General features: G+C 42.5%; 6 protein-coding genes across 8 annotated transcripts; 3 read left to right on the top strand and 3 right to left on the bottom strand.

Annotated features, from left to right (window-relative positions):
* Window positions 1-49,232: 49,232 nt before the first annotated feature.
* sfr1 (SWI5-dependent homologous recombination repair protein 1) lies at window positions 49,233-55,624 on the top strand. Its single transcript, XM_084321586.1, has 3 exons — window positions 49,233-49,555; window positions 54,481-54,819; window positions 55,133-55,624. The coding sequence occupies exons 1-3, from the start codon at window positions 49,478-49,480 to the stop codon at window positions 55,322-55,324; spliced, it is 609 nt and encodes a 202-aa protein (XP_084177712.1). The 5' UTR covers window positions 49,233-49,477; the 3' UTR covers window positions 55,325-55,624.
* Window positions 55,625-55,652: 28 nt separating this feature from the next.
* cfap43 (cilia and flagella associated protein 43) lies at window positions 55,653-84,118 on the bottom strand (the record flags this gene model as incomplete). Its single annotated transcript, XM_084321981.1, has 38 exons — window positions 55,653-55,933; window positions 57,266-57,419; window positions 57,536-57,616; window positions 59,855-60,019; window positions 60,838-60,997; window positions 61,448-61,560; window positions 63,099-63,303; window positions 63,967-64,055; window positions 64,575-64,661; window positions 64,875-64,982; window positions 65,397-65,516; window positions 65,624-65,752; window positions 66,922-67,002; window positions 67,263-67,349; window positions 67,922-68,128; window positions 68,221-68,427; window positions 69,322-69,438; window positions 69,536-69,640; window positions 70,065-70,190; window positions 73,771-73,848; window positions 75,087-75,191; window positions 75,450-75,603; window positions 77,103-77,233; window positions 77,500-77,664; window positions 78,070-78,230; window positions 78,542-78,691; window positions 78,979-79,082; window positions 79,297-79,475; window positions 79,593-79,670; window positions 79,786-79,902; window positions 79,993-80,124; window positions 80,315-80,397; window positions 80,661-80,805; window positions 81,182-81,332; window positions 81,502-81,669; window positions 83,075-83,171; window positions 83,277-83,530; window positions 84,090-84,118. 38 exons carry the CDS (start codon window positions 84,116-84,118, stop codon window positions 55,758-55,760), a joined length of 4,998 nt encoding a protein of 1,665 aa, XP_084178107.1. The 3' UTR covers window positions 55,653-55,757.
* Window positions 84,119-88,343: 4,225 nt separating this feature from the next.
* LOC311234456 (glutathione S-transferase omega-1-like) lies at window positions 88,344-96,456 on the top strand. 2 transcript variants are annotated; one of them, XM_084321637.1, is made up of 7 exons: window positions 88,373-88,474; window positions 88,662-88,794; window positions 94,109-94,217; window positions 94,416-94,638; window positions 94,840-94,941; window positions 95,108-95,214; window positions 95,881-96,456. In XM_084321637.1, exons 2-7 carry the CDS (start codon window positions 88,731-88,733, stop codon window positions 96,029-96,031), a joined length of 756 nt encoding a protein of 251 aa, XP_084177763.1. In that variant the 5' UTR covers window positions 88,373-88,474; window positions 88,662-88,730; the 3' UTR covers window positions 96,032-96,456. The 2 variants fall into 2 exon arrangements, with proteins under 2 accessions (XP_084177764.1, XP_084177763.1); XM_084321638.1 differs by lacking the exon at window positions 88,662-88,794 and having other exon boundaries at window positions 88,344-88,474.
* itprip (inositol 1,4,5-trisphosphate receptor interacting protein) lies at window positions 96,243-103,376 on the bottom strand. Of its 2 annotated transcripts, none has more exons than XM_084321635.1 (2): window positions 103,034-103,376; window positions 96,243-99,714 (listed from the first exon to the last, which is right to left on the bottom strand). In XM_084321635.1, exon 2 carries the CDS (start codon window positions 99,644-99,646, stop codon window positions 98,012-98,014), a length of 1,635 nt encoding a protein of 544 aa, XP_084177761.1. In that variant the 5' UTR covers window positions 99,647-99,714; window positions 103,034-103,376; the 3' UTR covers window positions 96,243-98,011. The 2 variants fall into 2 exon arrangements, with proteins under 2 accessions (XP_084177761.1, XP_084177762.1); XM_084321636.1 differs by having other exon boundaries at window positions 96,243-99,571.
* A 5,372-nt stretch (window positions 103,377-108,748) lies between these two features.
* On the top strand, window positions 108,749-109,561 carry LOC311234737 (cholesterol 25-hydroxylase-like protein; the record flags this gene model as incomplete). Its single annotated transcript, XM_084321980.1, has 1 exon — window positions 108,749-109,561. The coding sequence occupies one exon, from the start codon at window positions 108,749-108,751 to the stop codon at window positions 109,559-109,561; it is 813 nt and encodes a 270-aa protein (XP_084178106.1).
* Window positions 109,562-120,269: 10,708 nt separating this feature from the next.
* Window positions 120,270-138,881, bottom strand: fas (Fas cell surface death receptor). The gene is made up of 9 exons (XM_084322285.1): window positions 138,751-138,881; window positions 138,273-138,397; window positions 135,748-135,888; window positions 127,574-127,670; window positions 125,671-125,744; window positions 125,392-125,478; window positions 125,118-125,176; window positions 124,716-124,740; window positions 120,270-124,530 (listed from the first exon to the last, which is right to left on the bottom strand). The coding sequence occupies exons 1-9, from the start codon at window positions 138,825-138,827 to the stop codon at window positions 124,223-124,225; spliced, it is 993 nt and encodes a 330-aa protein (XP_084178411.1). The 5' UTR covers window positions 138,828-138,881; the 3' UTR covers window positions 120,270-124,222.
* Window positions 138,882-144,179: the final 5,298 nt, after the last annotated feature.

The following is a 144,179-nucleotide window of genomic DNA, read 5'->3' as shown; positions in this document are numbered from 1 at the left end:
GGTTCACAAACAAATTCAAAGGTCCACACAAGAGCAATATCAATCAATAAGAATATTTATTGAATTAAAGGCCAAAATCCAGTTTGATAGGCAAGAGAATGGTCATAGACAGTCCAATGGTCAAAAACACAAAACAGGCTTGCCGACAGAAAAAGGGATTGTTCAATACTCAGGGTAGTCGTCCGGTCCAGGGTCAGTACACAAGGGGGAATCTCAGCCAGTCCAGGGTTGGTTCAGTACACAAAGAACACCTACTCGCTTTCTCCTTACCTCTCACTACCTCTCACCGTCACAACTCTGAATACACAATCTCTCTCTCTCAATACCACAACTCCAACTCCTACTCCGCTCAACTTACTCCTCTCTAACCTAGTGTTAATGTAGTGTGTGGGACTGGGTGTGTGCACGTGAGATGTGGTTGGACTAATGATGTGCAGGTGTGTTATATCAGTACTAATCAGCTACCTAATGGACTCTACTCCTTCCATGACAGAAGTATCTCCTATCCTTCACATATCCATGGGAGGGGGGAGGAGATCTGTCACAATACATACCAACTATTCACCCGTTTTATTTCTCGGGATTGATCAGCCATAGCAACACTATTATTATCACCGACATCCAAGAAGGGGAATCCCCCTTTGAACGGCCCTTCTAAGGTTTCTCTCATCCATGTCGCCTGTTACAAAGTTTTTCCTTGGGGTATGTCTGGGAGTGTAGCATATTTGGATTCGATGTTGTATTTTGTTCCTGATTTATTGTGATGTTTCTTCTTGACTTGTTTAACTCATTGACCGCCACGTTGGGAACGGGATATGACTATGTGCTGCCAATGCATTAAACCTATGGAGTCGCTCACCTTGTTTGCAGGGCTATAACTATATATATATATATTATAGCTATGGATGCAATAATATGGCCCATTTGGCATCGAGTATCTATCGTTCAAGATGTGAAAAAGAAATAATTTTCCCATCCATACATTCCCGTTTTATACCGTGGTGAATATATGTATGGTTTTAGAGCGGTTTAGGGTAATTCCTGTGAGCTAGTAATAGGCCGCGACGCATATTATACTTAATCCATTGGCATTTCGTCCCTATACACGCTACAATTAAAAAGTCAAATGCATATGATCGGTATATTATGTTCTGATTAATTGATTGTCAATAACGCCATTTGTTAGTACAACAGCATACGCTGATCAGGGCGATGGCTATGAAAACAAGGCACGATCAAGCTGAAATTTATGGTAATTGCTCTTACCTGTGGCCGGTGAGATTCCAAAAAGAATATTCCAATTATTTTGATTGCCATCCGGTAGATCGTATGTCCATTTGGGTCACGACATAACCCCCCACAGCATAATGAATCGGCGGTCCCGAAAACTATTCAATGCGATCGGGTAGAGCCCTCAGTCCAGGCAACTAGAAAACTCTGCCCGGAGGAATTTCAATGACGCACAGCCCCATACACACAGTCTCAAAGGAAGTGCAACATCGGCCGCATACCCCCAGGTGGCGGTATTGGAATTTTGCGACCTCAGACTCATTCCATATGGTTACAGCATTCCTGGATGATTTATGAATGGAAATAGCAATTAAAAGAAATAACGATCAAATAACGTATATATACGTGGTTGGCGTTATTCGATTGCCGGACAAACACGTATTAAATCGTTGTTGGTAGGGAATGAGTTAAAGAAGACTTGTCCAGTCCATGGGGGGCATTACCTTGGGCCTTTACAAATACATTTGATTTGATTTGATTTGTGTGTCGACTTGTAACTGTCTTAGCTGATTTTTATTGTTTAATCATATTTGTTGTGCCTATATGCATTTGCTGATAAACTGTCTTTGTTTTGTAAGCTCATTATCGCTGTAAATGAGGGTAACCTCAGTGTCTTGAAATAAAGGTTTGAAGTTGAAGTTGGCAGGCTTATAATGTGAAAGTAAGTACATAATCTTTATCACATTAACTCATGTTTTATATACAAAATCACTTTCTTTTTTGTGATACATCTTTTATTACACAAGATCACAACACACACACATACAATAAAAATAATGATGTTGACTTTTCAGAATAGGAAAAACAAAAAGGAAAAATACATAAATAAAATAAATAATTAATAGAAATATATAAATAAATATAATATGTACACAAAAATAGGAAAAAACTCCACTCCTGTCAGGATGGAGGTAGGTGAGTTCCAGTTGTGGTATGCAATCAAGGAGACGGAGAAGGTGTACTCTTAAGTAGGTTCAGTTTAATAGTAAAGAACACAAAGAGTAATACTAGGATACATTCGCCGAGTGGCAAGATAGATAGAGGGAATTATATGAAGCTTAATGGGGTCCAGAAACCGGAACCGCCCACGTTATCTCCGAACGTTATTATGAAGACCTGACGAAGAGCAAACAAAGAGAGAAGGGTTAAATAGAGACCACATTCCGACATACCACACACACCCCCGTGACAGCCAATCAGGAGACCCATACACTAAGTGACAGGGGAGACAAGTGACAGGAGCCAAGTGACAGGTGTCAGAATGGTGGGTGGTTCTCAGACAGCAGTCAGCGAACCAGAACGTAACACACTCCCACTAAATAATTTTCTTCAAAGTAACTAGTAACTGCTGCGTTCAGGTAAACGTATCGGAGTAAAAAGTACAATATTTCATTTGAAATAGTAGTGGAGTGAAAGTAAAAAGTTACTCTGATAAAGCACACTTACTGTACTTTAATCATCTTTGTTCCCTGTGGAACATAAGGCTGTGACGATCTGCTTCCATCTGGTCCTATCCTTTACATCTGGTCCTATCCTTTACATCTGGTCCTATCCTTTACATCTGGTCCTATCTTTACATCTGGTCCTATCTTTTACATCTATCCTGTGCAGCATGTTGTGCTTCGCCCCAAGTTAGGTTTGCTGTTTTCAGTTGCAAGGTCACAGTTCTCTGCAAGATTAATTAATCATTTTTTCTTTGTCTGGCCATTCCAACATGGCCCATCCCTTACAGGATTATTCACTTTTCTTTTTGCTAGTGCCATCACACACACACAAATAAATAATAAATAAGATAAACAAATCAAAACTACTAAACAGATGACAATACAAAGAGTTCAGTAAGGAGAGTGAGTGACAGAGAGAGAGAGAGAGAGAGAGAGAGAGAGAGAGAGAGAGAGAGAGAGAGAGAGAGAGAGAGAGAGAGAGAGAGAGAGAGAGAGAGAGAGAGAGAGAGAGGTGAGCTTTTTTATACAAATAATTGGGTATGAGCAGAATTATATGTATGATACCCCCTGCTGTGTATACAGTAGGTAACTTGTTTCCTTCTGTTCCTTATATGAGAGTATTCTTTAATTTTTCATTATTATAACACTTATGCAGACTGTCAGTTATTATTCAGCAAATGCTTTAAGGACCTTTTGGAACCTGACTCTCCCAGCCATTTATAATTTTAAATAACATTTATATTTAACGCCTAAAACAATTAACTGGAATATTACTTTTCTTACCAAACACTACATGGAAGGAAGCCAATCATCTGTAACTTTTGACCATCAGGTAACCTTTTTAATAGATCGAATAACATTTTAGAGTAAAGCCAAGTGCATCAAAGTGTAACGTTTGGGTCTTTTACTCTGGAGTAAAAGTTCCTAGCGCCACCCTGGAGTATTTCACCCTATCTATTCTTCCAGGTTGTCCTGATTGCTGATTGACGCCTGCTGTGTGTTTGACTCTCTTTATAATGGCCTTGTATAGAAGCTTCTATCCCCAGGCCATCAGGCTGCTCAACGAACAATAAACACTATGCAACAACCATCAAATGCACACAGCACACACATCCACACGCACACACTCACTTTAAACAAACAACTCACTGCAGCACCCACTTTACACACTTTAGAACACCTAAACACACTTTACACTTTATATTTATTGGTAAAGGATTTGCACTACAACTCGTACACCTTACTGTAAATTGTACCTAAATTGTACCTCATCCCATTTCTGCTCTGCACTATATAGTATTGTATATTAGTACATTGCATAGTATATTGTATATTGTATGGTAACTCAGTTACTTCTATTCTGCATCGAACATTGTACATATGTCTATACTGAACACTGTGACCTCTATTTTTACTTCTATTTTACATGCTATACTATTTTATTTCATACTTATCTTGTCTAACACAGTCTCTGGAGCGTAACAGTAAGAAGCATTTTGTATAAAAGTATTCTGTACTTCTGTATGACAACTATTAAAGAAACTTGAAAACTTGTGTTTATTCTCTCATTTGTCAGTTCTTCATAACGTTACCGTGAGTAGCTGTCTACGGAGAGTCGTGTCGCTCCAGGCCTGGAGGACGCGGCTTCCGTGTTTTTGATTATTGTTTAATTATTATTTAGTTTGTTTTTCTTTTGTATAATACCAGTATCGCTCTTGATGTTTCAATATAAACAAATAAAAGGAAACACTGTTTTTGGTGAGAAGAGCAACTACCGTCTCCGCACCTTTCTTCTGTACTGCATTTGGGTTCAACACAAGTCGTAACACAAAGGACCTTTTGAATGTTGACTGTGGACATAATGACTAATGTGGTCTGGATTGTTTTGTTATTATTATGTGAGTAGGCCTACTAAAGAGTAATACACTCCTCTGTCAAACAACTATTCAAAATTCTGAAAGGAAAAAATAAAAGTCTCCGTCTGACTCATTCAAACCAGACTCGTTCAAGACTCATTCAAAGAGTGGTAATTATTCTCAAGCGTTAGTGCTGGGAGATTAACCCATATAAAATGCTAGAATACCATTCCCTGGGGCGGGTCATATCAGACAGCTATACTGATGTTCAAGTTGAGGCAGGATAACATTGCAATTCACACCTTTCTCCCCAAGGCTACAGAAAGAGACAATTAAATCTACACAGGCATATCATCTGAAAACTGTTGAGTGGAGCATACAAGGCCGTCTCTTGGGGATTGTTGAATTTATCTTTTAATACACGGTTAAACAACTTTGCTGAGAAAAAGTGATTCATGAATTGCCCTGGATTGCTTTTTGAGATCCACAGTAGGTGTGTCAGTCATTAGGTATACCTGAAAACACCAGACAAAAAAACAATCTCTTACAAGTACACATGTACTATTACCCTGCCCATACATGTACCTCCCCTCCACACTCCTCCATGCTGCCATGATGCCCGGATTTCCCCAAGGGGATCAATAAAGCAATATCTTATCTTGTCTCATCTTATCTTAACATTTGCTACCTTGGTTGCACTCACTTTCCCACATGTCTCAAGGCTCACAAATCCATTTGTAACTTGTCTCCTCTCCACTATAGGCTACATCTCCCTGTCAAGACTTTTGTGAAGTGGATTTAACACATTGAGTGCCAGCGACGAGATTTATCGTTAGTTCATGCGGACCGTTGAGTGCCAGCAACGATAAATCTCGCTTTTTTTAATTAGCGATTTGAACTCATATTTCATCAATCTAGTCTCACGTTAGTGCTGCAAACTCTCTCTGAGCTCCATTGGGAAAATACCGCCCCCCACCAGTCTTAGGATAATCAGAACTTTTTTCACAGAGATATCAGCGTGTGCCATATGTCTGTGCGATCAGGAAATAAGAGATTCGATTTTTAAGTACACATATACTATCGATAATCTAGCGTTTATTTGAAAACGATTGATAAATAGGCCGAAAAATGACAACGTTTTTGTGTATTCCAGAATATTCCAGTAAAGGGCGTTTATCACAGAATCTTTATATTTTCCTGAAACTTTCAAAAAACTAGAGTTTTTTAAAATGGTATAAAATGGAAATGAACAGATTAAAAAACAATCCGTTTGGACAATGTTGACTGCAAACAAGTCATTGATAAGCGACGGCCAAATTATACACATAGCCATAATTTAAGACATAGTTTATGCGTTTGCAAATATGAGAGCTCTATCATTGAAGTGGACGCTGGCATACAGAGCCCTTTAGCGCCCCCGCATTGCTGGCACTGAATGTGTTAATAGGTAGAATCAACAACAAGGGGTTGTTATTACATGGGTCAGGCCTTCTTCTGCTGGGTCAGTGGGTCAACAACCAAAACATGTTGGCTCTGTATTCCAGCACATTGGATTTAAAACGGAAAATGACTATAGTCTATATAAGGATAAAGTGCAACACTATTAATTTGAGAGTGTTTACATCCATATCAGGTAAACATAGAAATTCTAGCCCTTTTTATACAACCCAAAGCAGAAACCAATGGGTCTCATTCCCGAACGGATTTACGACAAAAAATGTCCTCTCAGGCAGATGTCTGCCAATTTAAGACATATTAGCGCTAGAAGTAGCGCGATTCCCCAAATGTTCCTGAGATCGGATTTGGCTGTGGCTGAGAGTAGAATTTAAGAGTGCTGAGGAGCACACTTATGATTGATTGACTGATTGAAAATGTTATTAACTTGACAGACTGTGTTCTCCGTTCGTAATGGCTTTATTTGGGAGGAATCATAGTGATTCCTTCATGTCAACCCTACAGGCCTCCTTGGAATTAATTAATTAATCATAATTAAAATAAATATGACAATATTTGTACGATAAGAAATTACGCATTTGATGTCGGAAAAATAAATAATATGGATTCATCTAATCACAGGGCAGCTGGATTAACCATATCTGAACCAACTATTTTGGACAAATGTATAATTACTTAATTACTCAAATATTCAAACACAATTATTGTGAAAAAATAATAATTATTTAATGCCTTCTGTGGCATTTGTATTTCTTATTTGTTAGGTATCTGTTTTATTGATTAATTATACATTTGAAAGAATGCAGGTTATAGCCAACATGCAATATATCCCATTGATTGGTACAATGGGACAGACATTTGTTTTATATAGCTATAACCTGAATTATTTCAAATATATCATTAATCAATAAAACAGATATTGGAATACACTATGTAGCCTACGTGTCTAATGAATGAACAGTAGGCTTATATTATTCTAATTACTTGTTTAATTAGGATTTAGTAGATACTATATATATGCTCTGCCCTATACGTACAGTAAGTACAGTACACATATTAAGGCCGCCAGAGTCGGGCAGCGGACTGGTGGACTGTACTACTATAGGCAGCGCGGTATCTGTGATTTCCTAATAAAACAAGTCATTACAATAATATAAGCCTAGTGCGTTCATTCATTACGCATGTAGACTATACAGTACTGCGAGTGTGAGGTTTTTGTCCGTTGCTCACCTACTCGCTCTGTTCCTTTAAGCCTACTCGCTCTGTTCCTTTAGTTTTCTGTTAATCAATTGCATTCTCCTCACCTCACTAGCCCCCACCCTCGCGTTCGTTACTCTCGTTTGCTCTTCAGCAGCCACACCCTTGGACTACCTGTCATGATGTGTTTGATTGGACTGGTGCCGAACACACACTTCTAGTTAAAGTATCAATTACCTTCACGCACCTGATGTGGATTCTAATTAGTGCCCCTGTGGGCTTTAAGTACCTCGCTCTCCCCTCAGTTCCTGTCGGGTCGTTCCGTATCATATCTCTATCACCAAGACTCCTTCGGGAGGTTCTCTGTCTGTTATGCTGTTTTCATCTCCGGCGTGAGATGCGCTCTAGCCTTCGCCTCCTGTCGCCGTTTGCCTGGAAGGAGACACTGGACTGCGCTCTCTAAACTTCCACGGGAGGTATTCCAGTGTTCCACTTCAGACCTCCGCGCAGCAGACGTCCAGACGCGCATCCAGACCTCCGCGCCAGATGCACTCAAGCCTTCGCCACCTGTCGCCGTTTGCCTGCAAGGAGACACCGCACTGCGCTCTCTAAACCTCTACGGGAGGTATTCCGGTGTTCCACTCCAGACCTCCGCGCAGCAGATGCGCTCTCCGTACCGGCGCGTACTCAAAGCAGACGCGCACCATCCAGACCTCCGAGCCTGGCGCGCTCTTCCGCGCAGACGCGCTCTTCACTCCAGACGCGCATTCAGACGCACTCCAGATGCGTCCTCCGTACCGGCGCGTACTCCTAGCAGACGCGCACCCCTCAGACCTCCGCGCCAGATGCGCCCTCCGTACCGGCGCGTACTCCAAGCAGTCGCGCACCACTCAGACCTCCGCTTGGACAACCCGTTCCCCGTGGCGACGCGCTCGCCCTGTTGATCCTGCTCTCTTTACGCACAGCGCCTGGGTGAGTTTTGCAAGACTGTCTTTGACCCTATTCGTTTTTCGTGTGTTTAAGACACTGAAGATATCCTGCTTTTTGTCAGACTGTCACTCACCCAGTGTCAGCTTTTTGGATTGTTCATTGGGATAATATTTGCTTTAACATCGCTCACTGTGTGTTTTCACACCGAAGATATTATCACTTGGATTATTGTTTGGACTTCGCTGACTGTGTGTATTCACACCGAAGATACTGTCACTTGGATTATTATTGGGACTTCGCTCACAGTGTTTATTTGCACCGAAGATTCAATCACGTGGATTTGTGTTTGGGACGTTACTCACAGTGTGTATATACACCGAAGATTCATTCACTTGGATTACTCTGTTTTTGGGACAAGTCACTTCTCCTGTCACCTGCTCTGTTCCCCACTGTACTCTGAGCTAACCCGCTCCCTCTCTCCCTCTCGGTCCCGTTTACCACCTGGGAGATCTGCCGAGAGAAATCTGCAGAGCGGCTCTGACGTCACCGTCTGCTTCCCCAGACGAACCATCCCGGGAGAAGCTGCAGAGCAGCAACTTTCATCTATGCTTGAATCCCAGTCTTTGTCCCTGTTTTCCCCACTCTAGTCCTCCTAGTCCTCCCTGCCCCCAGCCCGCCTCCGCGGGCCTCTGTCCCTGTTTCCCCTCCTAGTCATCCTAGTCCTCCCTGTCTAGTCCTTCCAGTCCTCCCTCTCCCCAGCCCGCCTCCGCGAGCCTCTGTCCCTGTTTCCCCTCCTAGTCATCCTAGTCCTCCCTGTCTAGTCCTTCCAGTCCTCCCTCTCCCCAGCCCGCCTCCGCGAGCCTCTGTCCCTGTTTTCCCCACTCTAGTCCTCCTAGCCCTCCCTGTCCAGTCCTCCTAGTCCTCCTAGTCATCCCGTCCGGTCCTCCTAGTCCTCCCTGTTTCCTGCCCTTGTCCCTTGCCCTGGTCCTTCCCTTAGCCTTCCCCTTAGCCAGCTCGCCTCCTAAAGGCACTGTGCCCTTTCCCCATTTCTTGTTTTCCCGTAATTTGTGTTCTCCCTTAAAGGGACAGTGCCGTTTTCTGTGTGTTTCAATAAATGCCCAGTTCTTGGCTTACTCTCATACCTGTCTTGTGTTGTGCGATTGGGGTCGGTTACAAACCATAACAGCGAGCGTGCGTGTGTGTGCGAGCGCGCACGCTGCGGCAGGTGGCCACAAGCTGTAGTAGCCTGTATATATTGTAGCGACCCTGGGATTTGGGTTGGTTGGTCAGTTGAGCTGTCACTCAACACTCCGCCATCCCGGAGCACTATCTTGGGGCATGGGAAATGGTAGCAATGAGTCTGATACTGCAACCTGTTTGAGAACTGTGGCAATAAAGACCTGAACTGAGAACTACCAACCTGCCTCGAGAGTCGTCTAGAACGTTGAAGCTCAAAACGTTACAATATGATGACAATACATTAATCTAATCTCATTTTCGGTCGCAAAGCGCTTCTGCCACCATTTTTACACGGCTGCATCGCATCAATTGCATTTAATGAGCTCGACAGGTGTGTCTAAACTCTCGACTTTTTGCGATTTCATATGCAAACAGCACAGAGCCTGGCTTATAAGGAGTTCTCGGAGGCGTGTCTTGTATGCAAATTACATAGATGGGAACGCGTGTTCATAGTGACATTCCTCATCGCCGGCATCCCAGCTGTGATCGTTTGAGCCGCTTAAGACTCTTCAACAACAGATTAGATAAATTCATTGATAAACATAATTTACTCACCGATAGCCAGTATGGATTCAGAACACACCGGTCAACATCACTAGCGTTAATAGAACTCATTGAAAAAATCACAAATTCCATAGATCAAAAAAAACATGTAGCTGGAGTATTCATTGACCTAAAAAAAGCATTTGATACTATTAATCATGATATATTAATCGGGAAATTGGAGAGATATGGGATCAGGGGGGTAGTATTGGACTGGGTGAGAAGCTATCTAAATAAAAGACAACAATTTGTGACAATGAGAGATTATAAATCTGAATGTTTGGACATTGCTTGTGGTGTCCTCCAGGGGTCAGTGTTGGGTCCAAAACTGTTCATCTTGTACATTAACGAGATATGTAAAGTATCCAATATATTTAAATGTATTTTATTTGCGGATGACACTAATCTTTTTTTTTCTGGTGAGAATGTCCAGCAGCTTTTAGAGGTCATCACATCTGAAATGAAGAAATTGAAGGAATGGTTTGATAGAAACAAATTATCATTGAACTTGAGCAAAACTAAAATTATGTTGTTTGGAAACTGTAGATTGGATACTCAGGTACAAGTTAAAATAAATGATGTGATTATTGAAAGAGTTTATGAAAATAAATTCCTAGGTGTAATAATAGACCATAAAATCGGTTGGAAACCTCACATAAAACATGTCCAATCTAAACTCTCACGAAGCATTTCAGTCATGAGTAAAGTAAAGCACATTCTGGATAGAAAATCACTCTACATTCTCTACTGTTCACTAGTTTTACCATATTTAAATTACTGTGCTGAAGTCTGGGGAAACAATTATAAGTCTACACTACAACCACTTTTTATACTCCAAAAAAGGGCCATAAGGATAGTTCACATTGCAGGTTATCGTGATCACACTAACCTATTGTTTTTGGAGTCAAAGACATTGAGGTTAAATGATCTTGTGGGATTTAAAACGGCACAATTAATGTATAAAGCAAAAAGTCATGCACTTCCAAGAAACATTCAAGAATTGTTCTTTGATAGGGAGGGGGGTTATAATCTGAGGGGAGAACACAATTTAAAGGTGCTAAATGTACGCACTACCATGAGAAAACACTGCATCTCGATATGTGGAGTGAAACTGTGGAACAGTCTAAATGTGGTGCTAAAGCAATGTCCAAACATGAGACAATTCAAACTGATGTATAAGGAAATTATGTTCACAAGGTACAGGGATGAGGAAGGGACTTGATATTCACGGGTGTTTACATTTTTATTTTGTTTTCTATTTTATTTTATTTTATACATATATAGTTTTTGTTTTTTGTTTTGCATATATATATATTTTTTTTTCTTTTCTTTTTTATGTTTAAAATAGTACACTCATTTGAGTAGTGGAAAAGGGGTAGGATTAAATAAGTGTATACTTCTTCCTACTCCTTTTCGAACATGCAGATTGAGTTGTTTTGCTTTTTTGTTATTGTTTGTTGTATTCATTGCATGTTCGAAATAAAGACTTCAAATCAAATCAAAAAATCCCCACGCATTAGGGAATCAGAGGGAACTTGTCGTAGATTCTGTCTCAGTCGGTTCCAAGATGGTTGCCCTAAGAGAAGTCTTTGGAAAATGTTGGAGAATAAGACCCATTGTCTCTACTGATCCCTTTCTATCAGAGTTCAAAAGGTAGTGCCACCTGGTGAGATTCGATCAGCATTGCAATTCCAACGTAGGCAAATGAGCCAGGGACACCTAGAGTGATCCGGATGGACGTTTAGAATGGGGATCAAAGGAAAAAGATCAAAGGATCTAAAAACATATTACGTTTTTGGCACTCAAGCGTTGGCGGTGAAACACGTAATATTACGTGTTTGGCGCCCAATGAGTTAATAACCCCCTGGACCCTACTGTTCCAAATCTGAACCTTCCTGAACCTGAACTTCATGGGTTTGAATATTTGTTAGTGGGCATGTTCAAAGTACCTCAACCATATTGAAGATCACAACTAGGGCTTTCAAATTATATAAAATATGTGTATGGGACTTCTGGTGATGACGGTGTAGGCGCAAGTCGCGTGTATACAGGTCCCCCCCACCCCACCCACCCACCCACCCACCCACCCAACCACCTCCAACGTACAGCCCCCCCCCCCCCAGCCCCAACCCCCTACCCAACCTCCTCCAATGTACAGTTTGTTCGTCAAATGTATATACTCTCTTTTTTAGACTCTTTTTGTATCACAAACATTTGTAAATCTGGTATGTCATAAATGTATAGATGTAGCAGTACTGTCTATCTGTATGTCATGTATGTCATATAATGTTATGATGAATTGAAAATGGGGGACCCTGATGTAAACAAGATGAAAGTCTTTCTCTGGTCTGCATCCCCTTAACAATTGTGTGTATTGAGCTGTACTGTATTGTACCCATTCTGCAATCTGTTAATAAAATGTTCAATCAATCAATCAATCAATCAATCAATCAATCAATCAATCAATCCTGGTCGAAACTTCAAGATTTACCTGCAAACACAGTTTTTTTGTTTGAAACGAAGATGAAATTACATACCTGGGTTCCATCCTAGAGGCAAATCTTTCCTGTGACAAAATGGTAACCAATTTAATAAAAAAAAAGGTCAGCCAACGAACAAGATTCTTGTACCGGATCTCCTCTCTGGTAAACAAGAATACCCTGAAGACTCTAACAGGAGCACTCATTCAAGGGTACTACGACTATGCTTGCGCCTCATGGTACCAAAGCACACCAAAGGCACCAAAAACAAGACTACAAACATCACAAAACAAACTGGTCAGACTACTGCTTGACCTTACTCCTAAAACCCACTTCACCCCTGCCCATTTTGACAACCGGATGGCTTATAGTGCTGTGACAAACTGTCAAAAAGGGCTTTAGTTTTTGAGATACCGGTAGAACAAAACACAATTAAGCATGTTTTTCCTCATCTCTAAGGTCTCCCATATATGAAATGGATTCTTGTATAAAAATATTTTACTGCAAAACTTGTTAAATTGATAGATATTGTTATACACCCCCAAAGGAAAAAATAACCAAAATATAGCCTGGCCGTATGGGAGTTGAGACATATAAACTCATGTAGATTAATAATATAACCTCCAAGAGCTTTCAAACTTGACATGCTAGCAGTCAGACAGTTGCTTAACCTAATAGAAAAACCTGGATGTGAATATCTTTATGCATGTAGGAAATATATACCTATGTACACATACTTAAAATAAGTGGAAATTTTGTAAAGAATTTATATCTATGCAGAATGTTCTCATTTACTTTGTAGTAGCTCTGCCATGGGTTGTCATAGAAACACAGATGAGGGCTTTTTCGGAAAGGTGTGGTTGGCCAGCTGGGGTGGTAGTGCAATACCCGTAGTACGCTCTGCTGAGCGCACCACTCTCTGGAGGGCCTTCCTGTCCTGTGTGCGTTGTGCCGTTTCCAAACCAGGCATGTTTCTGTCACGGGTGGGGGTGGGGGTGTGTGTGTGTCTGTGTGTGTGTGTGTGTGTGTGTGTGCTGATGTACCTGCTGGACCCTGAGAGGAGGACACGCGGCACGCCCCAGTGATGGTCCTGTGAGGATCTACATCAGGGGTAGGCAACCCTAGGCACGCATGCCTGCATAGGCACGCGGGGGCATTTTCATAGGCACAGGGGGCAGCATACTTTTTTTTTTTTTTGCTTTGAAATATTTTAGTGAAATATTTTGCACTGTTGTCGCATTTATCTTGTTGAAATCCTCCCACAGGTTCTTTTTACTACCACATATTTAATTGAGACCCTTTATTTGTTTATTATTTCAATTTAGCTGGAAATACATTGCTACATCATTCAGTAACATTTGCAGAGCCTTATAACAAAAACATTATTACGGTCACCATTGTAACCAGTGGGATTAATCAACACATTTTATTATTTATTTTTCTATTTCATTGAACATTGCACATGTTAAAAGCAATTTTTTTTACTCAATGTGAGTAGTCAACTTGTGTTCTTAAAACAATGACAATAAACATAGTTTTATTAGGTTGAAATAATGTGGTTGTGTACTTCTTTTTCTGTAACTTATTATGGATTGAAAACTCATCATCATCATCATCATCATTTTATTTATCCGTACATGGAATCACCACAGTCCAACAGTACATATTCACATAATTCACAAAAAATACCATGGCCGAAAGGAACAGGAAGAAGAAAAAATCTTATATATACCTGCCCCTACACACGTACAACACACCGATAGACATATTGTGTAAAACCAAACAGAATATACCCATTTTGCAAAAAATAAATAAAAATTTAACATCAACACAACCAAATTAAATCAACATAAATAAACCCATTTTGTCTATCTATCAGTCAAACTACATATTTAGGTTAATTCATTTACACACACACACCCCCACACACACACACTTATATAATGTATTATACTTCTATATACTATCTAATTTCTATTTTATTATAATATAACTAAATCATACTATTTATTCTACACCATATTGGTACAGTATTATACAATATTTTAATATATTATTATTCTATGTTACGCTGCTATATACTATATTACTATACTCATACTGGCCTACACTACAACTCTATGCTACGTCCTGACACGCTAAACTGCAATATTATACTAAACTGTGCTATACTGTCTATGTATCTTTTCTTTGCACAACCTTTTGAAGTGAAATATATTATTGGAACTCTTTTCATCGTTCTGCAAAGAGTTCCATAGTTTGATACCTATAACTGAGGTGCACCTTTGTTTTAAGGTTGTTCGTGCAAATTGGTGTTTAAAATTTAATTTCCTTCTGCTGTCATCTGGACAGGGAACGAACAACCTCTGTATATTTGCTGGTAATACTCTGCATTTTGCTCTAAACAAAACTAATAAAGTCTGTATTTCAGCTAACTCTTTAAGTTTCAATAGTCTGGATTTAATAAATAATTCGTTGGTATGTTCTCTTGAATCTACATTGTGAACTATTCTTACTGCTCTCTTCTGTAATATAAATAATGGCTTTATGTTGCTTTCATACGTGTTACCCCACACTTCCACACAGTAACTCAAATATGGTAGGATGAGTGAACAATATAATATTCGCATAGAATTATAATCAAGCACATTCTTTGCCTTGTTCAAAACAAAAACACTCTTGGCTACCTTATTTTTTATGTACATTATATGTGGCTTCCATGTCAATTTCTCATCCAACATAACACCCAAAAATTTTAACTCGGATACTCTTTCAATATTAACTCCGTCAATACATAATGCCACATTGTCCTTCTTTCGATTAGTAAATATCATAAATTTCGTTTTTTCCAAATTTAGGGATAGCTTATTGTTATCAAACCATATCTTAAGTTTACACATTTCATTTACAATATCATCTGCTAATTTTTTAAGGTATTTTCCTGAACTGAAGAAATTTGTATCGTCAGCAAATAAAACAAATTTCAATATGTTTGACACTTCACATATATCATTAATATATAAAATAAAAAGTTTGGGCCCCAGGACCGAACCTTGAGGGACACCACATTCAATATTCATACATTCAGATGTGTAACCAGAGAGTTGTACATATTGTTGTCTATTTTCAAGATAGCTACTTAACCAGTTCATCGCCACCCCTCTCACACCGTATGTTTGTAATTTAGAAATTAAAATGTGATGATCTATCGTATCAAATGCTTTTTTTAAGTCAATAAACACCCCTATTGTGTAATTCCTCTCATCTACTGCTGTGGTTATTTCTTCATATATATTCATTAAGGCTAAGGCTGTTGATCGATTTGCCCTGAATCCATACTGACTCTCACTCAGCAGGTTATTCTTTTCAATAAAACTATCTAATTTATGAGCAAACACTTTTTCAAGAATCTTGGAAAATTGTGAAAGCAAAGACACTGGTCTGTAGTTGGTAAAGCTGTGTTTGTCCCCAGATTTAAATAGAGGAATAACCTTTGCTATTTTCATTCTGTCTGGAAAGGTGCCTGTTTGAAAGGAAAGATTAAAAATATGACACAGGGGGTTAATTATACAATCAATGGTCTTCTTCACAATTATCATGTCAATTCCATCACTGTCAGTTGATGTCTTATTTTTTGAATTTAATGCTATTTCTATAATTTGTCTTTCACTCACATGTCCTAGAAACATAGACTGCAACACTTTACTTTCCCCTGTCCAGTCTTTATTTGCTTTCCCTTCATTATGACTTTGGATATTCTTAGCAAGGTTTGGGCCTACATTTACAAAAAATGAATTAAATTCATTTACCACTTCATTCACGTTTTTAATAACCATATTGTTGTCATTAATGAAGTAATTGGGTAAATCTGCAGATACAGCTTTGCTTCCAATGACATTTCGTAAAATCTTCCAAGTTTCTTTGATATTATTTATATTTTCCTTTAAGACATTATTATAGTGTTCTTTCTTTGCATTTCTAATTATAGTAGTTAATTTATTTTTGTAAGCTTTATATTGATTTTCAGCCTTTTTTGTTCTTAATTTGATAAAATCTCTATAGAGTTTGTTTTTCTTTTTACTTGCATTTTGTAAGCCCTTTGTCATCCAGGGTTTTATTTTATAATTACATTTTTGCTTCCGTACTACCATTGGACAGTGTTCTTCATACAGCGACAAGTAAATGTCCAAAAATGCCTCATATGCAGCATTTACTTCTTCCACATAAACCCCTTTCCACTCCTCATTAACCAGATCATTCCTGAACTTGGCTATTGTGTCATCAGTTCTTACCCTTGTGTATCTAAGGGAGTTTTCTTCCTTCTTTGTCTTAATTTGACAGTCATATATTACAAATATAGGTAAGTGGTCACTAATATCATTTATCACAAGTCCGCTTTTAATATTGTTCTCCAAAGTGTTTATAAAAATATTGTCAATTAATGTAGCACAAGTTGAGGTTACTCTACTGGGTTTTGTGATCAGTGGGTAGAACCCTCTGCCATATAGAGCATCCACAAAATCTGACGTGCAGTGATTAGATTGCTTTAAGAGATCAATGTTAAAGTCTCCACAAATCAGACATGTTTTGCTCTCATTTAACCCATTCAATAACTCTTCCAAACTGTCTTTAAATGATTCTATGCTTGACCCTGGTGTTCTGTATACACAAGTAACAACAATATTCTTCACCTTATCCATTTCAATTTCCACAGTTATACCTTCCATTAAGTCATCGATTACTATACTTTGCACTTGTTTACATTTCAAGTCACTGTCCACATACAGGGCCACGCCCCCTCCCCTTTTGTTGTTTCTATCCAGGTGATACAGCTCATAACCCTCCAAGTGAAAATCAGCACAATTCTCCTGCTTTAACCACGTTTCAGATAATGCTATAACTGAAAATCTATTATTAAATGTTTTTAAGTATTCATTAATCTTGGTGAAATTCGCATAAAGGCTTCTACAATTTAGGTGTATCAACGAAAACCTATTTTCTGGTTTAACAATGTCATTAAGCTGTTCATCTGTATAATATTTACAGGTATTATTAATTGCATTAAACACATGAGTCTCAGGATCAACATCATATTCAAAATCATATATTTCTTCCGTATCCGACATTGTGGTTATGTACTTGATTTCCGGGCTCCAGTGAGCCTACTTCTTTAAAGTCACCCATGTATGTATCTCCAAATACAATTCCACCCAAGTTGACCATACCATACAGCTGGCCAACATGAGCCCTTGGCTGCCCAAGACACATCTCCATAGTCCATGCTGTAGTTGTCCACAATGCCTCTCCACAAAAGTAGTCCATGCCATAACTGTCCGTGGAAAACATATACACACCCAGATCCAAAATTGAAAACAATAGTCCATGTCCATAGTCGAGCAAAAAGTTATTCAAGTTATCTCTTTCAGTCTGCAGTATCCATGCATTCAACATGCGGTAGGAAACAGAATCCCAGTCCAAAAAAAGAAAATGGAATCCCAATAGACAGTATAGATAAAAAATAATCCATGATATCTCTTTCAGACCATAGGTTCTATGCCAACCAAAGAATGCCATAAAGTTGAAAATGAAAAAGCCAAAAAAAACAAAGAACAAAAAAAAACATAAAAGAAACATATCTTCCACATGTCCAGACAGAAAACATCTTGGCCATACAGGCCTACCAGAAAAAAACTCAGTCAATAAGGTAAACAGCATGAATGAAATCCAAGTCATCGGTCCCAAAAAAATATATTTAGGCATTGTCACTTGTATTGCTCCAGATCATTCAGATTTCGTACCGCAACCACCCTGGCCTGCTCTGGTGGTCCGTTTAACTTTATAAATACTTTTCCATTTCTTGACCAGGTTGCTTGGATCTTGTTTTGCTTTCTGAGGGCACGGCCATACCAAGCTATTTCAGAATTCTTCTTTGTTAGGTGCTCGTTTATATACACTCCAGTATCTCTAAGGTTTTTGGATTGTCTCAACACTTCAACCTTATGCTTTCGATTTGCAAGCTTGACAACAATCGTGGTCTTGGTGTTTTTTTTGTCCTTGCTTGGGAGAATGTGACAAGCCGAGATGTGCTGGCTCTCTAAGGGAATGTTCTTACTTCTCATGTATTGAACCACTTGCTGCTCTACTGTATACAGTTCCTCAGGTGGTGCATCCTCACCTTGTCGGTCACCGGCTGTTGCTCTGGCATAGCTGCGATGTTTGATTTCCAGCCCAGTGATGATAAGGTCATCAGCACGAGAGTACTGCTCCAAGTCGTCAATCCTTTGTTCCATCAGTTCGATCTTCTGGTCCCTTTGGTTGATTGTGGCCTTCAACTCACGAACCTCCTTCATTAGTTTCATGATGTCACCTTGTTGTTTTACCACTTTGCTGATCTCCTCAGTCATAAAATTTAGTGATTTTTTAAATTCTTCAAATTCCTCTGCCAGTTTTTTGATCGTCATAGTCATCTTTGCTCCAGCCGGTCACAAGTAGACAAAGAAAAAGGCTTAATGAGATACTACTATGTTTCAAACCACCATGTGCTGCTCCCAGGCCTTTAACAATGTCCTTGTTCAAAATACACCAACTTGCAAAGATTTACCCAAAAACTGGAAATAAACATTACTTTGCCATCAGTGGTGATTTCATTCTGTATGGATGGCACTGTATTTTGGTGATTTCTAAAGGATTGTAAAGTATTTCAGGAAACCCTGAGCAGAGGAAAGGTAGTTGAACATTGCACATGTTAAAAGCAATTTTTTTTACTCAATGTGAGTAGTCAACTTGTGTTCTTAAAACAATGACAATAAACATAGTTTTATTAGGTTGAAATAATGTGGTTGTGTACTTCTTTTTCTGTAACTTATTATGGATTGAAAACTCAAAACCTTAATGCACAGTGTAACTGAGGGGTACAATTCCCTGACTGTATTAAATAAGTATGGTATCATTAAACCACTACTGTCTTATGTACATTACTACTGGCCATACAGTACACAGGTATATGATACCTCCACAATGACACGGTTCCACACAAATCTGGGTTATAATAATATTTATTAGCAGCAATGATAGTATATAACAATACTTTACGTAGGGTTGCGCTTATAAGGCGAAAGAATGTGCGTGAGCAAATCAATAACGTAAGTCCATTCTCATATTACGCAGGAGATAATGAATACAACCTGAATCTTAGGAATTATATCTATGGTACACTAGTAAGGCAGCGGGAGATACTGGTAGGGTCCCTCCGGTTGTAAGCCAGCAAGGGGAGAGGATTTGTCGGTAGTAGAGTCTGGGTCAACGAAGAATAGAGAGACTCCAAGTACAGGAGACGGTGCAATAATCTCTTGATCCGCAGACGAATAACAGCTGTTCTCCGTGGCATGCAGCTCCGCATGGAAGAAAGCTAGCCAGCCTCAGGCTTCTGAGAGGCGGGCTCGACGTTGCTCCTCACAGGGTAAATCCCACACAATTGTGGGTGTAGACGATTCTCCGCTCCATCAATTACAGGACCAAAGCAAATATAATCCAGCCGAAAAGGGCTATGCAGTCGTCGGGTAGGTTATCCAGTGTACATAATCCACACGGTCCTCGTCTAGGGCTCCTCGGATGAAAGCGCCAGGTTAAGCTGCCCAGCCTGGATAAGCACACTAGCTGGTGCGAGGAAGCGTTGGTAATGCTGGTCACTGTAGAACGGTAGCCGCACGATACACTATACATAAATAGACTATTACTGAAATAATAGAATAGGTCGAACTCGACGGTACAGCGTTAAACTCTGATACTTCAGCTATCAATTTGCACGCGGTCTCAATGCTCTATTTGGGGCCAAACAGGCCATACTTCACCGCACGTTGTATCGTGGGTGAGGCTTCAACTTATTGGGTAACATACTTCTGTATTCACCTGCGCCGTATTTATACGTTAGGTGAACAAACTAGTACCAGCCCTATTCCTGTCTCGTATCCTTGCGCAGAGCCGTTCATGCCCAGGCATGTCTTTGACGGTGACTTTGAACTAGACCCTGGGGGTATGGCAATGGCGCCTAAGGGACCGCTGTCCAATAGGAGAACGAAATATTATGGTCTGTACTAGGTTAAAGGGATATTCCGTGTATATGTACAAGGAATACACAAGGGATATCAAACGATATACAAATATTATGCAATATATATCAATCAATAAATACATATATTCGGTTTAATCTGATCCTTCGTAACACACAGTAACTGAACTCAATATTTTTAAGTTCTGGTAACTTATTATTATTTTTTTTTTTTACAGCGTAGTCTTGCAATCAATCAAAACTTATTTACACGATATACCTCACATTCACCCTCCATTCACATCCTGGTGTTCTCCTGGTGTTCTCCATTAGGCCTGTAGGTGGAGCTATGACAGCACACGTACAGTACACACACCGATGGTGTGTGATGTGTCCAAAAATGAATGGGCAAATGTGAGTGAAATGGTCGCACTGTATGCAGCTGTTTGTCTGCATTGCATTCCCCCCCCCCCTCCCCAACTCAGATTTAGGGTTGATACAACCATCATAATAATATTGTTAATAATAACAATAATGATGTAATAATGTAAAAATTATCATTAAAAAGACCCGATTATGAGAAGAAAAAAATTACGATGCATGGAATATTGTTGAGGCACACTAGTTACAACTATATTTCAAACAGGCACTCCATGTCAAAAAGGTTGCTGACCCCTGATCTACATGCTTACCTGGCAGTGTGCAGGCAAGTGCGCATGCAACAGATTCATTCATGGTAATTTCCTATAGCAGTGCCATGCTATGCTGTCTAGTCTTCCCTGGTCAGATGAGGTCCATGGAGTTCCAGTGGAGAGGGGAGGAGTCATCCTGCTGAGATGGTGATATGTGCAGGAGCCAGTGACAGCAGGCAAGTACGGGGCCACCAGGTGTGGGTAGTTGATTTCATTGATTAATCTACACATGGAGGTGCCTCTCTCTTACGGCCATGTCCACGCGTATGACGTATATGGATCTTTTGCAAAACGGATATTTTCAGGCTCAGTTAAAAAAAATATCCTCGTCCACACAGCAGCGTAAAAGAAATAAAAAACTCCATCCAGACGCAAATACATATACACATATAAATTGCTCCAACAAGCATGCCGGGCCAGTAGGTGGCGATAAGCGATATCTCAAATACCATATACCGAGCTGACAGGAGTCGGACGATTGAGAAACGATGTGTTTCTCATTCGAAACTGTATCCTTTTATATATGACTGTGACGGCACCACACATGTGAACAGTAACAATGCAATTGTTGTAATTATTATACCTAATGTAGTGAGTCTTCTTGAAGCGGATTCAGCTTTTTTGCTCCGATTTGACATCACTTTAAAACCCATTGTGCGCTGTAGAATTGTCAAAGAGTAAGTGCTTTTGCCCCTTTTCATTTGTAACTTCATCCTTCATCTTTCAATATCTTATTTAACATTACTGTATGATATAAGCGTGTATTAAAAGACGGAGCTGTTAATAATGCGTATATGAATGTCTGTGTCCACGGGCAAGCTATATTCACGTAATTCACATATTCAAATGATTCCTGTAATTTCTGTACAGTAACTATTCAACTAATAATGTTAAGTTATTATTAGGTCATCCTGGGACCACTCACGCGATGCCATTGCCAACATTCTCAACTATCCGCAACATCAGAGCGCATCAGGTACAGACCTCTTCTGTCTGGCGTATTAACTAAATTTAGAATGCAATTTGGCTTTTAACTGAAGCCGGGCGCAAAACTAGACATGTTTAGCAAAACATTAAATATCTTTGCAACAGTTTGTGATAAGGACTCGCCTTATTTTGTTTCAGAATCGTGATTGTGATCTCAAGGTCTCAACATTGACATTGTATCTCTCGAGAAATAAGCGGACAACGAAAAAAACGTCACTCGCCACTTAAAGAAATAAAAAGCGTGTATTTAACAACCTCAAAAACGTTAGAAACATGGTTTATATTAACTTAATAAATAACCAAAAACGAAGCAGCGTCTGATGGCCGAATCGGTCGGCACTGGAGTAGATATATACAGTACTGTTACATCCAGACATTTATGATATACAAGATTGTTACGACCCTGGCTCAAAGGGACGCAACATAAGTGCAAACAGACACCCAAAGCCTGTGTTTAAACCAAAAGACTACTCTAACAATGAATACTAGCACAAACTAAAGATCAAAGAATGGTGGAACGTGAAAAGTCTCTGTTTCCACACTCTCCTCTAGCCACAGTCAGGCTGCATGTGTGACTGAGGGACTGGCTTTAAGCTGCCAGGCATGTACCCAAGCAGCATTCAGCTAATTAGCAACCATCACCTGCCTGCAGTGACACAGGAGTAATCAAGCTCATGGTACATAACACCTCCCCCACCAAAATGGTTGCCCAAGAGGCAACCACTACACCTCAAACCCGTAAACAAAAAATATTGTGACCCATTAATTGTCAGGGCCACTACCTACTACTATCAGCGATAACGGGCACCACAATCACATGTACTATGACCGTGAGAGGGCGTCTGCCAGCACGTTGTCCCTCCCACGAATGTGGCGAATATCCAAGTTATACGCTTGGAGGAACAAACTCCATCGCATCAAACGATGGTTCGAGTTCACCATGCTGCGAAGAAAAACCAAAGGGTTATGGTCTGTATACACAACAAGGGGCAAACTGGACGATCCAACGTAAACATCAAAATGGTTCAAGGCAAGAACCAAAGCGAGCGCCTCCTTCTCTATAGTAGAGTAGTGCAGTTGATGCCTGTCAAACTTTTTAGAAAAGTAGCACACTAGTGCTCCACCTCTAATGCATCCTCTTGCAGGAGGACGGCTCCAGCACCGAGGTCACTAGCATCCACTGCTAACTTGAATGGCAGTTGAAAATCAGGAGCTGACAGAACGGGAGCGCTAATCAGAATGCCCTTGATGCTCTCAAAAGACTGTTGACAGGTCTCAGTCCACACGAAAGGTACCTTAGGACTGAGCAGATTAGTCAGAGGGGCAGCAACAGAAGCAAAGTTCCTACAGAAACTCCTATAGTACCCTGCCATACCTAGGAAGCGCTTCAACTCCTGCCTGGTGATGGGAGCAGGGAAGCCCACTATAGCCTCCACTTTAGCTGCAATGGGGCACACATGCCCCCGTCCAACCACCTTACCCAGGTAGGTAACCGTGGCCTGTCCAAACTCACATTTTGCAAGGTTAACTGTCAAGTTAGCTTCACCCAACCGCTTGAACACTTCCGCCAGATGCTCCACATGTTTTGACCAAGAGGAACTGTGGATAACCAGGTCATCCAGGTATGCCTCACAGAACGCTACCCCTGCCAGGACCTTGTTCACTAGCCGCTGAAACGTCGCTGGGGCATTTCGCATGCCAAAGGCCATCACCGTATACTGGCAGAAACTCTCTGGTGTGACAAAAGCGGATATCTCACGTGCCCGCGGAGTAAGCGGAACCTGCCAGTATCCCTTTAGCAAATCCAATTTACTTACAAAGGCTGCTGAACCCACCCGATCGATACAGTCATCCATCCGAGGAATAGGGTACGAGTCCGGCTTGGTTACTGCATTAACTTTACGGAAGTCAGTACAGAACCGATGAGTGCAGTCTGGCTTATCAACAAGCAGGCAGGGGGAGCTCCATGCACTAGAACTGGGCTCCGCAATGCCATGTCTCACCATAGTCTACTTCCTTACTCAAGATCCGTCGCTTTTCCGGATTCACCCTGTAGGCATGTTGCTTAATTGGCCCTGCACTACCAACATCAATGTCATGCTCGAGTACATTAGTACGACTAGGGACATCAGAAAACAAACGTATATGCTGTCTAAGTAGGCGCACAACATCCGTACACTCAGGAAGTGGCAAGTACGACAGGTGGGAGTCCAAGTCACCTAGTATCTGAGTGTTTGGCAACCTGCCCTGAGAAATCTCCTTCGACACAGAACAGTCGGCTACAATAGGAGATGCAGAAATCGTTAGAACAGCCACAGGCTTGACCTCTGACTGGTCAATCTGAGCCCTATCATTGTACGCCTTCAACATATTGACGTGACATAATCTACTCTTGCGCCTGCGGTCGGGAGTCGTAATCAAGTAGTCGACCTCACCAACTTTGCGCTCAATTGAGTATGGCCCACTGTATTTAGCCTGTAATGCAGAACCAAGAATAGGCGAGAGAACCAACACCTTGTCTCCCGGTGAGAACACCCTATGACTGGCCCGCTTATCCACCACACCTTCATTTTTCCTTGGGCTACCTTTAGGTTCTCTTTCGCTAGTTCACATGCTCTACTAAGCTTAAGCCTGAAGTTACACACATAGTCCAGCAAATTAGTAGAGGAAGGAGTCTGGTCAGCCAACCACTTTTCCTTCAGCAGTTTCAAGGGACCCCTCACTGTGTGGCCGAACACCAGCTCAGCCGGGCTGAATCCAAGAGACTCCTGGGTTACCTCCCTAGCAGCAAATAGAAGCAAAGGGAGTCCATCATCCCAGTCTTTTTCAAACTCCGTACAATATGCCCGCAGCATTGTTTTGATAGTCTGGTGGAATCTCTCCAGCGCCCCCTGGGACTCTGGATGGTAGGCAGAAGAAGGGCAATGCTGAATAGACAACTGTTGGAGGACCTGAGCAAAGAGACGGGACATGAAATTAGACCCTTGATCTGACTGAATAACTTTCGGTAGGCCAAAAGTCGATAAAAACCTAACCAGAGCCTTGGATATAGCTGGGGCTGTGATCTTGCGTAGAGGAATGGCTTCAGGGAAACGGGTCGCTGCACACATAATAGTCAAAAGGTACTGGTTCCCTGTCTTAGTTCGAGGGAGGGGACCAACACAGTAAATGAGGATCCGCTCAAAAGGTTCCCCAACAGCAGGGATAGGCTGCAGAGGAGCCTGAGGAATCTTCTGGTTTGGTTTACCAACAACCTGACACACATGGCACGAGCGGCAATATTGTGCCACATCTGACTTTAAATTTTTTATTGTATTGCACAGTGCAATACTCCAATTCAGCCATTGGCAATTCAGCCGTTGGGTGGGGGGCGCTGTTGAGCGGGCCTGTGACCGGACCTGAAAGCGCCCCTACTCTGCGGCTCTGCAGTTGCATACTATTGGGATTGTTGGGAGCAGCACGGAGTCTCGACTCGGGACTTATTTTATTTGGAATATAATGACTGTATACGCAAAAGTAGCCTATAGTTAAAATATTATAAATCTACATGCCTTGAGGATGTCATTCTTTATATAGCCTGCCTATCAGGCAAAAGAAATTATCCTAACGGAAACACTGATACCGTGATATATACCGTTACCGTCTATGCTTCAAATTATACCGTGATATACATTTTAGACCATACCGTCCACCCCTACTACACAAATATCATAATGTTCACAGCAAACTGTAGTTGATCACCAGGTATGTTTTATTAACGTAGAATAATTCATATAAGAAAAACGATAGGGAAATCTCTTACCTTTCTCCACTGGTTAAAAATGCCAGGAACTGAAATTGAAACTTGCTGTGCGCCGCGGTGATATGTGTTTATTATGAAATGACAATTGCGTGTTGACACGCCCACTGCACGAAGCCTCCTAAATAACTTTTTCCAGTTTGCACATATCTATTATCTATGACTAATTCTATCTATTTTTAGGGGTAAATGCGGAGTGAAATAGTCGCGCTGTGGTTACATGACGTCATTGCTATTTTAGAGCTGCTCTACCGGTTACAAGGTATAGTCAAAATCCATACCGTAGAGCAAATTCATACCGTTTATACCGTATACCGTTTATACCGTCCACCCCTACTTAGCACACGATCATAAGTCTTCCTGACTCCAATGTGACCAGCAAGATCATGATCATGTGCTAGATGCAGTATATCAGGACGATACACGGCTGGAACAACAATCTGAAACAAACTGCCCCAGTCATCCAGACTGGACAGGTTAGGTGGAGTCCACTTTCTCATGAGCACGTCATTGCTAACAAAATATCCTTGAGACGTATCTATCATTGCATCCTCTAAAACCACCTCTTCAAAGAGGGACGACAAGGAGACATCCTTGTTTTGCTCTAGTACTAGCTGCTCATGAGACGGTATCACCTTACCAAAGCCCTCATCAGGGTCACTTTTCAAATCAACAAAGAACGTGTCACTAAGTGTCATATCACAATCTGAGTTACCAACATCATGGGTGTCACACTTGACCTTTGACATTGCGCGTGTTACAGCACACACAGGGAACACTCCTGGATGTTTCTGTGCCAGCTCATCAGGAACCTCAGAAACTACAGGGACGGGAATTACAACTGGAGTAGCCAGCACTTTGCCACCGGCCAAAACGTTCCCTAGAATGAAGGACACACCTTTTATGGGGATGTGAGAACACACTCCTACAACAACATTGCCTGATACTAAGGGAGAGTTTAGCGAGACCTCATGCAAAGGTGTATTCACAAAACCTCCTCCAAAGCCCTGAACAATGGCACCGGAATGCAATGAAGAATCTTCCGAAAATGGCAAAATCCCATCCAGAATGAGAGACTGAAAAGCTCCTGTATCTCTCCATATTGTAATAGCGTGCTTTGACCCTAGTGCACCAGCCAGGGAAACAAATCCATTCATCATAAATGTTGAGGAGCCCTCTAGCTCCCTGTCCGCACCTTTGATACTTCGCACACCACCCTCTAATGCCGGCATAGGTGTCCTGCCTATGGTTTCTACCAGAGCCACAGTTTTTCCATTTTTCTGCTTAAGCACAGGGCACCCAGCAACAATATGACCAGGCTCCTTACAGTAAAAACATATAACCCCCTCTGGGAATGCGCTAGCAGAACCACCTTGCCTAGGAGTCGAAGTAAACCGACAAGCAGACACGGGTGCCGGGAAACGGCTCCCCTGAAAAGGACGCCTACCCCTGGACTCAACACGACCCTCCTCTACAAAGACAGATTTGTATGTCAACACAAACTCATCAGCCAAGACAGCAGCGTCGCCTATCTTCAATACCGTATGCTCATTTAGATGCGTGGAAACGGTATCAGGAACACATCTTTTAAATTCCTCTAGGAGAATCAACTGTCTAAGCTGCTCTCTTGACTCTGCTTTCTGAGAGGTGCACCACCTGTCAAACAGGTTCTCCTTCTCTTTTCCAAATTCAACATACGACTGTCCCTCCGACCTGCGATAGCCTCTAAAACGCTGACGATAGGCCTCGGGGACTAACTCATAAGCCCTCAATATGGAAGCCTTAACAAGCTCATAGTCAGCACTTTGTTCAAGGGACAGAGCAGTATACGCTTCCTGTGCCTTACAAACAAGAACACACTGCAGCAGCAGCGTCCAGGCCGTATCAGGCCACTTCAATGTGGTTGCCACCCGTTCAAAAAGGGGAAAATACCTATCCACATCCTTCTAAAAAAAAAAGAGGCACCATCCTAATACTTTTGCCGACATCAAAATCGGAACGCGACTCTGAATGCAGAGCACCCGCCTGCAAGGCAGCATGCTTATACTCAAGCTCCTTCTGCGCACGCTCGTGCTCCAGCAACATTTGTCTCTCCTTAAGCTCACGCTCCTTAAGCTCACGCTCATGCTCACGCTCCTCTCTCCTCACGCTCTTGCTGTAGCTGTCTTTCCTTAAACTCTAACTCTCTAAGCCTCCACTCACCCTCCGCCACACCAGATAGTAGCGGAGACACGTCAGACAAAAGAGGCTCCTCCACCCTCGCCGCAAGCACCTGCTCCCTAACGAGTAAAGCCCTCAAAGCACCCAAGGCAGTTGGTTTCAAACGCTTCTCACTGGCAGTAAGCTCCACCTTGTAGTGCACAGCAAGCTCCAGAAGCTGTTCTTTGGAAAACCTTTCCAACACCTCATCAGAAGGGTGATCAACAAAATCCTTTATGGAAGCCATCCTTACTGCACCAGCGCCACAAACTGCTCACTTTAGAGTTACGAAAAAGCTGCCAAAAGCACCCTAGCATACACACAATTTACCTAAAGAACCACTAAAGAACCACTGAAGAACCACTGAAGAACCACAAAAGAGCCACTGAAGAACCACTGAAGAACCATAAAGAACCACTGAAGAAACACTAAAGAACCACTAAAGAGCTACTAAAGAACCACTGAAGAACCACTGAAGAACCACCGAAGCACCCCTTGTTAGTGTTAACATGCTAATGCTAATACCACTAACTATAAGGAGAGCAGTCAGCTTTTGTGCCTGTCCGCCTGTGTGATCGGCGTGCGACGTGGTGGAAATGTGTGCTCTACTGAGCGCACCTTTCCAATTTGCAAAAATAAAATAAAATAAAAAAACACCCACCCTGAAATAAGTAGATGTGTCATACGCGCAGGAGGTCAGGTGCTAATAGGTAGGCTATCCAAACACTGAGTTACACTCAAAACAAAAATTTAAATACAACAAACAAATTCAAACAGGTGCCCCTTGTAACCTGACATGACTACTTACAGCTTCTACATCTAAACTGCAGTCAAATGGCCCACCACATGTCTATCCTAAAAAAAAAACTACATCAGGCCCTACCACACTACCTGTATTTTCTGGCACCCTAACCTACCTACCCTTAAGCTAACGCCCTGTAGACCTAACCCTCTTCAACCACACCTGCTACCTGCCAAAGATCATATTGACCATCCACCCGTCAAGCATATAGTATGGTACAAGACAAGTAGATGCACTAATCACTTCTCTGACTGCCCCAGGAGTAAGTGGTACACAGGAAGCTGACAAACAACCAGAAAATAATGACCCTACCTACCTGTGGTGTCCACTAAACTATATATTTTAACAGCATATAAGTATTCAAATCAAATTACAAAAAATAAAAAAAATAAGGGCATACTCACCTGTTTGAAGTTCGGCTCAAGCCCCCACGTTACACAACATGTAACGATCACTACCCACACTATAGCACCACGACACACCATGCAAAAAGCAAAGAAAAAAAATCTAGGGGTATTTGTTTCCAAATTCACTCCCGGACGAGCGCCCAACTGTTACGACCCTGGCTCAAAGGGACGCAACATAAGTGCAAACAGACACCCAAAGCCTGTGTTTAAACCAAAAGACTACTCTAACAATGAATACTAGCACAAACTAAAGATCAAAGAATGGTGGAACGTGAAAAGTCTCTGTTTCCACACTCTCCTCTAGCCACAGTCAGGCTGCATGTATCCAATCAGCAGCAATCAGCTAATTAGCAGCCATCACCTGCCTGCAGTGACACAGGAGTAATCAAGCTCATGGTACATAACAAAGATATACAAATATACAGTACTGCTTAAGAGGCAGAGATCAATAAAAGAAAATATATACATTCGAGGGGGAAGAAACTGTACTATTTCTGTCTGTGATTTCAGCACCAGGCGCTGTCCATCTTATTACCTGCATGCGCTTCAAGGCTGCGTCTATTGCCATAGAACAACAGTCTGAGCATGCATAGTGAGCTGTGGCGTAATTGTTTATCTAGACTATGCGTTTACAGTGGCTACACGGATCCACTGAACCAATATTTTGGAAAATCTTCACTTTAAAATGCGTTTTCGAAAATCTCCGTTTATGTTTCTGAAAACACTGTTTACGTGTGGATGAAAGGCCCAAATGTGGAAGAAAATTTGCGTTTTGCAAAAGATCTGGATTTGTGTGGACATGGCACGTTGCAGGGGTGTGCCGTTGGAGGGAGCCTGGTATTGGCTGGCTGGCGTGTAGGGGCGGTGCCATGAAGCCCGGGGAGCTCTTCAAAAGAAGGACGAGGTTTGACAGCTGACAGGGAGAGTCGGAAGGACAGAACCCGAGGACGCCGATCTGCGGGATTGCCGGTATACGCTACTCTTGTTATTCTCTGCCTGTGGTGCTTTCCCATTACAAGCTGTCGTGTTCACTTTGCTACAGAACGAGCGGAGCCTCGAGACATTGGCTACATTGTTGCAACGCTGTTCGCCTAGGTGAGTGATACAAAGTATCGGAATATACGCGGCCTGACAAGCGAACTGTTTCCCGAGTGGTCAGTGGAGGAAGAAGATAATTGTGATGTGGAGTGGTGAATGATATTATTAACTGTGTGGAGCTGTGGATTATAAGAACGGTATCCAGTAACCCAGTAAACTGTGGAAGATTTGAGCGCAGTATTCTGGACGCTCCTCCCTCTGTGAACTGCCTCTCATTTTTTATCGTGTGGAGGATATGTAAATTGTGCATTGTGACTGTAACCCACGCACGGGGGACTTTGCTTTTGCTGACTGTGTTCTCCATTTCAGGCGGGAGGACATTACTATACGCCCTCGCTTGGAGTATACAAATTCCCTGTTGCCGACAGAACGTTTTTAGCCTGAAGGCGTGAGGGGCTACGAGAGCGGGAGGGGGAGGAGTCCTCCCGGCCCTCACCTTCGGGCTCCGGTCTTAATCATCTTTTTTGTGTTGTTTGTACCCCAGTGCTGCTACTACCCCACCTGTATAGTGTTAGATTCTGATCAAACTGGCCAGTATCACGTCTTCGTCCGTTTGGCTCTCCATCCAATTCCTCTGCGTTGTGTACTTTTAATGGTCCTGACGTCTCCGATACTGGTAGATAAGATCCTTATCTTCCCCCATTAGTGCAATCCATAAACCATAATACTCCTCCACTTCCGTAAGAATTCGACACTTCGACAACGTGAGATACCTTGTGAGGAAAAGCGTTGTTTTATTTCTCTAAACAGAAACCTCATAATCAGATGTTATCAGATGTTATCAAATTGTATCGTCCTTGAAGAGTCTATTCTAATGATCTTTCGGTGTGTTCAGATTGTCCTTTTGTGATTCAGTCCAATAGTGTTCAGGCCTGTTCGTTAGCCTAAGACCATCCTCGTGGTAGCCGAAGCTACTGATGTCGTGGGATTCTTCCCCCCCCCCCCCCCCCCCCTCTCTCGTGATGAGAGGAGAGAAGAGTCCTCTGTGTGATCTCAGTCCTACTCGCTCTCGGTCAGATTCTAGTCTGCGTCAGATTCTCGTCTGTCTTACACCCGGAAACACCGTTCGATTTATAGATGTTCGTCGTCGCAACGACGGCCCCGCCTTCTGGTTGTCATGCGACGTGTTGTCATGACAACTGCGTTTAACCTTTACACACACTTCAAAACGTTTCTCTACTGTTGCATTAAAGAGGTCACCCCTCTCCCTCGCTCTGGGCCTCCAGTACACTCTAATCTCAGATGTTCGAATGAGGAATGTCAACAAACATTCTCTCGCTGGCAGTGTGGCTCACAACAATCACCCTGCTCTACTGAACCACCGTCTTCCACCGTCCGCATGCACTTCGACCTCTCTGACCCGGCACCGTTTTAGCTGTGGTCACTCCCCCCAATCTATACATCACATACATTGAAAAAGCACCGTTTTCTCTCAATCCCCCCTTGATTCTTATCACCCCTCAGAATCATAAGACTACTTGGTTTTTCAATTAATTATACACAAAAATAGACTCATAACAATTAGGGCCCCGCCGTCTGCTGTTTTGCTTTTGTTTTCCATTACCCGCATCACACCCAAACCAGAAAGGATAAACCACGGTCATGGAGGAGAGAGAGAGAGAGAGACAGAGAAAAACACAGATTGCAACTTTTCAGACGACACACCTAAACCCTTCCCCCCCCCTATTCGGTACCCCACGTCCAAATCAGAGCGCTCCCTTCCCTCTCTTACAGTACACCTCCCATCTCGGGCCGGTCCCGTCTTCTAGGCAAGGGCCCCTTTCAGTGACGGCTCCTTTCCTGAGCTGGTCCCCCTCCCAGGGCGCGGTCCCCTAGGCAAAAATGTCTCCCCTGGTCTGCTACTGCTCAGTGTCTCTGGCTGTCCTCTCCACATCTGCTCATCCACCGCCGCCGTCTCCTCCCTCTCGTCGTGGATCATCTGTGTACCAGGCTGCGGTGCCTGGCCCCTGCGGCTTCCTCCTCCTCCAGTCTGTCCTCCTGGTCATCTCCATCGCTGTCGGTGTCATTCCCCCCTTGAAAGCAGAAACACAACACCGGCAGTCGTCTGTCCATTCGACTTCCCTTGTTTTGCTATTAGTCTACCACGGCTTTGGGCCTGCAGCTCGTTCTCTATATATTTTTTTTCCTCTGCAAGCCCCTATTTGTTCTCTATTAGTCCCCCACCTTCTCAACACCCATATCTAATCCTACAGGGCTGTTCCCTGTTTTGTTGTCTTCCGGCGTGACACCAGCAGCTAAACGATACCCACTCGGCGCTCTACGTTTGTCCCACGGGTGACCCCCAGCGCGCGCCAGTTCTTTCTGGTGACGTGTCCCCTCAAGACTCTGCCTATTTATTAGGTGTGAGAAGGCCCCACTGGAGATCGAACTCCCTCTTATTTCATAATTAAACTTATTTAATTAACCTGTATATCGATCTTATTATTATTAAACTCTATATCTAATATTATTATCATAATAATAATCCACTCTCTGTGCTCATTAGATTGACTATTGAATCACTCCCCCACTCCGCCACTAGATGGTAGTACAGGCCTATATCTAAATATTCCCCTATGGGTAATGAAAACTCCCCAGCACTACCCCCCCTCCGCCACTAGGTGGCGACCTACTCCTCCTCCATGGTGTTTTAGTTGACGTGTCATTTCCTGGTTCTTTATCTGTTATTATCACAGCCATCTTGTATCATCCCCCTCGTGGCCCCTTTTGCGGCCATCTTGTCTCATAATGGCTACTCTCTCACAAACAAACGCTGCCCTCCTTTTTCAAGGCCTAACAACAAAACAACTTCCTTAGAGTCTCGTCGGCCAAACAGGTCATAATGATGTCTGCAGGTCACATGACAATAGATGATTTACTAACATGCAAGTACTGAACAGGTCAAAAATAGACTGAATGCCAAATGACGGTAGGTCTGAGAAACGTAGGTAGATTCTCCCGACTCACAGTCCCGCGTTCCCGCCTCTTGCGAGGAAAACAACCCTTATATTACAGACCAACAAAAATGGAATTAACCCCTTAGAACACTGCCTTCCTTCACCGGCCCGTTTGTTTTTCATTCCCCGTAGATAAAACCCATCTTGGTTCCTCAAAACACCATGGCTCTCTGCTCATATTATTACAGCTGGCTTCTCTCTGTCGAACTAGAAATGTTTACGTTTACGGATTCACTATCTGTTCGTTTTTATTTGGCTTAAAATCAAAACAACCGTGTGCACAGTGAACTCACATTTTTGATCGGAGCGCTGTTTCCCCTACAGCGCTGGTTCGCCTCCTGACCGCTCGACTCGCCGCTCTCTCCCAGGGCTGGCCGGCCTTGCTTCGATCATGATTCTCCCACACATTGATGACTGTTGTCCACTGTCGCCCCATTATTGAAAAAGTCTTTATCCGTTGTTCTTATCTCTTGCAAATCCGGCTGTCATCAACAACCAACAACAACCAACTGTTCCCGTTGTTTTAATCTCTTGCAAATCCGGGTCACGGCACCATCTGTTAGATTCTGATCAAACTGGCCAGTATCACGTCTTCGTCCGTTTGGCTCTCCATCCAATTCCTCTGCGTTGTGTACTTTTAATGGTCCTGACGTCTCCGATACTGGTAGATAAGATCCTTATCTTCCCCCATTAGTGCAATCCATAAACCATAATACTCCTCCACTTCCGTAAGAATTCGACACTTCGACAACGTGAGATACCTTGTGAGGAAAAGCGTTGTTTTATTTCTCTAAACAGAAACCTCATAATCAGATGTTATCAGATGTTATCAAATTGTATCGTCCTTGAAGAGTCTATTCTAATGATCTTTCGGTGTGTTCAGATTGTCCTTTTGTGATTCAGTCCAATAGTGTTCAGGCCTGTTCGTTAGCCTAAGACCATCCTCGTGGTAGCCGAAGCTACTGATGTCGTGGGATTCTTCCCCCCCCCCCCCCCCCCCTCTCTCGTGATGAGAGGAGAGAAGAGTCCTCTGTGTGATCTCAGTCCTACTCGCTCTCGGTCAGATTCTAGTCTGCGTCAGATTCTCGTCTGTCTTACACCCGGAAACACCGTTCGATTTATAGATGTTCGTCGTCGCAACGACGGCCCCGCCTTCTGGTTGTCATGCGACGTGTTGTCATGACAACTGCGTTTAACCTTTACACACACTTCAAAACGTTTCTCTACTGTTGCATTAAAGAGGTCACCCCTCTCCCTCGCTCTGGGCCTCCAGTACACTCTAATCTCAGATGTTCGAATGAGGAATGTCAACAAACATTCTCTCGCTGGCAGTGTGGCTCACAACAATCACCCTGCTCTACTGAACCACCGTCTTCCACCGTCCGCATGCACTTCGACCTCTCTGACCCGGCACCGTTTTAGCTGTGGTCACTCCCCCCAATCTATACATCACATACATTGAAAAAGCACCGTTTTCTCTCAATAGGCTAGTATGTGGAGAGGAGCATTCTGGCTGTTGGCCTAACCCTTAGTGTGCAACGTCACCCACTACCCTACAGTCCCCTTATCTTTTATATATATTATTCAGTGTTCATTATTATCAGTCATCATTATGTGCCGTGCCTCCCTGGGATAAATAGTGTGATATATGCCCAGGCTTTTGCCGTGAAGTGTGACAAAGTGTGCAGTGATATTTTGGACGAGTAGTGTGATAGTGTCCAGACCTATATGTGCATTGTGCAGTGCAGCACCTTCTCTCACGTGTGTAGTATTTTTTAGAGGCAGGACAGGTAGGAAAGTTTGCCTTTGAGAACCAATGGTTCTCGAGCCGTAACGGCACATGGGGCAGGAGCATCTCCTGTTTCTGTAGCGTGAGGCAGCTTGATGTACAAGTACACCCCTTGGACATGACGCTAGTATGTCACAAGGACTTCCCCCCAAACCAACCCTTGATGCTGAGTGTCAAGCAGGGAGGCTATGGGTACCATTTTTAAATAGTCTTTGGTATGACTTGGCCGGGGCTTGAACTCCCAGCCTCCCGAACTCAGGGCGGACACTCTACCCACGAGGCCACTGAGCCGGTACGTTGGACAGGTAGGTTGGTGGGAATGGCAGCTGGGGGGGGGTTGACATATAGTGCAGGAAGCGCTTCCTTTTCTTAACTACCCTATAGGCCTAAGGGCATGGTATTTTAGTTTAGTTAATCGTTATTTAAATAAACTTATGAATTTGTGTGCTATATATTATATTCCTGTAATAAAGTGTGATATATTGTTTCTTGAACATTCTCTCCGTGTCTGTTTGTGGTCTTGGGGAAATCTATGTTTGGTAGTTCAGCTGAGCCCTTTGGGAAGTTCATCCGTGTGTTTGCACGTTTAAATTATAGACTTGGGTGCTTCCCATTGGGGTCTGGTGACATTTCCAGTCAGAATGCTCTCTACAGCCCCGGAATAGAAGGAGTGGAGTATCTTCCCCGATACTCTGAACTTCCTTAAATGTCTCAGGTGATAGAGGCGCTGTTTCACCTTTTTCACCACAGAATCTATGTTGTCCATGTCAGGTCCTCTGTGATGTGGACTCCCAGGTACTTGAAACTACTCACCCTGTCCACGATAGCCCCATTTATCCACAGTGGTGTGTGTGTCACCTGCTGTATTCTCCTAAAATCCACGATCAGCTCTTTGGTTTTACCAATGTTCAGGAGTAGGTTGTTATCCCGGCACCAGCATGCCAGTTCAACAACCTCCTCCCGATAGGCCTTCTCGTCATTGTTAGGGATCAGCCCCACCACCACCATGTGTCGTCCGCAAACTTCACTATGGAGTTGGAGCTGAACCTGGCCACACAGTCATGTGTGTACAGTGAATACAGCAGGGGGCTCAGATCGCAGTAGATTGAAATAAAGGTGTTCTATTTCAATTTCAACCTGATTCAATTTGATCTTTGTTTCCATATGAAGTATCATAAAATGTATCATATTAAATGTATCATAAATATATTAAAAATTATAGACCAGAACATTACCTCAAGTGACTTTACTTTGTAGTAACATTGAATTTGTCAACATGCTTCTCACCACTGATAATGGGCTTTGGACTGAAGACTTCATTATGTCAATGTTTCATTTTCTTTCATTTAGGACACCTCATACATTTTACTAATGTAACTCCCTGACCATGCATGCTATTTTTACACATGTGGTATTGCTGGATTCAGCACAACCACACCTTTCCAAAAAAGCCCTCATCTGTGTTTATATGACAATCCATGGCAGAGCTACTACAAAGTAAATTAGAACATTCTGCATAGATATAAATTTCTTACATTTCCGCTTATTTTAAGTATGTGTACATAGGTATATATTTCCTACATGCATAAAGATATTCACATCCAGGGTTTTCTATTAGGTTAGGCAACTGTCTGACTGCTAGCATGTCAAGTTTGAAAGCTCTTGGAGGTTGTATTATTAATCTACATGAGTTTATATGTCTCAACTCCCATACGGCCAGGCTATATTTTGGTTATTTTTTTCTTTGGGGGTGTATAACAATATCTATCAATTTAACAATTTTTGCAGTAAAATATTTTCATACAAGAATCCATTTCATATATGGGAGACCTTAGAGATGAGGGGAAAACATTCTTGTGTTTTGTTCTACCTCCGGTAGGAGTATCTAAAAATGTTGGGGGCATTGTGACTAGGCTATTAGAGCAGACGACAGAGTACAGCAACTTGCAATGGGCCTGGTCTACAAAATACACTACACCACTAAGATACCCATGTACATGTCGAAATACTTCCCAAAGGTCAGTGAATTCCATGACCACAACACCAGAGGGAGTTCCACAAATCATATTCAACCCAGGTTCGGCTCAAACAAGGGACTAAACATGTTTCGCAATTGCCAATGTGGAACGCCCTACCCACAGCCGTAAAATAATGTGAATCCCTACCCTCCTTCAAAACTGCTCTCAAAGAGCACCTACGGGAGGCTGCAATTTAAAACTGGCCCCAGTAAATGGTAAATTAGGACATGGTATTTCAACAAGGATAGAGTAGCAAGAGTAGGGTTCGTCGTCGTACCTAGGTAGTTAGGTTAACACTGCGACGAGTGTAGAGCAGGATCAGTGGGCTGAGGTAGGAGTTCGTTGACGAGGGAATCCCTCACAGCCGCGTTAATTAATGTCCCTCTGGCAGCGTGGGAATCCTGGGGTCGGATGCTGCCCATATAAGGGTGTGAGAGGATGAGGGGTGAGGAAGGCTTCCGCCGTGATGGTGTGGAAGGAGGAAGGGTGAGGAAGGTTCTCGCCGTGACTATGACAGGACCCCCCCCTCTACGGGCGCCTCCTGGCGACCCTCCAGGCTTGCCAGGGTTGGCCCGATGGAAATCCTGGATGAGGGCAGGATCCAGAACCATCTGGCGGGAGACCCAGCTGCGCTCCTCTGGGCCGTAGCCCTCCCAGTCCACCAGGTACTGGAAGCCGCGACCACGGCGACGCATGTCCAGTAACTGCCGGATGGTCGTCGATGATCAGCGGAGGGGGAGGCTCTGGAGCTGGGGGAGACAGGGGACTGGAGACCACCGGCTTCAGCTGGGAGACATAGAATGAGGGGTGAATGCGCATATGGGAGGGAAGCTGGAGTTGTAAGGACCAACAAAATGGGGGGTGAGTTTTCGGGAAACTGACTTGAGAGGCAGATCCCGAGACGAGAGCCAAACCATCTGACCTGGTTGATAGTCGGGGTCCGGGGTCCGGTGGCGGTCGGCAAAGCGGCGATTCTGGTCTTATGTCCTCCCATATCCTCCTGCAGCGGTGAAGGTGCGCCTGCACTGAGGGAACTGAGATCTCCTCCTCCTGGGTAGGGAACAGTGGAGGCTGGTAGCCCAGAGAAGACTCGAAGGGGGACTGACCTGTGGCAGCGGAGGACAAGGAGTTGTGGGCGTACTCGATCCATGGCAGGAAGGCGCTCCAGCCAGAGGGGTCCCGGGTCGTGACGCAGCGGAGGGCGGACCCCAGGTCCTGGTTGGCCCGCTCCGACTGACCGTTGGTCTGTGGGTGGTACCCGGAGGAGAGGCTGACCGTGGCCCCCAGGGCCCGACAGAAGGCCTTCCAGACCTGGGAGATTAATTGAGGCCCTCTGTCGGAGACAATGTCCACCGGGATCCCGTGGAGGCAGAAGACGTGGAGCACCATCAGGTCTGCAGTCTCTGAATCAGAGGGAAGTTTGGGGAGAGCAACAAAGTGAACGGCCTTCGAGAATCGATCGACAATGGTGAGAATGACTGTGTTACCGTGTGAGGGGGGCAGGCCGGTGACGGAGTCCAGGGCGACGTGTGACCAGGGCCGGCCAGGAACAGGCAGCGGACGGAGGAGCCCGGCAGGTGGTCAGTGGGAAGCCTTCCCACGAGCACAGACGGTGCAGGCAAGGATGAAGGCGCGGGTGTCTTCCCTTATGGAAACCCACCAGAAGTGCCGCTTCAGTAGGGACAGGGTACGGTCGATCCCAGGATGACAGGCTAACCGGGAGGCGTGGATCCACTGGAGCACCTGGGAGCGGACAAGGTCGGGAACAAAAAGCCGGTTAGGTGGGCCATTACCTGGATCAGGCTGGGCGCGCTGAGCCTCTCGGACGATGGACTGGATCTCCCAGGTGGCGGAAGCCACCAAGCAGGAGGAGGAGAGGATGGTGTCAGGGTGTGAGGGGCCCCCTTCGGGGACAAACTGCATGGAGAGGGCGTCCGGCTTAATGTTCTTGGAGCCTGGCCTGTAGGTCAGGGTGAAATTGAACCGGCCGAAGAACAGCGCCCAGCGTGCCTGGCGGTAGTTATTATGGTCCATCCAGACCAGGAAGGGGATCTCTGAGCCCTCCAGCCAGTGCCTCCATTCCTCCAGGGCCAGCTTGACTGCCAGGAGCTCCAGGTTTCCAATATCATAGTTGACCTCCGCCGGGGTCAGGCGGCGAGAGAAGAAGGCGCAGGGGTGTAGTCTCTGGTCGAGAGCGGAGCGCTGGGAGAGGACCGCCCCCACCCCGGTACTCGAGGCGTCCACCACCACCACGAACTGGCGGGACGTGTCCGGCTGGACGAGGATGGGCGCGGAGGTGAAGCGCCTACGCAGCTCGGAGAAGGCGGAGTCCACTTTAGCGGACCAGACGAAGGGCACGGAGGGCGAAGTGAGTTGGGTAAGGGGTGCAGCGACCCGGCTGTAGTCCCTGATGAAACGCCGATAGAAGTTAGCAAATCCCAGGAAGCGTTGGAGTTGCTTGACGTTGGTGGGTCTGGGCCAGTCTGACACTGTCTTGATCTTCTCGGGGTCCGCCCGGATCTGGCCGCCCTCTATTATGTAGCCGAGGAACCCGATGGAGGAGACGTGGAACTCACACTTCTCCGCCTTGATGAACAACTTGTTCTCCAGCAGGCGTTGGAGGACCCGGTGGTCATGCTGGACGTGCTTTTCCATAGAGCGGGAAAAAATATGAATGTCATCCAAATAAACAAAAACGGAGCGGTTAAGGTCATCACGGAGAACGTCATTGACAAGGGCCTGGAAGACAGCAGGGGCGTTGGTCAGCCCGAAGGGCATTACCTTGTACTCGAAGTGACCGAGTGGGGTCTTAAAGGCTGTCTTCCATTCATCCCCCTCCCGGACATGGACGAGGTGATAGGCATTCCTGAGGTCCAGCTTCGTTAAAATGGTGGCACCTTGCAGGGGTTCAAAAGCAGAGTTAATTAACGGCAGGGGGTACTTGTTCTTGATCGTGATGTTGTTGAGGCCCCGGTAGTCAATACAGGGGCGAAGGGAGCCATCCTTCTTGGAAACGAAAAAGAAACCAGCGCCGACAGGAAAGGAGGAGGGGGTAATAATGCCCGAGGCCAGGGACTTGTGGACGTATTTCTCCATGGACTCCCTCTCTGGGCACGAGAGATTGAACAGGCGACTAGCGGGGAGCGGGGCTCCTGGGAGCAGGTCAATAGCACAGTCGTACAGGCGATGTGGTGGCAAGGAGAGAGCATACTGTTTACTAAAAACAGCCTCTAAATCATGATAAATTGGAGGGATAGCAGAAAGGTCAATGGGTTCGTTGGGAACGTGAGAACTAGCGACCTCCAGTGTCCAGCAGACTGTAGACAGGAGGCGTGGCAGTGGGGGCTCCAGCTCACGACTGCACCGGTTGGCCAGTTTATCACTGGGTTGTGTTTACCCAAACCAAAAGCCCTGGGTAGACAAGTCCGTCCGTGAAGCTCTGAAAGCGTGCACCTCAGCATACAACGCCGGGCTTGTGGCAGGCAACATGAATGACCACAAGGTGGCGAGATACAACATCAGGAGAGTAGTAATAGAAGCAAAAAGGCGATACAGGGATACAATTTAACTTCAATATGAACAGGCTGACTCTAGAGCTATGTGGCAGGGCCTCAGAACGATGACAGATTACAAAGGCACCTCCCTCAAGCTGAACAGTAACATCTCCTTAGCAAATGATCTCAATACCTTCTATGCAAGGTTTGAGGCTGGGAATAACAACACCAGCCTACAAGCCACTGCAATGGAGGGGGGGGGGTCTGCTGATGGAGACTCAGTGTTGAGGGTAACAGAACATGAGGTGAGGAGGACCTTTAAGAAAGTGAATATCAGGAAGGCAGCAGGACCGGAAGGCATCCCCGGCCGTGTCCTAAAAGTCTGTGCCGACCAACTGGCCCCGGTATTCACTGACATATTTAACCTGTCCTTGGAACAGGCTGTCATCCCCACCTGTCTGAAGAAGTCCACTATTATCCCTGTACCCAAAAAATCCAAGCCTGCTTGCCTCAATGACTACCGCCCTGTAGCTCTCACCTCCATAGCCATGAAGTGCTTTGAGAAGCTAGTGAAGGGCTACATCTGCTCCTCCCTCCCCATCAACCTGGACCCCCTGCAATTTGCATACCGCCCCAACAGGTCCACGGAGGACGTCATAGCCCATGTGCTGCACACAGCAGCATCCCACCTGGACAAGAGGCAGGGGAACTATGTGAGAATGCTGTTCATCGACTACAGCTCAGCATTCAATACCATAGTCCCCTCCAAACTCATAGCCAAGCTCAGGGACCTGAGCTTGAACTATGACCTCTGCCAGTGGGTCTTGGACTTCCTGACGGGCAGACCCCAGGTGGTGAGAGCAGGCAACTGCACCTCCTCATCCATCACTCTCAACATAGGGGCCCCCCATGGCTGTGTTCTGAGTCCCCTCCTCTACTCCCTGTACACACATGACTGTGTGGCACAGCGGAACAACAACACAATCATCACATTTGCTGACGACACAGTAGTGGTGGGCCTGATCTCTGCAAACGACAAGAGGGCCTACCTGGAAGAGGTCAAGGTCCTAGCGGGATGGTGTCAAGAGAACAGCCTCTCCCTGAACGTCAGCAAAACAAAGGAGATGATTGTGGACTTTAGGAGGTCGGGGATCAGGGACTACAGCCCCCTCAGCATCGACGGGGCACCGGTTGAGAGAGTGAACAGTTTTAAGTACCTCGGAGTCCACATATCCGAGGACTTGACATGGACCACACACATTGACAGTGTTGTGAAGAAGGCACGACAACGCCTCTACTTCCTCAGGCGCCTAAGGAAGTTCCAAGTTAGTCAGAAGATCCTTAAGAACTTCTACTCATGTACAATAGAGAGCATCCTGACTGGCAATATCACCTTCTGGTTTGGGAATGGCACCGCACAAGACCGTAGCAGACTACAGAGAGTGGCCCGTTCAGCCGAACGCACAATTGGAGGGGGGCTTCCCACTCTCCAGAACATTTACAACAAGCGGTACATGGGTAAGGCTAAGAGAATTATCAAAGACTCCAGCCACCCAAACAACTGCCTCTTTGAACTGCTGCGGTCAGGCAAGCGATACCGGAGTCTCATGGCAAGCACAGAAAGACTCAGAAGAAGCTTCTATCCCCAGGCCATCAGGATGCTCAACGAACAATAACACTATGTAACAACCATCAAATGCACTCACAGCACACACATCCACACGCACACACTCACTGCAACACCCACTTTACACACTTTAGAACACCTAAACACACTTTATATTTATTGGGAAAGAATTTGCAATACAACCCATACCTCATTACACCTTACAGTCAATTGTACCTAAATTGTACCTCATCCCATTTCTGCTTTGCACTATATAGTATATTGTATATTAGTATATTGTATAGTATATTGTATGGTAACTCAGTTACTTCTACTCTGCATTGAACATTGTACATATGTACATACTGAACACTTGTGCCTACGTACGTGACTTCTATTTTATACTTGCTATACTTATTTTATTTTATTTTATACTTATCTATTTTTGTCTAGCACAGTCTGGAGCGTAACAGAAAGAAGCATTTTGTATAAAATTATTCTGTACTTCTGTATGACAACTAATAAAGAAACTTGAACTTGAATTTCAACCAGGGCATGCAGAGAACAATAGGGTTATGGGGGGAATTAGTGACGTGAAAACGGATAACCTCGTTATGATTCCCTGAGAGCAGGTGTGGCTTGGTGTGGCGAGTTATCCGCGAGAGTAGCCTCCCGTTTAGACCGTGAGCATCGCGGGGAATAGGCAAAGTGTCGGTAGCAATACGGAAGCGGGACACTACGCCAGCGTCAATGAGATTTTCATCAGCGCCTGAATCAACCAGCTTGGACAGGGGAAGCGACTGGCCATTGTAACACAGCGTGGCACTGAATTGCATATTTGGACCGGAGCTGGGTGCATAATTTAGGCTCGAACATGCGCCCAGCATTACAGCATTTTACAACGTCGCTGAGGCCTTGACGGAATGCCCCTCGTAACGGAGTGTCATTCCACTCGGAACCCGCTGCTAGGATACGGAATTCAATTGCATATTCACTCACGCTGCGGTTTCCCTGGCGGATAGTGAACAAGCCAGCAGAACTATCTGAGCCCCCGGGAGGGTGGTCGAAGACTTTTCGCATGTCGTCGATATATGCAGAGTACGAATTGCAGAGGGAGGACTGACTGAAGTGAAGAGCGGTTGCCCATTCTAACGCAGGACCCTTGAGCAGACCCGACAGGTAAGCGATTTTAGATTTATCACTTTGGAAGGTTTGCGGCTGTTGTCTGAATACTAATGAACATTGACAAATAAAGGCACGACATTTAGAGACGTCTCTGTCGTAACGTTCTGGTGCGGGGACATAATAATAATAATGGATGGATTTATATAGCGCTCTTCATGACACCCCAGTGACCAGAGCGCTTACAGAGTCCATTATTCGTTCATACACAGTCATACCGGTGGTGGTAAGCTACAATTGCAGCCAGAGCTGCCCTGAGGCAGACTCACGGAAAGCGTGGCGAATAATCATCGCCTACGGCCCCTCCGACCACCACCAACATTCATTCACATGCATACACATTCATACGAGGCAAGTAGGTTAAGTGTCTTGCCCAAGGACACAACGGCAGTGGGATGGACATGGGCTTGAGCGGGATTCGAACCACCAACCCTTCGATCATTGGACGACCCGCTCTACCCCTGAGCCACGCCGCCCCACATGGGGCTCTCTGTGCGGGGGCGCAACAGGTGGGGTTAGCTGGGCAGAGACGTATGCATCAAAACTGTCACATTGTCTGTCTCGCTCCGCAGAGCTGAGCGTGAGAGCGCCAAGTTGGGCAGTGGTTTCCTCCAGTGTGCGTGTGTGCTGGTTTACCAGAACGGCGTGTCCGTTGACGACGGTCTGGAATTCACTCTGGAACTCTCTCCATTCTCCGGGCTCCTGTGATGCTGGGCTCGACATCTGGTCGCAGTGTTCTGTTAGGGCAGGGGTTGGCGGAGCCCAATAGCACAACACAGGAGGAGAGAGAATGGAGCGTTTTAGGTTGGTTTTAATGTTTACCCCCAAGCAGACAGGTTTACAGGTACAGAATGTGCAACAACAGGTACATGAATGTGCAATAGACGAGAGCAGGTGCACTCCTTGTGCAGCACAGGGCGTCCAGGTGGGTGGTGTCTCGGAGCGGTGGTCCTGGGCACAGAGAGAACAAGATTAGGACAAGGTATTTCAACAAGGATAGAGTAGCAAGACTAGGGTTCGTCGTCGTACCTAGGTAGTTAGGTTAACACTGCGCCAAGGGTAGAGCAGGATCCGTGGGCTGAAGTAGGAGTTCGTTGATGAGGGAATCCCTCACAGCCGCGTTAATTAATGTCCCTCTGGCAGCGTGGGAATCCTGGGGTCGGATGCTGCCCATATAAGGGTGTGAGAGGATGAAGGGTGAGGAAGGCTTCCGCCGTGATGGTGTGGAAGGAGGAGGGGTGAGGAAGGCTCTCGCCGTGACTATGACACCATGTCCCTTATTTTTAAGATGAAAATGAGGTTGTTCAATCATAATAATACTAAATGTGAAACCTATAGATAATATTTTTTTTTTATTTATTTTTTTTAATCTTTTCCCCCCTCCTTTTTCCTCCGTTTTTCTCCCATCCCAATGTCGTTATGCCAATTCCCAATCCCCTTCCTGGTCCCTGCGCACCTACCCCCTACAGTCGGTCTGGGAGAGTGGAGGCTATTACATGCTTCCTCCGACACAAGTGTAGCCAATCAACCGCTTCTTTTCACCTGGCAGCGCGGACTCTCACTGAGAGGGTGTAACGTGTGGAAGGATCACACTACCCCCCTTAGATCCTTTCCTCGCTGAGCAGGCGCCCCCACCGAACTGTAGGAGTGGGCTCGATACCAGTATCTCCTGCGTTGGTGGCGAGCGCCTTGCCCACTGCGCCACCCGACCGCCCGATAATAATGTTTTCTGACTATAATAGAACAATATTAGAATATAACTTCTGAAAAAAAGTTTAGTATATTTATTATTATTTTATTTATTTATATTTAGTCTTTTTATAGTATAGTTTTACCTTTTTTTCTGCAGATACCTTCAGAACTTTCAAAATGGTGAAACATAGTTTTGCTGTGCTTAGGATATGTGTTGTGGAGGATATCATAAAGCCTTGTTCTAATAAAATCAACTACATGGTAGTTATTACATAACCTTGAAACGGGTCGCTGGAGACCCTAACACCACATGGTTCAACAGTAGGCCTACTGTATATTTGTATATCTTGTAAGTCATAAATGTCTGGATGTAACAGTATATAATCTGTATGTCGTGTATGTCATAAATGTCATTATAAATTGAAAATGGGGGACACTGATGTAAAGAAGACGAAAGGTTTTCTCTGGTCTGCGTCCCCTTAACAATTGTGTTAATGTGATTTATCAAGAAATATCTACAGCAAGAATTCTGGGTCTCAATGAATCCAAAATGTCAATGTTGTTAGAAGTGGTGGAGAGAATAAAAGCTAGCTTATAATGGTAGTGTCTGGTTAGGAGCGAGGGATAATGGAGGTACTATCCAAAGAGGGGTCCGGGAGGGGGGGGTTCGAGCTGGAGCATATGTGTGTAGGTTTTTAGATAACAGGTATTAGGGGTATATCCTGTATAAGACATTGGTATAAATGGTAATTTCGTTGGATATACACTGTGTATTAATGCTTGTGTATCTTATCGTGTGTTGTCATGTTTGTTTATATGTGTTTAAAAAATAATAATAATAAAAAAAAAAAAAAAAAAAAAAAAAAATTGTGTGTATTGAGCCGTACTGTATTGTACCCATTTTAGCAATCTGTTAATAAAGTTTTCAATCAATCAACCAGACCACCGCAACACTTCCGGGATTCTGAAATCAGGGGGGAGATTGCGGGGGTCAAATGAATGAATGTGGACGAGAGCCGTGATGTAAGTGGTTGCCGATACGGCTGTGGGGGTGCTAGAGACATGATCGAATAGACGTTTATACGCCTCGCTCTCCTGAACACGACAACATTACTCAATAATCAACTAGGCTGCAGTAAAAAACTTAAAACCAGATTCTCAAACATAAACATAAAGACGGACAACACGCTCATCACAGACAAGCTGGATGTAGCCAATTACTTAAACATCTTCTTCACAAACATAGCCACAACACTGGTAAACAAACTACCCTCCCACTCAGGGCATTATGGGGTAGAACACATAGTAGCATACTACAAAAACCTAGGGGTCCACAAAGACGACTTCAAACTTGAAATGGTAACAACCGATGAGGTACTCAAAAAATTGAGCGCCCTCCAACCTAACAAGGCCACTGGCCATGACAACATCCCCTCCAAATTCCTCAGAGACGCAGCAGCCGCCATCACCCCAGTCATCACACACATAATAAACCTCTCTATAAAACAGGGGCACGTCCCCAAGGACTTCAAAATTGCGAGAGTGACCCCTCTACACAAAAAGGGCAGCAAATTAGACCCAGGCAACTACCGCCCTGTTTCTATTCTTACCTCCATCTCGAAAGTCATGGAGAAAATAGTCTACGAACAGGTCGAAAAGTACCTGGCGGAAAAAAACCTAATCTACGAATTCCAATCTGGCTTCAGAACGTCCCACTCCACTGACACATGCCTCCTCTATTTGAACGACCACATTAAACAAGAGGTGGACGCTGGCAAATACTGCGGCATGGTCATGCTGGACCTACAAAAGGCCTTCGACACTGTCAATCACTCCATTCTAATGGACAAGCTAAAAGCAATTGGTTTTGATAGCCTATCAGTGAGCTGGATGCAATCCTACCTGGAGGGGAGAGAACAGATGGTAGAGGTAAACGGTACTCTATCCCCCCCCCTCACAGTGAGCTGTGGTGTTCCACAAGGAAGCATACTAGGACCGCTACTCTTCCTAATTTATGCAAATGACATGTCGTCAGCCTGTGACTGCAACTTGTTCCTGTTTGCGGACGACTCAGCCCTGCTGGTCTCTGACAAGAACAAATTGCAGGTTGAAAAAACCCTCAGCACGGAACTAGGCAAAATCTGCATATGGCTCGCTGATAACAAACTATCATTACACATGGGCAAAACAGAGTCCATTCTCTTCGGTTCAAATAACAAACTCAGCAAGACCGACGGCTTCTCAGTTACAGTGGGTGACAATATTGTCACAAGGAAAGACGAAATTACCTACCTGGGTTCCATCCTAGAGGCAAATCTTTCCTGTGACAAAATGGCATCCAATGTAATAAAAAAAGTCAACCAACGAACTAGATTCTTGTACCGGATCTCCTCTCTGGTAAACAAGAATACCCTGAGGACTCTGGCAGGAGCACTCATTCAAGGGTACTATGACTATGCGTGCACCTCATGGTACCAAAGCACCTCAAAGGCGCTTAAAACAAAATTACAAACATCACAAAACAAACTGGTCAGACTACTACTTGACCTGAACCCCAGAACCCACCTCACCCCTGCCCACTTTGCCAACCTAGGATGGCTTAGAGTAGACGACAGAGTACAGCAACTTGCAATGGGCCTGGTCTACAAGATACACTATACGACCGGGGTGCCCATGTACATGTCAAAATACTTCCCAAAGGTCAGTGAATACCACAACCACTACACCAGAGGAAGCTCAACAAATCATGTTAAACCCAGATTCGGCTCAAACAAGGGACTAAACACGTTTCGCAATTATGCCACAACAATGTGGAACGCCCTACCCAAAGCTGTAAAGGAATGTGAATCCCTGCCCACATTCAAAACCGCCCTTAAAGAGCACCTACGGGAGGCTGCAATTCGAAACTGGCCACCGTAAATGCCCAAAACCCCCACCACCTCCTAATAGACAGTCTCCTCCCCACCGCATGTATATATTCCCTCCCCGCCGTATGTATATTCCCCTCCCACCCACCCACCCCCTCCTAATGTACAGTCCCCTCCCCATCATATGTATATACTCTGTCAGGATCTAGGGGTAACAGTACTGTATATTTGAATACCGCCTATGTCACAAATGTATCAGTACTAAATACCTATATGTCCCTATGCCATAAATGTCATGTATGTTATGTATGTCATAAATGTCAATATGAATTGAAAATGGGGGACCCTGATGGAAACAAGACAAACGTCTTTCTCAGGTCTGCATCCCCTTAACAATTGTATGTATTGAGCCGTACTGTATTGTACCCATTCTGCAATCTGTTAAATAAAGTTTTCATTCATTCATTCATTCAGAGTGCCCATGGAGTCTGGACGACGCGAGATGACGCTCGAATGAATGTGGACTGTTCCATCAGAGGGGGAGCTTCGATGGTCATGTAAGTGGCTACAGACCGCTGCACTTAAATTATATAAACATTAGTCTACCTGGAGACTCAATGAGGTAATTGTAGATGTCGCCATAAGACGCGTCTGGCCATTTAGTGGGATCATTTTTTCATTATCCTGTTCGGCTGGCCACCGAAGCTCCCCCCTCTGATAGAACAGTCCACATTCATTCGAGCGTCATCGCGCGTCGTCCAGACTCCATGGGCACTCTGCGCATGTCCATGCGGAATATGTGCTTTAAAATGGGCTTTTTCTCTGCCGATTTAGTTCTGATCGATTAGTTATGGGTCACGCCGTGTTCAGGAGAGCGAGGCGCATAAACGTCTATTCGATCATGTCTCTAGCACCCCCACAGCCGTATCGGCAACCACTTCCATCACGGCTCTCGTCCACATCCATTCATTTGACCCCCCCGGCCCCCCCCCCCCGCAATCTCCTCCTTGATTTCAATGTAACGCGGAACTTCCGCGGCGGAAGTGTAGTGGTCTATACCTGAAGTGTTGCGGTGGTCTATTGACTACAACTCCCTTGGTGCTCCTCGAGAGGAAGTGAGTGATGTTTGGTCCAAGTTCATACTTCTTCTTGGAGGGTTTCTTGAGCAGAAAAACGAGTACAACACTGTTATTTTGTTACAGTTAAACGTGTCTGTAAGCAATATGTGTCGAACTCACCAGAAAGGTTGCTAAGCCTAACTTTTTGTAAGTTAGTGTTTTGACTGTCAGTATTTGTTTTTGGTCGTCGTCGACGTTTTCCTAATCGTGAACTTTTGTTATGGTTATGCGAAAACCAGTCTCTGTGGCTACTAGTAGTAGTGTTAGCTCGCGCAAGGCTCACTAATCATGCAGACTACTCCTAAAACAATCAAATTCAAATCTGTATATTCCTCACCAAGTCCCAGTGATTCCAGAGAGGAGAAGGTGAGTTGAAGTGTAGGCTTGCTAACTAACATTAACAGTAAGCCACCCGCCACACTAACGTTAATACTACCACTAATGTTATTATTATATATTTTTTACTTAAGTACTTACATCAGGGTCCCCCATTTTCAATTAATAATGACATTTATGACATACACAACATACAGATATAAGAATCTAATCTAATCATGACATACAGATGATACAGATATGGATGCAATCCTACCTGGAGGGGAGAGAACAGGGCCCCGTTTCATGTACCGGGATAACCGAGTTAGCCGGATAACTTTAGCTGGATAACTGGGTTAGCCTGACTTTCCGATTTCATGTACGTGGATTTCCCAAATCACCATGACAACATATCCAAAAGTTTGAGCCTGCTCGAAAGCAGAGTTCAAGTTCAACTTAGCCGGATCACGCAGAGCCACGCCCCCGCAAAGAAGTGACAGCCCGTTTCCTGAAACTATTCCCACAGTCTACGATCTGCATTATACCATTCTGAATTACGTTTTTGTGCTCCATTCTTCCAGAGGGGGCTTTTGAAATGTAAAATAGACCCAAAATGCTGATATTAAATTCACTTTGTCCTAAATAATGCACGTTATATATACCGTGGCGACGGTGGCGCTCGCTCGTGCGATGTACACATGATGTGGTTATTTTAATTGTAACTGGGATTAAGATGTCTGATGAGATGCGCTGTTTGACGGATTTGAGAAATTGAATGAGCCGTTGACGTCACATTAATGAATGAGGATAAAGAGATAAACTTCATTCAAAACAAAGGATATTCTAAACACGGGTCTCTCGTTCATTAATGTATAAACAATGAATTTATCCCATCTGGCCCAGTGGCCCAGCGGTAGTGCTCAAGCCTCCCAATCCACCGACCGGGGTTCAAATCCCCGTGTTTCCAATATGATTTTTTTGAATATAATATTAATGATTATACGCCAAAGTAGCCTGGTTTTAAGTTAAAATATTATAAATCTACATGCATTGAGGATGTCATTCTTTATATAGCTCTCAACGTGCACCAAATTGAATTATTCCTATATTGCAAAAAGAAGGACCCCGGTCTTGAACCCGGGTCGTCCGTGTGGAAGTCAAAAGAACAACCCGTTGGACCACATTGGAGATAAGTAAAATATTGACTATACATCAATCAATGGGCAAGAAAGCCGTCTCGTAATTCTGTATAACAGTTAACTAGTTATTTTCGCTAGCAAGATCTCATTTGATTATTCAATCCAGCAGGCAAGTTTAAAGAAATATAATCTGATTGATTGAGGTAATGAGGGACTTAGAATTAGTCTATAGATAACGCATTTAACTTGTCGGCGAGGCGATTGAGCCTATTGCAATCTGTCAATAAAGTCTTAAATCAATTAATCAATCAATGCCGTTGAGAATCAGGGTCTCTGCCATCGATACGTGCTGGCTTTCCACCTAAAACGGGAGCGCGCATCTAGCCTGACTTGAGCCTGACTCTCAAGTCTGGCTTGAGTTAACGAGACTGAATCCTCCTTTGTGAAACAGGAAAATCCCGGCTTTGAACATCGGGTTAACTGAAGCTGGATAATGGACATGTTGATCGACTTAGTTGAACCACGTACATGAAACAGGGCCCAGATGGTAGAGGTAAGCGGTACTCTATCCCCCCCCTCACAGTGAGCTGTGGTGTTCCACAAGGAAGCATACTAGGACCGCTACTCTTCCTAATTTATGCAAATGACATGTCGTCAGCCTGTGACTGCAACTTGTTCCTGTTTGCGGACGACTCAGCCCTGCTGGTCTCTGACAAGAACAAGTTGCAGGTTGAAAAAACCCTCAGCTCGGAACTAGGCAAAATCTGCATATGGCTCGCTGATAACAAACTATCATTACACATGGGCAAAACAGAGTCCATTCTCTTCGGTTCAAATAACAAACTCAACAAGACCGACGGCTTCTCAGTTACAGTGGGTGACAATATTGTCACAAGGAAAGACGAAATTACCTACCTGGGTTCCATCCTAGAGGCAAATCTTTCCTGTGACAAAATGGCATCCAATGTAATAAAAAAAAGTCAACCAATGAACTAGATTCCTGTACCGGATCTCCTCTCTGGTAAACAAGAATACCCTGAAGACTCTGGCAGGAGCACTCATTCAAGGGTACTATGACTATGCGTGCACCTCATGGTACCAAAGCACCTCAAAGGCGCTTAAAACAAAATTACAAACATCACAAAACAAACTGGTCAGACTACTACTTGACCTGAACCCCAGAACCCACCTCACCCCTGCCCACTTTGACAACCTAGGATGGCTTAGAGTAGACGACAGAGTACAGCAACTTGCAATGGGCCTGGTCTACAAGATACACTATACGACCGGGGTGCCCATGTACATGTCAAAATACTTCCCAAAGGTCAGTGAATACCACAACCACTACACCAGAGGAAGCTCAACAAATCATGTTAAACCCAGATTCGGCTCAAACAAGGGACTAAACACGTTTCGCAATTATGCCACAACAATGTGGAACGCCCTACCCAAAGCTGTAAAGGAATGTGAATCCCTGCCCACATTCAAAACCGCTCTTAAATTCAAAACTGGCCACCGTAAATGCCCAAAACCCCCACCACCTCCTAATAGACAGTCTCCTCCCCACCGCATGTATATATTCCCTCCCCGCCGTATGTATATTTCTCTCCCACCCACCCACCCCCTAATGTACAGTCCCCTCCCCATCATATGTATATCCTCTGTCAGGATCTAGGGGTAACAGTACTGTATATTGGAATACCGTTTGTCACAAATGTATCAGTACTAAATACCTATATGTCCCTATGCCATAAATGTCATGTATGTTGTGTATGTCATAAATGTCTATATGAATTGAAAATGGGGGACCCTGATGGAAACAAGACAAACGTCTTTCTCAGGTCTGCATCCCCTTAACAATTGTACCCATTCTGCAATCTGTTAAATAAAGTTTTCTTTCATTCATTCATTCATTCATTCATATACAGTACTGTTACATTTGTGACATACAATACTGTTAAACAGATCCTACGAGGGGGAGGGAAATGTACATTAGGGGTGGGTGGGAGGGCGTTCGGACATTTACAGAGATCCTAACAGAAAATATATACATACGAGGCACAGGAGACTACATTGTGGGGGGGGGGGTTGGACATTAACAGGGGCCAGTTTCGAATTGCAGCCTCCCGTAGGTGCTCTTTGAGAGTGGTTTTGAAGGTGGGTAGGGATTCAATATTTTTTTACGGCTGTGGGTAGGGTAGGGCTTTCCACATTGATGTGGCATAACTGCGAAACGTGTTTAGTCCCTTGTTTGAGCCGAATCTGGGTTGAACATGATTTGTGGAGCTCCCTCTGGTGTTGTGGTCGTGGTATTCACTGACCTTTGGGAAGTATTTCGACATGTACATGGGTAAATTGCTAATCTACGAATTCCAATCTGGCTTCAGAACATCCTACTCCACTGACACATGCCTTCTCTATTTGAACGACCACATCAAACAAGAGGTGGACACGGGCAAATACTGCGGCATGGTCATGCTGGACCTCCAAAAGGCTTTCGACACTGTCAATCACTCCATTTTGATTGACAAGCTAAAAGCAATTGGTTTTAATAGTTTATCAGTGAGCTGGATGCAACCCTACCTGGAGGGGAGAGAACAGATGGTAGAGGTAAACGGTACCCTCCAAGATACACTACACACCACTAAGGTACCCATGCATGTACATGTTGAAATACTTCCCAAAGGTCAGTGAATACCACGACCACAACACCAGAGGGAGTTCCACAAATCATGTTCAACCCAGATTCGGCTCAAACAAGGGACTAAACACGTTTTGCAATTATGCCACATCAATGTGGAACGCCCTACCCACAGCCGTAAAAAAATTTGAATCCCTACCCAGTACCCACCTTCAAAACCACTCTCAAAGAGCACCAACGGGATGCTGCAATTCGAAACTGGCCCTCGTAAATGTCCAAACAATGGCTGCATTGTCTAAAATATTTTCTTATCTTTTATTTTTCAGAAAATGCTTTTCTGCTAGCTTGCTAACTTGATGAATGAATTGGCTTTACTTTGTCCATCCATGACATGATTGATTGAAAATGTTATTAACAGATTGCAGAATGGGTACAATACAGTACGGCTCAATACAAACAATTGGTAAGGGGATGCAGACCAGAAAAATACTTTTGTCTTGTTTACATCAGGGCCCCCCATTTTAAATTCATCAAGATGAAGCTATTTTGTATCAGTGTATTGGAGCTGGTATAAAGGTCCCCCAGAGTTTTGCGTTATACTTGTTATTGTGTTGTAGCTACTGCCAGACACTTAACGAAATTCATATTGCATTTATGTCAATTTCCAGACTTGTTTGAAGACAACTTCTCCACATGAAGTCTTATTTAAGCTTAAGCTAGCTTGACACAGCTAACGGTTCCTCCATACCGATTCAATTGACCTATCGCCTTGAAGCATGATAAACGTACGTTGTTATGGGACCCAACTGAAAAAAAGGACCCCTGTCAGATTGGGTAGCCACAGGCCCTACTTGAGTACATTTAATAGTTTAACTTAAATTTAGTTAAAAATGAAGAACTTTTAACATTTGCCAGATAAGTATTACATATTCTACTTTTAAGATATAAGATATTCCTTTATTGATCCCCTTGGGGAAATTCAGGCAGCATGGGGGAGGGGAGGTACAGGTAGTAGAAGAGTATTACTTAAAGTATTTGGGCAATGTGACTTCTTTCACCACTGCTTAGCAGATAATACCTGTCAATCAGCTCTCAGTGCACAGTAGATATTATGCACCTAATGTTTTTTTGCTTGCAATATGCTGAAAACCATCCAATTTTGTACACCTTGTCACTCATCACTTTACACCCCGCAGCCAAAACAACAACTGAGTGCTTCACTGAAGGAGAGGCTGAAGAGATCAAGGCGCGCCTTCACCTCGCCCATCTCCGTGGTCAAACGCCTCTGTGTCGATGAAGGGGAAGAATGCCAACGGCAAGTCTCAGGGCATGCCTCTCCAGCAGACGGGCAGAATGTTGATGTCAACACAAACGAGGTGAAGTCAGAGACTGAAAGAGTTCCTGGACCTTTGCCTGAATCAACACACCCCACTCCCATGGACTTGCTACAGCTAAGAGACCGACTGAAAAAGGAGGTTAAAGAAAGGACAGAGACTCTACGCAGGCTGAAGATGGTGAAGATGTATAGGATCAAGGTATAAACTGCACCGAAGTACCTTAGATCTCTCAAAACACGAGTCTCTTTGAAATTGTTTGTAAAGTTCATTCTAATCACAGTGCAAATGTGAAATCACCTGAAAGGACTCAATCTATACAGTCTTCTAACTATAAATGTAAGCAACATCCCGATTTACAATTAGGTTTGAAAACATTGTTTTATCTAAAAGCCTAAAATGGACTTGTTATGGTTATTCATTGTAATGGGTTCAAATATGTAATCCACACTGCTGTATTAATTTTAAATGGCCTACACTACAAATGATCCTTCTCCCTCTCTCTGTTCCCTAGAATGACTTGACGCAGCTCCAAGACTTGACAGATAAGTGGAGGAGTTGTGTGCAGGCCGCCCTGTTTGAGCTTCAGACGGATCTGCCCATAGATGGAGGGAAAGCCAGCCTTTCTCATCTCATTGATCTATTTGGTCTGGATGACGGCATACTGCACTTTGACCGCACAGAGGACGACTTCGTCACAACTTAAATATGTTCATACAGATATACAGTATATCAGTATCATCATACCTTACCTTCTCAGACTGCTCACGTCATGTGTTATGAGTAAATGGACGTTAAGAGTTACGTTCTGATTTATTTCCGTTAACAACTCAAGGTTATTTAATCCATTAACTTTCTTTCTCAAATGCTACTTGTACCTGTTAGTAGCTTACGTATTACGCACAAAACTACTGAAATAGGGTAAAAGGAAGTCAAATCACATTATTTGCTAAAATGTTCTTGGTTTAATGTTTTATTTATTCACAATTAAAGTTGCAAATCACGACTGTGCCTTTTTTTATTAAAGAAAAATATTCCGAAATTCCGTAAATAAAAACCCTCTAGCCCATTGAAACCGGGAAACACATTTGTGTGTATATGCAGGCTATATAATGCATTCTTAGCAGGTGTTTATTTTTTCAGTTGTGTGTCAGTGGACCAAACGCAGGGTAGTTCCTCATCAACAAGCGCTCCACTTCTGCCTTTAGAAGAGCCAGGTCCTCTGCCTGGGCCTGGGCCAGGTCCATCAGTGCCTTCCTCTGGACTATTTCCTGGTAGCGCTGCTCTGCCTGCTGCCGCTGAGCCTCCTCCACAGCTGAACACCACAAACCACAGTCATTTACCGTATGAGTCACAACAGACTCCGAACACAGGATTTTTCCAATTCATCACACACTTGACATTATGTTGGGATTTAGATCTAAGTATCTATGTATATACATGGGCATTCATTTTGTGCCTATGTTTCTGACACTAGCCACGTACTGTGTGTTGTACCTGCGTTGGAAGCAGTCACTCTGAGGGAAGAACTTTCCATTTTAATTGACCATATTCACATGGTGGCCATTTTGCTCTAATGTTGTGTTCAGGTTAGATTGGATAAAAATTACAGCACAAGTACAGTACAACGAAAATAGGTTTGCCATCAAACCAGAGTGCAAATGTGACAGTAAAGTACAATAGTAATATGCAATGTACAGGTGATTAAACTGGGTATAAAATACATAATTTAGTATTACTAGTCTGGGTGTAGTACCAATATGTACAGTGATACAGGTATAAAGACAGTATGGTTGTCATACTGGCCAGCAGCGTAACTAGTAAGAGTAGGTAAGGTATATGTATAGATATAGTTTCTACAGATATGTAAAAGGATTATGTACAGACAGGTGGATATATATATATATATTAAGGCTGTCAAAGTTAACGCAGTATTTATCTAATTAATTACAGGATTTGTTATTAATTAATCGCATTTTTATCGCATAACCATTTTAGGCCTGATATTCTATAATTATTTCAAATGGCAGTACTGTATCTATAAAACCTTCTGTTTAATCATCTTCCATTTATTCATTTGCTTAGATTTTTCAGGTCTGGTCAATTTTAGCATGGTGTTATTCACAGTCAAAGATAAAAAAAAAATGTATCATTACAATTTACTCAAGCCTAGTAACAGACACAGTATTTCTGATACTGGGAATACATTCCCTGAGATCCATATCCTAGAATCAGATACCAAGAACATGCAAATGGACCATATTAAAAAATATATATATTCTGTAAATGTGTATTCTACGTTCTTATGGAATGAATGAGGTAAAAAAAATATGTAAATTAAATTTTTTTTTTTTAATTAATTTTGAGTTAATTTTCATAACGCGATAATTAGCTGTGTAATTAATTAATCTAATTAACGCGATAAACTGACAGCCCTAATATATATATATATATACGGTATATACAGCATTATTGTACATGTTGTCATACAGACTTATGCAGATAAATTCAGACATGGATATGTATATACATGCAGTAAATTGTATATATGCGGTAAATATATAATGTATATATATATGAGGCCATGTGAATGTGAATATGGTAAATTGGTATGTTTTGTGGTACAGTGATATTCCTGTGCCATTACCTATCGCCTCATAGATATGTCTCCTCTCAGCCACAGCCACTTGCATGTTAGATATCTGCTGGTCTAGAATTGCGTTCTTCTCTGCTTTCGTTTCCGCCTGCGTGTTCAGCTGCTTGATCAGCTTCTCGTGGTGTTGCACATTCTTCTGGTGAGTCTGTAAAAACAGACGAGCACAATATACACACATGGGACGCATTATCACTGAAGTGGGAAAAGGATGATTGAGTCCACGCCAGCCGAGTGAGAAGAGATGTTATTTAGCTACCTTACCGTCTCCTGTAAAGCTATGGTGTTATCCAGAATGGAGACTTGATTTGCCGTGCTGTTGTCATGATAGCTGTCACTGAGATACTGGGGGGGGGGGGGGGGAGAAGGAGGGAAAAGGTCATTCACACGATGTGATCTCTATGTGATCTCAGTCTGACAGCAAACACATCTATATCCCCTCCCTAGCACAGACGTTTTTGATTGAATTTGATTGCAATTCGTTGACATCGAAGGATCACATTTAAAGGGATATTTCACTTTAGTAGAACTTGTCAAATTTCAGTAGTCTTACCTCTTATGTAAAGTCATCTACACATAAGCTACTGCTGTACGTGTCGTCCAATGTCAACACCACCATTCCTCCCAGGTGTCAGGCTCCTCATTCACTTCTATTCATTTTGGAGACCTAGTCTAAATATCATACTTCTGAAGTATAAACAAATTACTGTAGATTTCAATAAAACACAATTCTGAGTCAGAGGTACCCGTTTGTTTTGGCATTTGATGTGTCTTAACAGATTTATGACCTTTGAAAAATAAAAGCAGATCCAGTCAGTTTGAGTGTACTGTGTATCTTTGCCTTGCATATAATGTTGGGGAATGGTTACCTGCTGCCATGCTGGAGGAAAGATTCTAACCATTCTGTGAAAGGTTGACAGTTGATCAAACTACAGCTCAAGTGAGAAATAGTTCCTATACTCATTATTTGAAAACAGCTACATTAGCTGCTAAAACAAGTACCTTTTACTCAGAAAAATATATTACACAGAATAATATTGCTGCATAATTCAGAAGTGTGATATTTAGACTTGGTCCTCAAAATGAATGGAAGTGAATGAGGAACCTGACACCTGGGAGGAATGGTGGTGTTGACAGCAGACGACAGGGACGCTTGAAGCCTTTCTCCAACGTGTTCGTGTTTCTGCATCTCTGATTGGCCAGGTCATGTGACATGTACGCCCAATTGTGGGACCGCAAGTTTTTACACTGGTTAAAATAAAGAATGCACAACCAAGTCGTGTGCTGTTTCAGGCCTGTGGAGATATTTAGGCAAAGAATGCATGAGAGCACAACATGTGGTTAAAAATAGGCTTTGTAGCTCAGGACACCTGGGCGATGTACTGCAGCATTCAAACGATAAAGATTCAGACACATAACGTATATTGCATGTAGGCAGGCATGCACTTTTTACTGAACCAACAGTAATTGCAGTTGTCAAATCATTACTCTAGTTGGCATGAGTTGCAGGAGCCACCATGCAGTGATGGGTTCACTGGTTTCAGCTAAGTTTAAATAATCACCAATACACTTAACAATAGAATTAGCATTTTTCTATTCAGTAATTATTATTTAAAATTCAATAGGCTTGATTTGATGAGATATCCCGTTGTGTGTACTTTATTTATTGTTAATATGTATAAACCCAGGGGTTAGGAGTAGGTGTTTTGGTTTGTCGCAGCCACATGATTACAGGGTTATTGGGAAGGTGGGAAAAGGCATAGAGACAGTATCAATATAGTTGGTAAGTTGTGGACATGTGAAATTCATCACTCAGAGAATGTAGTTATTTAATGTGTGTGCCTATGTAATGTATGTATGTAACATGTACTGTAAGTGTGTGTCTGTGTGTATATTGCATATTTGTTGTAGCTATACTGTCCAAAATACCATACATACCACTTGAAAATCTGAATTAAGTTGGTCACAAAAAAAGGAATTGCAGTTGTGTTTCCGTGACTGAAAAATTATCACATTGAGTAGGTAATGGCATTAACAGTTGGCACCCCTAGAATGAACACAAGATTAAAATGTGGTGTAAGTGGTATTTTGTTGTTAAAATAAGGGGTCTACATGTTGAAATAATAACTCTACATTCCGACAGCCATCACTGAGTGTTTGGTCAGTAACACGGGTATCCCAGTCCCTCCGCCCTGCAGTAAACAGAAAATACATTTATCCCGTTGCCACTTTATCCAATCAGGAGAGAACTCTACACTGCAAAAATGGTTGGACAAAAAATAAGCAAATATGTGCTTGAAACAAGTCACATATTCTGCCAGTGCAGTAAGCAAATGTAAGTAAAAATATCTAGGGTTATTCTGGTTAGATAAAGTGGGAACGGGATGCCAGAAAATACATGTTCTGTTTACTGCAGAGTGGAGGGACTGGGAGACCCATGTTACTGACCAAATAGCTCCTACACTCTATATCAGTGATGGCTAATTTGAACAAAAAATAAATACCACTAACAGCACATTTAACCATGGCATCCAGGTCAGGTGATATTGCACATTCTTTGGAGCATTTATTGATTCCACTCACTTCTTGTACTTCCTCAGAGACACGCAGCATCTGGATGTCTCTGGCCTTGGCATTGAAATCCTCCATTTGCATTGTCATTCTCTTGTGTTCCCACTCTTGCTGGATGATGCCCTTGCGGAAATCCTTACATTCCACCATCCAGGCTATCTTCTGATCTCCCAACATCTGATTGCACAGAGATAGGATATAATGAGAAAGAACTACCCACACAGCCCATATTAAAGGGGAACTATTTTACTATTTCTTTCACTATTTGGGCACTTTTACACAATTCCTGTGAGTCTATGGAACACCTCTGTAATATATATATTTTTTTTTATTCATTGTTTTGTATTTCTAATCAAGTCCTCAAAAACAGCATTTTTCTACCTCAAGATCTCGAGCTGTTTTGAGCCTGGGCTCCTAAACCACTGTGCACCGTCGTGTTCGCCTGAACATTAACATGCAGCAGTGACTATATGACATCACATATAGGCACATTTTCAAACGACTCAGTTCAGTGAGGGTGAATATTGTGAGAGGAGAATTGGAAGAATGCGCCAATATGAGAATTTTGAGACATAGATCATATTAATATAAGTTCACATAGCTAGGAAACAATGCTAAACACTCAAAAAGGCCATTTATAAGATAGTTCCCCTTTAAAAGATACTTACAAATAAATGGCTTTTTATACAAATAAAACCAAAGGTTGGCTAGCTGCAATCGAGTGTATACTTTATGTGGTTTACACTTTTAATTTGCAGACATGAATGAAATGTAGCTTGCCATAGACTATTTAGCTTTTTGTGTATGCAAGCGCACCATTAGCCCATTGAAACCGGGAAACACATTTGTGTGTATATTATATGCAATATAATGCATTATTAGCAGGCATTTTAAGTCTAAATGGGTTAAGCTATTTTATATTCTGGCCTTCCAGAATCCCTATGAGGCTATGCGTTGTATGTAAAGTATCCGAGTGTCAACTAGTATACGCTGACCCTGATGGTTCTGTTGACGTCCTCCACCGCGCTCCTGTGGTGCAGCACAGAGTCTGAGAAGTCAGGGATGAAGTCTGTGGGCCCCACTTCCACCTGACCCTGCTTGATTAGGATCTGGACCATAATATCCAGCAGGAAACGGAGTTTCTCCTCACGCAGACTGAGTGGAAACAGGACAAGACAAAGCACACGTTTACCCATAAAGACGTCCAGCAGAAGACGTGTGACAATACTTTTAAATGTGGTTGCCTACAGTTTGTCCTGGCGCTTTATATGAATAACATAATAGAATAGAATAGAATAGAAATACTTTTATTATCCCGTGGGAAATTAGACACTGCAAATCGCTCACATTTAAACAGGACAGGTCACAAATTAGAATAATAACACAAATCAAATCAAGTTGCCTAGGATAAGAGTAGAGTAAAATAAAATAGGATAAAATGAAATGAAATAAAATATACAGAAATAAATACAGTAAGAATATACTGAGCATACTGAGCATGGTACTTATGATCAGGGGTGAGGGTTTATCTAAGTATTATGTACTGTACATTAAGATGATTTTAGAATGGTAACATCTGAGTGTATTTTAACATCACAGTCATACCCATTGAGTTCATCGACAAGATATTTGATTTCCTGTTTAGCAGTCTCATCCTCATCATTCCTCCTCTGCAGAAATGCCTGCATCTCAGCAAGAGTCAAAGCCTTCGTTTTTACCTGGAATAAAACAATGAGTTGACATACATGAAAAAGAAAAATGAAGTAGCTTGAACCCCACTGTGATCAAGTTAAATACTGTAAGTAACTTGAACCCCATTTCCATTCTGTGGGCTGGAGCAGTGAAATTCAATCGCACGACACGTGTAACAAAAACTTATATGACACCTCACTTGTTGGCAGTGACTGAGTGTTATTCCATCTAAACATCCACAAGTCTGTCTTTGTAATGCAGGCCAAGTTTTGTATTTTCAAAATAAATAACTAAATGACAACCACATTTTGTCCCCGAGCCACAAACATCCAAGATATCCCTGAAGACAACCGAAATATGCAGCAATGTTGTTGTTGTAGTTTTTAACGTGAATTGTCAAGTGGTTTGAACAACATCCATTACTGAGGCATTCATGTCCCACAGACCACTCCCCTCTACTTGTCCATCCATTGACCATCACTTGGCAGCCATTTTGCTCTTATTTCATGCTCAGGTTGGGTTCCTTTCCACCCTGTTCAGGATTTAGACTAGATTAATTTATGTCAGTGGAATGTCACAGATAATAATAATCACTTTTTCTGATATCCGATCCCAATGTTTTGGGACAATATCATCCAAGTACAGATTTTCAGTATTGGATTGGTGCATCCCTTCTGTCCATTTATATTGCTTGCTTGTAGTAGTGAGTTATCGGGTCATACAGTAAAACTTTGCAGGGTGGCAGCCTCTGCCTGGCAGGGCTGCCAGTTTGATGCCATAACATTCCTTGTGGGATCACAAGTGTTCCATTAACTCCTCTATATAAATTATACAGAAAGCGAGGCAACTGAAATGTATGACAGTACGTAGCGTTGTATTGAGCTTAGTAAAACCCAACCCACTAGTCTAGGGGTGGAAGGTAATCCCAATTTGAGCGTGATACAAGAGCAAAATGGCCACCGTGCAAACTTGTATTTACTTTGTATTTATTTAACCAGGCAGTTCAATTAAGAATACATTCTTATTTTCAATGACGGCCTGGCGAGAGGACAAAAGGTCCCCTCGATGGGTAACAGGGAAAGGGGACGATTTTTTCTTTTTATAAATAGAAAGAGACAGATGGCACATACATCACAGAGGTAAGGGAAATAATTAAAACACACATCAAACAACCAAATAAAATTACAAAGGGGCATACATGAAGCAGAACAGTCAAATTAGTTAAAAGGCTGGGTGACAGTTGCAGGTGTGTGAACAACTCTGCGATAGAGTTCTTAAAAGTAGTAAGGGGGATCAATTTGTCCATTTTCAAAGTATTTTGCATCTCGTTTCCAACTGCTGGGAGCAGCAAATTGGAAGGAGGATTGACCGAAGGAAGTGTTAACGCAGGGAACATCTAGCGAGATATGATGAGCAGCTCTGGTGTTATAGGGAGTAGATGACCATTTTAACAAGTGTATCAAATAAGGAGGAGTCAGCCCAAGGAAGGATTTGTAAATTAGTGTAAGCCAATGAATTTCTCGTGGAGAAATTGGTCAATACACTTTTTTTATTCTATTATTACCTGCTGCTCACTCTCCACTTTGGCTCTGCGGACCAGACAGAAGTGCTCCCAGGTGGACGGGGCCAGGCTCTCTGGCATGTGGCATAGGGAATCCAGCTCCTCCATGGCTTTCAGCATCTGGTGGAGCCTGTCGGCAGAACCACTGCCGCCCGGGGGCCGCTCATTAAATGTGCCGGTGTCTGTCTGGGTCCTCATCCCCTGAACTCTGGAGGCACACAAAATCAGGGCAGCTTTCACTAATACTAAGTCATTTCGATGACTCAATTATTTGCAATTCATAATGTACTGAAGAGCATTGCTTTGTGTCGTATATAATACAAATGAGTGTTTCAGTGATGTGATTATTGTAGGAAATTGCTATGGTAGTCTCTTTAAACGCACACCTTGATGTCACTACTGTAGTGCCTTTTTAATTACAAATGCTTCAAGGACAGAACTCACCCCAGTCCTTAACCAGCTGTATGTAATGCAAATCACCATGTGGCAGAGTGGCACCATTCATTATTCTACACTAAAATAACAGCACAACCTCGAGTGTGATATAAGATCGATAACAGTTCTACAATCGCCATTTATTATTTAACAGTAATAAGCGACAACATTACATTTTAATTAAATTTGTTTATTTAATCATTCATTCAGCTCCGCCAACAAATAGTTCCAAAATATGACTCTTGAACTTGGACCGTTGCCTAATTAACGTTTATTAATACATCACCTGTGCGGTGGAGTGAAACATAATATAGTTAAAAGTCCCAGTGCTGTTAAACTGAATATCAGCACTCATGGAAAACCTCTTGTCCAATCAAATGACTCGTTGGAACTAACCGTTATATAAGAGACTACTTGTAATTTGACTACTACCTACCTGGGCCTGCGCTTGTAAAGCTTGTACAGATTGTCGACAACGTGGCTTGGCACATCAAAGAACTCCTTCCTGAAACCTTTGTCAAGAAGCTTAGGAGACACAGATCATATGTCAGGACAGTCAGGGCACAGCCATTATACTGTTTAATGTGTTTCAGACATGTGGAACTATATCACCAGTCTCACCTTGTCTAATGTGTTTCAGACATGTGGAACTATATCACCAGCCTCACCTTGTCTAATGTGTTTCAGACATGTGGAACTATATCACCAGCCTCACCTTGTCTAATGTGTTTCAGACATGTGGAACTATATCACCGGCCTCACCTTGTCTAATGTGTTTCAGACATGTGGAACTATATCACCAGCCTCACCTTGTCTAATGTGTTTCAGACATGTGGAACTATATCACCGGTCTCACCTTGTCTAATGTGTTTCAGACATGTGGAACTATATCATCAGCCTCACCTTGTTTAATGTGTTTCAGACATGTGGAACTATATCACCGGTCTCACCTTGTCTAATGTGTTTCAGACATGTGGAACTATATCACCAGCCTCACCTTGTCTAATGTGTTTCAGACATGTGGAACTATATCACCGGTCTCACCTTGTCGTCAGCTACAGCATTGTCATAGGTCTCATGGAACACATCTGCATCAGCTCTGTATTTCTCAAGCTCTTCCCCGGTTTCACTCTGTCTCGGAGAAATGAAGGTTGTGAGAAGATGCACGCGGCAAAACACTGGGAATAGCGACAGGCTCAGTCTTCAAGGCAAACAACTTAAGATGCCATGCAAGTTAGCTCATGTGAACCGTGTCTATCTCACACGGAACATGGAATTTGAAAGAAAGTCTGGGCACAACAAAAAGCAGCCCATAAATTCTTCCAGCATGATTGCTTCTTTTACCTTGTGGGCTCTCTTTTTTTCAATTCTGAGGCTGAGCTCCGTCTCTCGACTTATCACCTCCTCCTCTGTGAGAATGGAGTAGACAAGATTGGCGATCTTGAGCTCTTCCTATAAAATACAACACAAAGAAAGATGCTTAAAACAAGCGTTGTCAGCGGTCTACAGGATATGGACAGTAGTAGCTACAGTGCATACAGTCAGTGAAGTGGGTAAACCAGCGGTTGGAAAATGTCCCCTTACCCCAGCCGGTGGAAATCATGAAAAGGTAACCAGTGTAATGAAAAATAGCTATTACTATTTATAATACAGTATCTGCATGTGAAATAAATTATATTCAATGGATAAATCTGTTGACAATCTGTTAAATAAAGTTTTCATTCATTCATAAAGACATTATGGGCTTGTGGGAAACTAAACATTGAAATACGTAGCGTGACCAACCATGGATTGTCATCCAATATTGTTCAATACCCTGCGGTATTGTATGATACACTGTGGAAGGTATCTGTGTGTGTGGCCCACCTGGTATATAACCATCTCCGATTTCACTTTCCTCTCAAACAACCTTGTCAAGGTTTCGTCAAGTGCCTGAGTAGTATCCTTGATGGATGCCTGTAGTTTCTTCATTTCTGTTTCCAGGGTCTGGAGTGGGACAGATGAAAGGAGAATGTATACAGGAAAATGTATATCAATAACCAACTGAGAGAGAAATTAGGTTTGTAATTTGAGACTGGAACTGTTTGTCGTACCTTGCTGTACTTATCCTGTTCCTCACCCATCTCTTTACTTTTCTTCTCGTACTCCTTGTAGATCTTCTTCTCCTCTTCACTCCACTGGTCATCTGGTTTACTCAGAACAAACTCAGGCTGAGGTATCTCCTGTGGGGAAATACAATGTGCACATGCTCTAGTTGCTTGTCTGATTCAAGTGACTTTAAGTTTAAAAGGACCATACTTTTATTTCTTATTTTTATTTGTTGGGCTTTTTTATAAAATATTTCACCCATCACCATTTAGTCGTTATGCCAATTCCCTTCCTGGTCGTTGCGCGCATTGCCCCACTGTCGGCCTGGGGAGGGTGTAGAAATACCACATGCCTCCTCCGATACATGTGGAGTCGCCAGCTGCTTCTTTTCACCTGACAATGAGGAGTTTCACTGGGGGAACTTAACACGTGTGGAGGTTCAAGCTATTTCCCCCAGATCCCCTCCCTGCTGAACAGGGACCCCGACCGACCAGTAGGAGTCGCAGTTTACAACGACCAGGACACATACCCCACCGGCTTCCCACCCGCTAACACTGCCAATTGTGTTAGTAGGGACGACTGACCAAGCCGGAGGTACCGCTGACAACTGGATTCTATCCCAGAGTCTCTGCGGTGGTAGGCGAGTGCTTAGTCCACTGCACTACCTACCCAGCCGCACCCATACCTGTATTTTTGACATGTGGGTTCCAAGTCATTCTTGCCTTGGTACAAAAATTCACTGCGCCGTTCTTTTTTTCATAATCTTTTACCGTTATTGAATGTGTAGAGCAACTTTTCATGGGGAAAACAAAAACCTTTCAGGAAAATAAATACACCTCAGATGTTAGCATGGCATTTTAGTCAGATGTGGTGATTTTTAATGGCTTATGTGGTGTTAAAGACACATTTTCACATACAATGGAAGCCTATATTTCATAAAGATTATGAATGTTTTCAAACTTTATTAACTAAAGATGGTAAGTTAGAATATTGTGTTAATTCATAGTTAAAGACAGTAGAGGTTGAGTACTTTATTATCTAAAGATGGTAAGTTAGAGTGTTGTGTTCATTCATAGTTATTTTCTGGTGATATATCACATTCACACTCCAAGTGATTTGGATTGATTTTAAAACTGCAAATACTGTCCAAATACTGTATTTTTTTAACAGACTTACAGTATATGGTTCCTCAGTACAAATTCTATAATATTTGGGAAAAAAATATTATGAATCACATAGTTATGATGTCAAAAAAAGAAAAAAGATGATCGATATAACAACAATTTGATCATTTTGACCCAACCAATTTCAAGATGTCCTCTTTCTTCAGCTCGAGCACTCCGTGCATCATGGTATCCAGGGCGCTGTCTCTGAGACCGTCACCCTGGAATGAAACGGAAGAGAAGAACCATCATCAAGCCACTAATGCAACGGCCTGATAGCAGTGCATGTCAGCAAAAGACTCTCCGTCGGTATATTCCAACATTCATTCACAAAGAAACACTGTTGGATTTATTGATGATTACATTGCCGTAGGGTACATTTGGTTTGGAATCGAGGAGAGAATAGATGAGAGGAAAAAGTATAGAGGAAAATGTATAGAGGAAAACCCCATGGCAGGTTTTATGGGTAGAGCATACATACCTTGGCAGACAACCGTCTCTCTTGTTCCAGTTTCTTCTCCTGCTCCTCCTTCCTCAGCTCTGGGCTCAGGTACCTTTCTACTTTTATCTGGAGTGGATCAAAAGCATCTATTTAGGACAACTGTTACAAATCATCTCACATTATGACAGATATGATAGGAAGCTAGCTATTTGCGTTGCTGCAACACGTCGAATATGTAGGCCTACGATTTGTAAATGTGTGGTAACATCGCTAAAGCACCAAGGTTCTAAACACATTCTCCTACATCCTTATTGCACACACACATACACACACACGCTTATTTGCCCCCACGTTATTTGAGTCATCATGTTTTTTTGATATAAGCTAATATTAGCTAGCGACAGAAGTAGTGCGACAGTGGCTCAGAAGGTAAAGCAGTCGTCTAGTAATCCAGAGGTTCCCAGTTTGATTCCCGCTCCTCCCGGGCAGTGTGTCGAAGTGTCCCTGAGCAAGACACTTAACCCCTAACTGCTCCCGATGAGCAGGTTGGAACCTTGCATGGTCGCCTCCGCCATCGGTGTGTGAATGTGTGAGTGAATGGGTAAAATGTGAGGAACAAATTGTAAAGCGCTTTGGATAAAAGCGCTATTTAAATGCACCATTTAAATGAGTATTATTTCAGTTCTTTGTCTAGTTACCTCCGAGTCGTCCACAGTGAGGGCGTTCTCTGGCTGCTCGCTGTCAGACAGGCTGGGTTCCCACAGTGTCTCCATGATGCCCAACTCTGCCATAATCTCCTTGATCCGCTGGTTCTTCTCCTTCACACGGTTGATCTCCTGCTCTTTCTGCCTGTGAACGGCCTCAAATTCCCTGTTGAAAGCCGTCTTGACTTGGTGAATCACATCCTAGAGTGGAATAGAGTGAGATATTAGGCGAGAAGTATTGGAGAATAATTAAAGCTAATCCTGTGTTTGCCAGAAACACAAGTGGTTTCCACCTTGAGCAGGATGATCTGGTTGATCTTCTGTTCTCTGATGTGCAGGTTGAACTGATCATAGGCGTAGGGGTGAGAACACCCCAGCTGAGCACTGAGACTGCCCGTTAGAGCGTTGTTCTCTGCCTCGCGGCCTTCCTCCTCCTCCTCCTCCTCTTCCTCTTTGTCAGTGGCCGTCTTGCTCTTCTCGCCCAGGATCTCCTGCTGGAGCTGGGACGTTTGGGGACAAATGTCTTCAATGAGTGGAGGACTGACATTTTGGCCATTTTTCTTTCCCCAATTCAAGTGGGTTTCTTAGCATGAATGTTTAGAAGCAATATTGCCAAAGGGATGCACAATACATTCATTCAACATTTGAAAAATAATACATTTGAAATTAAAAATAAATAATAACAACAACAATGTGTGTGTGTGTGTGTGTGTGTGTGTGTGTGTGTGTGTGTGTGTGTGTGTGTGTGTGTGTGTGTGTGTGTGTGTGTGTGTGTGTGTGTGTGTGTGTGTGTGTGTGTGTGTGTGTGTGTGTGTGTGTGTGTGTGTGTGTGTGTGTGTGTCTGTGTGTGTGTGTCTGTACGCATGCACATGTGTGTTTCCTTTTTATTCAAACTTAATTACAGTGCAGTGTACTACCAATGTGATAACTTCTACTTATTGTCTGCCTCAAAGACGTATATTTACCAAAGTTACGATGACAATGAGGACTGGGACTTTTTCACGCATTTAGGTAATAAAAAGGCACAACATTGAGGAAGATTTACAAGCTTTGGTCTTCAGTGATTAAAACAGTTGGCCAGCATCAAATTACATTCCAACCAGAAACAGTTTTTGGCCTGAACTGTAAATGTTGTTCCAGGAAGTTAAAAAAAAGTCAATGTGTGTTTTTAGTGTCATAGCTTTAATGATATATTCTGCTTTTGTGGGCCTATTGTTTTTCATACCACTACATCACCATGGTTACACACAAGAGTTATTTCAGTTTCTTTTTAACAGAAAGTAAACCACTAACTCATCCCACGATGTGCCTTGTTTTCTAGCAGTTACCAGCCTCTGAGTCACAGACTTCTGCTCTGCTGCCAACCTAGATGGGTGTGGAACAGTTTCACTTACAACACTGTCAGCTTTTTCTATCTTTCTGATACTCTGCACCCTGAGAAGACACTCCAGCTCCTTCTCCGTCTGCTCCTTCATGAGGTAGTTCTTCACCTCATGCTCAGAGTGGAAGGCCTATGGGAGGCAGTGCTGATGAGTGTACTGTGGGACATGTGTAATAATGAAATGTAACTGTCTGACAGACGTGTCGTACTAAGGAGACCCGACGTACCTTGATGGCTTTGCCTTTGACCTTCATAAGATCCCAACGTTCTCTCTTGAGAACATCACGGAGATAACTCTTTTCTAGGTTCCCCAACTCTATCTCATTTCGCACCTAAAATGCAAAAAGAAAGGGTGGGACAGTATACCAATATTACCATGCCCTCTAGTTACTGTATTATTTTAACACCATTCAATTCCTACTTTTTGCATATATACATTATGTCTATCGTTAACTTTAGCGTTGCTGATTTACTGGTCAAAGAGAAATGCAAATGCACCTGTATGTGGCAATTTCGCAAACCATTTGTCCGAGGAAAGCAACAGTTGTGATTGGACGATCAAGACAAGAGGGCAGGGTTTGAGATAGGTCAATTCCGCTGCATAATGTGTGGCCCGTGCACCCTCCAGGAAACCATTTAGAAAATATGGCGGTAATACCGTCTAACCCGGTGTCATGGAGACGGATGCCAAAGTGGTCCAACCTGGATCTGCATGTCTATGCATCTGTATGCGTATATAACTGTGTATGTTGTTACCCTGGTGACCTCCTGCTCCTGCTCAGCCTGCAGTCTCCTCTGCTCCTCCACATCCAGGTTGAAATCCTGTAGCCCCAGATGCTCCATCTCTGGCAGGACCTCGTTCTCACGCATCATCTCCAGGATCTGGTCACACAATTTAATCAATCATGTCTTTTTGCATTCATCAAATCATCAAATCCTAATATTCTTTGTGCACTGTTTTGTAGCAGTGCTGGCAGGTGTTTGGTGTTTCTTCCATGACCATTGATTGATTGATTGAAAAGTTTATTAACAGATTGCAGAATGGGTACAGTACAGTACAGCTCAATACATACAATTGTTAAGGGGATGCAGACCAGAGAAAGACTTTCGTCTTGTTTACATCAGGGTCCCCCATTTTCAATTCATCATAACATATATGACATACATGACATACAGATAGACAGTACTGCTACATCTATACATTTATGACATATCAGATTTGCAAATACAGTACTGTTTGTGATACAAAAGTGTCCAGAAAAGGAGTGTATATACATTTGGCGTACAAACTGTACATCCCTGTTGTGTCCTAGTTTGGGCTCTATAAAACTGCTCGATGTAACAGTCTATAAAACTGCTCGATCTAACAGTATAAAAAACTGCTCGATCTAACAGTATATAAAACTGCTCGATCTAACAGTATATAAAACTGCTCTATCTAACGGTCTATGAAACTGCTCTATCTAACAGTCTATAAAACTGCTCTATCTAACAATCTATAAAACTGCTCTCTTACAGTCTATAAAACCGCTCCATCTAACAGTCTATAAAACTGTTCTTACAGTATGTGGATACATAGTATACAGAACCAAGCATTTCACTGTAATGTACTGTAGCTTATGTGACAAATAACACAAATCTTGAAACTTGAACTACATGAATTAAAGCACTACTTCTAAGCACTGGGTCTATGTTTTCTTTCCTGCTTTTTGAGGGAAATGTACCTGGCTTATAGGCTTGATCTAGTATTAACAACTGACATTTAGAATACCGTTTTTGTTTTTGTTGTTTTGCTAACGTCCCACTTTATCTAGCTGTGATGGTCCACAGCTGCCAAATGAGACACTGTTATGTGTTAAATATGTTTTAGGCATGAGCCATATTTTCTTTTGGTTTAGTTCAGTTTAGTTTATTTGACAATAAATAACGCAATCAGGCAATTACACAACAGCTTAAGATTGGAGTTGAAGTTAGTCCAAATGGCTAGGCAGCATCCAACAAGGAACAAACAGCTGAAAACCATAGAACTAGACAGCCTTCAATAACCCAATACAGCCAGAGCAAAAAACAACAACAAATAACAACAGCAACACTACTAGGACTGACATTTTGTTACTAACAGGCTAACATTCGTATGCTTCTAAATACTTTTTTTAAGATACTGGTTGCCTGTGCTTTTTACATGCAAAGGTAACTAATTGTTCCAATTCACAGCTCCACAAAACCTAATAGAAGATTTACCCATGTCGGTCTTACATTTTTTTAGTGCAGTAGTGAAAGGGTTAACCTGCGGTGGTGTGGTAGTGAAAGGGTTAACCTGCTGTAGTGTGATAGTGAAAGGGTTAACCTTCTGTAGTGTGGGTGAAAGGGTTAAACCTGAACAAGTGCAGGTCGGCAATGCTAGCTCTAGTGTGGTATACATGAGTATCACCGCTCCTATAGAAGTGGTCTTTGAGGTACTATGGTGCTCTGTTGTTATATATATTATGGACCACCCTGAGTTGCAGTAGAACTGACCTAGCCTCCAGGGGTAGCCAACCCGGCTGCTGGAAATGCTGTTTTCATACACGGTCCCTCGACACCAGACCCAGCAACACCCCGACTCATTTATTCTGGGAAATCTGTAATTTATCTTTAGTACTTTAGTCAGGCCTCTGTACCATGAACTGCTTAATGAAAACAACAGGAAACAAGAGTTAGCTAGTACTCTTAAGACTTGCTGCATGAAGTAGCTGCACTTTTCTAGCCAAGAATCTAGTTATATCATTCACATTGATCTTTAATTCCATGCCCTCTCCTCACAGATTGCTATATAAAGAGCAACCTAAGTAGCTGAGTGAGGATTTGGCAGACATCTAGTAGTCTATTAACCAATCCCTACTCTTGTTGAATTCCTCATTGAAATCTGCTCTCATCCTCATCAGGCTAAATAGCTGAATCATCAGCATAAAAACAGATTCCCTGTACAAGTTGACTTCATATAATTTATATAGATTAAGAATAGTAGGGGTCAGGTGGCGTAGCGGAGATTGTGCTCGTCACCAATGCAAGAGGCTGCGGTCTCGAGTCAGCATTGCCTTGGCTCGGGCTGATCGCTAAACTAACTCGTTTGGCTGAGTTCGGGGGAGGGGAGCCGTGGGTGGGTCCTGGGCGTTGTGGACAGCAACCCCTACAGTTCGGTTGGGGCGCCTGCTCAGCGAAGGTAGGATCTGGTGAGAGGTAGTGCAGCCTCCCACACGTTACACTCTCCCAGTGAGATCTGCGCGGGCAGGCTGCCTGCCGGCTGGCTGCACATGCGTCGGAGGAAAGCATGTGACAGTCTCCGGCCTCTCGGACCAACAGTAGGGGAAAGTGCGCAACAACCAGGAAGGGGGTTGGGAATTGGCATAACGACTAACAGTGGGATGGGAGAAAAATCGGAAAAAGGAGGGGGAAAAGATAATAAAAAAAAAAAAAAAAAAAAGTAGGGGACCCAAGACCTTATGGGACTCATTACACGGTCATGTTACAGGTTGTTCTTTGGATAGATGACCATGAAGTTCTACCCTCTGATCTCCATCTGACAAATAAGAAACAAACATTTTCAAAGCTAAAGGGCTCATGGCCTATTGCAGATAACTTGCTGAACAGCAAACTATAATGAACAGTGTCAAATGCTTTTTGCAAATCAATTAAAATCATACCACATAACTTACCAGTATCATTTTAGCACCTTATGAAGTAATTGTAGCAAACATGAGTTGGTTGAATAAGACTTCCTGGTTAAATTCATATAACAGTTTTGAATAATTTATGTATTGATATAACTGTTCATGAATTACTTTCTCCAAGACTTTAGAAGTAGCACTCAAGAATAGAGACCGGTCTATAATTACCCGGATCTGACCTAATGCCCTTTTTTTGTATATCATTTTTGTATAGAACACAGACAAAATCAATAGACTAAATAGAATAAAGAAAGCAAGCTCTGTGGTGGGAGCTGACCTGTATGGTCTGGAGGTGGTGGCAGAGGGGAGGACGAGGAGGAAGCTGTACGCTATCCTTGAGAACCCCTGCCACCCCCTCCATGATGATCAGACCGCAATGCAGAGCATGTTTAGCCTTATCCTCCCCCGACATACCACAAAGCGCTTCGGGGAGTCCTTTGTGCCGGTGGCAATCAGGCTCCACGACCAGGCAGGGTCAGGACAGGCTAACTGCCACAGACTGGAGGATCTGATATGCGACTGTAACAACAACCTGAATAGACTATTTTTTTCCCCTTCACCACTTTTTAGCTCTATTTTAGCTCTACTTATTATGTCCGTCTTTGTTTTTCACACGTATTAATTGTATGTATTGTATTAATTGTATTAAATTGCTGTTGATGCTGTGATGGACACCTGAATCTCCCTTCGAGGATAAATAAAGGTTTTCAATTAAATTGCATGCGCTAGACAATCCAAAACACAGACAAACTTACAGTGTCATGCAGTTCTTTGATGGCTCTCCTCAAACCTTCCTTTGTCTGAGAACACTGCTCATTCTCTGCCTTCACAACCTGTGGATATTCCATAGTGAAGTTAAGTGGAGGGTTTCAACTCAAACATTTATAACATCATAAACCATCTAATCTAGACACTGCAATTACTATACAACAGCACATTCTGTACTGCACTATATGTATTCATTTTTCACAAGTACACTAAATTGATAATACCAAAATTAACTGTGTGATGATGATGATGATGATGATGATGATGATGATACATTTTAAAAGTACAACAACAACAACAAAAAATAACATAATTATGCCTCGTCTCCACTAGCTAGGATTTAGCCATCTCCATTGTCTTTAGAACATGGCCAAACCGGGCTGGACCCCGGCTGAGATAGACATCTTTCACAACCTGGACAGACCTGACCAAATCCGTCTGGGACTGTTCATCATGGTTTAGCTTACATTTACATTTACATTTAGTCATTTAGCTGATGCTTTTATCCAAAGCGACGTACAAGTGCTGTACGACAAGTCATCAGGAAGGGCACAACTCTATCAGCTGAGTAACAATGTTCAAGTGTTGAGTGCTACAGTGAAGGTTAATATATTAGGACAAGTGCATGACAGTATGGTTAGTTAGGGTTCGATTTTTTTATTTTTTTAGCCATGTGCCAATGGCTTGTGTGTGAAATGGCTTGTGTGCCACAGTTGGTGGTGTGAATTTTGAAAACTCAAGAGTTTACACGAAACACAAACCCAACCATATCATACCATACCATACCATGCTAGACCATGGCTAGCCCCAAGCCAGGATGAACATAGCTAATGGAGACAAGGCATTACACACTACAAATTATGGACACGACATGACTTGAATGGAAAAGATGAGGTGCCAACTAATCCCATGTCAGACAGACTATTATAAGCACGTAGCAGCATAAAGGCTGGCGAAGGAAAAGTGGCGAACTGCCCGCTTCCCATAAGGATAGTGAACAAGGTGGAAAATGTACAACACAAAGACAGCCACACCTTTTACATCCGCTTATTGTTATGGACCGCACTTCGTCAGGTGACAAGGTGCCCAACCTTTACTCACACCGAGCTTTATTCAAATGCTTATCTGCTCCATAGGCTTTTTAGCACTTTACTCACTGCTTGAGGTTTTCTCAACCTCACACTATCCAACTATAGAGGTAGGAATCTCACTATAGGGGTGCTTAGGTAAACATATCTAAACACTATTTACATCACCTATACTGTATATGCCATCACCACAGCAACTACTGTTGGTCACTGACCGCTTGGAGTTTGCTCTCCTGCCAGGTGGGGTCAGAGGCTAGAGCAGAGAGCCGGTGGGTGTAGCTCTTGTCCTGCTTTGTCACGTCCACATTCAACACGCTGTCCTGCGGAGAGAAAACTCCTGTTAACCCACGCACGCGTATAATGTTTATAAAAAAACACATCTCTCCGATAACCTCAAAGCAATTTATTTGACCGTGCGCAAAAATAATCTCTACAAAAGGAAGAGGGGAAAAAAGGGTGCTGTGTTAATCAATGTAAATTGATGTAACATTTAGTAAAACGTTGTCAGGTACTGGTTTGAGTTTGATAGCTGAGATGATACAGTAGGATGTAATTTAAAGAGGCTGAACGTCAGTTACCTCCTCTTCCTGTGGTTCTGTTGACACTTGGCTCCAGTCAGGCAGGTCACTGAGGATGTGATTCTCTGCTTCCAGCACATCCGCCAAGAAGGCGGCCATAGATCTGCTGTACTCGGTTGCTTTGTCCCCTTTACCAGCACCAGCCACACTTAGTCTTCATGAAGCCATGAAAAACACAGTTTAATTACACAATAATAATAATAAAAGTTATCATATATTATTGTGTAATTAATTAAACAATAATTACACAATGATGATCTGACCATAGCCAAATGAGGCCTATGACGATACCTTTGTCCTTATAAAGAGGAAGGTCAGTGTGAGTTCTCTTTTAATTTCAGTTAAAGATCTAGGGCAGTTCAGTTTGTATCAGTGAACTTTCACTATTGTATGGGGGTCAGCTGAGGGGAAAAAAGACCCATGTATAAATCAGTACACTCGATTTAGAAATCTGTGCGTACCGTCTATAAACTGTGCCCTCAGATTACAAATTCATGCCCCCGCAAATCCGAGGGCACAGTTTACAAATCTGTGGGAATGGATTCATAATCCAAGGACTTGGTTTACAAATCTGTGGGTATGCATTCATAATCCGAGGGCATGGTTTACAAATCTGTGGGCATGGATTCATAATCCGAGGGCATGGTTTACAAATCTGTGGGTATGCATTCATAATCCGAGGGCATGGTTTACAAATCTGTGGGCATGGATTCATAATCCGAGGGCATGGTTTACAAATCTGTGGGCATGGATTCATAATCCGAGGGCATGGTTTACAAATCCAAGAGCACTGATTTCTAAACCGAGAATACAGATTTGCATATGGATCTTTTTTTCCCCCTCAACTGACCCCAGGGGGGCTCTGTACTATTGTCCCTCACCGCCCCCGAAATGAGGACAAGTTTGTCCTGACGCCCCCCTAATCTGGGATGTCACACCAATGTAAAATGTGTGATGTGTGATGATGTAAAATTGCAATGCTAAAGAATATATATATCAAAGTTATTACATAACTGAGAGCACCCAGGGGGATTTCCGTGGAAAATAGATACCCTGAGAACTAACACAACAAGTCAAGAGTTGTATCTGTCACGGCATACAAGTATACAGTGAAATGCAGGGGGTCTTGCCCGCAACGATTGTGCAATAATACAATAATAAGAATAGGATGAGAATAAGACATTTGTGCAATAATACAAGTAATAAGAATAAGACATAATTGGTATATGTACATAAAGTTTACAAAAAGCATGGTAAGACATGCTAAGGTCCTGCGGTAGTGCAATACACTGTTAGCTAGGGATGAGGCACTGGGTCTTATGTACACTACTATACAATGCTATACTATACAATCTACAGTTATACTATGTGTCTTTATGCTAACTTGCTATATCCATCTGTTTACTCCAACTACAGAAAGATCAAATAAAAGATAAATCAAAACCTTATTTGTGTCTATGCATGATTATCTCAAATATCCCATTGATCCAGTGAAGATTTATAATAAACCTTTATAGAGCTAAATAATTCAGACTGTTTTTGAATGACAACAGTATGCCTGCACATGTCCAGTGTGAGCGACAGCGCTCTCTGGCGTTCAGTGCAATGCATGCAATGTACTAAACTGAGAGGACAAACTACTTGTTGCTTTACCTGAGCTTGGTACAAACAAGAGAGCCGTCTCTGGAGCCTGGTGTGAGGAGTGTCTGGCTGTCTGCCGAGAAGGAGACACTTCGAATCCCACCCAGACGATGTGAATGACACTGCATCTCCATGTACAACCCCTGTGCAAGGCAAAAATACTATCATACTGTGTGTAGGCTGCAATAAGTAGTAAGGGGCATTGGGCCTATTACTCAATGAGAAGTCCAATGTGAGTGCTGCTTTTTGTTGACAGTCGATACATCTTTGAGTTATTTTTCTTCGCATAATGTCAGCTGGTGATAAAGCAACGTTCCAACGGTGTCAGGCAACTGTGGCAAGATTCTAACAACTACTCCGTCAGTCACGGTGAAAGAAAGTGATTTTAGGATGTTATGAAAGCTGTTACCAGGGAGGTGGTCTCCCGTATACGCAGCAAGCCGTCTTGGCCGACGGAGGCCAGCCAAGAGTGGTGGGGGGACAGGATGAGAGAGGCGGGCCCCAGAGGATGGCCCTCCACTTCCTCTGCCACGCTCAGTTGGACCACCTCCTGGCTGGAGGGCCGCCCCAGGTCCTGGGAGGTCAGGGAGGAGATGCGGTGTTAAGGGATATCAAAGAACACATCCTTAAAAGCCCTTTGTATTTTCAAAGTATACAGTAACAAAAATAAGTTTAGCATCCAACCAGAGTGCAAATGTAACAGTAAAGTGCAATAGTAATATACAATGTACAGGTGATTAAACTGGGTATCAAATATATAAATTAGTACTACTGGGTGTGGTGCTAATCAGATGTATGTACAGAGTTGTAATATGAATATGTACAGTGATACAGGTATAAAGACGGTATGGTAGTATTCATACTGGCCAGCAGCATAACTAGTAAGAGTGGGTAAGGAATATGTAAATGTACATGTGCCATATATTTAAATAATAATTATTATTATTATTATTATTATTATTATTAATCAGTCCAGTACCTCAGGCAATTTGAATCTCTGAAGAGTCTTCCTCTCGTGGCAGTAAGCAAAGATGTCCGTGACTCCCAGGACAGAGGATTGGACCGCATGAGGCACTTCATATGTGGAGCCCAGCAGGATGTCGTTAGACAAACAGCCCCGAGGGTCCACACGTGCTGGCCCTGCAAGTCGGCAGAAGCACATCATAAAGCTTCATATTAAATGGAGAACAGGCAATTGGATACAGTCGAGCTCTCCTTCAATTTGAATGAAAATAATGCGTGTCATAATAATGAGTCCCACCACCCTGCATGTATCCCTCATTAGTAATGCAGAATTTCATATTCAATTCCTCTTGTGGGCGGAGAAAAAGTGCAGCAGTACAGAATTGACAGTGTGTAAAAGTGGAACTATTATGCGTTTGATATTGTTTGCTATAAATGTATATGGTTCGTTTCATGTCACGTGACACCAGAGTACAGCCACACAGTACCTGTCAGGCCCTCCACAGGTAGACGGAGCAGTTTGAGCAGGCTGCCTTCATGCTCTTTGTCCTTCTCTCCAGTGCACAGTGCAAGAACCTTCACCTGCTTACAGTCCTTAATATACTGGGTGGAAAGTGACACAACGGGCCCAGGAACCACTGGGAAGGGAAGAAATAATTTGTGAAGACATTTGTGACTATTTTTCACAGACCTAAAACATTTCAAATATGAAATTATTATAATACAGATTGTTATCTCAAAGTGATTTTGGTACAGTGATGTGAAATTAACCCATCATTGACTTGGACTAGGCCAGCTCATAATTATGTGCATGCAGCTAAATATAACACACGTTCGATATGTTTCTTTAGTGGGAAGGAGAGTAGATCAAACAAATATAGAAGTTATTTCTAAACCATTAACACAAACTGCACAGAGTATATACCTGTGTATCCTATAACTGAAAACCTTTTGGACGGCTTTGCATCCAATACATAGATATGTGAATCCGAGGCACCGGTAACGAGGTAATTTCCTCCTTGATCAAAACTGTAGAACAAACAGAAACGCATACACACACACATAACAATTAGAAAGACTGTATATGACTTCCTTAAAGTTTATTCTCTTAATTAATTGAATGAATAGAACTGAAGCTGTAAACTCAGTTCTGTGTAAAACAACATGACCAGAGCGTCACCTCTGGTCTCTACAAATGAAATATACCGCAATGTAAAATATAAGTATAAAACCACAAGTCCACGATGCTACAGAGGTGGAGGGCACTTGCACTAGGTGGTCCACTGGTGTGTGGTAGAGATGGACCTTGTGGACCAGGCGAGGAGGCTGCTGCTTCACCGCTAGCTCAATGAAGAGCACGTGCCCTGAGGCCGTTCCCACGGCGACATACTGTGCAACAGGACAACAGGCCAGGCTGGTCACCTGAGCAAACACAGACAAGAAGTATTATTGTCCCCATATATATGTTTGTGTGTAACATGTCATTGTGTCAATGTTGCTATGCCACCATCTGATTATTGACTTGTGAGTGAATCTGACCTTAGCTTGGAGAGATATGGACCCCATACAGAAGCCATCTGCGGACCACAGCTGCAGTTCTCCGGACTCCCTCACTGACTGGACCCAGCAGACAAACACGCCGTTAGAGGATGAGCTCGCCATAACGTAAATCATAATCAGCGCGACATGATACGATAAACAATTTTATATATATATATGTATTTATTTTTACCACACAGAGGTTGCTATCGGTGTGCAGTGAAGCTCCTGCCACAAAGTCACCACGCAGAACGTCCAGGACTTTTACCACTTTCTCTGGCCGTGCTGGTTTGTACATATAGATTCTCCCCTGAAAGATAATTGAGTTTATTTTATGTGCAATTAAATATTGTAAATTTTACAATAGGGTACATGTGCTGTGGTTAATTCAAGTGCTCACCATATCAGAAGTTAAAAGCAAGGTTTCATAATTGGGGGAGTATGTGAGAGTTGTGGCTGGTTCCTCTAAATCCCATGTGTGGGTGATCTCCACGTGGGTCCCTTTGATTTGCAGACAGTGCATCACGCTCTCCTGTAATGCATTAGCACATAAACAAGCATTCATTCATCTGAATCCAACATGTCAGAATGTCAGATACATCATGTCGCACACAAACAACATATTTATTATACTGAAGATTCATTCTTGTCCATAACATATTTGAGGTATCATAGTATTTAGCCATGTACTGATGTGCAGCACATAAAAGGGGCGTTCATACCTTTCCCGCAGCAATCAACCCATCTGTGTGAAGGGCTAAACTTTCAAAGCTTCCTTTTCCGAGTTCAGGAATGGCATCAGCAGCTGAACCAAAATAAAATAAATGTCAAATAATTAGTCAAAGGGCAACATGTATTGTATTCTTCAGAGAGTTGTATTGTCAGTGAAGTTCTGTTGTTTTTTCTTTTTTTGTTGCTCTCAAATAAAATGATTCAAGTAGTAATATTTCGAAGGAAGAATATGATAACTACAAATTAGTACCGACATGCGTATTTGACTGCAATAAGATCTTCACCATCAGGTGAAGATGCCATGGAGGAGTAACCATTATTGCTGGTGTTGTATACCTGTGGGGTTGACCAGGACTGAGACAGAGAGGCTCTCTGGGTCAACAAGCAACAGAAAGCCTTCCTTACAGCCCACATACAGCTTTGAGGTGGCTGTCCAGCAGATGGTGCTGGGGGTCAGTCTGGCTCTAATGCAATGTTGAGGCTGTGTAAACAGACATTTTGCACAAATTGACATTTCATATTTGAAAACATTGGCAACGTACAGTCGATATGGGCTGAGTATGCCATGCCAAGAAGAGTTAGATGTGACAGCGGACACATACTGATTAATGATTGATTATAGAGGCCGCAGCCAAAACCTATTGCATAAGTGATGTATAGTACTATTATATAAAGTGATATGTAGGTATAATCTGCTGTCTGTACAGTGTATATGACTTATATGTAGCTTATATTTCAACAAACAGACAAATTGCCAATTGGTGATAATATTGAGAATGATATATATATATAATTATGTACATTTAAATAGTCCCTCTGACATTTTAAATAGTTGATGAATGAGAGAAGGACGGTACCACAAAATTGTCTGCCTTGTCTCCTGTCAGCCTTGTGATGGCTGAGGTGGGCATCTGAGGACCAAAGTAAGTGAGCTTGCTGTTGACAGCGTGAGATGGTGTCACCTCTTTCTCAATAAAGGAGCCATCAGCTGCTGGAAGATCTATCACACTGTAAAATCATAAAGAGAATAGTAAAATCATAAAGAGAATAGCGCAACACTATACAGTACATCACTTCCATAGACAGAACAGTAAAGGACAAATGTATCAGAATATAAATGCATATTCTTAATTCAATCTCAAACAGTACACACACAGCAGTACAAAACCTCCCTTACCTTTTTTTCATGATGTGAAAGTTATCACTCTTCTCAATATTCCAGACAGTGAGGGATGCAGCACCCAAAGCACAGATCTGGAGCCAGTTCACAGGGTTGAGCACCAAGGAGGTAATATCCCTCCCAGCTTGTGGCTGTGTACAAAGTTGTTCACCGGTTTCCCAGTTCCTGCATGGCACAGTAACAGTTACACTAATAAATGGGCTAGTAGTCGTAGGGCGTTCATGAACTTATTGCAACATTCATGTAACACAAACATCTGCATTACCATATGTTTGTGTTACATTACAACCATAGGCGGCGGGTATATAGGCTAGGGGGGGCTATGCCTACCCAGAATATTATGCTCGGAATCTTGAAATGTATATAATATGTGCGCAGGCTGCTGGCTATTGTGTGTGTCTTGTGCTGCAGCCGGCTGGCCGAGGTGTCAACGACGAAGGTGTCAATCGGTGGCAGCGTTTAACATTCCAGGTACAGGCAGTAACCAATCACGCATAGGCTCAGGTTAAATAATGTAGCCAATCACATCATTCACATGATCATCCTGATCCCGCAGGCCGCACAAACATCTGTGTTCTGAATCTCCACCCGCCGATCGCTTTGTAGCGAACACCAGCGCACTATTTTGAGTCAAATTTCAAAAAGCAAAATGGATATATACGGTATTTTTCCAAGGCATAAACAAAGTAATTTAGAAGCTGCACCGGGCTGGCCCTGGGCATAACTACCGATCACCTGAGGCTGTATGTTGTTTTATCTTGGCAAACAAGGGCTTGCTCTAAGAGGACATGATGAGAGTCCGAGTTCATCAAATCGTGGAAACTTTTTAGAGCTACTGTATGTACATTGTTTTCAAAGCATGATGGGATCTAAATTACAAAAAACTTTCACTTCATTGCAACTTGTGATTCAAGTTGTGAACGGTCTTTCTCACCAAGATGAAACGTCGCATTTATCTGCATTAAGGTAAGACAATGGTTAATATATTATTGGATGCCTTCATTTGAACACTTAATTTGCACTGTATGAAATGAGTGTGGCTCGCTGTAGTAGCCTAGTAGTGTCTGTGTGTATATGAAATCAGAACCTGGACAGCATCATTTGCGTGCAACCAAAAAAATTGTATAGTTAGTTCATATTTCATGATCAGTGAACCGTTAATCATATTGGATGCCTTCATTTGAACAATTAATTTGCACTATATATAAATGAGTGGGGCTCGCTGTAGTATAGCTAGTAGTGTGTGTGTGTATATGAAATCAGAACCTGGACAGTTTGCATGCAACCAAAAATAAAAGGTCAAATTTAAAAAAAAAATTAAAGAACGCGGGGGTGTTCCCTTTACAGCCTTCCCTGACCTAAAGCCCACGCGCCGCCTATGATTACAACTGACAGTAATCATTTCCACCAACAACAACACGTTGAATCCAAACATTTAGGAATTGAGAGCAGATTCCAAAGTTGTGGAAACGATTTCACAGGAAAAGTTGGTAGGCCTTGCCACATAAGGGTCGTTGTGATATAAAATGTTGCTAAATATTTTGCAGGGCCTCTGCTTTCTATGACTTACCACACAGTTATGGTGCGGTCTGGAATAGAGGAGCAGCATGCTAAATAAGGACCACAATCACTTATTGTCAGAGACGTGTAGTCCAGTTGGGCTGTTCCTATGAAAAACAGAATCACCATATCACAAGTGATGTTTCAGCGCTAAACGTTGGTGTTGTGTGTGTGTGTGGAAAATTAGCCCAGATCTGTAAATATCACCTTACCTTTTAGTTCATTCTTCAACTCCAGTTCAGGGTAGTTGAACACAAATATGGATGGGTTTAGCTTATGCTCAGAGAACGCAAGAATCCTACAATTGCCATTTGCTGCAAAGGCACCAATGCCCCTGCCAGGACACTGGAACACATGCCTAGCCTGTGTCTCGATGTTCAAGAAAACAATGTAATTTCCACATGTATAGCATGCTGTTTTCTTGTCAACAAACTCAACGTGTTGGCTTGTAAAACCTTGTGTCCATCTGGGAAGATGAAAAAGAGAGCCTAGTGTTAGAATATGAATTACAATGACGTTTGTAATAACTTGCTAACCTATCTTACAAAGAAAATAGTCTAAAATGTGGTAGCACCAATTGAGAAAGGCAGAAAGGGCTTCCACACAATGCAGTTTCAGGGGAGGGAGATGTTTATATCTGTACAGCCTACAATTATACAGTACCTATGTCATCAACATGAATCGAAATACAATATTTTTGAAGATTTGTATAGCACTGTGAACCAAGTATAGCCTAAGACTGGGGAAACATGCCGTTGTAAACAGTGGAACAGAAACATTTCAGGCAGTAACTGTTCCAGTGACCCAATTATCATTTGACGAAAGTGTGTTCAGTTCCAAAATATAACGTTAACAGTTACCTATGTTCATTTATCTGACTCCCAAAACCACATAACGTTAGAGTAACGTTATCTATTTCTAGCGAACGCTAATAACGTTAAGCGTTAGCGGTCTTCGGTCTATAGAATTTTCTGTTTAAACTGTGCTAGTTAACTGTGTTCAATCTAGTTAACGTTACATCATACCTCACTTCTAAATTGCCCACGATGTCCATTTTAGCAATAAGTGTGCACAAAATCACATCAAATTTTTCGACCACCACCACGGGCAGATCGAGATGCTTCCAGCTGCAGCTCCGGAGACCAGCGCTTACAAGCCCCCGCACATACAAGCCCGCACATAGCAACCCCTCGCTTCCATTGGCTGATTTTGGTCACGTGATTTTGGGTCACGTTGCACTGCGGGATTGATTGATTGATTGATTGATTGAAAACTTTATTAACAGATTGCCGTATGATTTGGGTCACGTTGCACTGCGGGATTGATTGATTGATTGATTGATTGATTCATTGATTCATTGATTCATTGATTGATTGATTGAAAACTTTATTAACAGATTGATTGATTGATTGAAAACTTTATTAACAGATTGCCGAATGGGTACACGTGACCACAGGCCCTGATTGATTGATTGAAAACTTTATTAACAGATTGTAGAATGGGTACACGTGACCTGACCGATTGATTGATTGATTGATTGATTGATTGATTGATTGAAAACTTTATTAACAGATTGCAGAATGGGTACAGTGACCGATTGATTGATTGATTGATTGATTGATTGATTGATTGATTGATTGATTGATTGAAAACTTTATTAACAGATTGCAGAATGCAGTACAGCTCAATACACACAATTGTTAAGGGGATGCAGACCATGCAGTACTGTTACATTTGTGACATACAGTAAATATATACAAGGGGGAGGGAACTGTACATTTATGATGAATTGAAAATGGGGGACCCTGATGTAAACAAGACGGAAGTCTTTCTCTGGTCTGCATCCCCTTAACAATTGTGTGTATTGAGCTGTACTGCAGATATATTTCAATTGCCTTACTTATTTACATAAGTATTATAGGCCTACAGCAGTATTGTACAGACAGTCTGTGTGAAGTCTGTGTGGTTCTCCAGCTGCACAAAGGCAGAGCAAGAGGCTCTACAGAGGGTGGTGATGATAAAGCCATGATAAAGACCTTCAATCAGCTGAAGGGGAATCCCTCCAAGCTGCTGTCAGCGCTACACACCTTCGGCCGCTCTGGTATCAGCCATGCATCAAAACGTGCACACGCACTCAGGCGAGTCGCTAACCGTGCTGGGCCAAGTATAGCGGCTCAACCCACCTCTGTTGCCCGTCGTAAAATGAAGCTCGGGGGTCGACGACGGCTCGCTGCGGGGAGGCCGAAGAAAAGTGTGGTGAGCACAGACCATCGCTATAGTTTCCCAACAGGAGTAAAGTCTGGAACGCACCACAGCCTGTCACAAGCAGTAGAGATGTGTCGTAGCAATCCGAAGTGACATTGACCACCAATATAGCATGTACATAAAGACCCAGTGCCTCATCCGTAGCTAATATTGCACTACCACAGGACCTAGCATGTCCTACCATGCTCTGTAAATAACTTATGTACATATACCGATATGCCCTACTCTGTTTACTTGTTTTATTGCACAATGTCGTTCTATTGGATTCTATTATATGTTATTACTATTGTATTATGCACATCTTTGCGGGCACGACCACCCGCATTTAATTTTTTTTTTTTTTTTTGATATTTTTTGCACAAATCTCTCCAATATTCAAAACATCTCTTTCCACATCACCATATGCAACTTCCAAGATTTGCCTTTTTCTTTTTTGTAAGAACATACAAAACATGTAAAGGACTCATACAAATACATTAACAACTCAAGTTCAAGTTCAAGTTCTTTAATAGTTGTCATACAGAAGTACAGAATACTTTCATACAAAATGCTTCTTACTGTTACGCTCCAGAGACTGTGCTAGACAAGATAGTATCAAATAACATAATAACATAATATAGCATGAATTTAGAAGAAGAAAATGAGGTCACAGTGTTCGGTAAGCGTCCCAGACACATGTAGGTGTGCATGATAGCATGCATGCATGTGTGTCTCCAACATATGTATGTGGGTACGTGTATTGATTGATTGATTGATTGAATTGATTGATTGATTGATTGAAAAGTGTATTAACAGATTGCAGAATGGGTACAACTGACATGGAAAATAAAAAAGACTTACGAAAAAAAGAAAAATACTATACTATACATTGTGCGTATACATCCCTGATATATATACTTTGCATGTAGACCGATCTACCTGCGAGCAGGTATGTGCTGCATCCTCTATCGGGATGCCACCCTTCTCCATATTGCATGTGAGAGAAAGCGTCCCAGACACATGTAGGTGTGCATGATAGCATGCATGCATGTGTGTCTCCAACATATGTATGTGGGTACGTGTATTGATTGATTGATTGAATTGATTGATTGATTGATTGAAAAGTTTATTAACAGATTGCAGAATGGGTACAGTACAGTACATCTCAATACATACAATTGTTAAGGGGATGCAGACCAGAGAAAGACTTTCATCTTGTTTACATCAGGGTCCCCCATTTTCAATTCATCATAACATATATGACATACATGACATACAGATAGACAGTACTGCTACATCTATACATTTATGACATATCAGATTTGCAAATACAGTACTGTTTGTGATACAAAAGTGTCCAGAAAAGGAGTGTATATACATTTGGCGTAGAAACTGTACATTGGAGGAGGTTGGTGGGGTGGGGTTGGGTGGGTTGGGTGAGGGCTGTGTACGTAAGCATGTGTACATGCCTCACATGTGTGTGTGTGTGCATCTTCCAGGTATGCGACTGTACTCCTATCTCTTGTGTGTGTCTCGTATCCATGTGTGCCTCCGCCCCCTATGTGAGTGTATATCTCAGGTGTGCATATATATGTGCGTCTCAGCTACGTATGTGTGTGTCTCCTATGTACATGTATATCCCCCATATGTGTCAGTGAGAGCCTATACCTCAACTATGTGTATATGTAGGTGTGTGTATGCCTATTTCCTATAAGTGAGTATGTGCATGTATGTGTGCCCCTGACATGTATAACTTAGCCTTGTGCATATGAGTGTGTGCAAACCTATTATGTACACATACGAATATGTGTATCCTAGATACTTGTATGCGGCTAAACATGCACATATGAGAGTGTGATAGAGACAGTGACCATTCCATAGATATACCATCCGGACATAAAATCCATGTACATACATATATAACACATTATAAAGTACAAGTACCATCAGATCAGATCCCCTTTTTCATATTCATCCTTGATATCATTGTAACCCCACCTTAATCATTTGTCCCCAGACCGTTCAGTCAGGTGTAGAAAACTGTCCCATAAACGTGTATGCAAATAAACAACTTGTGACAAATAAAACTCTTGACTTGACCACCAGCCTCTCTATCTAAATGTTATATTGTTAACTGTCTAGTTAGGCATTAACTGTGTTAATCTAAATGTTATATTGTTAACTGTCTAGTTAAGGCATTAACTGGGTTAATTAATCTAAATGTTATATTGTTAACTGTCTAGTTAAGGCATTAACTGGGTTAAGTGGGGAGTGCGTCATGGTACAGTTTCAGTAAGTGGGGAGTGTAAACAAGTTGAACGCGTCACGTGAAATAACGTTACGTGAATAAACATATAACGTTACAATGTACAGTTTCTGACAGCTGGCTGTGTTGTGAAATGTGCATAACGTTATGAATAAACCGCGAAGTCACGCGAAATAACGTTATAAACGCGAATCTGGTAGTATATTTATTTGTATCTTCTTGAGATGATAACATTAACATCCGCATTTTACCGCATGGCGAGCTAAACCAATCAGAGAGGGGCTTCGCTCAACCAATCAAAGAGGGGGCTGCAGAAATGGAGCCCAACCAATCAGAGAGGCGTCTGCAGAACTTCAGCCATTGGGTGGGACCCAAATCACGTGACCAAAATCAGCCAATGGAAGCGAGGGGTTGCTATGTGCGGGCTTGTATGTGCGGGGGCTTGTAAGCGCTGGTCTCCGGAGCTGCAGCTGCATACTATTGGGCAGATCAGCAAAAGCTTGGTTGTGTATCTGTATCCCTGACAACCACAACAGCTCTCCGCGCAGTAGCAGTAGGGAATGGACAGACCACTCCTTCATATCCGTAGCCGCATTTCTCGGAGACGCTCTCTGATTGGCCGACGCCTGTTTCTACACTGGTTAAGCTTAGGCACTCTTTCGAAGTGGGTTAAGGTTAGAGCGTTATTTTCTTCCGTAGCCGCATTTTGCGGAGACGCTCTCTGATTGGCCACTGACATGTGCGCCCAATCGCGTGACGAGCTGTGTCTTTGCCCATTTCCGCGTCGAAAAGCAGCAAACTACCTAACGCCTAGTTGTGTTGTCCGGTGGCGCCTTGATAATTCTCCTGTTTTCACTTGTCAATGCAACAACATGTCAACTGAGAAGTGTTTCGCCAAAGGTAGGATATAGGACAATAACAATGTACTGCTGATGGATATCTGTCTCACCCATGGCAAAGGCATTCCTGCTCATAACGTTAACCTGAGCAGCATTATTCTCCTACACGCCTATGTTACACTGTGACTGTGCTTATGAAAGATTGAAATTGTATTTAATGCTTTTCTGCAACTAATCCCTTTTTGCAGAGGACCGATTAGATCTATCAAAGCTAGTCACGTTGTCGTCGTGACATACTGTTCTGACCAAATTTGACAATGAGTGCACCTTGCAGTATCTCAATAATCACGACAATGGCACTGGAGTTTCAGCAGAGGCTAAGTAAGTATAAGTCATGTCTGTTATGGCAAACGGGCTTTACAAAAGCTATTGAGAACAACACCGAGACCCATGATATGACTGGTTGGTTCAATAGGGGATATCTGCAGAGCCGCAAGCCCAACGTCTGGGCGGGATCTTCGTGGCTTGTACTCGGTTTGAGGCGGGTCTTGTACTCGGTTTGAGGCGGGAGTTCGGGGCGCGTGAATACTTTCGGCAACCAACATGTCCACGTTGCTCTGATTGGCCAGCGATCGGCCAGCCCTCTACGCTCTTTTCCCCCCTACGCCGGTAAAGCGTGTGTGCGCATTTTCTTTTTGACGGCACTCACACACAGTGGCGAATCCTCATGGAAGCCAACGGAAGCCAGGCCTCCCTATAAAAATATGAATTAATATCAAATATGAAATATGAAAAAAAATTAAATAAAATTATATATAGTTTACAATAATAATAAAAAATCATTATTTTTCATCTGTTATAATTTTTTTTTTTTTATGTCTCCCTCTTCTTCTCACTCTCTCTAACACACTGTCAGACTCACTGCAGCAGAGGAGACTGGAAAGGAGGCAGGGGGGAGGTGTCTTTCTCCAGCCTCCCCATGTATGTGGACTCCAAAACCAATACTAGCCAATCAGATTCGAGCTGACTAAAGCCCTGCCCACACCTTAAAACGGGACTGTCAGCAGACGAAGTAGTCTGGCCTCCCCTCTGCACATTTGAACATTTTATTAACCCGTGACTGCTCCCACGGGCCGAATATTGCCCCGATCCTCGCGAGATTAAATCCACGGGTACCTCTCGGCGTGCCGAAGCTTTTCCTAAATCACTTCCATCATCGAAAACGAGGGGAAAAGGTTGTGTGATTTTAAAAACGCTGTATTAACACTTTGGCTGCCTAAGGTTAAATTCATGATATACCATAGATTGCCAGCGCTATTTGTCTATGGAGAAAGTCCCCTTCTTTGCAGGGCTATAACTTTTTAAATTCTATTGCTACATTGCCATTATTAGGGCCCATTCAAAGTCCTATATGTATTGTTCATTGTGTAGCAACGTTAAACTTTTTCATTCACATATTCATAGTAAAGTATGGTCTAATGTATAAGTATGTTTTCATCTCTTTCTGCAGCTTTCTCCAGAACGTGATATATAGCCCCAAATGCATTATATTGATGATGAAATACAGTTTGATGGCAATCAGCGCGATATAAAAAATTCCAACTAGACGTACTTCTAGAAGTTACTACACGTCATCTGATGTTGACCGGATGGGCGAGGGGGCGTTTATAATTCCGTGGGCAGCGTTATTAGGGCTGGGCGATATAACGATAACGATAAATATCGCGATATATTTTAATAATCTATATCGAATATCGAAATAAAAAAAAATCGATTTTTTTTTTTTTTTTTTTTTTCTGCAACAGGGCAGTTTTAAAACCAGAGACAGTGGACAGACTTGTCTTTCTTGCCTGCAACTTAAAGTAATGGCTTTGCTTGTCCAAATGACAATACTGACCAAATTCAGATTTCTTTTTCTCTTGTCCATTTATTTTGTTTGCTTTCTAATTTAAAATACATTTTGAAACCGTCTGTACACAGTAGGCTATGTGTGCTATCAGAACTAGACTCCAGTCACGAGTCACAGTGCACATGTGCGGTGGTTTGTCCACCAAAAAAGCGCCAAAAGATCGAAAATAAACTAGCAGAGCCAGAACTGTTCAACTCCTCTGGAGCCACAGCCAGCAGAGAAGCCGGTTTACTTTAGCTTTTAAACCAGCTGCAGCCTGAGAACTGGAGTGTGAGGGGATGTAACACTAAAGATGGCGGCAATGACAAAGAATTGCTGCAAAATAAACATACATCTGTTGTTAAAAAAAAAAAAAAAAAATTTAATTTTTTTTATACTTATAACAATTCGATAATTATCGATATCGAGAAATAAAATAAAATTATCATATCGTTATCGCGATATGATTTTTTTCCATATCGCCCAGCCCTAAGCGTTATACCAATCATCTAATGTGGGTCAAATGTTGATAATAGCAGTTAGTATCGAAGACGGTAACGTTACACGCTGAAACTCACCCCAGTCTCCGCGCGCCGTTGGGCGATCATCGTAGAGTAGAAATCTTATCATTATGGGATATATTTTTACCCGGTCCATCTCCAGCTTGTATAATGGTATATACGTCCAAATCATGTTGTTTATCGAGTTATTGCCAATCGATCACCGTGTAGCGTGACGAGCCAGAGTCCCATGACCTATAGCGAGCGCCCGGAAGTACTACGGACGTCTAGCAAAACCTCTATGCCACATCCTGTTTGGCGATTGCGCCGATCGGCCACCAGATGGCGCTCCTGAACCGCCAGAGAGCTCAGTGGGTCCTGCTGGTGGATCTCAGGCCAGCGGAGGGGACATATGAATCCGATCGCAGATTTTTGAAATATTGATATAAGGACGACGTAACGCGTCCTCCGGCAACTTTAGCATGGCCAGCAAAGACGTCTAAAGACGGTTCCCGGCAGCCAAAGTGTTAACCTGGGGGAGCCTCATGCGCATGCACGGCGTAGCGTGTAAACGAGCACCTGGGGGGAGCCTCATGCGCATGCGCGGTGTAGGGAACGAGCGTAGAACGCTGGTATTCACGAAGGAGAGCGCTGGCCAATCAGAGCAACGCGGAAGGACATGTTGGTTGCCGAAAGTATTCACGCGTTCGGGGCTTGTACTCGGTTTGACCAGTGTTGCGATGCTCATATCAACACAGGCTGCACGCTAATGACGCCACATGCGCATAAATGTTCCCTCGCATAAGGACAGACTAAAAACAATGCCTAATTGCCTCTACGAATGGAATGTAACACCTGATGACCGGCGCTATTGAGTATTGATATGCAAAGTAGCCAGGTGTGTACTGCGAGTTGGCGCATCAGTCGAGTGCAGCGCATTCCTGTGTGCACGCGCTTCTGCTCACAAAACTTAGGTTGCCCGGAGTGCAATCTCGTCCCATGAGCAACGCATCGCTGGGTTTGACTATGCATTCGGGATTGTACTCGGTTTGACTGCAGTAGTCAGTTTGTGCTGTTTATTTTTACAAGCAGTGAGGACTCGACAGCATTTGCATTTCTGTGTTCCGTGTTGCAGGTTAGGGTTAAGGTTAGGGTTAACACTTTGGCTGCCTAAGGTTAAATTCATGATATACCATAGATTGCCAGCGCTATTTGTCTATGGAGAAAGTCCCCTTCTTTGCAGGGCTATAACTTTTTAAATTCTATTGCTACATTGCCATTATTAGGGCCCATTCAAAGTCCTATATGTATTGTTCATTGTGTAGCAACGTTAAACTTTTTCATTCACATATTCATAGTAAAGTATGGTCTAATGTATAAGTATGTTTTCATCTCTTTCTGCAGCTTTCTCCAGAACGTGATATATAGCCCCAAATGCATTATATTGATGATGAAATACAGTTTGATGGCAATCAGCGCGATATAAAAAATTCCAACTAGACGTACTTCTAGAAGTTACTACACGTCATCTGATGTTGACCGGATGGGCGAGGGGGCGTTTATAATTCCGTGGGCAGCGTTATACCAATCATCTAATGTGGGTCAAATGTTGATAATAGCAGTTAGTATCGAAGACGGTAACGTTACACGCTGAAACTCACCCCAGTCTCTGCGCGCCGTTGGGCGATCATCGTCGAGTAGAAATCTTATCATTATGGGATATATTTTTACCCGGTCCATCTCCAGCTTGTATAATGGTATATACGTCCAAATCATGTTGTTTATCGAGTTATTGCCAATCGATCACCATGTAGCGTGACGAGCCAGAGTCCCATGACCCATAGCGAGCGCCCGGAAGTACTACGGTCGTCATGACAACCTCTATTCAACATCCTGTTTGGCGATTGCGCCGATCGGCCACCAGATGGCGCTCCTGAACCGCCAGAGAGCTCAGTGGGTCCTGCTGGTGGATCTCAGGCCAGCGGAGGGGACATATGAATCCGATCGCAGATTTTTGAAATATTGATATAAGGACGACGTAACGCGTCCTCCGGCAACTTTAGCATGGCCAGCAAAGACGTCTAAAGACGGGTCCCGGCACTCAAAGTGTTAAAAATAAACAGCACAAACTGACTACTTCCGGGTTTTACAGGAAACAAGACAAGGTACAAGCCCCGACGCCCCGCCCCCACGCACAGTCAAACCGAGTACAAGCCTCGCCTCTAACCGAGTACAAGCCACGAAGCCCCGCCCAGACGTTGGGCTTGCGGCTCTGCAGATATACCCTACTCGGTTGGTTGATTTTGCAAAGTCATGATGATATGTCACCTGCCACCTGCCCGTTGAAGTTGACGTCACGTAACGTCACAACTGACGGTGGTTCTCAAAGTTGTTCAGGACCCCCAAATTTATAGGTAATTGGCCAATGACTCACATTTGATGAGATTGTATTCCAGGGACCTCCATCTGACAATATATTTGTTGTTACATATATTATTTTCCAGAGTTCCACACCTGTCTACTGTAGGTGGAGAGATAACGAGAGAGCGGAATAGTAATTATTATACAGTCTCTCACTGTACTAACCTCTGCTAAAGAATATATTAGTGAAATTAAACTGTTCCTCGTGTTGCTGGGGACCCCCTGTGTCACAGAAAATATCACAAAGTATCATGGGAGAAACCTCAAGCCTTCTTTTTCTCCATCCCTACCCCTGTTTTTGTAGATTTTGCAGTTTGTGATTTCTCAATAGAAATATAAGTGAATCTCAAAAGATGGTGACCGGCTTTCGTAGCAATGCATAGCAAACGTAGCAATGCATTTAACTCCTCGCCCACTTCACATTCTCTATAATATATATTTTTCCAACTTTGAGACTGAGTGGAAATTCATTGCATTAAATTAACAGTATGTATTAGCTCCAACTTTATTCACTTCTGCGTTTTCTCTGCAGGGAGATAAAATAGCATGCAGAACAACGATTCTGTGTGGGTACTTTTTGAGGCCACCCATGACACAAACGGGTGACATTGTAAAGGCAATATAGATGGATAATTTTGCCAACATTTGCGCATGAGACTAATATTTCATATTGGATTATACTTGATAGCCTGATGTGTTATATTGATCTCTTGTTATTCACCATCCTAGCTGAACCCAATATGGTATCTTTATTGCAAAAAATGCCTTTAGCTTTTTATAGTTGTTTTGAGTCAGACAATATCCTAGTAATTTAGCAAATATTGAAATTTAGTAGCAGTTTTACTATCTGGGTAATGAGTTAATATGAATGTGAACTCATTTTCAGGCAGTGCTGCTCCTGGTCCAGTGTCTAAAGGTCAAATCAGACTGTACAGCATGAGGTTCTGTCCCTTTGCCCAAAGGACCAGACTGGTTCTTCATGCCAAAGGGATCAAGTAAGGAAATATTCGATCAGTACAAGTTACTTAGGCCATTACCTTTTATCAGTAGCAGGTTGTAGTGTCAACAAGGACTTTGATAATATGCACAAATTTACTCCAAACTTTGATACTTTGTAATGCAATTTTTCTATGAAGCCTTTCAGTATATTCAAGTTTAATCACAATTTTCAAAACCTCCCCATGCTTACCAAGGCATGACACTGTCAACATTAACCTGAAAGACAAACCCGATTGGTACTTTGAGAAGAATCCACTTGGCCTAGTTCCAACGTTGGAGATGTCTGAAGGTCAGGTGATCTGTGAGTCTCCAATCACCTGTGACTACCTGGACGAGGTCTACCCTGGGCGGAAGCTGCTACCAGCTGATCCATTTGAAAAAGCTCAACAGAAGATGATGCTGGAGCATTTTTCCAAGGTATGGTGTCAAAAGCACAGTGCCTGTGGGCTTTATGTAACATTTGCATGCTTCTACTATACCTTTTTTGAAAATTGCAGGGGAATTTACCCATCTCAAACCCTGCCCTCTTTTCTTGATCCTCTAATCCCAACTGTTGCTTCCCCTGGAGTTTTAGACAGAATGGGATATTCTTAATTGACCAGTTTATTTTTTCTCCAGATAACACCATACTTTTACAAGATCCCAATGGGGAGGAGGAATGGTGAGGATATGTCAGCGCTGGAAGGGGAACTGAAAGAGAAGCTTGTCAAACTGAATGAGGCAAGTAGCCATCTTTCTATCAGAATTAATCTACAAGTAACAAGGACTTTCCCATTCCCCTGCTGTTTTGAATTGTTGTAGAATGTGTTCTATGATGGCAGTGTAGGATTCTAGATTAGTTGGTGACACAATATTCATGTCTAAAATACCAACCTTTCACTCTCAGGACCTAGCCACAAAGAAAACCAAGTTCTTTACTGGAGATTCCATCACAATGATTGACTACATGATGTGGCCATGGTTTGAGAGACTGGAGATCTTTGAGCTGAAGCAGTAAGTCTTCGTTCTTCTCACAACAAATGTGTAATAAAACAGCTTTGTCTTAACTTGATTCTATTGCTGATGAAATCTGAAATGCCTGCCGTCTCTAATGTAACAAATGTCTTAAAGGAAAACGCCAACATTTTGGGAAATTAGCTTATTTGCCATCTACCCTGGAGTTAGACAAGAAGATACATACCTTTTTTCTTCTGTGCATGCATTAGGAGTAGGAAGACGCGCACCGTTAGCCTAGTTTAGCGTCAGTCACTGGAAGTAGGTTCCTCCATTAGCCTAGTTCCCAATGTCTTCCTACTTACTGCATGCACAGAGAAGAAAAAGGTATGCATCTTCTTGTCTAACTCCAGGGTTCCCAAAATGTTGGAGTGTTAAGATACATACCTTTTTCTTCTCTGTGCATGCAGTAGGAGTAGGAAGATGCGCACCGTTAGCCTAGCTTAGCGTCAGTCACTGGAAGTAGGGTCCTCCAACATTAGCCTAGAACGTCTTCCTACTCCTACTGCATGCACAGAGAAGAAAAAGGTATGCATCTTCTTGTCTAACTCCAGGGTAGATGGCAAATAAGCAAATTTCCCCAAATGTTGGAGTTTTCTTAAGTTGCAGTTACTATTTTGTGTGAATTATTTCAGGTCAGTCAGATTCCCCTTCTCTTTTTTTTAGCTGTCTGGATGAAACCCCAGAGCTAAAGACATGGACAGAGAGCATGCTGAATGACCCTGCTGTCAAAGCCACCATGCACAGTGTGGACACCTACAAGGCCTTCTACAAAACCTACATTGAAGGCAAACCCAATTATGACTACGGCTTGTAGATAAAAGCTGTTTAACCATTTAACCGCCCAAGGAAACACTTTTTTTTAAAAACCGGTTGTACATTTTAGGGATGCATTTAGGGTTTTATCAAAGGCCACATCAGAAGTACACAGAATTGTCAAAGGTGTGGTTTGCTGAAATCACAATGATTGAAATGTAATCCTGCCATTTCAGGTTGTTTTTGTCAGTATCTTGCTTTTTCCACATCAAGTATTTCAATAGCATTGAAAGTGCAGTACATACCTACCATCATACAATAACAACTGCAAACAATGACTGGTCTGAAAAAGTCTACCAGATAGACCATCCTCTCTCCGGACTCCCAATGCAAAGTAATACCACTGTGTAGGTCTGGGTGATAATTCAATCGTTTATTGTATTCGAAGGGGCAAAGTGGGTATCAAACAATAGGGAAAACTCAGTTTATTTTTTTTAAACTGGATACCAAACGTAAGGTAAAGACGACTTTGAACTTTGACTATTGCACTGTAAAAGATTTTATATGTCTGCACTTTGTGCTCATTTCATGTCTATTCTATTCTACTAAAACTGAATTAAACAGGGGCGCCCTCGTGGCGCATACCGTAGTGCCTCGCGCACCTACGCGGCAGACCCGGGTTCGATCCCAGCTCCCGTCGTTATTTGTCGCATGTCTTCCCCACCTTTCCTTCCATTCGCCCTCTCCTCTGTCGGTCCTGCGTGACCAATAAAGCTGTAAAAATGCAAAAAAAAATAAAAATAAAATTGACAAAACAAAGTGGCCTGTTGGTATGTTGGATCCTAATGTAAAAAACTGATTTTATGTCTGCACATTGTGCTCATTTTATTTCTACGCCCCACTATCCGCTGGGTGCATACTATGACCTTATCATGTTTTGTAACTGATTACAGAAATTCAAAAAGCCTACATGAGGTTCTTATATGATTTTGATTATTTTATCCCAATTTATGCTTTGCTCTTGCTGTTTGTTTTACACTGATTGTATGTCTTTCGTACTGATGTAAATCACTTTGAACTGCAATCCCCTGTATGAAAGGTGCTATACAAATAGTTATTAATTCTCTGAATGAATAACTATTAAAGAAATTAAATTTTCAAAAAACATGAACATTTCTCTCAATCAATATTTGAGGGGATGTTATTTGAAAATGTTTACAAAGATGGAACATAGTACATGTAGAATAATGAATGATTACACTATAACCATTATACATAGTTATGCTATGGAACAATTGGGGGAAATAATCAAATTGTAATAAACCAATTATAGCTGCCATCACATTAGAATAAAATAAATCATAGACACTTTTACTGCACAGTGTATTTCTGGTATGACAGTCACAGTGTAAGTGTGTGTATACTATATATATAAAGCAATGTTCCATTTACAAAATACTATTTAACTGTTGGTATTGCAGTTTCATCATCTCAGGTGGTCATGGTGACAAGAATAAAAAGCATCCTCAAGTAGTTCTCCACTGACTGTTTACTGAAAAGCTTCCTTGCAAGTTATTGTCTTATAACGGTGTAAATGGTAAGCTTCAACAATACTGTTTACTTCCATTTGTGTCAAAGCATTTTTTTATGCAAACACCCGATACCAGCGGTTGTGTAGACAGTTTGCTAGTATTGTAGGATAAATCGTTGATGTTTTTGCCTCTAAGCTTTTAACATACAGTAATAAGGTTGTGCTCTATTTCGGTCTGAAACAAGACTTACTTTAGGCAAATACACCTTTGTGGGAGAATAATAAGATGAGTTAAGAAACAGCTATATGTATACAATAATAACCATATGCATCTAAAACATCAACCATATATCTAAAAATAATACTATCTGGTCTGTATTCTCTTAATTTCAGTGCTTGTGTAATTTGTGATTTATGATTAGCTACCACGTTGAATAATATTTGAAGAAATGTCTGGTATTGATTTGAAATGCCCTAATTTCAGCAACAAAAAAGTAAGTAAAACAAAATTCAGATAACAAACGGGGCCAATAATCTTACAGACGACTGTCCATGGTGTGCATCTCCATTTGGTAAGAGAGGTGTGAACTCCTGTAACAGTACAGGTGCATTCCTGAGCATCTCTTGGAAATGTCCGATTGTGGCTTCGTAAAGCTCCCTCTGCAACACCAGAGGCCGAAACAGATTGATTGGTTCTGACGTGCGGAATATCTCTGGGACTTGGATGTCTACAGGCACTTGGCTACTTCCAACCAAGACATGGTGAAGGGTCTTCTGCTGTAGGCTCCTCTGCAGAAAGCCAAGCACATCCCGAAGTCTTTGCTCCAGACACTCAGTGGCCCAGTGAGAGGGGCTCTCCCTCAACAGCAGGTGTAACAGAGCAGTCTTCAAGTGGTAGTTTGTTAGTCCACTCCTGCCAGTGAGTCCCGTCTGTTTTCTGTGTAGGAAAGTAAGTATCTGAAGACAATGTAAGTGACACGGATTTTCCGGTAGGCTTTTAGCCAGATGTTTCAACAAGTTTCTCTCATACACAGCGAACGAGAGGGGCCAGTATGGGTCTGAGTAGCTGTCACTATCTGATGGGAAGTGTGAAACAAAGTAAGCATCAGTGTCCTCCAGTTGGACAACAGGGATGATGTTCATCACAACAACCTTCCCAGAGCGGAATCTGACCTTGAGAGCACCAGCAGTATCCAGGTTGCGAAAAGTGAGTTCGAACTCGTACTTGTGAGAGATCCGTCCCCAGGCTTTGGTAATGGAGATCTGAAACCACTTCATGACTTGGTCTTTGGCTAGATAGAACGAGTTCTTGGAGCACAGAAGCTCATCCGGGCTGCGGTCTGCTCGGAGCCTGTCATTATTGCTGTGCAGGAGACAGAGCATGTCCTCTCCCAGGTTAGCAGAGCCACAGAGACAGCCCTCCTCGTTTTCACTGGGCCTAGTCACCTTGATCCTGCCACAGCCCTGCATGGCTGGGGGGACGTCTTTGGAGGGACTGCACCACAGCTGGAACTGGAAGGAGTACGGTTCTGGTGGAGAGAACGGGATGATGAGGTCACACATCAGAGGCTTGCTCACCTTCCAGGTCTCGAACATGCTTCCGACCCCCACAAAGTCCCCCACTTCCATGTCCGCCTGCCTGTCACACATGCTCCTCAGCGATTCCAGCAGGTCGTCGGCAAAACCCTCAACAAATTCCCTCACCCTCCAGTTCTCGTGGGCCGATGTATAGATGCATCGGTCACAGAAGCTCCTCAGGACTCCCTTGTCAAGTACCAATGTCCTGGAGCTAATAGATCCACTCTCTAAAAATACATCTTCATCCTCTACAAGCCGGCTCTCAGTATCAGCAAAATCCACTCTACACACTTCAATGGTAAAGAAGATGACCAGGGAGAGGGCGCTCCAGAAGTACCAGCCACAGCTGTCCTCAGAGCCCGTTTCTTGTTGCTTCAAGTCCGCCTGCGCAAGCTCCTTCTCCAGCCTCGCTTGCTCCCTCTCCAGCATCTCCTCGTGCTCCTTCATGCGTACCAGCAGCTCCTCATCTTGCTCTGGCAAGGTGGTGTTCTCCTGGGGGAAGAACAAGGGATGGTTCAAGAGGGCTGCAGCCACCACCATACACACTCTGGTTATGGCCCCCTGCATCTTCACTTGTGAGTCTCCCTCACACGTCCATGTGCCTCATAGAATCCCAACGGTCTGAAATACAAAAGCTGAAACACAAATATGAAGAAAAAACAGGTATGTTAACTTACGTAATGCATTCATGAAGTACATTGTACTCATTATACAAGTGCTTTTCAATAAACTAGTGCAGTGCCCGTTTGGAACAGGCCTATTTCTTGGCTCGCAGTATTGCTGCATGCAGCGTTGTCCAGGGGCGTGGTCGTTCAGAGAGAGTGTGGCCATTAGGAATGTGTGCCCATTTGGAGTGGGCGAATTGCTTTGTCCCCGGAAGTGGTGCTTGCAGCAGTGTGGAGACCCGCGGTACGACTGCTTGCAGCATTCTCGAGAACCTAGGGCTTAGACGGTATGGTCTAAAATTTATATCACGGAATAATTTGAAGCATAGACGGTAACGGTATATATCACATATCACGTGACGGTATATTAACTTATCTTAAAATGTCTATATAAATGCTTCTGAAGGAGTAAAACACTGGTATGGCAGCTATTACTCTACTCTTGTATTACTAGGACATATTTCACATTTTAAGAACATTTATTGTGCAAAACTGAAATAGAAAAATGCAAAACCTTTTCTCAAGTGTCTGCGGGCAGGTAACACATATCTTGAATCCAGTGCTTTGACCATGTCTTTAAAGCCCTTTCGATCTACAGTTTGAAAAGGAACCATGTCCTTACACAAGTAAACAGTGACAGCGTTTGTTATGTCGGTCCACCGCTGGCTTTTTTTGTCATTGTTAACTTAAAACGTAAATAATCAAAAATAATGAAATTATTCTGTTACAGCTGCTGAGCTATACTATAGCTAATGTCCATCAATATCTTCCTTTTTGATGAAATAGGTTCAAGAATTGAATCAGGATTGTTAGAGAGAGGGATGAGGGAGACAGAGTGAGAGGGAGGGAGGGGGCTGCTAGAGTAGAGTTAACGTTAGCTTTCTGAGGCTACATCAACAGGCTGCTAGGAGTGGAGCTAACGTTAGCTTTCTGAGGCTACATCAACAGTTAACATTACATAAGGTTTTAACACGACGTGGGCATTCCAGAATGGCAAGGATGCAAAGCATGTTAGACGATTGGACCCGTCGCAGAGTTTACATTACACATAGAAACTGCGCGACTCACGAGAGAATTGTCACACAGCCTTCAAACGCAGGGCGGAAGAGCTTGTTTGCTTCTAGAATTGAAGGTCCGCTCTGCTCTGTCTATTATGAAATGACAATTGCGCATTGACACGGCCACTACGCAAAGCCTCTGTGCTCCTAAATAATTGTTTCCAGTTCACACATATCTATTTTTAGGGGCAAATGCGAGTGAAATAGTCGCACTGTAGAGCCCTGGCTGTGGTTATGTGACGTCATTGCTATTTTAGAGCTGCTCTATACCGGTTACAAGGTATAGTCAAAATCCATACCGTTTATACCGTATACCGTTTATACCGCCCACCCCTACGAGAACCGATCATCGGATCGACTTCACACTTGACACTGCACTCCTTTGGGTCCTCTGCAATACACCCGCCAACTGTCAAGGCTGTCGGATCAACGGATCTCGAGATATGCGAAAGACATAGGGGGCAGTGGCTCAGGAGGTACAGCGGCCGTCTGGTAACAGGCGGTTCCTGGTTTGATTCCCGCTCCTCCCGGGCAGCGTGTCCTTGAGCAAGACCCTTAACCCCTAATTGCTCCAGATGAGCAGGTTGGCACCTTGCATGGTTGCCTCCGCCGTCGGTGTGTGAATGTATGAGTGAATGTAAGGAACAAAAAATTGTAAAGCGCTATATAAATGCACCATTTACCATTTACAGACAGATATTTCTTCCTTTATAATTAGATTAGATTCAAATGTATTGTCATTGCCACAGCACAAGTACAGTACATATCATTAAAAGATGTGATCTCAGCATTTAGTATTTCAACAGCACTTTAGCTGTATATCCTGTTTCATTACGTTCCCGACTGTACACAATGAACAGTTAAAGCAGTCTCGCTTACTGGTACTTTATTATTATTACTACCTAATTGTTACATATATCCAATCAGTGTTTAAAAAAAATTATAAATAAAAAGTACATTAGCGTACTAAGAATCATGGTGGGGAAAAAACTAGTTATTTCAGGGACTCTCCAGTCTCCACCCATCATGAAGCAGCATAGACTGTGGCTCTAAATATAGAGGCAGTAGGCCGAGTGACGCACTGTTAGTTGGCCTGCCCACTATCAAACTGCACAATGATGCACACCAACGAAGAAAGGAAGATAACCATTGGGGAAAGTACTTTTGAGGAACTTCAACCTTCATTACATTGTGCCTGTCAACACTTTATATCCTGTTAACTTTGCATGGTAAAAATAACTAGCAAATCCTTTTCTGGCGAATATCCAAATAAAGTAAATTCACAATTGTGTGTGATATACTGGATTACTAGTTTTAATCGAAAGAATGGTCAAATTGTTTTACATTTGGTCACAGCGGGTATTTAGATGTTCAGATCAAATAGGAAACAACAGTAAGATAGACTAGAGCAGAGGGAAAGAAATTAACATAAGGACATATTCACAGTTATTTAGATGCCATATACTGCAGGACAAATATTTGGACTATAGGGCCATGGTGTACCTTCATATATTATTAGGTGTAGCCTACCTCCGGCTAACATCCAAATAGTTCTGGCTATCTAATGATGTATTTTCGAGCTACTGTAGCCTGGTTTTATTGTATCATTCTCAGTTGTCCTAGAAACAAAATATAATGACCCATCGTGGAAATGACGAGTCCAACCTCATGAGTCACAGTCTTGAGTCTGTTGGTGTGTTTTGTACTGTGCATGGTGATGGTGACAGGCGGGTTATACACAAGCAGTGTATACAATTTTAGTCCAACAGTGCCAACTTGACAGTTTGATCAAGTTGTACATGTTTTAATTGATTGATTGAAAACTTTATTAACAGATTGCAGAATGGGTACAATACAGCTCAATACAATTGTTAAGGGGATGCAGACCAGAGAAAGACTTTCGTCTTGTTTACATCAGGGTCCCCCATTTTCAATTCATCAGGAATTGTCATGATTGTATATTCTGTGTGCTTTTATATGCCTTTTATTTGTCTCTGTAGGCCTATGTTGTGCTTAACTATGTATACACTCGACGTGACTGTAAATGAGGGAAACCTCAGTTACCTCTCGAGTTAATAAAAAGGTTTGAAATTCAATTAAATTAAAACGTTTGTTATTGAGATGCTGTAGCCATGTGCTGTAGCCGAATAGCAGCGTACTGTTCTTATGGCATCTGGGATCAGCCGAGGACGAGGTTAAGATAATTGTTTGGGGGAAAAAGTTGTACATACCTTTGCGTTCTTCACCGATGAAACCCATTGCTACAAGATGTCGCTGTCGCCCGCCGTCCTCCAAAAAGCAGTATTTATTGTAAAGCCAAAAGCAGTATTGTAAGCCAGCGTGTTTCCTAACATCTGTAAGCATTAAGCAACGTAATGAGGAAACAATGCACATTTCCTGAAGGCGCGCTCCAGACCCGTGAAAGGGGCTGCCCAGTTCTTAGAAACACATCGTTTTGACGTAGGCCTACTGTAGGAGTGTCAAAGCGTTTTATTTATTTTAGTTTTTTTTAAAGAAGGGTCTGACCTGCGGATACACTCCCATCGTGTTTCTAGTCGCAAATGTGTCCTCTTGGTATTAATAATTGCGCTTTCTACATGTTCTTGTTTTGGTGACGCCACTATGGACGCCGACGCTCCCTGCTGGCTGACTGCAGTACAATAGAAGCTTGATCAAGTTTTCATACTTTCCCCCCACAATCATTTATAGTCACTATATTTATTTGTTGCAGAATTTCCAAATACTTATGCCATTGTGTCCATATTTGCACACATTTTAGTGCATGTGATATATAACATATAAGACCTTACTCCTGGCTAGAACCCACCTCCAGTGTGTGTGCGAACCATACCATGGTCTTCGGGGGAGCTCATTATATTTGGGGGGGGGGGGGGGGGGGTCAGGAGTAACGTTACAGAACCACACATAATCCACACCACACAGGTCTGCATGCATGCATGATGAAGACGCACATATTGAAATCATACCTGTCCACCCTCCTGTTTTTCCAGGGATTCTCCCGTATTTCAACCTTCTCTCCTGCTGTCCTCCCGTTAAAATATTTTCCCGTATTTTTCCAGTTTCTTTTTTATTTATACAAAATGGCTGCAATTCCCCTCCATGACAACAGGTGGCAGCAGTGTAGATTAGACCATTAGCACAGGAAGTGAGCCCGGAAGACGGTTGCCGAGAAAACTGTCGGGCAAAGTGGGGTTGTTCCCGGAGAGCTCACTCTCGTGGTTTCTCAGTGTATAATGTATGGTGCTCTCCCTCAACATGCGCGTAGGGTGAGCCTACACCATTCTGTAGTCCAAATAATACCCTACTTTATACTATATTATTGTCATTAGTTTAATGTAGTCAGTCTTACATTGGCACTGCTTTAACGTTGCATTTACCCATAATCCATTGCTGTATTAGACCCATGTGCCAGTATAACTTTTGTAAAGTAATGAAGCGCAAATGTAAAGTTAATCAATACACAATGAAACAATATCTTTATCTATATCAAGGACCACAATGGAAATAAGTCTTGACTTTTTTGTGTAGCATCCTTGGCGTTTTTCTGGAATCTTGTATTTAAAAAAAAAATTCTAGTCAAATCAAATCAAATATCACATGTCAAAACTACTTTAATAAAACAAGATTTCCGTTTTTCATTTCTACTCATTCATCCAAAACAAGACAGCAATTCTACTTCTGCATGCACTGGGAGAATTGAGCTCATAGCACAGATTTGGAGTTGATAGAATGGACATTGCTGTTCTTTACGGGGCCCCCTTCCCACGGTGTATATAGAAAGAGACAATAAACACAAAAGTAACATAGGACACAATATACAACACACAGGACTATGTACAATATAAACAGTACCTACAATTAAATTAATGGATGAATTAAATAAGAGGTAAAAGAAACACTGACACTTCCATTCATTTAATGCAGGGATGTACACAGCATTTCACTTTCAACCAGGTATCTGATTAATTTAATGTAGCAATTAGTAGTTCACCCAGTCCTTGGGTACATACAGGTTTTGACCAGCAGATGGCAGCGACAAGGCAGCTCAGCAGAGAGCAGCTGTCAACAAACATCCTAACAGAAAATATATACATACGAGGGGGAGGAGACTACATTGGGAGGGGGCGGGGGAGGGGGGCGGGGCAAAATATCCAGTTTTTTCAAATCCCAATGTTGACAGCTATGATTGAAATACACATGCTCAGAATAACCCCTCTGATCCAACACTAAAATTCACACACAACAGTCCTATTTACACATAAACACACGGATGAACCAATACCGAACAACAAGTCAACAACCAAACCCATCGAGTCTAACATTATTATAGGCAAATGCAACATTATCACACCAGTCAGCAGCACCCTGGTCAGTACTAAAAGACAGGGTGAGAGCCGCACGCACCCACACACGAGACAAGCGCAGCTGCGCATGTAATCACCAACGCACAATAATCATACCATAGACATTTTATAAATGAGCAATAATGATAATAATAGTTACTGTAATTAGGAACAGAAGGTCTTACCTTAACACAGAAGCGACCACAAAGGCCTGGGATCAGCTGCCTGCGAGATGCGTCCTCACTTTCTGTTTTAAAGTTGCGCTCTAAAGCAGGGTAGTTATTCCAGACTGCTTTTACAGTACTAAAATTACTCGCCACCCACCTGATGGTGAAGATCTGCCCAATTCTCAAAATCTGCATGTCACAGAAGTAGTCACCGCAGCAGGTTGTTAGCGTCGCCAGCAGTCAATAAAAAATGGTCTGCGATTGAAGAAGTAGATGCTCCTACCGGCTCCTGCTCAGTCGAGTCGATTGGCTGCTTCGCCTTCTTTGTAAAACCAAAATTGGTTAGAAGGCTTACTTCTTTGATTTTTCGCTTAACTTTCGACATTATCCTGAATACCTGTATTTTCTTTCTTTTAAAACGGCGGGTGAAGTTTGATTTGTGCCTGTAGGCTGCAGCGCCGCCACGCTCCGAATGGTAATTGCAAGATTATTGTCAGTATTTTAGAGACCCCCCAAAAATTCACAAATCATGTTTTCAGGGGAGCTGATGTCTCATCTAGGGAAGCCATGGCTCCCCTAGCTCCCCCATGGTTCGCACCCTGCCCACCTCACCCCTGCCCACTTTGACAACCTAGGATGGCTTAGAGTAGACGACAGAGTACAGCAACTTGCAATGAGCCTGGTAAAACCCAGATTCGGCTCAAACAAGGGACTAAACACGTTTCGCAATTATGCCACATCAATGTGGAACGCCCTACCCAAAGCTGTAAAGGAATGTGAATCACTACCCACTTTCAAAACCACTCTCAAAGAACACCTACGGGAGACTGCAATTCGAAACTGGCCCCTGTAAATGTCCTAACCCAACCCCCTCCAATGTACAGTAATTTACCTAGTATGGTTTTGTCAATATTCCAATGTACAGTTTTGCTTGTTTGTACAGTGTTCCCCCCTCCCCAACCCCCTCCAATGTACAGTAAATTACCTAGTATGGTTGTCAATATTCCAATGTACAGTTTTGCTTGTACAGTTGTACAGTGTTTCCCCCCCCCAACCCCTCCTACCCAACCCCCCCCCACCCAACCTCCTCCAATGTACAGTTTTTACGTCAAATGTATATACTCCCTTTTCTGGACTCTTTTTGTATCACAAACAGTACTGTATTTGCAAATCTGGTATGTCATAAATGTATAGATGTAGCAGTACTGTCTATCTGTATGTCATGTATGTCATATATGTCCTTATGAATTGAAAATGGGGGACCCTGATGTAAACAAGGCGAAAGTCTTTCTCTGGTCTGCATCCCCTTAACAATTGTGTGTATTGAGCTGTACTGTATTGTACCCATTCTGCAATCTGTTAATAAAGTTTTCAATCAATCAATCAATCAATCAATCAATCAATCAATCAATCAATCAATCAATCAATTCATCCTGTGAGCCACTGCCTAATGTGTGCATCTTTCATTGACAAATGTGATTGTTTATTTATAACTTTGGCAATTTCCTTAATGTGAATATAACATTTCCTGTATGGAAACATGTTCATTAATTACACATAAACATGTTCTGGCATATCATAACAATATTTCCTATGACAAGCACCGATAGTTGATCACATGTTTTTTGTATAGTTATTCTCAACTGCTAAATCCATAGTTTCAAGTTTCTTTATTATTTGTCATACAGAAATACAGAATACTTTGCATGAAATGTTTCTTTCTGTTTCGCTCCTGAGAGTGTGCTAGATAATAATAAGATAGTATAAATAAGTATAATAAGTAAAAAATAGAAAGTCAAGAAGTCAAGTAAACACAAGTGTAAACAACAATTGTTCAGTATACCTCTATATACAGTATGTACATCTGGTACAAAAATGGTGAGGTATAGCTTAGCTTGTGGTGCCACCGTTGTGGTGGTGAGGTGCAATAAGGAATAAGGAATGAGAGATGTGCAATTCCTTTACCAATAATAAATATAAAGTGTAAAGTGGGTGCTACAGTGTGTTGTTTATATAAAGTGAGTATGTGTGTGTGCTGTGGGTGTGTTGCTGGCCTGTTATTGTTCATTGTTCAATCATTTTCATTGGGCAATCATTGTTCATTGAGCATCCTGATGGCCTGGGGATTATACATTCATACTGTATTTTTATTAATAATAATAATAATAATAATAATAATAATAATAATAATAATAATAATAATAATAATAATAATAATAATAATAATAATAATAATAATAATAATAATAATAATAATAATAATAATAATAATAATAATAATAATAATAATAATAATAATAATAATAATAATAATAATAATAATAATAATAATAATAATAATAATAATAATAATAATAATAATAATCTCAGGGAACCCCATCTGTTGTTAGATGTGATTGAATCCAGAACTCCACAGGTGGCTGTAATGTAGTTGAGGAGATAGCAGTGGAGAGAGTGAAATTATGAGCAGAATAGTCACTCATAGTATCCTATCATTGGCTAACAGATACTGAATGAAATAGTGCAATTATTAAACTATTCCAAATTTTCTGGTGACCCCCTGGAGCCCCTCCGCAAGGTCCTCATGTTGAGAATTACAAGAGATGTTAACATTTTCCCCCCACAGGGTGGCACATCCTACTTATGTAAAACTGGACCAAGCACAGGGGAGCTTACAAAACAGTCTCTGAACAATGCATTGGTCAGAACAGCAACTTTGTTATTTGATAAATGGTAAATGGTGCATTTATATAACACTTTTATGAAAAGCGCTTTACAATTCACATTCACCCATTCACTCACCGATGGCGGAGACGACCATGCAAGGTGCCAACCTGCTCATCGGGAGCAATTAGGGGTTAAGTGTCTTGCTCAAGGATACTTCGACGCACTGCCCGGGAGGAGTGGGAATCAAACCGGGAACCTTCCGATAACCAGACGACCCTCTACCCCCTGATCAACTGTCGCCCCAGACATATTTGATATAATATATATAAAAGATATACACACAAAAGAAAACACAAGAAACATTTCCTAATTTTATTTATTTTCTCTTCACAAGAACAACCACTGTAAGGCCAAACAATAAATGATTTTCTTATAATTAAATGTGGCTCAAAATAACACAGCTTTTTCAATGTTCATTTTATATTGAAAAAGTATAAAGTAGCCTATAAGCACCAATGCCTTCAAGCTGATCCAACAATCAGGAGTGTTTTGCACACGGACTTGACCTATCTCAAACCTGCCCTCTTTTCCTGATCCTCCAATCACAACTGTTGCTTTCCGTTTGTCAGGGGAAATTCCTTGCACGTCACAATGTCTTGAGCACACACCCTCTTTTTTCCTTTCCCAGATCAAGAGGAAGAAGTTGGTCTGAAGTGTCACTATACTCACATCCACTTAACCTGGAATCATGGAGATCTCATTACAAGGCACAGACAGACTCCTTCTGCAGTGTTTTTGGGATGGGATAAGAACACGGCAACACTTCCTCAGATCTCCCTTGTTCCCTGCCTTCTTCTCGCTCACTGTCTACCTGGGCTGCTGCTTACCTTTCCTATGCATGGACCTCCTCTCCTCCAGAGTGGCCCTGGTACGACGCTTCAAGATCCATCCGGAGAGCGAGCTGAGCTGGACGATGGCCCGGAGCTGTCTGCTCAAGGCTCTTCACACCCACGCGGTCTTCATCCTTCCTCTTACCGTCCTCCACTGGTACTGGAGACCCGTCTTCCTACCCGAGGAGGCCCCTGAGACCTGGCGCGTGGTCACGGATGTACTGGCCTGCCTCCTCCTCTTTGACACACAGTGTTTTGTGTGGCACTGTCTGCACCATAAGGTGCCCTGGCTCTACCAGACCTTCCACAAAGAACACCACCACTACACAGCCACATTCTCCCTCACCACAGAGTACTCTGGCGTCTGGGAGACCCTGAGCCTCAGCTTCTTTGCTGCTGTGAGCCCAGTTCTGCTGGGGTGCCACCCGCTCACTGAACTGCTCTTTTTTACTCTCAACATCTGGCTGTCTGTGGAGAGCCATTCAGGGTATGACTTCCCCTGGTCCTCACACAGGCTGGTACCATATGGAGCCTGCGGCGGAGCTAGGCATCATGACCTCCACCACCTCAGGTTCAAGGTCAACTATGCGCCATACTTCACACACTGGGACAGGCTTTTTGGCACACTGTGCACAGAGGAACCGGGTACAACAGATTGTAGGCAGGATTAATATAAGGACAGGAGAAAAAAAGAGTGACACTCTTTGTGAGCCTCTCATCTGTTTATGAAGCTGCACAACGTTGGGAGATGTCCGATAAAGACTTTATTGTACAGTTTAGATGGAAGCGAAAGTCAAAGAGATGCAGAATAAGCATTGCTTTTCCCCCAACAAATTATTGATTAATAAATGTATAATTTAAAACCTGATTGGATAAATTACATGCTGGTGCTCTAGTGCAACATCTAGTGGCTGAATGTTATCTATAGCATCTTTAATGTATTTATTATTAACATGTTTGTATGTATGTTGTATTTTCATGATAAATTGTTCCAACAAGAGAATAAAACAACCAGAAAAGTGTGTTTTGTCTGTATGACTATTGTAAATACAAAAAAACAAACATGATTTTCTATCAAGCAGTCTCACTTATGACTCACCGTGTGATCAACATTCATTGGCTGATCATCTTGCTCCTATTAGCAATACCAAAGAGCAGCAGGTAAAGCTAACTAGACACCAGCTCTCCTGACACGTTCACCACCCACTCATACTGTAGTTTGCTGCTGCCACAACACACCAAAAAAATAGATTGATTTTGGTTGGGTCTAATCTGTGTCTAATGAATGGGTTCTTGTGTTGGTTTGTGTTTAGTTGATTTGGAATGTCTTTGTCTAGTAGTGGTTATGAGGAGTATTAGTGTATGGAATGTCGTGCTGTTTTTGAGCACGTTTTAGGTTTCTCTGAGATGTCTCCGTTTGTTGTTTTATTGATATTTGTTGTTTTATTGATATTTGATTTGTTTGTATATTTGTTAATGTTCTATATTTGTTTGTATATTTTATTGGCGTTTTATTTTTATGTTGTTTTATTGATTATTCTTGTTTGATTTTTATATGTTTGTATCCAGACCCCAGGAAGAATAGTCGCTGCTGAGGCAGTGACTAATGGGGATCTGAAATAAAGAAATAAAGAAATTAAATAAACACTGGTGCTGATCTGTCTTGGTAGGTTTTTACCAAGGTTTTTATTTTAACTGTACAGTAATACAGTAACAGAGGTTATCATATTTATATTTGTATAAAATCATTACTCAACAAACACTCCAGAAAGTGTCATGTCATGTCATCGTGTTTTTCAAAGTTGTACACTTTGACCTTGTATTATTGGTGCGATACTTGTTGTGATGCATTGGCACACCAATCACTTGTAAGCAAATGTCATGTCAGAATTCACAACTGAATGACACAAAACTTTGGAAAAGCATCTCTTCCCCTGGGAAGTTCCCCATCATGGAGCCAACACGTGTGTCAGTAATAATAATAATAATATAATAACTTTATTTGTATAGCACTTTTCATACAGAGGTTGCAGTTCAAAGTGCTTCACAACAGTAAAAAATACAGGCATAAGGGAGCATAAAAAAGATAGACAGGTAGCAAGGTATGGTAAATCACAGTGTTTCACATTAGGATCTAGCATCCCAATAGGCTCTCTGTTTACAGTTTTCAGTAATACAAATAATAAAAATAGTTTAAAATGATTCAGTTTAAAAATAGTCTAAAAATTTGAAAATAGAACGGACATACAACAGGGTATTTAACATACAACAGCAGTGCATCAGTAAGAAGTAAAAAGTGTGATAAAATAGTTATCTTAAAATTACAGTGCATACAGTAGGAGGTAGTGAGATAAAATTAGCATAGAACCGACACATGAATTTGATAGGCAGTGGATAAAAGTAGGCAGGGTAAGAATAGTGCAGGTAAGTACAATTTGTGTCAGGATATCCCTGATGTTTCATTGAAATGCCTGAGCAAAGAGATTTAAGCTGTTTTTTGAAGATGTCTAGCGAGTTGGCTTCCCTGATGTTTTGGGGTAGTTTGTTCCACAGTTTTGGGGCATAGTTGATAAAGGCTGCATTACAGATCCTCTTTTGACTGTTTCTGGGAGCCTCTAGTAGTCCAGCAGCTGATGATCGCAGTGTTCTTGCTGGCGTGTAATTTATTAGAGTGTTGGCGATGTAGCTAGGTCCCTGTCCATTTAGAGCTTTGTATGTAAGGAGAAGGACCTTAAAGTCAATTCTAAATGTCACAGGAAGCCAGTGTAAAGCAGCTAAGACTGGACTAATGTGCTCTCTCCTTTTGGTTCTAGTTAGCAGTCGGGCTGCAGAGTTTTGGATTAGCTGAAGCCTCTCTGTGGTTTTCTTAGGGAGACCTGTGAAAAGTGCATTACAGTAGTCTAACCGGCTAGATATGAATGCATGAATTAGCTTCTCAGCATCGTTCTGATTAATAAATGGTCCTACTTTTGCTATATTTCTGAGATGGAAGAACGATGTTTTCGTCACTTTGCTAGAATTGAAGTTCAGTTCTGAATCTATGATAACCCCGAGACTAGTGACCTCAGATTTGATCCAAGGGGTTAGTCCTCCCAGGTTCTTTATTAACGTTTCTTTTTTAGTTTTGGGGCCGATAATTAGAATTTCAGTTTTGTTCTCGTTTAGTTTCAGGAAGTTCTTACTCATCCATTTATTTATTGCCAGTAAGCAGTCTGTAATGGAGCTAATCGCTGTATCATTTGGTTCAGCAGATATGTACAGTTGTGTATCATCCGCATAGCTATGGAAATCTACATTATGTTCTCTGATGATATCACCCAGCGGTAACATGTAAAGGGAGAAGAGTAAAGGACCTAAGCAACTCCCTTGTGCAACTCCATAGTTGTTGTATATATCAGACATGTGATCTCCTAGTTTAACATAGAATTTCCTCCCTCTGATGTATGTTTTAAACTAGCCTAGCACATGTTCTGAGAAACCGACATGGTTTTCAAGACGATCAATTAGAATATCGTGATCGATTGTATCAAATGCTGCACTGAGATCTAGCAGGATAAGGATGGAGATCTTATTCTAGTCAGAGTTTAGCCTGAGGTCACTGATATTTTGGTGAGGGCAGTTTCAGTGCTATGATATTTTCTGAATCCCGACTGAAATTCTTCTAAGATGTTGTCTTCTTCAAGAAAGGAGTTTATTTGAACTGAAAATATCTTTTCAAGTACTTTACTAATGAATGGTAGGTTGGATATTGGACGATAATTTGTCATTACATTACTATCCAAGTTAGGTTTTTTTAGTAATGGCTTTACAACTGCTGTTTTAAAGGCATCTGGGAAAATACCAGTTCTAAGGGAAGTGTTTATGATATCTAGCACAGGGCTTGAAACACTATTAAACACCCGTTTGGGTCAATGTCTGAGGTGGAAGAGTTACATTCTGAGACAGTTTTGCAGAGTACATCTAATGTGATGCATGTGAATCTTCTCATGGTTACATTGCGCGGTTTGCTGCAATCAGCTTTATTTCCATCATGAGTAATGCTGGCCCTGATCAAGGTTATTTTGTTGTTAAAGAATAGTGCAAGTTCTTCACACTTAACCGTTGATGACTGAGGAGGTGTAGGGGCAGTGTTGAGTAGTATATTAATAGTGGAAAAAAAGATTCTGGAGTTTCCAGCGTTTTCTGTAATTATTTTAGAGAAGTAGTCTTTCCTTGCTAAGCGGATGGTTTTATTATAAGCAGTTAAAGCATCTTTGTATATATCACAGCATATGGTGGTTTTTGTTTTTCTCCATTTTCGCTCCGCTGCACGACATTTCCTTTTTTCTTTGTTGACCGCATTATAGTTGAGCCAGGGCGAGGCTCTGGTTTTCTTCTTTTTCATTTTTAGTGGGGCGACATAATTTAATACAGATGACAGTGCATCATTGAGATTTTCTACCATTTCATTTAGAGAGCTGTCATGATTGTGTGGTTCATGTAGTCTGATAAGATTAATGAACATTGATTCAGCCTTGTCATTTAGGAGCCTCTTTTGAACTATGATTTCTTTTTTTGTTTTAGTAAGGGTTATTTGAGTATCAAAAGGTCAATGTATTCAGATGAGTTTGTACATTGCTGTTCCTATCCAAGCCCGTTCTGACTTTAAAGTGCTACTCCTCACCTACAAAATTTTAAATGGGCTTGCACCGCTCTATCTATCCGATCTCATCTCCCGATACTCGCCCGCTCGTGCTCTGCGCTCACAAAATGCGGGGCTTCTATCGACCCCTAGGGTTAAAAAGAAATCCGCCGGCCACAGAGCCTTTGTCTACCGCGCTCCCTACCTGTGGAACAAATTACCTGCCGTCATCAGGGGCGCCTGCTCTGGCGAAGCTTTTAAATCCCTGCTTAAGACTCATCTTTTCTCTCTCTCCTTCAACCTACCCTGATCTCACCTGGTCGGGGACTGACCTTTAGATTAATATGTGTAGTTTAGTTATGGTACGGGGTACTACATGGTACCACTGGGTAGTTTACTACAGGGTAGTTTAGTTAGGGTACAGGGTACTACATGGTACCACAGAGTACTACATGGTACTACATGGCACTACAGGGTACTGCATGGCTCTACATGGCTCTACATGGCACTACATGGCACTACATGGCACTACGGGGTACTACATGGTACCACAGGGCACTACAGGGTACTACATGGCACTACAGGGTACTACAGGGTACTACATGGCACTACGGGGTACTATAGGGTACTACATGGCACTACAGGGTACTACATGGTACTACATGGCACTACAGGGTACTACATGTCTGCTCCTTTGCAGCACCACAAACATGGGAACTCTCTAACTCTTCCCCGCCCCCCCCCCTCCCTCCCCCCCCCTCCCTCCCCCTTCTCTCTGAGTGCCCGTCTCCTGGCGCTGACTAAGGTGATGGATGCCTCGGGGTCTTGGCCAAGATTGTAGTGACTGCTCTACATGCACCTCCGAGGCCTTGGATCAGTTATTCACCGTCGTCTGTCCGTGGTCCTGTCAACTGATTAACAGTATTAACAGACTGTTAACAGATTAACAGTCAACGCGGTTTCATTGCTGGGTTAAGTACTTCTATTCTATTCACATAATACGCTTACTTCATATATCTACTCCATTCACATATATGCCTACCACTTGTATCTATTGCTATGTCCGCCTACTACAATCTCATGAGCTGTCTAACGCCTGTCCCGTCTCCCTGTCCCCCTATGACTTGCTGTCCTGGAGTGTTGACCGGAGTGTTGGACGTCCCGTGATGAAGGCCGGGAGGTTGCGACCCCCTCTGCGTGCCCCCCTGTCTCCGGAGGTCTCGTAGTGGTGACCGGAGTGCCGGATGTCCTGCGATGATGTCGGGGAGTTCGCGACCCTCTCTGCGCCGCCCCCTATCTCCCTGTCTCCGGCTGTCCCTGAGCAATGACCGGAGTGTTGAATGTCCCGTGACTAAGACGGGGAGGACGTGACCCTCTTTGCGCCGCCCCTGTGCCTCAAATAGATCCGCTATCAACTATATCTTTAATCTTTCAAAATGTTCAGTTGCTATCGCTATTAGCTCTATCTTTAATCTTTCAAAATGTACAGTTGCTATTGCATGCACTCATCTGTGTTTCACTACACACATGAGTGCATGCTTACCAACTGTCCGTCTGCAACACTACTATCACCAACATCTAAGAAGGGAGATCCCCCCTTGAATGGCCCTTCTAAGGTTTCTCTCCTCCACACTGCCTGTGGAGCTTTTTTCCCTATTGTTAGGTTTTAGTGAGTTTTTCCTTACCTTCGCGTGGGGTATGTCTGGGAGTGCTTGCATTCTTTCATTTATTTGCATTCATCTAAAAATGTTTGGACCTTATGGTGTTCTTGTTCTGTTCTTGACTTATTGTTATGTTTTCTTCTTGACTTGTTTAAAGAAGACCTGTACGGCCCATGGGGACATTAACGTGTGTTGTCGGGCCCTATAAATAAATTAGATTTGATTTGTTTGAGGCATAGCTTGTGGTTAAGCAGACGTGCCAAGTGACACACTTGTGCTTGATAAAAGCAGGTGTTTGAGATCATGCTTACAGAATCGTTGTAAATGCATATTAATTCCATTACACCCCCCACAGCCCAAATGGAATGATAAAAAAAAATAAAAATTATTATTATTATTTCTTTTTTTTAGTCGACTAACGGCAAATTTTGGCCAATCATAGTCGACCATCCAAATCCTTAGTCGGGGACAGCCCTACTCCACACATGAGCACACACACAACACACATAATGTATACGCTCACACACTAACAGTCACTTTAGCACTAACACACACACATGCTGCACACACTCACACTCAACGGTCACTTTACACAATGAAAAGGTCACTTAAAAAAAAAAGAACAGGAATGGTTCTTGTATAGTATTTACATTTAGTAATTTAGCTGACGCTTTTATCCAAAGCGACTTACAAGTTCTGTGTACGACAAGTCATCAGGAAGGGCACAACTCTATCAGCTGAGTAACAATGTTCATCAAAGTGTTGGGTGCTACAGTGTAGGTTAGTTTATTAGGACAAGTGCATGACAATGACAGTAAGGTTAGTTAGGGTTAGATATATTTATTTTATTATTATTATTTTTATTTCAGATAATGGTTGAAGAAGTGCGTCTTTAGTCGACGGCAAAAGATTGGACGGGTTTCGGCTGTTCTAACTGGGGTGGGTAGTTCATTCCACCATTGTGGGGCAAGGACTGAGAATAGGCGGCTTCTCTTTGATGACCCTCCCGGAGCTCGGATAGGAGTAGGTCTGAGGCGGCCAGAAGATGCAGAGCGTATGGGTCTTGAGGGTGTGTAGTTGGAGACCATTGACCGGAGGTAGGCGGGAGCAGTTCCCTTTGCCGCACGGTATGCTAGGTTGAGGGCCTTTTGCTAAGTGAAGTGCCTCTGTGACCGCAATGAGGGCCATTTCTGTGGAGTGGCCAGTCCGGAAGCCAGACTGATTAGGGTCTAGGAGGTCATTCTGTAAGAGATAAGCAGTAAGTTGGTTGGATACAGCACGTTCAAGTGTTGTATATACCGGTAGGTGGATATAGCAAGATAACATAAGGATATATAGTATAACTGTAGATTGTATAGTATAGTATTGTATAGTTGTACATCATCAATTTATATAGCACATTTAACATGACACGTGTCAACCAAAGTGCTGTACAGAGGGTAGATACACATAGATACATATTGACAACAATCACACTCCGTTTTATGAGAGGGCACACAGGAAAACAGGGCATGAGTCAGTGAACGGGAAAGGCTAGTAGGTAGAAGTGGGTTTTGAGCCTAGATTTGAAGGCATCTATCGAGGGGGCAAGCCTAATGGAGGTGGGGATGCTGTTCCACAATTCAGGGGCTGCGACAGCAAAGGCACGGCCCCCCCAGAGCTTGAGGTTAGACGTCCGGACTGTCAGGAGCCTCTGATCGGCTGACCTGAGGGACCTGGTGTTGGAATAGGGGGATAGGAGGTCTGAGATGTAGGAGGGGGGGTGACCATTAAGGGCTTTAAAAACAAATAGGAGAACCTTAAAATCTATCCTGTAGCGTACTGGAAGCCAATGAAGGGAGGCAAGGACAGGGGTGATGTGGTCTCTCTTGCGGGTTCAGGTCAACAGTCTGGCAGCAGCGTTTTGTACCAGTTGTAAGCGGGACAGGGAAGACTGGTTAATGCCTATATAGAGGGAGTTGCAGTAGTCTAATCTAGATGAAATGAAGGTGTGGATGACTCTCTGAAGGTCTGCAGGGGAGAGAAGGGCTTTGAGTTTGGCAATGGTGCGTAGTTGGAAAAAAAATGCCTTTACCACTGAGTTCACTTGTCTGTCGAATTTAAATTGTGGGTCAAAAATGACACCTAGGTTCTTGACCAGGGAGGACAGGTTGCCAAGGCTGTTGGTAAGGGTGACCCAGTGCCTCATCCGTAGCTAACATTGTATTGCACTATCGCAGGACCTTAGCATGCCTTTTACCATGCTCTTTGTAAACTTTATGTACGTTATACCTGTTATGTCTTATTCTTATTACTTGTATTATTACACAATCGCTGCGGGCATGACCACCCGCATTTCACTGTGCCGTGACAAATAAAACTCTTGACTTGAGTTGAAGCGCCTTGGTGACAGTGCATTGCAATAGTGGAGGGCACTGGAGGCGAGACATGACTGTTGATTACAGGAGGAGTTGGGTGGTAGAGTATTGCAATAGTGCAGGCGAGACATGACTGTTGATTGCAGGAGGAGTTGGGTGGCTTATTTTGTCAGGAAGGGGTGGATCACATTGCTCAGGAAGAATCTGCAGGTTCTGGTTGTTGAGGTGACTAGTTGTTGAAACAGCTCTTTCGACTCAGCGGTTTCATCAGCTCGGTACTCTGCATATAAGCCCTGATGTTCAATGCTCTCGTGGCACATGTCTTTCAGCAGATCACCTGTTCTGTCAGACTGTGTCCAGCTGTTTTGCTCCAGCTGCTCAAATAAAACCAACAATGGAACGTCCATTTGTTTCCTTTTAATCTTTATTTCATCAGCTCTCCTGTTATCATTTTATTCCATTACAACTTGGCTTCCATTACAGGGGTGCTTAATGTCTGAGGGAGTCGACTGAAGGCTTCTTGTCCTCTGCAAAAGCATGCAATTGGTCCACTGATGGATACATCTTGATATTTGTCTAGTCTAGTGTGTTCATTAGATGGGTGAAATCCTCTTTCAGTGCCTCTGTGCCTGTTTTCATAGGCAGTTAGCCTCTGGTATGCGTGCCATTAGCGTTAGCCACGCTTCTAGGCCTCTTTTCTTTTGGAAAGAATGATTAAAAAAATTATAAATATTTATTTCTATTTTCGACTAAGAGGTTGGCCAGTCGACTACGGCTCCTTTCGACCGATTAGTCGACTAATAGGGGTCAGCCCTAGTGTGGAGAGTTCAGTGTTCAAGACTCTGATGGCCTGGGGGAAGAAGCTCCTACAGAGTGCAGCGGCGCACCTGATCTCCCACCTACCAAAGTAATTTTATTTTTTTTACTATTATGTACTATGCTACTATGTGTATATACTGTAATATCTACTATATACTATGCTACTATGCCTTTAGTACTACCTAATGTCTATACTACAATGCACTCAGAGTGAAGCACTCAAATGAAGCGCTGCTAGATAAACCATACCACTTACCCGTAGCCGCCAGAGATGTCCTATAGGTAGGTGACTTGTACACAATTTGTAAGTCACTTTGGATAAAGGTATCAGCTGAATGACTAAATGTAAATGTAGAACACAGAATTTTACTGTGACCAAGTCCAAGAACATTTAGTTTGTCACTTAAAACTCTACAATTTATTTCTTCTTGGCTTCTCCTTTGTCCTGTTTTTTCCCCCCAAACATTATTTTCTTTTTTTCAAAGCAAACCTAAAACAGCCAGAAAATGGTCTGGAACACCTCTCCAACCACCACCACCAGCAACGGCTTAAACTGGGGACCCTCTCCACTTCCTCCCGCCCCCGGTTAACCTTCGACGGGCTAACTGAATTTACTCTACAGTAAATAAGTGTGGCCCTGGAACTGAATGTGCTGTTTCTTTCTGACAGACCTGATGTGTTGCACGGTTGCACCCTATTCCCAGTGTACCCGTGAGAGCCGACATCACTGCGCTAGCTGTGGCTATTAGTGTCGGAGGGCTGTGTTTCACCGACCCAGGGTCAGCTGAGCCGTAAATTCAACCCCGGTTGTTTTCCTCTGCCCCTCCTGTTTCCTGGTCCGTTTCTTTCTGGCTGCCAGAGCTGTGTCCAAGCTAGGTTAAGTAGATGAGTTTTAAACTATTTCACATCAAAATAATTCAAGTAGTATGAATGTGTGAAATAAGTGGCTTCAGGCAGGAAGTTGATGGCTTACTAGGTGTCAGGCCTAGGGAGATATGCGGCTTACAGGGCATTTCCCCCTATTGCTAGGTTTTAGTGAGTTCCTTACCTTCGCGTGGGGTATGTCTGGGAGTGTTGCATTAATTAATTAAAAAAAAATTTGGACTTCATGGTGTTTTTGATTTATTGTGATGTTTCTTCTCGACTTGTTTAAATAAGACGTGTCCGGCCCATGGGGACATTAACGTGGGTTGTCGGGCCTTACAAATAAATTAGATTTGACGGGGAGATATGTATTGTGAACACAAACTACTCTAGAAACAAGACAACTGAGATTCTAATCTGCAATGTTGTATCAATGTACTAAACCTTTACATGCAAGTGAGCTTTAAAGTACAGTAAAGCTATTAATTCTGCTTTATTTTTGGATTGAGGGAACAGGGAGGAAAGGAACCCAACCTGAGCACGACATAAGAGCAAAATGGTCCCCGTGTGAATATGGTCAATAGGAATTTCACGTTTTCAAGGTTACAATTCTGTGCTAGGCTCAGGCCACATTCCAAATATATAAACAAAAGGGTGGCCTCACCACTGAACACAGATTTTGATGTGTAAAATGCTCGTTTGTTAGTTATATTTGTAAACATTGGAGAAAAACAGAACTCTATTGATTAAATATTTTGAAGGCATCACATTGAAGAACATACGCGTACACTACATTTACAGCTTTTTCCCTTCAGTGTCGGGCTGTTACCCAGCTGTGTGGTGCCATGTGTTTCTGTTTCTATGTAATCAAACACTCGTTTAACTTTCTTGTCTCGACTGAAGCTAGACAGGCTGTGAAGCAAGGCCCTGCCAGGTCGCCTTGTGTTTATATCTCTCTCACCATTAAAATAAATTATAAAATAATTTAAATGTACTGTTTGGTTGAACATTTGAAGACATCTGAAAAACTAAAATAAGAAAAAAAGACTTAGGCAGATTCACACAGGTTTTCATTTTATTGCGGTTTCTTTTCTCCGTATGCAGTAGACATCCGTTGGACATCAGTCTCGCACAGGTAGCAATGACTCCAGCTGTGAATAACAGCAGTCACTGGTGGATGTGAATAGAGTTCAAAATACATGTAAATAAAAAACATCCCACAGAAGCAAAATGTGTACTCTACATAAAATAATGTGTACATGATCACAAATAAAACAAATTCATAAGACGTTTTAAAATGCATATAAAACAACAGAGCTTTGGAGAGGTTACATTAGCATTAGCCCTTTCAACTGTGTTTCTTGGAATGTTTTCTTGCGATTCAACGATCACAAAATTCTACCTCACGTTTAAGCACATACGCCTGAAATGGTTAAAGGTTCATTCCAAGGTTCATTAATTTCATATAGAGGAGCACCTCTATAACCACTATGCTCTGTTCACCAGCCAATCAGGAGGAACACCTCTATAACCTATGTATGTTCTGTTCGCCAGCCAGGAGCACCTCTATAACAAAGTTTATCCTATAACCCTAGTTATATGATTACTGGCAAAGTGGACTATGCTTGCGCACGTTGAAAGACCTTTTTCATGCACCTTACATCTACCTAGCCACGCCCACTTCCATAGTATATAACCAGGTGAAGTGGCCAATGCTCACCCATCAGAGCTTGAATTCCACACGAAAAATGTATTGGGGTCCAGTAATTGACAGTAATCATATAACTAGAGTTATAGGATAACCTTCATTATATTTCATACTGGCTTTGTGTCTTTTTAATAAATTATATTGAACCTTTATTTACCCAGGCAAGCAACAAATTCTTATGTACAAAAGCAGCCTGACCAAAAAGCAAAGGCCTTTTGAGGGAAGGGGGGTTGGGAGGCTGCAACAAAAACAAGGTTATGTACATGCATACAAGTAAATAAAATACAAAATTACAGTAGCAATAGTATACAAGGACAATTACAATAAATAAGGGAAAGATAGAGGAAAAAAGAGAAAGGGAGAGAACCAGAGGGAGAGAGAGAGAAGAAAGGGGAAGAGGGGGGGAGGTAGGTAGGTGAGGGGGCTTAGGGGGAAGAGAGAAGAGTCTGAGGGTTATGCGTGAGATTGGGAGGCAGTCAGCAGGTGCAACAGTCAGTTATGATCTGTTGCAGACTTTGTTTAAAATGTGAGGGCAGTGAGTTTAAGGATGTTTTGTAAGGTGTTCCAGTCAGATGCAGCAGCAAATCGGAAGGCGTTGCGGTTGGAAACCGTGCAAGCTTTGGGGATGGTGAGTTTGATGAAGTTGCTGGACCTTAGGTTGTAATCAGAAGTGGAGATGTGCAGAAGGGAGGAGCGTTAGAGAGGTGTTTTGCCAAGTATGGTTTTATAATTTATAGATGACTTGAAGCCAGTGAAGAAGCCTTCAAGAAGCCTACAACAAGCGGTGCAGGGGTAAAGCTAAGAGAATCATCAAGGACTCCAGCCACCCGAACAACTGCCTCTTTGAACTGCTGTGGTCAGGCAAGCGATACCGGAGTCTCAAGGCGAGCACAGAAAGACTCAGAAGAAGCTTCTATCCCCAGGCCATCAGGCTGCTCAACGAACAATAAACACTATGCAACAAACATCAAATGCACACAGCACACACACCCACACGCACTTTAAACAAACAACACACTGCAGCACCCACTCTCCACACTTTAGATCACCTAAACACACTTTATATTTATTGGTAAAGGATTTGCACTACAACTCGTACACCTTACTGTAAATTGTACCTAAATTGTACCTCATCCCATTTCTGCTTTGCACTAGTATATAGTATTGTATATTAGTACATTGCATAGTATATTGTATATTGTATGGTAACTCAGTTACTTCTATTCTGCATCGAACATTGTACATATGTCTATACTGAACACTGTGACCTCTATTTTTACTTCTATTTTACATGCTATACTATTTTATTTCATACTTATCTTGTCTAGCACAGTCTCTGGAGCGTAACAGTAAGAAGCATTTTGTATAAAAGTATTCTGTACTTCTGTATGACAACTATTAAAGAAACTTGAGAAACTTGAAACAACTTGGTGTGAAGAGATGTCCAGTCCACCAGGTTATAAAGGTCACAGTGGTGAGTGGTGAAGGGTGCAGTGGCAAAACGGATGGCGGAATGATGGAGTATGTCAAGTTTCCTGAGGGCAGACTGGGATGCCATTCTATAGATGCATAGTCTACATAGTCAAATATAGGGAGGATGGTCATCTTGACAAGAGTGTGTTTAGCCAAGCGGGTGAAAGAAGCTTTACGGTACAGGAAGCTCAGACAAGCTTTGACTTTGGCCTACAGGTGTTTTATGTGAGTAGAGAAGGAGAGGGATGGGTCTAGCCAGAGGCCAAGGTATTTATAAGAAGTAACAAACTCCAGCTCAGAGCCGTCGGCACAGGTGATTTTATGGGTGCTAGCAGTGTCATGCTTTCTGTCAAAGAGCATACATTTAGTCTTCTTGGAGTTGAGAAGAAGGTGGAGACTGTGAAAGGACTGTTCAATAGAGGTAAGACTAATTTGAAGAGTGGATGCCGCAGAGTGGAGTGAAGGGCCTGCTGAGTACAAGATGGTGTCGTCAGCGTATAGATGGATCTGTGAATTTCCAGCAGCCTTGGCTACATCGTTGATGTAGACAGAGAACAGCAAGGGACCTAACATGGAGCCCTGAGGCACCCCTTTGAGAGGGTCAGACAAGATGTTCTCTGTCTTCACCTGCTGAACACGATTAGCAAGGTAGCTGGCAAACCAACTGCAGGATTTTTAAGAAAGGCCCATGCTGGAGAGCCTCTGTAGGAGGATGGAATGGTTGACTGAATCGAAGGCTTTGGCTAAATCAATAAAAGCGGCAACACAAACCAGCTTAGAGTCCAAGGAGGTGATGATGTCATCCAGGACATTAAGGGTAGCTGTGATGCACCCATGGCCTGGTCGGAACCCGGACTGCAGATTAGACAGGATGTTGTTTGAGGCCATGAAGTGACTGAGCTGTTTGTGAACCAGCTTCTCCAAGACCTTAGCCAGGCAGGGCAAGATGGAGATAGGCCTGTAGCAGTTGGGGTCAGAGCCAGAACCACCTTGAGTGGGAAGACTAGGGCAGATTTCCAATCAGGAGGAAAGACAGATAGCTCGAGAGACAAGTTGAATAGCCGCGTGATGGGGGCGGCGATATGGGCAGAAGCTTTTAAAAAACATAGGTTCGAGGCCAGTGATGGGGGCATAGCAGAGAAGACATGGGCGGAGTTGACAAAATGTTGAAAAGTGATGCCATGCCAGACTCATCAGTGACAACAGTGTCATCGAAAGTCATCACGTTGGGAAGATGAGGAGAAGCAAGCTTATTCTCCATGGATTTTACAGTTGCTTTGCCTATTGGACTAATGGGCGGAAAGCAAGCAACCCCTGAGGTCCCCTCAAGACCACCGAAAGCGAGGTGGGTCGTAGCCCCACACTCGTCCTAACGAGGAACATAAGGATAGAACACCGACACAGTGCGTAACAGGGCACAGCTCCCTAAAACGCACAAACATGAGCATAGTCCAATAGGCGAAGCAAGACGCAATGCCAGCATGAAATATAACCACTATGCTCTGTTCACTCGTCAATCAGGAGGAGCACCTCTATAACCACTATGCTCTGTTCGGTCCGAGCACCTAGTAAGCGTGAGTGCAATCATTGTTCAATTCGAATGAATAAATACAAATGACATCAAGTCCTAAGTTACTAATAGTTTCAGAAAATGCTTTGTAACTAGCCAACTGCTGTGTTTCCGTGCTTGTCCGAAATAAATAATATAAAATATAATTGTTTAATATTTCACCGCAAAATATGTATAGGTAAAACACAGACTTGATGCACTTGCTTAACAGAACACTGAGCAGCAAAGTCATCACAGCAGAGAGGATGAAGTGTCTCATTTACACTTGCGATGTATTGTTTCCACCAGAATGCACACTCCTCTTAATTATATCCTTCACTTTATCTGCCGTGGTGTTTCTGTCCATGCTCCTCAGCCTCTCCACCAGTGTCTCGGGGGCCTTGCTGCCCTGCCTCTCTACCCAAGCGCCGAGCAGCTGGAGAGTCTGCTCCTCTGTGTCATTGGGGTGGTTCAGCCGATGGGCTTCGATAGCAGCTGTGGTCATGCCGCAGCGGATGGCCAGGTTTTTCACGACCTTCCACCCCAGGAATGACGCGATGTCCGGGAGGAGCGGCGAGAGGTCCACACCTGATGCAGAAGTGACATGGAGGTGAATTTGGGGGTAGGCATGTGCCAATACCAACACTGGTATTGGATATCGACCCGATATAAAGCTAAAACAGGAGAACTTCCCCATTAATAAAATCGGATATCGGATGTGTAATGCAGTGTATGCAGTTGTCAAATTTAACACCTGTGTAATACTTGCTTACCTTTAATGGGCTCCATTTCACTTTCCTGAAAAAAAAATATATATATATATAGATATATAATTGTAAAATGATCAGTGCAACTTGCAAATAAGTTGGCGAGGTATCAGACTGATTGGAACCACATACAACATAAGTGTATTACACAAACACAGAAGTGACACAGAGCAAGCGCAGTGACTACAACGCCAAGGATTTAGATTACTGACCTGTTCCTCCTTATAGATAAACGGACAGCTATGCCAATTCAGGGAATGAGATAGGAAAGGGCTTGTAAGAGAGTGACGACAAATGAACACTGTATGTATGTGTGTGTGTATATGATTTGTGTGTCAGAAGTGAGTTAGTCTAAACAGAACAATGGCTAAATGGTGAGGGTTGTAAACAGCCTGATAAACAACATACCTTCGCCTGTGTCCCCGCCATGCCACTTGTCTTGCCATTTGCGGGTTCAGCTACTCTCCCTGGGAGGATACAATTCCATAAATGAGAGCATATTTTGGAGTCTTATTATTTGTTTCATCTTAATGAAGGGTAACTGATTTGTCCTCAGTCAGTGCTACAGGTACTTCAATGCTTTACTGAGTAAGATATTGAGGTGTTTGTCCCCCCTTCTGGTCACATAAAGTACAGCAGAATTGTAATAAAACAAATTAAATAAAAAGAAGAAATCACTTACGTTTTTTCCACCAAAAATAAAACAATATACCAGCAACTATTAGAATTATAAACAGTGGAATGAGAACTGCTGCAGTAACATTTACTCCTGCAATAGAGAGAATAGTTTGTTTAATTTTTATTTCACAGAGTAAAGGTCTATCATCGTTAATCCCTTCAAACATAACATATTCACACAGTGGCCATTTTGCTCTTATGTCGTACTCACCTGAGCACGACATAAGGCCAAAATGGCTGCTGTGTGAATATGGTCAATAATGCAACTGCTATTTAACCATACCTTCAGGAATCTTGTCATTGCATATTGTGTTGTTGGTGGCTGTGCAGTCTACCTTGATGCCTTCATCAGCACATCTAGAAGAAACAGAAGAAAAAAGAAGTTTGACTAAAGCAGGGGTTCTCAACCTTTCTGCTGCCAAGGCACCCCTGTGTTCAATAAAATATTCCAGGGCACCCCTACATACGATAAAGACTTTTCCGGTCCTGTCTTTTTTGCTACAATGATGACATTGCTTTCAAAATAATGTTTATTTAAGAAACCGGGAAACACATTTGCGTGTATATGCAGGCTATATAATGCATTATTAACAGGTGTTTCAGGTCTAAATGGCTTAGTAGTGTTGACATTACACTGCTTGTAGTAGTAAATCAAATAGCATATTTCTTTAAATAAAATTACAGAAAATTATCACTAAAGTGCTATCTGTTGCAGCTGCACACTTTTCCATAAAAATTGCATATTTGGATAAGTGTGACCATTTCTCAAAAAGTGAATCATGTATTTTTTTTTTAAATACAGAAAAGGATCACTAAAGTGCCATCTGTTGCAGATGCACTGTTCTCCATAAAAATAGCATATTTGGACAGAAAATCATGTATTTCTTTAAATACAGAAAAGGATCACCAAGTTACCATTTCTCAAAAAATATAAATAAATACAGAAAATAAGCACTTGTTCACTCAGTGGACATTTCTAGCTCTAGAGAATTGGCACAAGAGGAAAAAATTGGGATGGGAGAAAATCACAGAAAAAGGAGGAGAAAAAGTAGGTAAAAAAAGAACTTAATCATTAAAGGAAAAATGCATGCATGTATGCTGCGGAATGATTATGTGAACACTTAATGATCGCAGGTTAGCATCTTACTTAATCACCTAGACATCAATAAGCCAATGACTAATCTTATGTGTTGTAAGCAAACACTGAAAATAATTTTAAGGAAGCAGACATGAACAGAAACTATGGGCTGCACATTCATTTTGGAGAGGTGGGACCATGCACAGAACATGAAATCATGGAACTTAGGGCTGAACTATATGGAAAAATATAAACAAATATCACAATAATCAAATACAGTATATCAGACTTTTTCTTTTTTATCCGACTTAATATTTACTGTATGTCATTAATTCAGATAACAAAAGTCTGTATCACGATTCATGATATAAGAGAAAAAAATCCAGCTCAAATATAATTCAGTTAATGTCTTTTTTTTTCTTTTTTTTTATACTTTTTCTCCTCCTATTTTTCTTGTATTTTCCTCCCATCCCAATTTAGTTATGCCAATTCCCCCCTCCCCTTCCTGGTCATTGCGCGTATTTGCCCCCTACTTGCCGGTCTAGGGAGCCCTGAAGTCTATCACATGCTTCCTCCGATACATAGGAGACAGCCAGCAGCCTCTTTTCACCTGGCAGCGAGGACTCTCATTGGGTGAGTGTAACGCGTGGGAGGGCACGCTACCTCACCCAGATCCCTTCCTCACTGTGCAGGCGCCCTGACCGACCTGTAGGAGTCGCTGTTTACAACGACCAGATTACCACCCACCGGCTTCCCTCCCGCTGACACTGCCAATTGTGTCAGTATGACGACCGGCCAAGCCGGAGGCACCGCTGACAGCTGGATTCGATACCAGTGTCTCTGCGGTGGTAGACAGACTCTTAGTCCGGTGCGCTACCCGGCCGCTAATTCAGTTAATGTCTCACTTTTTTATCATTTACAATTTTATTTACAGATGGCCGACGGTGGAAGAAGTAAGGTGTGCGACTACATATACACACATATCAGCCAATACATCAATATCCGAATTTTTTACTCTGTATATCGGTATTGGCATCAGTCGTAAAAATCCAGTATCAGTCGGGCTCTAATACATATTGAGAAATTAGCCTGCCTGAGTGGAACTTACTTTAAACAAGGGTGGCAGATCTTACAGCTCTCCTTGTCACAGTAGTGATCCTTGTGGCATCGACACACAGTGTCCGCAGTGACGGTGCAGGGCTTCTCTGCAGAGGACAGCACAGCCATAGCAGTGGAATTAGACCTTGATCGTGTTCCACACACAGATATGATTTGAGCTAAATACAGCGAGCGCCGAAAATATTTTAGTTTCTGATAAATTGACAATGAACTTTTATGTCCCAAGTGATACAGTGGCTATAGGGGCAAGTTAGTGAAGCTTCATCTGAGGATTCATATCAGAAGAATATCAACAGTACCACGTGTCGTGTACATTATGTGTCGTGCATATGTACCGTGTGTTGTGTGTGTATTTGTAATTTACTAAAATGGCTACTGTTTGATCAGAAATATCAAACAGTGTTTTTGACAACTAGTATAAACTAGTTTGTATAAAGAAATATGGGGACCACTTATTTAAAAAAAAATATGTAATGTTAAATTTAAAAGGTGGTAGATGTTCATTCAATAGACCATTTTTTTCATCAATGTCACCTTGTAGGCAAAACTCTGCATCTGAAACCAAACCACATGCACATGTTTTGGGGGAGACTCCAGAGACACTCTGGATGAAAGTGCAGCACAGACGCATGGTTTCATCCAGAGGCTTCCCAAATCATCCCAGGTGTTTACATTTTTATTTTGTTTCCATTTTATTTTATTTTATACATATATAGTTTTTGTTTTTTTGTTTTGCATATATATATATATATATATTTTTTTTTCTTTTCTTTTCTTTTTTATGTTTAAAATAGTACACTCATTTGAGTAGTGGAAAAGGGGTAGGATTAAATAAGTGTATACTTCTTCCTACTCCTTTTCGAACATGCAGATTGAGTTGTTTTTCTTTTTTGTTATTGTTTGTTGTATTCATTGCATGTTCGAAATAAAGACTTCAAATCAAATCAAATCCCAAAACGTCATCAATGTTTACAAACAGTAAAAGTGTCTTTAATGATAAATTTAATTTGCTCTCAAATTAACTCATTGACCGCCGGGGATTAGACGGGTCCCGTTGTAGCTATGCCACGCTTTAAAGATAGGAGTGCGTCACCTTGTTTGTAGAGCTATATCTATGTTCTATATTATAGCAATGGGGACAATACTATGGTCATTTGACAGTGACTTTCTTCCGTCCAAGATGCAAAAAAAAGAGATAATTTCGTGCGTTACGCATACGCTCGACTCCCCCGGAGACATTTGAGTGTAACACAGGGTCTGGATCAGGGTTTACTGCACGCATTTCATTGTATACTTGTATGCCGTGACAAATAAAACTCTTGACTACTTGACTTGATACTGCCACCTGGGAGGATCTGGCCGGTACTGCACCCTCGGGGTTGCAGTATGCCTTCTAACATTAAAGGTGCCATGCATTATAAATGTCATTTTTCAGTCTCTAGCATTGTATTATAGTAATAGGAGTTCGTATCAATGTGTTTTTGGGCCTAAATACTATATTGGCGAATTCCTCAGCTACAGCCCATCCCCTCTTTGCCTCTAGTAAATCAGGTCATGTTGATTTGACGACCTGGTGCACGTCACAGGGCGCTGTGGATAGATGCCCGCCCCCATTCTACCTAGACTAGACAGCGAGTGAAGCTGCGGGGCGAGAGGAAGAGAGAGCCGAGAGGGAGCCGAGAGAAAGGAAGAGAGAGGGAGAGAGGGAGAGAGAGGGGGCACTTGGGGGGGGGGGGGGGGGTCCGCGCGACACACACACACCTCCGAACGGGAGAGTGATAGAAAGAAAAAAAAGAAGAGGGAGGGAGGGAGAGAGAGGGGGCACTTGGGGGGGGGGGGGGGGGGGGGACCTGCCACACGGAGGTCCGCGCGAAACACACACACCTCCGAACGGGAGAGTGATAGAAAGAAAAAAAAGAAGAGAGAGGGAGGGAGGGAGAGAGAGGGGGCACTTGGGGGGGGGGGGGGGACCTGCCACACGGAGGTCCGCGCGAAACACACACACCTCCGAACGGGAGAGTGATAGAAAGAAAAAAAAGAAGAGAGGGAGGGAGGGAGAGAGAGGGGGCACTTGGGGGGGGGGGGGGACCTGCTGCACGGAGGTCCGCGCGAAACACACACACCTCCGAACGGGAGAGTGATAGAAAGAAAAAAAGGAAGAGAGAGGGAGGGGCTTCTCTCTCTCTCTCTCTCTCTCTCTCTCTCTCTCTCTCTCTCATGGTATAAATGATTATTTGTGTAAATATATGGTTATACGCCGACCATTAAGAAAATACATGTTAGTTTAGGAATAAGGGGCAGGTAACTATATAACTATAAGATTTATTCTTCTTCCTGCTCCTTTTGTCCATGGAATGACTATTTATGATTTTTTAATGAAGAAACTATGATTGTATTATTCCATGTAGCAAATAAAAACTCTGAACTGAACTGAACTCTCTCTCTCTTCCCCCCCCTCCCTCCCTCCCTCTACCAGTGCAGCCTGTGGTCTGACTGTCACTCAAAGTGCTTATGGGCGGGGCCATAACAGCCTGATTTCTCGAGGCTGAAAAATGATGGTTTCGAGTACTTGATTAGAAATATAAAACAATGAATTTTTTTGAAAAAAAAATTACAAATGTCTTCAATAGACTAACAGGAATTGTGTAAAGTTGCCCAAATAGTGCTAGGAATAGCAGTGCATAACCCCTTTAACTCATTCCGGGCCAACAGCGCCCTCTGCTGATGGCCCTTCCGTGCCACCGCTATATCCAATGGAGAATAGGACTTATTTGCGAGTACTTAAAACATATCAAATATAATAGCAATAGATCTAAATAACACAGTGATCGTCAATGAGTTGCTTTCAGTCAACATGCACAAAACAGATAATTTTTTCATACATTTCCATTTTATACCGTGAATATTGATGAATATCAATATATTTCTAGAGCGTTCTGTCTCATCTCAATCAACTCCAGCAAATCGAGCTTAAATGTATTTCCTTTGAAATCGTGCGATTTGTCACTTGATTTATGAATCGTTTTCAAATAAATGCTAGATTATCGATATTATACGTGTCCTTATGCACGAAGAGAAGCGGGGTCTGAAAAATCGCTTCTCCGTACTTTGGTCGGCGCGAACCACACACACACACTCCGATGGCGGTGATAGAAACATCTGATTACCCCAAGATTCGTAACATAAAGGCCTTACCTCACATCTGATGTCATGCAAAAAGATTAATCCAATTCCTGATCGCCATTCCAAATATCGATCGTGTCCATTGATCCAACGTTATAGTCCAAAACACATAATCCACGATGGGGACTCAATGCAATAGTATCCAGCTGCATGCCCGAGAAGTAAACCCTGGACCGGACTTATTTTTTTGATGCACAGTCCCAGCCAATCCAATCCAATGATGTGCAATACCATCCGGGAGATGATAGGCGGCGGTATTTGCCATTTGCGATCTCTGACCCATTCCCAATGATAACGTCAGGCTGGAGATGAAAAATAAATGGATATCGCTAATAAAAGAAATAACGATTAAAACCCGACTATACTAGTGATTGGCATGGAAGCGATGGCGAGTTAACCCGACTATACTCGTGGTTGGCAATGAATGGGTTAATATTAAATCGAATATTAAAATCGGAAAAAAAGGAAAAACTATCAAATAACGTATATACGTGGTTGGCGTTCAAATGATGGCGTCCAATAACGTATATAAACGTTGTTGGCGGGGAATGAGTTAAAGATGACATATGATTTAACATGGTGATCACTGTGCGTATCAATTAGGGCTGTATGATATTTTCCCACCACGGATGTGCGTCTATTAAAAAAATATATATATATATTCACTTTATTTTTTATATACCTGTATATATATTTTTTTATTATTAACACATTAATTGCCAATAACGAGTATACTCGTTATTGGCCGCCATGCGTTGAGTGCCAACCACGAGTAAACTTGTTGTTATGATCGTTATTTCTTTTATTCGCTATTGGCATTTTATAATCTATCCATTTGTCCCTCAACGTTCTGAAATGTGATGAGTAGATTAGAGTGTTGCCTGCTCCTTTAAGAGTGATGCGTTGTGGGATAATACTGTAGATATGGCTCTGGTCTACGCAAGCAGCCCACACATCCCTTCTCCAACTTAAAACTAACGTTATTTGAGCGAACATTTAATGTTATTATAACACTATTTTAACGTTAGTGAATTTGAATGCACATACATAGCTAGTTAAATATCACAACTCGTGTCATTGTTCATCATTGGGGGAAACTAGCCAATAGCTAACGTTATAGATAGCTAGCATATAGCTAACGTTATAGATTGCAAACAAAGCTAACGTTATCCAGTTGACATTACAGATCATAATATCTATGATAACGTTAACGAAGTGAGAGTAGCAACGCAACAGTCCCGAGTGCAGCGGGGACGGCAGAGAGAGGCAGCACCCAATCTGCGTGTAACGTTAGTCAATAACATTGAGCAAGTTACATAACCGGCACTTCGGCCCGGGAGTAGGAGAGCGCTCCCCTGTACTCTACTACGGTTCAGATTAATACAGGAAAAGGTATACATTGGGGGCTTGAGTCCTGGATATGAAAATAAATCCTGATTTCATCTGTGAGTTGTAAACTGTATGGAAACGTGAAGTTAGCTCATGCTACTGGAAAACGGACACCTCGTCATTAAATGAACAGAGTTAAAAATGATGACGCCCCTTTTTCCCGCCACGGTTGTCGCGGTTGTCTGTTCCCCATCCGCGGGTGCCTTGACACACCGCGGGATTGCGGTGATGCGGTTACCGCGACAGCCCTAGTATCAATAGAACATTGGTTTAGTTTTGTTGCATTCAAAACCTTTTGTAGTTCCCTGTAAATGTGTTTCTAGTAAGTTTTCCCTTTCTTATTCAATCGATCTAATCTACAAGTATTTCCCCATGTCAAATTCTGTCCAGCTACCTTCTAAACAGTTCATGCTAAAAGAGAATTGCAAGCACCAGGCTAACGGTTGGGAAACACTTTTGAAGCTAATTTTGTTTATTTGAAATGACATAACAAACCATTTTGATGGATAATTGTCTTTGGCTAAAATGCAAAAATAGTAAATAATGTCTCCCTTAGAGGCTGTTTTCTTATGTTTGTATTTTAGCAAGGAAAATGACAGATCAGCCCACATTATAGAATGCCTTCTTCAATGAGGACGAGACAACCATAAGATCTTAACTCATTCAACGCCAGACCCGATGATAGTCGGGTTAACTTGCCGACCGTTCAGCGCCAATCACGAGTATATTAGTCTGGTTTTAATCGTCATTTCTTTTATTAGCGATATCCATTCATTTTCATCCATCCAGCCTGATGTTATCGTTGGGAATGGGTCTGACCTCGCAAAAGGGCAAATACCGCCTGGTATTGCACCCCATTGGGAATGGTGTAGTTTCTTTTCTGGGACAATCCGAGCCGTACGGATTAAATACTCAGGCGAGGTAGGCCTCAACAACGATGCATTGGAATAGTAACCCCGCCCGTCAGTGTGTAACGGTCGGTAATGTGCAGGGATTAAAGCAAAAAAAATTCTCCTGACTGAACTTTTTTTCTGGCCAAGTCATATTCTTATTTTAACTGTCTTTTTTTTTTAATAGCGTTAGCGTTTTAAGGGAGCCTACTTGTAGAGCCTACTGTCCTGACTGTGACTATAGACCCTACTGTTGTGGTTGTTGTGCCAGGCAGGGAGGCTGTGTGCTGGAGAGCGTGAATGCAAGTCTTGTGGCTAGCTTCTGATTGATGGCGAGCTAGCACCCTTTTCCCATTACTTTGAACCATGAACTAAACAGCTTGTTATCATACAAACAAGGGACTAAACACGTTATTTATGCCACAACAACAATGGACAGTCTCCTCCCCACCGTTTGTATATTTTTTTTTACCACCCACTCACCCCCTCCTAATGTACAGTCTCCTCCTCATCATATGTATATATTTACTGTTAGGATCTCTGGGTAACAGTACTGTATATTTGCATATCGTATATGTGACAAATGTAACAGTACTATTACTATATACCTGTAAGGCATGTATGTCCCTATGTCATAAATGTCATGATGTCATGTATGTTGTGTATGTCATAAATGTCACTATGAATTGAAAATGGGGGACCCTGATGATGTAAACAAGACAACCGCCTTTCTCTAGTCTGCATCCCCTTAACAATTGTGTGTATTGCTACTGGATTTACAAGATCCAGAGTGAATGAATGAATGAAAACTTTATTTAATACACGAGAGTGACGAGACCCTCTCCTTGGGACCAAGTAAGGTTTTGTCGATAATCCAATGTACAGTTACAACCCCCCCCATCCCACCCACCCACCCACCTCCAATGTACAGTTTCTTCGTCAAATGTATATACTCTTTTTAGACTATTTTTGTATCACAAACAATAGGCTACTGTATTTGTAAATCTGGTATGTCATAAATGTATAGATGTAGCAGTATTGTCTATCTGTATGTCATGTGTGTCATATATGTTATGATGAATTGAAAATGGGGGACCCTGATGTAAACAAGACGAAAGTCTTTCTCTGGTCTGCATCCCCTTAACAATTGTGTGTATTGAGCTGTACTGTATTGTACCCATTCTGCAATCTGTTAATAACAATCAATCAATATTTAACAGATTGCAAAATGGGTACAATACAGTACAGCTCAATACACACAATTGTTAAGGGGATGCAGACCAGAGAAAGACGTTCGTCTTGTTTACATCAGGGTCCCCCGTTTTCAATTCATAGTGACATACATGACATACTACATAGTAATGTTACATTTGTGACATATGATATGCAAATATACAGTACTGTTACCCAGAGATCTCCCGGACAAATGGGAGAAAGACGTTTATTGAGCTTAAAAACAATTGATAACGCAAATAACGTTCTGATTAACAAAGTAATTCGTTTTGTGGCATTAACGTTACCTAGATTTATCAACATTCATACATTTATCAGAAAGCGAGCGGCGCAAGCACACACACAAAACAACACCACCAACAACAACAACAACAACAACACACTGCTTGTCGCGTAAATAACGTTCTGATTAACAAAAGGCATTAGTTTTGTGGCATTCACGTTACCTAGATTTATCAATAGCAATAGTATATATGTTTCTTTAGACTAGAATAAGTCAAATGAACTTACGGTCTCGTAAACGTTGCCGCATGTTGTTGATGAGTCAAGTTTACTCGCGAGTAGAGCTAGACGCTAGAGAGCAATGGCGGAGTTTCAGAAACTCGAAAGAAAATGGGCGCTTCCCATTGGTGCTGAGCACAGCGGAGGCGGGTGAAAGGGCTGTAAACTCAGAACAATCTCGCCTTCTGGTTGGTTGCATTTGCCTGAGAATTTGCCAATTGCTCGCAAATGACTGCTTGGTGCGGCCGCGGTAGGGGAAAAAAAGGATATTTGATGCCTCTGATTGGCTCAGGTTAAAATCCGTCACGACTCCGAATCAAATGACGGAATCTCCAAATCAAATGGACGGATATCCGTCCCAAGACGGAACGCTTTAATGCCTGGGTAATGTGGTACGGACCTCCACGAGCAGTATTTGGAATGGGTCCAGGGCTCTTTTCATTCTTGCACGAGGAAGGATAATAATGATGATCTAGCGTTGATTTCAGGAAGATTCGATAATCAGGCAAAAAATGACAACGTGTGTTTAGTGTATTCCACTAAAACGCCATTATCGCGTCTTTTCCTGGAATTACACAGAAGCACCCAAACTATATTCATATTCAAAACAGTATAAAGCGGAAATGTACAGATGAAAAAACAATCCGTTTTGTACATGTTGACTGGAAGCAACTCACTGATAATCGACGGGTGTATTAGACCCATAGCTATAATTTAAGATATATTTTAAGCACTAGCAAATCTCGCAGTCCCCCCATTGATTAAAGCGGTGGCGTACTAGCGCCCTCTAGCGAATTAAGCGATGGCGCAGAATGAGTTAACAGACCTTTTGTGATTTAGCCTCACCAGCACCAGTACACCAGGATAAGACAGGAAGTCACTCCTTGGTTTTCTCAATCTACTAAATCAAGAGCAAAGAAAATGAATAAATAGAAACAGTAGCGATGTCCCCACTGTGCTTCTGTACCGTCGAGGTCACAGTGTGTGCACGGTTCGCAGGAGTCCCTGGAGTTGGGGAAACTTAGGTAGGTCCTGCCCGGCACACAGGACTCACAGGTTCGATCACCCGGTTGAGCATCGGTGGTGCATTGCTTGTCCAAGTGTTCACCTATCAATGGACACATGAGGGGAAATCATTTCACACAGGGCAGAATAAGCCATAAGCAGCACATTATTTTAGGCCAACTCTGGGGACAAAGAAGGAGAATTTGGACGATGTGCGGAAAACGTAAGAGATTAAAAAGCTGGGTGCAGCTGGGGTAGTATAGAGGTCTAAAGCACGTTTTATGCTCAAACATCAAAGTGGCACCGATGCTTCTAGCATCTAGATGTGCAGCTAGCGCCGAAGGCAACGGCGAGGTCTACGTGCAGCTGATGACAAAAATGTTACTGCACATCGGACGCCGCCGACAACGTGTAGGTATGATGGTCGGAGAAAGAAGCTGTGACGGCCCACGCACAAGTAGCATTTGGGCTTAAGCACTAGGGCTGGGTATCGCCACCGATTTCCCAAAACAATTCGATTCCAATTCACAAAGTCCCGATTCGTTTTCCGATTCAATGGTTTAAGGAACCCTCTAACATGTTGCATTGTTAAAAATATCAATGTTAAGAATTTCCTCTCAAGCAGTTACATGAATGTACTTTTTATTGGAACATTGGCTTTTGCATGTCACGTCTGGGTGATGTCTCAGTAAGTGGTTTCGTAGATTTGTTCTATTTCCACAATCATTATCTATGTCTGTCACTACAGCCGATAGAAATGCTAGAAATGGTCACTTGGGCTGGGAGAACCAATGGAAAATGCCTATCCCGAGGCCAAACTTAATGGCCGACCCCTGGTCTACACCCTCCTCAGACCAACAGTGGGGCAATGCGCGCAACGACCAGGAAGGGAATTGGCATAACGTTTAAATTGGGGGATGATCTATTAAAAAAAAAAATTTGATCGATCATGGGATTTTATTAATCGATAATCGCTCATTCAAATGAAGATAGATTCAGAATCGGGATTAATTCTTTTTATAAATTAACCCAGCCCTATTAAGCACTCGGGGGGTAGGAGTCGGGGCGCCTGTCCAGCAGGGAGGGGATCTGGGGAGAGATGGTGTGAGCACGTGTTAGGATCTCCCAGTGAAACTCCTAGCTATCAGGTGAAAAGAAGTGGCTGGTAAACTCCACATGTAGCCTATCGGAGAAGGCACATGGAGGTCTACACCCTCATGCCTCACCAAATCGACAGACCGGGAGGGATTTAGCATATTTGGGGGGGGGGGGGCGGGGGGGGGGGAAATGGAAAAGTGATTCAAAATCTAGAGTGGGCAGTTCCTATATACACAGTACAATGTTCTCACAATTACCATGTTATTAGAGGCAAGTTCTGAAAACTCTACCTGTACCCAGAGTTGGTGGTTAGACGTTTTTGGTGGTGGTAACAACACTTAACTTTACACAGTACTGTAAGCTAATTTAAGAATACACTGGGAGCCTGTGAGTGACAGTATACACATGGAAACAGTAAATGTGAGATATTTACAAGGACATTTCTATTTTCATACAGCCTTAGAAAAAAAGCATATCGGCAGATGTATCAATTATCAGACATTTGAAGGGGCTATAGATACAAAAATATTGCTTTTAGAAAGGTGTGGAATAAAAGTATTGCTTTTCCCCAATTTTTTTTTGATACATGCATTTATCATTTTAAAGATTTTGGGAGGTCCGAAATTAATATTGTTATTTACATGTTATGTGCATGTATCCGCTCCCTGCTTCTCATTTCCCCATGTGGAATGCCCCCGATTGGATAAACGTTCTGCTAGTCGAGAAGTTCCTGTTTCCCTGCTCCTGTTTTCCAAAAGAAAATGCTGGCTTGCTTGCTTGTCAACTTTCAGTTTTTCAACCTAAAGTTGAACCTAAAATGCGTTTTTGACAACTAGTATAAACTAGTTTGTATAAATAAGTTTGACAGTTTGATCTGAACTTAGTTTGATGGTAGAGCGTACAATAATTACCGTACCCTATGTAATCACACCATTGTTTTGGTCTGACGTGCTGGTGCTCTAGTGCAACATCTAGTGTTATCTATATCTATAGCACCTTTAAGCTCCCAAATATCAAAGGCCAAAAATCTTATATCGGGGTAAGCCCTACTGTACCGGATAGCTTTTTCACTTTCTGTAGCCAACATGTTTGCTATGAATGGGGAAAAGGGAGACGAAGAAGGATTTTTGCTTTGTAAATACTTGAGGACTATACTACTACAATGGCAAAGGTTGCTTGTGAATCCTTGGAGGCAAAATGGCCCCACTGCCCTCAGACAACAGGTTAATGCTGTATTTTGTGTCTATAAAAGGGTTGATCTATATTCTGATTTACAGTGGTTAAAGTTCAACAAAACACATTTCCTTCTACAAATATAATTTAATAATGTATATAACCCACATTTATATGGCAAAAAAAATACGGATTCTGACTTTAATTAAGACCTACCAGCGGGACACAGGCAACATTCCCCCCCAGGCTGGACACCATCTCGACAAACTTGCCGTTTGATGCCGTATTCGTGCAATGGGTTGTCTTTCACTTCCACTGTAAACGATGGAGATGAGTGTACCCTAATAGAATAGTTACAATATGAGAGAGAGAGAGAGAGAGAGAGAGAGAGAGAGAGAGAGAGAGAGAGAGAGAGAGGGAGAGAGAGAGGGAGAGAGAGAGAGAGGGGAAGCGAACGTGAAACTGGATGAGGGGTAGTTATAGACTATCTATATTGAATTATCGAATAATAACTTAATACTACTGCTTTCTGAATTGGCTTTTGACTACTCCGCGAACTTCAAGCAGGAAAGTTAACTGCAGTCTGCAGACCAGGTGGACAGCCAGCCAGCCAGCCAGGTATGCAGTAGCCTTGTGTTGTCTACACACTTCATATGAAGAATGATCAAGCAATAGCGACCAAAAGGTTACTCACCATAACACATACGGTAAGATTAAAAACAAACCGATAGTCCACGTTCGAAGTTGATGTTTATTTGAATAGGATATCATATTGATGTAAAGACGAAAAAGAATCAAAGACGAGCCTCAAAAGTGTCAGGTAGCAACAGCCAACAGCCTCTGATAGTCGTCAGACTCGTCACACCAACGCCCAGCTGCGTCACCGTCACTCACCTGAGCGCGTGCGCTCATTATTGATTGATTGATTGAAAACTTTATTAACAGATTGTAGATTGGGTACAATACAGTACACGGCTCAATACTTTCGTCTTGTTTACATCAGGGTCCCCCATTTTCAATGCATCGATGATTCATGATTATATATATTTATCATCTACAAAATTAATGTAGATAATCTCAAACAGTATTATTATTGTTGTTGTTATTAGGCCAATTATTATTGTTATTGATAATACAACATATTTTTATGAAGACTGTCCTCGCGCATGCGCATACAGGTATACCTTGAGTACAAAATCAGCCTCAGTATAAGCTTAGCCTACCACTAGGTGGTGTGGTTGTCCTTTGAACCACGGTAGGCTAACACACAACATAAGGGCTCTGCTGCCTTTCAGTTGATGTTTTCTTTTATCAAGCCGTCGGTGACAGGGTGTATGCTACTACTAGTCACTCTCCAAGTACACCGAGTCCCGAGGCAGACAGGCGTCGATTGTTTCACATCAATTCCTCTTCCTACAAAGCACCATGTGTAAATCAAGATTGGTTGAACTTGTGTGTTTGCCTACTCCAATCGTGTAGTTATCACCACATAGACCCAGTGCTGGCAGTCAATTTATGTAGCCATTACACAGAACCAAGTTAGGATAGGCATAATGTGTCTCATTCCCGAACGGATTTACGACAAAAAATGTCCTCTTAGACAGATTTCTGCCCATTTAAGACATATTAGGGCTGGTAGCGCGATTCCCCAAATGTTCCTGAGATCAGATTTAAGCGTGGCTGAGAGCAGATTTAAGAGTGCTGAGGAGCACACTTATGATTGATTGACTAATTGAAAATTGTATTAACTTGATAGACTGTGTTCTCATAGTGATTCCTTCATGTCAACGCTACAGGCCTCATTGGAATTAATTACTTAATCATAATTAAAATAAATATGACAATATTTGTACGATAAGAAATTATGCATTTGATGTCGGAAAAATAAATAATATGGAATCATCTGATCCTACAGGGCAGCTGGATTAACCATATCTGAACCAGCTATTTTGGACAAATGTATAATTACTTTAATTACTCAGATATTCAAACACAAGAATTATGCAATTATTGTGAAATGATTGAAAATAATAATTATTTAATGCCTTCTGTGGAATTTGTATTTCTTATTTGTTACATATCTGTTTTAATGGTATACAATTATGGGACAGACCTTTGTTTGATATAAACCTGCATTCCTTCGAATATATCATTAATCAATTAAACTTATATTGAAATACACTATAGCCTATACACCAACACTGAAATGACAGTGGATAAATAAATAAATAAGAACTAAAGCTAATCGGTGGAAATAGACTGCATTAATATTCCATAACAACAAGTCTTGTGTGCGCCAGTATGGCCTACGTGTCTGATGAGTGAACGGTATAGGCTTGATATATTCTGGTTACTTGTTTCATTGGGATTTGGTAGATGCTGTATATGTGTGCTCTGCCCTACGTGCAGTGTAGGTACAGTCTGTATGCGGACTGTGCCTGTGCTGTGTGTTGGGCAGAGCATGTGTGTGGTGTCTACTAGATCCTAATGAAGTCATTAATGGAATAGGGAGCCTATACTGCGTTCATTCATTACGCCGTAGGCTATATTATGTAAACAAGACAAAGTCTTTCTCTGGTCTGCACCCCCTTAACAATTGTGTGTATTGAGCCGTACTGTATTGTACCCATTCTGCAATCTGTTAAATAAAGTTTTCATTCATTCATATACAGTACTGCGCACGTGTGTGTGTGTGTGTGCGCGCGTGCGCGCTGCAGCAGGTGTACCACGAGCTGTACTATATATAATGCCAATACATTAATCTAATCTAATTTTGATGCGTCGCAAGACTCGCAAAGCGCTTCCGCCATTCCATTTTCACGCGGCTGCGTCATTAAGTTGCCTTATAAGGAGCTCTGGAGGCGTTGTTTCGTATGCAAATGACGTGAACGGGGACGCGCTTTCGTGTTTAACACATTCGGGGCCATTGGGATGCGTCTAATAAATCTCTAGAGGACCGGCAAATGTAAACAGACTTGGGGCTGTTTGTAGAGCTAAATCTATACTTTATAGTATTGCTATCTGTCCATTCTCATTGTCAATTGGGACCATAAACAGTCCCTTCAAAATGGATTAAAGAAATAATTTTTTCATCAATACGTTCTCATTTTATAGCGCCGTGAATATAAGTGTTATACGGCATTTGGTCTAGTATATTTCCTGGAAGGCGAGATAAAGGGCTAATAGCTACTAACGTTATATCCAATGGCATTTCCGTCATACAAAAGCTACAGTTAAAACTCAAACTGCATATGATCGGTATGATCCTCAAGCATGTATGCATGAAAGGGGGGGGGGGGGGGTGGGGGACGTCGTTTCTGATTATTGATTACCAATAACCGTATTCGTCTAAGTAGCCACATACGCTGGTCAGCTGGTTGAGTATCATAGCAAGCTTTGATCAGCATGTAATTTACGTGAAAAAGATCTTACCATGAGCCGGTTGGATCCCCCCGAGCATTTCCCCGTTATCGATCACCATCTGGTAGATCGATATGTCCATTGGCTGATGATAAATCCCCTTATTGCATAGGAGGGTCGCGGACCAGCCTGGCAGCATAGCTATAAAGACATATTCATAATCCAACATATGTGTAAAGAAACAACATATTCCGATTGGAAGGACTCCCATCTCCTCCTTCCTGCTCGCGTCTCACACAGGGCTGAGCTGTGCACGGCTTTGCTCTCACTCGAGTGAGGAGGAGCGGAAGACCGCTGGTTCTCCAACATACAGCGGTGTGCTCTTCAGAATGTACCGGGAGAAACGTTTACTGTACCCCGCAGACATAATAAGCATATAAGCAGTGCTTACTAACGTTATTAGTTACGTTATTTCTGACCGAATTAGTCATTCATTTGTCTAGCACAGTCTCTAACAGTGTAACAGTATTACAGTAAGAAGCATTTTGGATAAAAGTATTCTGTACTTCTGTATGACAACTATAACTGAGGGGTACAATTCCCTGACTGTATTGATAAGTATGGTATCATTAAACCACTACCGCTTTATGTACTTTAACTACTGGCCATACAGTACACGATATCTAAATATGATGAACACTTTCCACAATGAAATCGGTTCCAGTCAAAGGTAATAATCAAATATTTAATGGAGCAAAAGGTACATAGAATATTTATCTTACATTTATCATTTGAATGCACTTGTAAGGCAAATGAGTACTCGTAGGCAAATCAACACTGAATGTCCAATCTCTGGTTACGCAGGAAGCAAGTATACAACCTGGCTCTTAGGGAATTATATCTATGGTACACTTAATGATATAGCGGGATATTCTGGAGGGGGTCCTCCCGGTTGTAAGCCGGTAGGGGGGGTAGGAGAGCCGTCGGTAGTAGACCGTCTGGTCAACGATATCTATGGAGACTTCAAGTACAGAAGACAGTGCAATAGACTCTTGATCCGCAGATGAATACACCTTGGTTCTCTTGTAGGCTGTAGCTCCACAATGAAGAAGAAGCTAGGCGACCTCAGTCTCTCTGAGCGCCGACTCAACTTGACTCCTCTCGGGGGTAAATCCAACACTCACAGGCGTCGGCGATTATCCGCTCCACAAATCACAGTACCAAAGCAAATATATATTCTAGCCGCATAGGGCTCAGCAGTCGTCGGGTAGGTAATCCAGTGTACATGTCCCTCGGTCCTCGCCTAGATCTCCTTGGATGAAAGCGCCATGTGGTCGGCCCAACCTGGATAAGACTCTAGATAACACGAGGAAGCGTTGGAGATGCTGGTCACTTTAGAACTCTAACCGCACGATGCACCATACACGATAGACTATTATTACTTGATAGAAATACGTCGCACTCGACGGTACAGTGCCAAACTCTGACAATTCAGTTATTAATTCGCACAAGGTCTCAATGCTATTCTAAGGCCAAACAGGCCATACTTCACCGCACGTCGTATCGTGGGTGAGGCTTCACATTCTGTTACTAAGTTGGGAAGAAGGGTAAGGCACTTCTACATTTACTTGCGCCATATTTATATGCACGGTGAACAAATAGTGCCACTCTCATTTCGGTAGCCGTATCCCTGAGCGGAGCCGGGGCTAGTACGGACATGTCTCGTCGGTACCTTTGAACTTGACGCCAGGGGCTGGTCCCCTGGCGCCTGGTCCTTTGTCCAATAAGAGAATGAACTATTATGGGCTATAGTAGGCTAAAGGGATATTCCGTGTATATGTACAAGGAATATACAAGGGATATCAAACGACATACAAATACTATTCAATATATATCAATAAATAAATATATATATTCGGTTTAATCTGATCCTTCGTAACAACAACAATGTATGCCTTTCAAATGTTAAATGATAAATGATTAAATGATACACAGCGAAATCTACGCTCTCTCATCCTGCTTTCGCCAACGGCAGCGATGTGAAAGGCGAAGTGAACTCCAGCAGTAGCGCGCTTGCCTCTGCGGCTGCCGCGGGGGCGTGCCACGCGCGTCACGTGGCCGTCTCGGCCAATCAGGCCAACCCCGGAAATCAAATGCGTTGCGGAAGTGGTACACTCGTCCGGCTGCACTACTCCAACTGCCTGTGTCTGTCTACTGCTTTGGTCCAATCATATTCAGCGTCCTGTCAATCCCACCCCACCCACAGTCTGCGAATCAGAGGCAGAGTAGGGCGGGTCTTCACGGAATGCGTGTTGTCTCTTTCAACGGGTCGGAGTCAGAGCGAGAGTTGACAGCGCATTTACAGGTAGTCTAATCTGCAGGTGGTACTGTAGCGAGTAGCATAGTTTTGCCAGCAGGCAGCTAGTAGAAAAATATGGCATGTTCAAAGATGGCCAGTAAAATAAAAGTCAACAGTGAAAATCGCTGCAATTCAAAGGTGAATGGACTGAAAAATATGCGTTCATCCTCCCTCCAACCAGCACAATGTGCCAAGAAACTGTAGCTCTTGTGAAGAGTGGCAATTTGAAACACAATTTGAAACGCCAATACGAAACAAAACACAGTTATTTTGATGCAACCTTTCAGCACTAAGAACCACAAAAATAAATGGAATGAAATCATCAGATCAAGCTGCAAGCAGAATTATTGTTAAAGTTATGTCACAATGATAAAAAGCAACCAAGTGCTCACTCAGTGGCATGG

Source organism: Notolepis coatsorum (genome assembly GCF_963971535.1).
Source record: "Notolepis coatsorum genome assembly, chromosome: 9".
Taxonomy (NCBI): domain Eukaryota; kingdom Metazoa; phylum Chordata; class Actinopteri; order Aulopiformes; family Paralepididae; genus Notolepis; species Notolepis coatsorum.
The sequence above is the reverse complement of the archived record's forward strand: the minus strand, read 5'-3'. Positions and strand labels throughout refer to the sequence as shown.

Coding starts and splice junctions, on each gene's coding strand:
- sfr1 (XM_084321586.1), top strand. CDS start 49,478: ATGCAGACTACTCCTAAAACAATCAAATTCAAATCTGTATATTCCTCA. Junction 49,556..54,480: donor GTGATTCCAGAGAGGAGAAG/GTGAGTTGAAGT, acceptor TACACCCCGCAG/CCAAAACAACAACTGAGTGC. Junction 54,820..55,132: donor TGAAGATGTATAGGATCAAG/GTATAAACTGCA, acceptor TCTGTTCCCTAG/AATGACTTGACGCAGCTCCA.
- LOC311234456 (XM_084321637.1), top strand. CDS start 88,731: ATGAGTGCACCTTGCAGTATCTCAATAATCACGACAATGGCACTGGAG. Junction 94,218..94,415: donor CTTCATGCCAAAGGGATCAA/GTAAGGAAATAT, acceptor ATGCTTACCAAG/GCATGACACTGTCAACATTA. Junction 95,215..95,880: donor GAGATCTTTGAGCTGAAGCA/GTAAGTCTTCGT, acceptor TCTTTTTTTTAG/CTGTCTGGATGAAACCCCAG.
- itprip (XM_084321635.1), bottom strand. CDS start 99,646: ATGCAGGGGGCCATAACCAGAGTGTGTATGGTGGTGGCTGCAGCCCTC.
- fas (XM_084322285.1), bottom strand. CDS start 138,827: ATGATATCCTATTCAAATAAACATCAACTTCGAACGTGGACTATCGGT. Junction 127,671..135,747: donor CACACACTGTGACCTCGACG/GTACAGAAGCAC, acceptor TGTCCTCTGCAG/AGAAGCCCTGCACCGTCACT. Junction 125,479..125,670: donor CAATGACAAGATTCCTGAAG/GTATGGTTAAAT, acceptor TCTCTATTGCAG/GAGTAAATGTTACTGCAGCA.